General features: G+C 34.5%; 1 long non-coding RNA gene across 1 annotated transcript; it reads right to left on the bottom strand.

Annotated features, from left to right (window-relative positions):
• Positions 1–30,269: 30,269 nt before the first annotated feature.
• LOC147584246 (uncharacterized) lies at positions 30,270–97,260 on the bottom strand. Its single transcript, XR_015255263.1, has 4 exons — positions 97,145–97,260; positions 77,856–77,919; positions 41,458–41,524; positions 30,270–34,367 (listed from the first exon to the last, which is right to left on the bottom strand). It is a non-coding gene; the product is annotated as an uncharacterized LOC147584246 (long non-coding RNA).
• Positions 97,261–144,179: the final 46,919 nt, after the last annotated feature.

Genomic DNA, 144,179 nt, shown 5'->3' on the forward strand with positions numbered 1-144,179 from the left:
TCATTTAACAAATGTTTAAAAATCTGAAAATAAATGAAACCTACAGTAGAAGCAGTAACTGTAATGCTTGCAGAACACAGCCTCCTTAAAAGCTAGGACATTTTTGCTTATTAAATCCTTTTTTGGCTAGCTTTCCTGCTGTGTAGGACTCACTATGAAAAGCAGGCACTTGCAAGGCACAGCTGGAGATCAAGTATAACAGGATTTCAGAACCCAAAACATTATAAAATTTCCTATTATTGCCCCACATGCTTACTTAAGAATGCTAAGGCTTCCATTGGTAATCTTTTTACGTGTGTGTGGTCTCTGATTAATTACACTACTTAAAATGCTGCTTGAAAAACATAAGTCATAATAATGATAATATCTGAAAGGTATAAAATTTTTATTCTACAGAGTTTAAAATATCGTGGTTGGTTCTTGTTGTAAAGGTAAAACTGGGGAAAATATGTCTGTAACTGTTTGGAGGTATATTAATTAATTATCACCAGAATTAATTTAACAAATTATTTTACATGATATTAAAGATTATACTAAATGTATCTTCTTACAGATGGTTGGATTAGATAATCTGAGTCACTTTTTTATAACATTTTTAAATTGTTAATATTTAACATTATTTTCAACCATAAATTGCAAACATTGAAGTCTCATATCAGATTCTTCAGATCTTTCTGTCTTTCTTCCTCTGTCTCTCTTTCTCTCTTTTTTCTTTTTCTGTTTCTCTGGTTACAGCAAGTTGCTGGAGGCAAGTACAGAATTCTTGTAGGTCACTGATACATGTAAACCCTACAATAAGTCTTTGAAGTGATACAAGTCCTTTGTACTATACTAAAAATAACTGAAAGTTCATTCATAAAGGTATGTGGAGAGAACTCCTGGTTTCAGATCTAACATGTAAAGAAATTGGGAGTCATCACTCCCATCCTTACAACAAGATAAATCTGGAAAAACCGAGTCAATGACTTTTCTTGGAACCTATAGAGAACTGAAGTCTTAAAGCAAATAGCCACTGAAAATCTGGAGAAAAAGGCACAAGCAGAGAGACACAAAAACTGATATCTGCTTATCTAGAGCAGAAGCTGCTGGAGATATAAATTGGTAAGGGCATTTTAACAGTACCTTTGATGAACTGCTGGAAGCTGAGCGTAGATTAACATAAGAGTGAGAAAAATCCTGGAGGTTACAGTCTTAAGGGAGCCCTCACATTTTCCTGGGCTTTTCTTATAGGTATTCCACCAAGTTTTTATAGTGAGAGTCCAAGAACCCAAGGAAACCTGGGGCCCACAAGGAGGATGAGGAAAAATAGAAAAAGTCCACTATTTTATTTGAGTACTTGACCACCCCATTATCAATAATGGATACAGCAAGTAGACAGAAATCAGTAAAGATATATAAGACCTGAATAACACCATTACTCGACCTAAGTTAAATGATATTTATAGACTAAATCCAACAACAGAAAAATACACATTCTTGTCAAGCTCAGAGGGAACATTTATCTAGATAGGCCATGTTCTGCACCATGAAACATAGCTTAACAAAGTTAAAAGACTAAAAATCACACAAAGAACATTCTCAGACCAAAATGTAATGAAATTGGAAATTAATAATGGAAAGCTGGAAGAACCAAAATAGACATTAAATAACACATTTCTGAATGAGCCTGGTTAAAAAAAGTCTCAAAAGTAACTTTAAATATCATGACTGAGATGAATATGAAAATAGAACTTAGCCAGATTTTTGTGATACAGCTAAAATAATTCTTAAAGAGATATTTAAAGCATGAAATTAATATATTATAATATAAGGAAGGTCTAAAATTTTTAACCTAAGCACCCACTTTTGGAAAATATAGGAAAAACAGAAATATAAATTTAATGCAAGAATAAGGAAATACTAAAATTAGGGCACATATCAAAAAAGTTGAAAACAAGAAAACAGCAGAGAAAGAAAATTAACCCAAAAATTGGCACTCTGAAAAGTTCAATAAAATTGATAAATTTTTACCCAGGCTAATCAAATAAAAAGAAGATACAGATTACCAGTGTCAGAAAGGAAGAAGATATCACTACTGATTCCATAGACAGTATGAGGGTAATAAGGGAATAATACAAATAACTCTATCTCTATACATTTGATAATTTATGAAGTGGACCAATTGTTTGAAAGACATAAACTAACACAATTGATGCAAAGAGAAATAGGTAATCTGAATAGTCTTAGATCTATTAAAGAAATTTAAGTAATAATGAGTAATCTTTTGAAAAAGAAACCATCAAGTTCAGATGGTTCATTAATGAATTCTATCAAAATTTTAAAGGTGAAATGGTAACAAAATATTTTCCAGATAATAGAAATATATGGAATATCTATTGACCAATTTCATGAGGCCAAAATTATTAAAATATGAAAACCACATAGATACTTCACAATAAAAGAAAGCTATGGGCCAATATTTCTCATGACTGTAATTATAAAAATAATTAACAAATAGGGGGCCTGGGTGGCTAAGTCAGTTAGGCATCCGACTCTTGATTTCAGCTCAGGTCATGATCTCATGGTTCATGCGTTGGAGCCTGCATTGCCTGGGTGCTGACATGGCAGGGCCTGCTTGGCTTTCTCTCTTTCCCTCCCTTTCTGCCCCTCCCCCACTTATGCCTGTGTTCTCTCTCAGAAAATAAATAAACTAAACAAAAATATTTAACAAATAAATGTCACAATATATAAAAAGGAAAACACATGATGACCAGTTGGGGTTCATACAAGGAACGCAAGCTGTTTTAACATTCAAAAATCAGTCAATGCACTGCATCACATTAATAGATGGAATAAGAAAAACTAGGGGCACCTGGGTGGCAAAGTTGGTTAAGCGTCTGACTTCAGCTGAGGTCACGATCTTGTGGTTTATGAGTTCGAGCCCCTTGTTGGGCTCTGTGCTGACAGCTCAGAGCCTGGAACCTGCTTTAGATTCTGTGTCTCCTTCTCTCTCTGCATCTCCCCTGCTCAAGCTCTGTCTCTCTCTGTCTCAAAAATAAATAAAACATTTAAAAAATAAAAAAAAAAGAAACACTATATCTTCGTATCAATAGATGCAGGAAAAATATTTGGCAAAATTAAAAACCCATTCATGTTAAAAATTTAAAAAAATACAAGGAAGAGAAAGGAACTTCCTTAATCTAATAAAAGTTATAAATGAAAACCCTCCAGCTAACATCATATTTAATAGGTAGAGAACTAACCATTTGCTCCCTAAGATTTTGAACGAAGTATGTTCTTCCTAACAAGAAGAATAAATAAAATGTGTTAAGATTAGTAATAAATAAAACTGTTTTTATTCATAGATGACATGATTTTCTATATAGTAATTCCCAAAGAATTGATTAAAATAGACAACTTGAAACTAGTAAACAAACAGGACAGCATGACAAGATACTAGGTCATTGGTCAAAAGTCAATTGTTTTTACATATCTGAAGAATAAATACTTTGAATTTGACATTATTTTTTTTTATTTTAAAGTTTTATTTATTTAAACAATCTCTACATCCAACTGGGCCTCAAAATCACAGTCCCAAGATCAAGAGTTGCACTCTCCTCCCTTTGAGCTGGCCAGGCACCCCTGAATTTGATATTATTTTAAAAATGCTGTTCAAAATAGCACCCAAAATTTGGATACTTGACTACGATCTTGTCATATATGTATAGATGTATATGTGGAAAACTATAAAAAAGATGAAAAATCAGATATGATCTAAATTAATGGGAAATATTCAGTGTTCATTCACTGGAATTCTCAATATTGTTGAGTGCAATTATTCCCAACCTGACTTATAGAGTTAATACAATCCCAATTAAAAGCCCAGCAAGCTTTTTTTGTGGATATCAAGCTACCTACTCTAAGGTTCACATCAAAAGATAAAGGACATAATATCCGGTAGAATGTTTGAGGGAAAGTAGAATAAGGAGGAGGAGGAAAGAGAAGTGGAACAGGGGAAGGAGGAAGCTGAATAGGAGAACAATAACAACATAAACAATGTTGAGATAATCACATTACCTTATTTTAAGACAGTATAAAGTCAAAATAATCAAGACATGTAATGATGAAAGAATAGACACATAGATCAATGAAGCATCATAGCCAGGGATAACATAAATACACTACATTGATTTTTAACAAAGGTGTAAAGACATTTCAATGGAGAATAGATAGTTCATTTCAACAAAAGGTGATGAAACAACTGATCATCCATGTGCAAAAAAATAAACAGAGATGATGACTTTATGATTTCCACAAAAATTAACTGAAAATGCATCACACATCAAAATGTAAAAGGCAAAACTAAAATTTCTACAAGAAAATGTAGGGGAAAACCTATATGATCTTGGTTTTTGTGGTGACATTTTAGACAAAATGGAAAACACTGTTGAAAGACAAAAATGATAAGTTGGGTTTTAATAAAGTTAAAAGCCTCTGCTCTATGCAAGACATTTTTAAGTGAGTAGAAAAATAAATTGCTGATCAGGAGAAAATATTTGCTAGTCATAGATTTGACAAAAGACTTGAATCCAAGATGTACAAATCCAAGATTTGATAAAAGACTTGAATCCAAGTTTTAAGGAGACTTAAAACTGACCATTAAGAAAATGGTAAATGGACTTAAAACTGACCATTGAGAAAATGGTATCCAATTCAAAATGGTAAAGGATATACACAGGTACTTTATCAAAGAAGATATACAGAAGGAAAATAAACATATGCAAAGGTGGTTAATATAATTTGTCACTAGGGAAACACACTACAGAACAATTATGAGATATTGCTACACATGTAATGTGATGGTTAGAATTAAAGAAAGACTGCTATACTAATAGCTAGTGAGGATATGGAGCAACAGAAACTCATCATTGCTGGCAGGAATACAAATTGTACAACCACTTAGTAAGAGAGTTTCCTGCAAAGCTAACCGAGGTCTTACCATGCAATCCAGCAGTCATATTCCCAGGCATCTATCTAGCATGTTTGATAAACTATATACACACAAAATGCTCAATGCGGACATGTTTTAGGATATTTATTAATAACTGACAAAATCTGCAAGCAATTAAGATGTCCTTCAATAGATTCATGGATGAATAAACTGTGTTAAATCCATAGAATGTATACTGTCATGTTGAATACATGACATTATGCATTTGCCAAAACAAATAGTAAGTTTCCAGCTCAAAGAATGAATGTCAATGTATGAAAATTAAAATATAATATAGGAGATTGAGGAATCCCAGAATGGTACGCAGACTGTGACAAAAGAATGTAACTACAAAAAAATGTATAAACTAGACTCACTTAAGGAGCAGGCGAAAAATGTGCTGACCTAAGAAACACTGGAAATGTCTGAAAACTTTTAAGGTTAAAAAAAAAAAAAAAAAAAAAAACCCGCACACAAGCACTGAATTCTAACAGCTAAAGTTGTTTCTATGGGGTCACAAGTTAACAATTCTGAAACCATTATCAAGGGTATGCCATCTATATACTGAATCTGAAAAACAGTATACCACATATATACTGGAAATAAACAATTATGTACATGAATGCAGATAATGGGAGCCAATTTTCTCACTACTGGAGTGGCAGGTTAACGACAAGCAAGGTGGGGATGGGGGACTAGAATGATCTATATGGTGCTGGGCTAGAGTTGGATACATCGGTATCAGTATGCAACCATCAGATGACTTTAATACAGACACAGTTGTTTGCATGCAGAAATATTTATACATATGCAGACATGAAAGGGTTAGTATACACACATAGTTCTTTGTTCTATCAGTTGAGAAGGCATAAAAGCAATGACACCACCTAGCAATATCCATACCCAGAGCTTACATCTTCATTTCTAACACCATTCTCCCATAAAATAAACCAGGGATCCTTGGAGAAATGACCAGTTCTAGGACTGCAATGGAGAATACACAAAATGAGCCTGGACCACCTTGTAATGTCAGTATTTCAAGAAGTGCTAAAAACAAACAAGAAACCAAACCAAGCAAGAAATCTGATGTGATTCAACTAAGAAACAAGAAAAAAGTGTACTAAGAAACAACTGAAAGAGCTCCCAATGGCCGATATTGAAACAATTTAAACCACAAAATAGTCATATTGGATTATATCCTAAAGCATAAAATGCATATCCATGAGTTAATACTGGTATAAATAAATTATTGAATGAAATATTAAACTGAGGTACAGACGCCAAACTTCAGTGTAGAATTAAAATAATTTATGTATATACTTCCCCCTCACAAAGATACTAGCCCTTCACACCTTAACAGCAAACTGTGTTTGAATGGCAATTTTACAATGGAGAAACCTCTTTATCAGGTGATCAATGTTAATATCAATAGTGATGTCATATTGATATCATGTACCCTAGTTATGATGTGACGAAACTAGCACTTTACCTCTGTGTTCTTCCTCTTAAAAACCCATAGCCTCAGTATAATCATGGGAAAGACAACAGATACATTTCATCTGATGGACATTTTACAAGTGTGTTAATATATGTTAAAACAAAATGCATAAATGTATAATATATATGACCAGTGCTCCTAAAAAATGTCAAGGACATCAAAACAAGCAAAGTCAGAGAAATTGTCATAGTCCAGAGGAAACTCAGTACACATTACAAATAAATGTAACATGGTATCTTAAATGGAATCCTGAAACAGTACAAGAACATGATATAAAACTTAAGAAATTTGAACAAACTATGGTCTCTAGTTAATAATAATATATCAATTTGGTTCCTCAATTTTGACAAATATACCATACTAATTAAGGTAAGACATTAATAAAGAGGAAACTAGGTATGTTGTATATGGTGATTCTCTAGATTACAATCTTAATTTTTCTGTAAATCTAAACTATTTTTTAAAATTTATTAAAAAACTTATTCATATTTGCCTCTTTAAAAAGCATATTAAAAGTCTACACTTATTCTTTATTTATATCATTTTGGATATTATCATGCTAAAATTAAAAAAAATAATAGTTGAAAAATTGTGTTACATCTATACCATGAAATTCTATTCAGCAATAAAAAGTAACAAACTATTTTACACACACAAATTGGATGAATCACCAGGTAGTTATGCTGAATCAAATGAAGAATAGAAGGTGTTTACCATGCATCAAGGAAAGGTGTGCATGGTTATGAAAGAGTCACCCATGGAATCTTAGCAGTCATGGAACTATTCTGAATCTTGACTGTATTAATATCCATATTCTGGTTGTGAAATTGTACTAGAGTTTCAAGATGGTAAACTAGGTAATACGTACATAGAATCTCACTGAATTATTTCTTACAGCTGCATGTGAATCCACAATTATCTCAAAAATAATATTTTTTATATATAAATATATTTTTTATATATAAATAATATTTTTTATATATAAATATATATATTTTATATATAAAAAATAAAAGAGAGTCTCCACATAATGAAAACCAAGAAAACTAATGAAATTAGATGAATTATCAGTGAGTGGTGAAATCATTAAAACAATTATTCCAAGAAACAAGCAAGGATCACTTGTGGATCTATGTAATGGGTAGAGAAATGGCTCTAAAAGAATTGGATGTGACAGGCTAGTATCACAAATCAAGAAAGAGGTAAGGCAGTTAAATTTTTTTCAGGAGAATAATGATAATAATGGATTGTGAAACTTAAGCTTGGTGATGAAGGTAATGTGAATATGAGGCTGTTGATTAGTAGTGAAAAAGTCATTGGATCAATGGATTATAGTGTCAAACCGAGTCCTGAGGTTGAACCCCCATCTACTGATTGTAGAACTCGGGCAACTGAATGCTTTGCTGTGATCCTTTTCTACATACAGCACACAGGCTTCCTAAAATCTTGTGAGATTAATACTTGGCCTTTGGCATGCCTTACATTCTGAAATTTCTACAAGTAGCAGTTTACATTTATAAGCTGCTGTGATTACATTTTTTATTCATTCACAGGACAGAGCTTCTTAGTAATTTATTTTTAATGTGTCTGTATATAAAAATAGCCCACCTGGGCCTTATACGGCTTCCTCTGAGAAAAGACAATATTATATGTAACATATTTCCTAAAGATTCTATCTGAAAAATGTGAGTAGCATATATTTATTTTAGATTCAGTAGTAATAAGTACCCTAGAAATAAATGGATAGAAATGACTTCTGCATGGGTTAGCTAAGAAGCAATCTCATATTTGTATACAGCAAAGCTAAGTAATAGTATAAAAAGTTATTATCTTTTTTGCATCTATACCAGCTGTACACTTGCTTTAAAAGACAATTAGGAAGATGGAAAAACCTAACTGTCCCTTACTAAAGTATGGAAAGGAAATAGAGCAATTTAAATAAAATAGATCTATAAACCATTCATCAAAGATGAACTACTTCTTTGTGTATATTTTTAAAAATATTTGATGTTTTAAAGTGCCAATATAACTCTGATTTTCAAATAAGGCATTTTCCTTCCCATTATTTTCATTATTCAATAACTACTCTGTGTAAAAATTTGATCTAGGTAATATGAAACAGTAACGAAAATTACATAGTATTTAGTCAAGACCACTCAGAATTTAATGTAGTATGAGAAAAAGAAAAACGACTTAATGCATGCATATGTGCTCATTTTAACAAGCGTTCATGGTATGTCTAATAAGCATAGGGTTGAATACCGGGAATTAAAAAAATAAAGTATGAATTTATTTATCTATGCAACAAAAAACTATTTTAAATTCTTATGATGTATCTCATGTTGTTCTAGGTGCTGTTGAATCTACAGTCAACAAGATTGACATGTTTCCTGATTGTAAAGAGATTATGTTATGAAGCATAGACAAGCACACAGACAAATTATAATGAGATTATGTTAAACCACTTAGGGGAAAATAGGAAAGAAAGTGAGGAAAAGTTGATGAAGGAGTTCAGGGAAATATTCCTCTTGTTTGAAGAAGATGGGAGTGGATATGAGGTAGGGATCATACCTTTCTCCATAGATTGTAGTGTATGTCCTAGGGGTTTGTTTGTTTGTTTGTTTGTTTGTTTTTTTAGGGGTTGTAGTTTTGAAGGTGTTCATTACACTCTTGAGATGGGTAAGTGAATTGTTTAAAGTGAGGTATTCACAGACCTGTAATGAGAATGATGTGCCATCATAAAATGAGCATAATGATTGGTCCAATATGGACTGTCTCTGCGGTCCACAGAGAGAGGGAGAATAAGGGGGTGAGAGTAATAGATATATCTTATCTATATTCTTTTTCTCCTCCTCCTCCTCCTCTTCCTCCTCCTCCTTCTTCTTTTCTCCTCCTTCCTTCTCCTCCTCCTCCTCCTCCTCCTCCTCCTCCTCCTCCTCCTCCTCCTCCTCCGCTTCTTCTTTTTTTTAAGTTTATTTATTTTGAGGGAGAGAGAGGGAGAGAAAGAGAACATGTGTGCATGAGCTGGGGAGAGGCAGATAGAAAGGCAGAGAGAGAGAGAATCCCAAGCAAGCTCCAGGCTGTCAGCATAGAGCTTCATGCAGGGCTCAAACTCAGGGACTGTGAGATCATGACCTGAGCCCAAACCAAGAGTCAGATGCTTAACTGACTGAGCCACACAGACACCCCATTCTTTTTCTTCTTCTTTTATGTTTCTTTTAAGTTAGCTTATTCCTTCCTACCCATTTTGGTTGAGATGCTTGAGAATTTATTTAACCATTGGCATTTAAAAAAAAAAAATAAAGGTTGATTGATACTTTTACTCTCCTTCTTCCACACAAAAAACAGAGGTTAGAACACTTAAATTCTTATTAACCAAACTCATAAACTATTATTCTCATACATTTTGGTTCTCGTTTTTCTTTAACCCCCAAATATTTACTGTTATTATTCTCTATAGTCACTTGTTTAAATCTACCTATAGATGTGTCTCTTTTCTTTCTCTTCTTCTTATGTCTCAAACCTTCCATCTTAGATCCTTTTTCTTCTAGAACAAAAACATTTAAGAATTTATTTTTATTTTATATTTTAATTTTTTATGTTTATTTATTTATTTTGAGAGAGAAAGAGGGCGCAAGCAAGTAGGGGAGGGGAGAGAGAGAATCCCAAGCAGGCTCCAGGGTGCCAGCACAGAGCCTGAAGCAGGGCTTAAACTCACCACCCATGAGATCATGACCTGACCCGAAACCAAGTGTCAGTGCTTAACCAAGTGAGCCACCCAGGCACCTATAGGAATTTCTTTATTGAAGGTCGGCTCTGTCGATTTTAGTCTCCTACCTATCTTTGTCAATTATAAGGTTCCAGTTTAAAACATAAGAAATTATGATTATATTATATACAGATTATACAGTAAAGGATTAACCTAGCAAGACTACGCTGCCCAAATTTTACCATTCTAAAGAAATGTTTGGTTCTTTCTCATCTCCCGGGAGATAACCCCTAAGTCCTTATCCTGTCTGTACAGAGTGTGTTTGTTTCGAATATCGTGCTTTGCACAGAGTGTGTTTGTTTATCTGAATCTGTGGGCCAAACCATACAATTTATGTTAAACATGTGATTTATGGTGGAAACCTTGGGACATGTGTCATCAGCTTAATCTCTAGAGGGAATGAAAACTAAAGTCAGCCATGACCACGTGGTAAGTACCACATGTTGGCCATTCCTACATGACCAACCCCCAATAAAATATGAACGTCAGACATTCCTACACTACCATCCCTCAATAAAATTACTGGACACCAAGGGTTGCGTAAGCTTCTTCCCCGTTTGGTAACACTCCTTGCATGTTCTCATGCATCATTGCTAGGAAAATTAAGTACTTTCCACATGACTTCACTGAGAGAGGACAAATGGAAGCTTGTATCTGGTCTCTACTGGATTCTACATGCCTTTTTCTATTTCTGATTTTAGTCTTTTACTGTAATAAACCATAACTATGAGAATAACAGTTTTTGAGTACTAAAAGCCTTTCTAGCAAGTCATTGAGCCCAAGAGGGTTCCTAACCATTGGGGGTTCTCAGGAACCCTGAAACACACAACACATATAAAAATTCATTCTCTAGGCTGAACAAACATGAAAGATTGTACTCTCAGATAAGACTCATAAAAAAACTTAGGTCTTACCCAATATCAAACTTTACTGATAATTTCAAAGATACAGGTAATTAAGATGCTGGACAAAGCAGACCTAAGACATCACACATAAGTATCTAGGTCTTTTTTCCCTTATTGGATACAAATAATTTGTCTCAGAAAAATAGGGGAGATTAGCAAGTAACTTCATCAAGACAGGAAGAATTTAGGTTTTGAAATATCTCCACTTGATACCATAGATAATGTGACATTTTCCAGTTATTTATGTCTCAGAAACCATAGATTTTGAGTTCATTTACTCTACCTCATACTTAGTCAAGTACATCCTCCTAAGACCATTCCAGAAATAAAGACTACTGTTCCTCGAAAATATCACTGATTTATTTATGAGGAGGATAGGTTGGATCATCTCCTTTATTTTGTTACCTCTGATTAAAGAGACTGAATAAACACAGGACAACTAATTTATATCCTACTTCCCCAAAATAAGTGATGTGTGAACTTAGGACAGTAAATTTATATCTATGAATGATGCTAGGGTAGAATTTTTCTCTTTTTCTAAGTTCCATGGAAACTAACAGTTTTTAAAAGATCTATTCTTGGGGCACCTGGGAGGCTCAGTCACTTAAGCCTCTGACTCTTGATCTTGGCTCAGGTCTTGATTTCACTGTTCGCAAGATCCAACCCTGCATATCGAGCCCTGCACATCTAGCTGTGCTCTGACAGCACAGAGCCTGCTTGGGATCTCTCTCTCTCCCTATCTCTCTGCCCCTCCCTCACTTATATTCATTCATTCTCTCTCTCTCTCTCAAATAAATAAATAAACTTAAAAAAATGATTATCCTAATATCCTTCTCATAATGTTACTAATAATCAGTTATTATTATTTTTCCACTTTTGTTACAGCCCCCTTTCCCAATCCTCCACACTGTGGTGTTGGATGAACTAGCTCAATTCTTTTAACTAGCTTCTTTCATAAAGAGCCATTCACTTTATTATATTAATTAGTTATTGCTATGTAACAAGTTACCACAAAGCTTAGTGGAGCAAAACCATAATAAACATTTTATCTCTCCCACTATGTAGAGTAATTTGTCAGTGGCTTTGCTGGGAGATTGTGTCTCAGTATTCATAATGAGATTGCAATTAAATGGTCCAAAAAAAATCTCAGGTGTTGAAGGTTAATTAGGGATACAAGATCCATTTCCAATGTGGCTCATTCACTTGCCCAGCAAGTTAGTACTACCAAGTTGGCAAGAAGCCTCAATTTCACTCTTTGTAGGACCCTCCATAGGGCTGTTTGAATGTCTTCACAACATGGCCTCCTGCCTTCCCCAAAGCAAGCAATCTGAGAAAGAGCCAAGCAAAAGGTACATACTATTTATGACCTAGTCTAAGAGGTCTGAGCATAGCATCACCTTGGCCATATTTTGTCTGTTAGTCTCTAAACCTGATAAACATTCCAGAGGTAGGAGATTTGGCTTTACATTTAGAAGGTAACAGTGGAAAAGAATTTGTGGATATATATATATATTTTGTTTGTTTGTTTGTTTCTTTTTTTTAACGTTTGTTTATTTTTGAAAGAAAGAGAAACAGAGCACAAGCAGGGTCGGGGCAGAGAGGGAAGGAGACACAGAATCTGAATCAGGCTCCAGGCTGTGAGCTGTCAGCACAGAGCCCTACTCAGGGCTTGAACCCACGAACTGTGAAATCATCACCTGCATCAAATTTGGACACTTAGCAGACTGAGCCACCAAGGGGCCAGAGTTTGTGGCTATATTTTAAAACTACAACAGTCCATGTTTGAACTGATCATTGTTCAGTGTATCATCAATTCATTACAACTGGAAACTTCTCAGAGATGACTCATTAAACAGTCATTACATTATGATACTCAAGTGGTATGGCTTAAATAGGTGATAGAGATTAAGGAGTACACTTGTGGTAAGTACCACAGTAAGTATTGCATCACTAAATTCTACTCCTGAAACTGGTATTACAATGCATGTTAACTAACTGGAATTTAAACTAAAATCTTAAAAAAAAAAACAAAAAAACATTTAGCAATAAAATCACACAGGCACGAAATAATCAGAACAGAAAGCAACCTAGCAGGGTGGTGCTCTGTACTTTGACTTTGTCCCGGCTAGAAGTAGCTTTGCTGTTTGCGGGCTTTATACAATGTAGATAATACTCTGAATCAGTTTTGGAAAAATCTCAATTATTATCTTTTGTAACTTGGCCTCATCTCTTCTTTTGAAGCTCCAATTAGAATTTCTTATTTTATCATCCATATCCTTTACCTTTCATTGAATGTACATGGCTGTGTCTCTTTGGAATAGCTTCTGAATAATTTCTTTTCAGTCTGTCTTCTTGTTTTCTTACTATTCTCTACAGGAGTAAATGATATTTTACTAAAAATAATCCACTAAGTTTAAATTGCCACTATCATATTTTTATTTCTAGCAGTTTTGCTTGGTCCTTCTTCCAAATAGTTTTTCTTTTTCATATTTAAGCCTTTTATTTTTTGAAGTATATTATTTTTTATATTGTATATCTGATCATTCTAATATTTAAAAGGTTAGATTTGCTTTTTTAATTCTCTGCTGCCCATTGCTCATGGTGCTGCATCTTGTGTGTTTACTAGTTTATGCAAATAGTTTTTGCTGGCCGAAAACTACTAGTATTAAAATATTTTGTTTTACTTTCTAATAAGAAGTATATAGATTAAGGTGTGAGAACTGATAGTAGACTTAACATTATTCAAAAGTGAAAAATATATGGATTATTTTCTCCTTCTAGTATTTCAAATGACAAATTAGAATTACCAGAAGCGGTATTAACAGAAGGCTTAACACAAGTGATTAGAGACAATAAGTTATAAAGAAAAGCTCATGAGCTTTGCAATCAGGCAGAATTGGGTAAATTCTCAGCTCTTACACTTACTACACACAATAACTTGAACTCATCTCAGTGTACTCAGATGAAATGAGATAAAATGAGGATGATGATAGTTACCTCATGAAGTTATTACAAAGATTAAAGAAATCATGTAAGTGATGTGCCTAGCACCTGTTTTGCACATGATAGATATGCAATGAAGAGCTGTTGTTATTCTGTTATTATCAAATTATTAAGAAAGGTAATTATTATCAAATTATTAAGAAAGGTAAGCCAAAATGTCAGTTGTTATATATACCTATAAAGGTATTGTAGAATCTCATCAATTGTTTTTTAGTAGGTTTAAAGCAATAACACATGTTAAAGCAAAGATATATTAATATTAGTCTCCATATTACCAAGATTGAATTTTTAACACATTTAATAAGGTGGTTTAGGGCACAGATAGAGGGGCCTAACAATCTAGATAGAGTCCCATTTCTAATTCTCATGACTTGAGCAAGTTACTTATATTCTCTCTGCACTGGTTTTTCATTTTTATTAATTTATTTTTATTATTTGTAATTAAAAAAATTTTTTTTTCAATGTTTATTTATTTTTGGGACAGAGAGAGACAGAGCATGAACGGGGGAGGGGCAGAGAGAGAGGGAGACACAGAATCGGAAACAGGCTCCAGGCTCTGAGCCATCAGCCCAGAGCCCGACGCGGGGCTCGAACTCACGGACCGCGAGATCGTGACCTGGCTGAAGTCGGCCGCTTAACCGACTGCGCCACCCAGGCGCCCCTATTATTTGTAATTTTTAAATTGTTTATTTTGAGAGAGAGACAGAGCACAAACAGGGGAGGGGCAGAGATATGGGGACAGATGATCTGAAGTGGGTTCCACACTGATAGCAGCAAGCAGATGCAGGGATTGAAGTCAGGAAAGGCAAGATCTTGACCTGAGTGCAAGTCCCACACTCAACTGACTGATCCACCCAGGCACCTTGGGTTTTCATTTTTTAACATTTATTTATTTTTGAGACAGAGCATGAACAGGGGAGGGGCAGAGAGAGAGGGAGACACAGAATCTGAAACAGGCTCCAGGCTCTGAGCAGTCAGGACAGAGCCCCACGCGGGGCTCGAACCCACAGACCGCGAGATCATGACCTGAGTTGAAGTCGGACGCTTAACCGACCGAGCCACCCAGGCGCCCCGGGTTTTCATTTTTAAAGTGATAATAATAATAGTGCTGATGCCATAGAGTTGGTAGAGGATCAAATATTATTAAGATGTTTGGAGGATTGACGGGCTCATACAAAGTCCTACGTAAGTGTTTTTTTAAATAAAGTTTTTAAAACAAATGGTTTATTACACACACTTATTTAAAATGGGTTTTAAGAAAAATAATTCTAAATACAAGACAAATCTGTACCTTGAAGAAACATGGACTTGGTTTTTGAACCATTTCTGTAATTGGTTTCTCAGGGAAGCACTTTTTTGGTAATAGTATCTTTTCTCGTCTCAGTTAAATCAACAAGTGGAGCACGTCCCACTAAGCATAGCAGATCTGGAAGGTGTGTGTGTGTGCACGTGCATGTGTGTTGGGATGCTGTGGAGAGTAGGAGCCATTTGAAAAGCAGGAGTTCAAATTCCTGTTCTACATGGCTGCCAATGACTTAGCTGATCACTCTTTTACTTACCTCTAATTTTTTTTTTCCTAAACAGCATCAGGCATCCAAAGGGGAGGATGAATACCTAACCTTTTTCTTCTTCAGGGCACTAAAATCATGGACAGTCTGATGTAACTGACAGAAGAATCTAGCTCTGCTAATCTTTACTTATAAGAATTAATGGAAATAATGTTATATGAATGAAATCATACAGTGTATAATCATTTGGAACTGCCTTACTTCACTCAACAGATTCAACCAGACTGCTGCAAATATCTGTAGTTCATTACTGTGTTCTGTGGTATCCATGTACCACAATGCAATCATTTACCCACTGAAGAGCATCCAATTGTGTTTTTCCCCCTTTATTGCTATTATAAATAAATATACCATAAATATCATTAAGTTTGTGTGTGTATAAACATAAATTTCTCTTCTCTGAGAAAAATGCACAAGATTGCAACTGCTGAGTCATATGAAAGTTGCATGTTTAATATTTTAGGAAAGTGCCAAAGTATTTTATAGATTCGCCATGTCATCTTATTTTCCCACTACAAATATATGAATGGGTAGGTCCGTTTATCCTCATCCTTCCCAGCATTTGGTGTTACCACTTTTTTTTTTAATTTTGGCCATTCTTTTAAGTATGTAGTGATATGTGGTTTTCATTTCCATTCAATCAATGGCTAATATTATTGACTATTTTTATGTAATAATTTTCCAGTTGCATATCTTCTTCAGGGAAATGTTTGCATATGTCTTTTGGCCATTTTTTTCAGTTTTTTCTTTCTTTTTTTTTAATGTTGAGTTTGGAGATGTCATTCATTATGTGCTCTAGATACTATTCTCTTGTCAGATGTATGGTTTCCAAATATTTTCTCCTGGTCTCTAGCTTGCCTATTCATCATCTTAACAAGATCTTTCAGAAAGCAAAATTTTTCATTTACGATGAAGTCCAGTTTATCATTTTTCCCTTTATGGATCATGCTTTTTTTTCCCCTTTTCTTTCTTTCTTTCTTTCTTTCTTTCTTTCTTTCTTTCTTTCTTTCTTTCTTTCTTTCTTTCTTTCTTTCTTTTCTTTCTTTTTTCTTTTTTTTTTTTTTAGTAGGCTCTGCACCCAGCATGGAGCCCAATGCAGATCTTGAACTCATGACCCTGAGATCAAGACCAGAGCTGCTTTCAAGAGTTGGACACTTGACCACCTGAACTACTCAGGTGCCCTAGATCATGCTTTTGATATCAAGTGTAAGCTTTTGTTAATTTTCTTTTTTCAAGTTTTTACTCAAATTTCAGTTAGTTCACATACAGTGTAATATTAGTTTCAGCTGTAGGATTTAGTGATTCATCACTTACATACAACACCCAGTGTTCATTACAACAAATGCCCTCCTTAATAGCTATTCCCCATTTAACCCATCCCCCCACCCCTCAATTTGTTCTCTATACTAACAGTTGGCTTTATGGTTTGTCTCTCTCTTCTCCTCCACACCATGTTCACCTGTTTTGTTTCTTAAATTCCACATATAAGTGAAATCATATAGTATTCTCCCTCTCTGATTTAATTCTCTTAGCATTATACACTCTAGCTCCATCCACATCATTGCAAATGGCAAGATTTCATTCTTTTTTGTGGATGAATAATATTATTCATATATATTATATGTCTATATATATATATGTATACACACACACACACACACACATATATATATATATCTCACAAATTCTTTACCAGTTGATGGACATTGGGCTCTTTCATCAGTTGATGGACATTGGGCTCTTTCCATAATTTGGCTATTGTTGATAATTCTGCTATAAACATCTGGATGCATGTATCTCTATAAATCAGTATTTTTGTATCCCTTGGGTAAATACCTGGGAATGCAATTGCTGGATCACAGGGTAGCTGTATTTTTAACTTTTTGAGGAACCTCCATGTTTCCAGAGTGGTTGCACCAGTCTGCATTCCCACCAACAGGGAAAAAGGGTTCCCCTTTCTCCACACCCTCACCAATATCTGTTGTTTCCTGCATTGTTAATTCTAGCCATTCTAACAGGTGTGAGGTAATATTGTAGTTTGTATTTGTATTTCTCTTATGATGAGTGATGTTAGGATCTTTTCTTGTGTCTGTTAGCCATCTGAGTCTTCTTTAGAAAAATGTCTATTCATGTGTTATGCCTATTTTTTAACCGGATCATTTGTTTTTTGGGTGTTGAGTTTGCTGTTCTTTATAGTTTTTATTTTTTATTATTTTTAAAATATTTTTTAAAGTTTATTTATTTTGAGAGAGAGAGACAGAGACAGAGAGAGAGAGAGAATGCACCCAAGTGGAGGAGGGGCAGAGAGAGAGGGAGACACAGAATCTGAAGCAGGCTCCAGGTTCTGAGATGTCACAACCCATGTACTATGAGATCATGACCTGAGACAAGTTGGAGGCTCAACCAACTGAGTCACCCAGGCGCCCCAAATGTTCTTTATAGATTTTATATACTAACCCTTTATCAGATGTATCACTTTTAAATCCCTTCTCCTATTCTGAATGTTGCATTTTAGTTTTGTTGACTGTTTCCTTCACTATGCAAAAGTTTTTAAATCTTTTTTAAAACAATTTTTTTAACACTTATTTATTTTTGAGAGAAAGAGAGCATGAGCCGGGGAGGGGCAGAAAGAGAGGGAGACACAGAATCCGAAGCAGTTATAGGCTCTGAGTTTTCAGCACAGAGCCCTATGCAGGGTTCAAACTCACAAACTGTGAGATCATGACCTGAGCCGAAGTCGGATGCCTAACTGACTGAGCCAACCAGGTGCCCCCCCCAAATTTTTTATCTTGATCAAGTCCCAGTAGTTCATTTTTCCTTTTGTTTCCCTTGCTTCAGGAAACATGTCTAGTAAAAAGTTGCTCTGACTGATGTCAAAGAGATTGCTGCCTCTGTTGTACTCTAGAATTTTGATGGTTTCCTATCTCACATTTAGGTCTTTCATCCATTTTGAATTTATTTTTGTGTAGGGCATAAAAAATGTGGCCAAGTTTTATTCTTCTGCATGTTATTGTCCCGTTTTCCCAACACCATTTGTTGAAGAGACTGTCTTTTTTTCCATTGGATACTGTGTCCTTCTTTGTCGAAGATGACTTGATCACATAGTTGTGCGTCCATTTCTGGGTTTTCTATTCTGTTCCATAGATAGATCTATGTGTCTGTTTTTGGGTCAATACCAAACTATCTTGATGACTACAGGTTTGTAATATAACTTGAGGTCCCAAATTGTGATGCCACCTGCTCTGCTTTTCTTTTTCAAGATTGCTTTGGCTAATTCAGGGTCTTTTGTGGTTCCATACAAATTTTAGGACTGTTTGTTTTAGCTCTGTGAAAAATGTTGGTGGTATTTTGATAAGGACTGCACTAAATGTGTAGATTGCCTTGGATAGTTTAAAATTTTTTTTTTTTTTTTTTTTTTTTTTTTTTTTTTGGGACAGAGAGAGACAGAGCATGAACGGGGGAGGGGCAGAGAGAGAGGGAGACACAGAATCGGAAACAGGCTCCAGGCTCTGAGCCATCAGCCCAGAGCCCGATGCGGGGCTCACGGACTGCGAGATCGTGACCTGGCTGAAGTCGGACGCTTAACTGACTGCGCCACCCAGGCGCCCCAGATAGTTTAAAATTTTTAACAATATTTGTTATTCCAATCCATAAGCATGGAATGTTTTTCCATTTCTTTGTGTCATCTTTAATTTCTTTCATCAGTATTTTACAGTTTTCAGAGTACAAGTCTTGCACCTCTTTGGTTAGGTTTATCCCTAGGTATCTTATGGGTATTGTTGCAGTTGTAAATGGGATAGATTCCTGGATTTCTCTTTCTGCTGCTTCCTTATTGGTGTAGAGAAACACAACCGATTTCTGTACATTGATTTTATATCCTGAGATTTTTCTGAATTCATGTTATCAGTTCTAACAATTTTTTGGTTCAGTCTTCTTGAGGTAGGCCTGTATATTCTCACTTTTGCTGCATCACAAGATTTGGGACTACTGTGTTTTGATTTTCATTTGTTTCCATGTATTTTTAAAAATTCTTTTTTAATTTCTTGATTGACTTATTCATTCTTAGTAGGATGTTCTTTAACCTTGGAGTATTTGTGGGCCTTCCAAATTTTTTCTTATGATTGACTTCAAGTTTCATAGTGTTGTGGTCAGAAAAGATCATGGTATTGTACTTGCTGAGGCCTGATATGTGACTTACTATGTGACCTATTTTGGAGAATGTCCATGTGCACTCGAAAAGAGTGTTCCACATGCACTCAAAAAGGATGAAATGTTTTGAATATATCTTTTAAGTCTATCTGGTCCAGTGATTCAAAGGCATTGTTTCCTTGTTGATTTTCTGCTTAGAGGATATGTCCATTGACATAAGTGGGGGTGTTATTGTATCCTTGTATTATTATTGTACTATTATTATATTATTACCAGTAAGTTCCTTTATGTTTGCTATTAATTGTTTTATATATTTGGGTTTTTCAAAGTTGGGGGTATAAATATTTATAATTGTTAGGTCTTCTTGTTGGATATTCCTCTTTATTATGATATAATGACATTCTTCATCTCTTGTTACAGTCTTTGGTTTAAAATCTATGTTGTCTGATGGAAGTATTGCTACTCTGGCTTTGTTTTTATGTCCATTTGCATGATAAATGGTTCTCCATCCCTTACTTTTAATCAGAAGATGTCTTTCAGACTAAAATGAGTCTCTTGTAAGCACCATATAGACAGGTCTTTTTTAAAAATAAATTATTTCTAATTAATCTCGATATCCAAAGTTGGGCTTGAACTCAGAACCCCAAGATCTAGAGTCACATGTTCCACTGACTGCACCAGCCAGGTGCCCTGATGGGTTTTTTGTTTTTGTTTTTGTTTTAAATTCATTCTGACACCTATGTCTTTTGACTGGAGCATTTAGTCCATTTAAATTCAGAGTGATTTACTGATAGATTCAAATTCAGTGTGATTTTACTTGTTTTGTTGTTGTTTCTGGAAATTCTCTGTTCCTTCCTGATCTGTCACTTTTGGTCTTTCTTTCCCGTTCATAGAATCCCCTTTCTTGCAGGGCTGGTTTAGTGATCATGAACTCCTTTAGGTTTTGTCTGTCTGGAAAACTCTTTACCCTCTCCTGCTCTGAATGATAGCCTTGGTAGATAGAGTATTCTCGGCTACAGATATTTTCCTTTCAGCATATGAATACATCATGCCACTCTCTTCTTGCTTGCCAAGCTTCTGTGGAGAGTTCTGTTGCTAACCTTATTTGTCTTCCCTTGTAAGTTAGGGAATTCTTTTGTCTTGATGTCCTTAGGATTTTTTTCTTTATATCTATATTTTGCAAATTTAACTATGATACGTCTTGGTGTTGGCCTGCTTTTGTTTACTTTAATGGGAGTTCTCTGTGCCTCCTGCATTTGATGTTTATTTTTTCCCAAGTTTAGGGAAGTTTTCAGCTATAATTTCCCCAAATAAACCTTTGTCCCTTTTTCCTTCCCTTCTGGGACTCCGAGGATATGAATGATATTATGTTTGATGGGTCACTGAGTTGCCTAAGTCTACTTTCATGATCCAGTATTTTTCATTCGCTCTTTTCTTCAGCTTCTTTATTTTCCATAATTCTGTCTTCCATATCACTTATTCATTCCTTTGCTTATTCCATCCTTGTGGTAATTACACCAGTTTCAAATCTTGGTTATTGCATTTTTCACTTGGCCTGATTCATTTTTGCTCTTTTATCTCTGTGATAAGGGTCTCCCTGATGTCTGCCATGTTTTTCTTAAGCCCAGCTAGTATCCTTATGGTTGTTGCTTTAAATTCTGGATCAGACATATTATTTATATTGGTTTCAATTAGATCCATGGCTGTGACCTTTTCTTATTCTTTCTTTTGTGATAAATTTCTCCATCTTGTCATTTTGTCTAGGTCTCTGTCTTCTTCTGTGTGTTAGGAAAGCCTGTTATGTTCCCTGCTCCCCAAAGTAGTGGCTTTATGAAGAAGAGGTCATACAATGTCCAGGGTCTGGCACTTCAGGAAGTGTCTCTGGTGTGTGCTGCATACATTCTCCTCCTGCATTATGGCTGCTCTATCCTTCATGTCAGTCCTCTGGAGAGTTTCTCATTGCCTGCAGTGAAGAGTGTTTGGACCTTGGCAAGAGTGTGGAGAATTTTAGTGAGGTTTTCTTCTGCTCACCTTGCTTAAAGAGACCTGATGTTATTTCTACTAGAATTGAAGCTATGCAGAACCCTATGGTCAGCAGACATGGTGCGTGTATGGGTTTATGCTGGTCTTCTCGGGGAGGGGCCCACTGTGCTGGTTGTTAGGTACACTTGCCCTACAAAAACAGTACCAGTGGAGTGGAAGGGAGCAGGGCTTGGTGTAAGCAGGTTAGGCAGCAGTGTTGGCACTGTGCTATTTCCTAAAGTTGGTTTATGCTGAGGAGCATGGAAGGGAAATAATGCCATCCTGTTCTTTTGTCCCTGGAGACAGGAGGCCGTGCTTACTACTCTTGGGGAAGCACTTTCAGAGGAGTTAATAGTTTCCCTTGGTGCATCACAGGCATTTTTCAGATTTCTGATTTCACATTGTCTGTCTCTCAGCCACTTACCTGCCTGGAGCAGCACATCTCACATTGGGCTGTACCCTAGCCAGTCTAACTGGTTTAAAATTCCAAACTCAGGGACCTGCTGTGGCAGAGAATTGCACTGATCCTCTAAGAAAGGTCTCCCTGCACTGGGACTAATGCAAGTTTGACCCAGAAAGGCAGCTGTGCCAGAGTGCAGGGGCATGGGATTTAGAACAAGCAGCTAGGTTAGTTGTCTTCAGTAGGTGTCTCTGCACCTATGGTGAAGGGTGAGGTGGGGGGAATGGCACCTGACATTTTTTTTCCCCTGGAGAAGCAATGCCACCTCTTATAGATGCACTCCAAAAGTATGAACAGTCTCTTGTTGTGCCCGTTAGGTGATCCTTATATCATTCAGTCTGCTCTGGATTGTCTGTCTGCCTCCACTCTAGGAATAGAACAATGTCCTCAGGTCTCTATCACAGCCAAGCCTAGGGACCTCTGAAACTCCAGTGTTTGAGCCATGTTTGTTGTAAAAATAAAATTCAGCCCCTCTCTTTTTTCCCAGGAAATGGCTTTGGGGAAGTGTTCTCCTTTTGCTTATCTCTGTATATTCCACTTTCTCTCATCTTTCTCTGTGATCAGGGCTCCCTTTCTTCTGCAGCACCATGATCTATTTCTACCTAAAACCATATCTCTGCATCTCTTCCTACCTTCCTCAAAGTGGCCGCTTCTCTTTCTCTAGTTGTGAAATTTGTTCTATCAGTCCTCAGATCAATTTATTGAGTATTGAGAATGATTTGATAGTTATCTAGCTGTGTTCACGAGACAAGACAAGCCTTAGGGTCCTCCTACAACTCCACCATCTAACCTCCTGCAAGTTTAAGATTTTTTGCTTAATGCTAGATCCTAAAGTTTTTCTCCTATGTGTTATTTCTAAAATATTTCTCATTTACCTTTTACATTTAAGTTTATGATCCATTCTGATTAATGTCTGTAATGTGTGAGACTTAAGTCAGGGTTCACTCTTCTATTTTTATTTATGATGGGTGTCCAATTGCTCCAGCCCACTGTTGAAAGACTCTCTTCCATTGCATTACCTTGGCAACTTTGCCAGATGTCAGCTCAGCATTATTTGTGTGGTTTTGTTTCTGGGTTTTCTATTTCCTCTATTGATCTATTTGTTTACCTTTCTGCCAATACCACATAGACTTGATTAATGGTACTCCAGAGTAAGTATTGGAATTGGGTAGAATGATTCCTCTCACATTCTTATTTTTTAAACATTGTTTTAGTTATTATATTTCTGACGCCTTTCCATAAAAATTTTGAAATAAATTTTTCTATATGTGCAAATATTTTTCTGGGATGGGAATTTTGTTAAATCTGTATGCCAGTCTGAGGAGAATGGAGTTCTTTACTAGGTTGAGATTTCCAGCTGATTGTCATGGTATGACTCCCCATTTTTAATAATCCTTGATTTCTTTAAATAGTGTTGTATAGTTTTTAGCATGCAAACAAACCACCCTCACTGTTCTTTTTAATTTAGAATTAAACCTAAGTATGTCATTTCTATTCAATTTATAAATGGTATCTTGTTTTAAATTTCATTCCCCACTTATTCCTTACTAATATATAGTAACATAATACAGAAATATAATTGATTTTTGTGTGTTACCTTGTATCCTGCAATGTTGCTGAATCACTTATTCTAGGATGCTTGTTGATGCCTTGAATTTTCTATGTAGACTGCTGGAATAAAGTAAGTGGCAAAACACAGAATTTGAATCTGTGCTTTCAGATATCAAAGACCATTTTCTTGATACTTCACATGAGTAATTTACATGGAGTGTTATGGATAAATAATGGGAAATGAATGTTGGATGTTACACCCAAATGAAAACAAAATATACGTGTAAATTATACACAGTAAGGAAAACAAAAAAGAAGTAATGAAATAATGTTTTATATACAAAATGGCTTAATTAAGATATATAATGATAAAAAGAAACTGATTTGTATGACGTTATAATACTTGATCCAATGTGGGAGATTACTTTCAAAGTACTTAACCAGGGAAAGCAATACTGGATCTTTTCCCGTGACAATGTATAAATAATATGTCACCAGTGTCTCAAAAGTCTTGAGAAATACTTTAACTTTTTTTAAGTTAATTTATTTATTTTGAGAGAGAGAGAGAAAGAGAGAGAGAGAGCGAGCACAAGCCAGGGAGGGGCACAGAGAAGGAGAGACAGAATCCCAAGAAGGCTCTGCACCATCAGCACAAAGCATGATGTGGGGCTCAAACTCACAAAATGTGAGATCGTGACCAATGCTGAGATCAAGAGTCAGATGTTTAACTCACTGAGCCACCCAGGTGCCACAAGAAATACTTTATACATTAACATATTTGCTTCTTTATAATTGAGACAAGTTTTCTGAAAGTATAAATTGCTCTTCTGATAGGTTGGATATTTTTCATAATGATAGCAATTCTTTCATAGTATAAAGTGTACCTTTAAATTCGTTGCATTTATTTTTGTAAGAGTACCTTATAGATCATTAAATTATTTTGGCATTTTCCAAACACGAGTGTCACCTTTGGATTATAAGGAGGCTATAATACAAAGCTCAATGTCCTGCAATTATTTCCTTCTCATACAAAATCACACCATAAGGCCTCAATTTCCTTGAGAAAAATATATTTCCCTTTCATTTTAAAATGTAATAAAGCATAATCCACAAAAGTATCAGGTTTCAGTTTTGCAAATTCTGAAACATAAGAATTTGTTAAAGTTTCTATGTAACAGGGTAAATATCCTCTTCCTTCCTCTTCCTTTCTTTCCTTCTTTCTTCCTCCCTCCCTCTCTCCTTTTTCTTCCTTCCTTTCTTTCTTTTTTTCTTTCTTTTCTTTTCTTTTCTTTTCTTTTCTTTCTTTTTTTTCCTTCCTTTCCTTCCTTCCTTCCTTCCTTCCTTCCTTCCTTCCTTCATTTTTCCTTGTCAAAAAAGAAATGAAAGTCCATTGTGGTAAAACTCAAACCCTACCAAGATGGGTTGTGGTCTCTAGTTGCAATGACTCTGATTGTGGAACAAAGGGCAGAACTTTATAAGGTAGTAGGTAGAGAAAGGCCTGATATGATGTGTTACCTTCACCCTGAAACACACAAACCTTATAATGAGTATATTTATGTCATACTCCATTTATTTCATTAAATTAAACTGACAGACACTGAAAAACTTAAAATGGTTAATGTAAAAAGTAATGTTAGAAAGAATAAATATGTATTTCCATAAATATTTAACTTAAAATACATCATATTTATTTATTTGTTAAAATACCAAGATAGGTCTTTAACTAATTTAATTTCAGCTTTTTCTTATCTAACCTGTGTTCTCAGGGCACTTATGTTATCAGTTTTGATTTCTTTAAATTACAAGATTAACTTAAATATATTTTAAAAGGACTTCATAAATATAAATACCATCACTTTCCCTAATCTTTTGTGGTTAATTTTTCTTTTTGTGCAATATTTGGAAGCACTTAACTTAAATTAAGTGATTACAATAATAATGACAATGTTATAAACAAGTTTTGGGAAAAAAGCACTACTATTGTTGGAAGCATTCAACTCCACTGTTAAGCAGAGAATTGCATGGGCATCCTGGAGAATCAGTGTGCCATGACATGAGTCTACAGAGCACTGATTAAGCCTACAAGACAGTCAAGTGGAGGGAAAAGACTAAAACTGTTTAATGACTGTTTTACATTCATTTCTTCTGGCCTGTGAATGACAGCCCAGAAATTGTCTGCAAGTCCTCACAAAAGGCCTGGGACATCTCTCTTTCCTACTGCCACATGTACCACCCCAAGCAAATACAAATACCATGAACAACAGTGTGGCTTCATGTGAAGTTAGTTCTGACCAATGCCTATGGATTGATGTGTTGTCTGCACCTACTGTTCTTCTAGATAATCATATCTAAAATGGTGACAGGTGCTGTGGGCTTTACTACTCCTCTTCAGGAAGAAATCTGAGTGCACTTAAATTTTTTAAACCATTGTATGTCATCCTATCCAGCTAGCTTACCTTCATTATCCTGTCTTACTTATATCATAATTATACTCCCCAATACTAAGCATATCAATGTACAGTAACCTAGTCCCCACCTTGCATCAGGCGTGTAATACTTTCAGGAAAGCAGGAAACAACTTTTTGGAACTTGATCTCTTCATGTGTTTACATCAGTAAGAATGACCATGATGTTACCTAACTACTGACAAGCAACTTAAAGGACCTCCAGCAACTGGCCCTCACTTCTATTATGGTTGGTTCCAGATACATTTCTCACACATCATGTTTTTATTTTAAATACCCAGATTCTTATTTCCATGTGAAGAGGATCAGAATACCTAGAATATGGCACTTTGATCTGAAGGCAATTGAGAAAGAACAGACACAGGATATTCTTTCCCTATCTGCTTAAAAGCTGGGCACAAATTTCCCTTGTGAAGGTGTCCTCTTTTCTCATACCAGGAAGGGAAGAACAATCTTTATTCACCAGAGACAGAACATTGCCAAGATGAGCCTACATAAACAGAATCTTACAAAATAACCCTTATCTTCCACTCACCAATCTTTCATATATCTACCTTCCATAATTTACCGCCCCTAGAATCTCAAACCCCTTTTCCTTTGTCCTGTCATTTCTCCACAATGCATTGCCCTTTGTTAAAATGGTATATAACTCCTCCTCTCCCTGCCATCCCCCCCCACTCCCACCCTGAATTTAACTGCTTCTTTGGAACTTGGCTTCTTTTCTATGAAGGCCTCTATGTACATAAAAAATTAAAATAGTAACATGAAATAACGTTTATATGCTTTTCTCCCCCTGTTAATCTGTCTTTTGCCCATTTAATTCACAGGTCCCAGTGACATAACATAAGAGAGTAGAGGAAAAGTATTTCCTCCCTTACACATATTAGAAACATAATTCTTCTTAGTACTCAGTGGTGGAAAGAAATATTGTTGTGATATACACGATGTTAGAAGCAGTATCATGTAGTATTTAAGAGAGTTCTTTTAAATCTGCTCTATCACTTGTCATGTAACCTTGAGAATTTAATTAAAAACTCTTGCTTCAGAAGTTTTTGTTTTTTTTTTTTTTTGGTATGAAAACAAATTTGTTTTCTTATTGAATTGTGGTGAAAATTAAAGAACTCTATAAATATAAATCACATAGAACATTCTCTGACCGGTAATGCTAAACCAGTGTTGGCTTTAACAAGCAGTATATATGGACCAAACCCACCCTGTGTCATAGACTGTAGAAACACAGAATCACAGTACTCACATTACTTAATGTAATTGAATTCATTTTGATGAATTTAAAAAATTTGTAATTAATTTTTTTAAAAAATTAATTAATTTGTAATTCAGCTTTGCTTTTATTTCTTTAAAAGGGCCCTCAATCAACTCACATATAAAATACACTCAAGTGGCATATTGGACAATAAAAGATTAGCAAAGTGTGGCGTCTGGCTAAAAGAAATATAATTGTTTTCTTTTTGGTTGCATTCTAGGAATTTGCTATGTCCTCTGGTAAATCAAGGAATTCAGAATATACATGGATTGCCAATTTACTCTTGCAGTTTAATAGCTGAAATAAAGCTTTTGATTTATAAGACGAAAGAAGATAAAATTATCTGTTTACATACAATGTATATTATATCTCCATTTATTGTAGAAGTTAAATTTTCCATCACTCTAATATATTCATACAATCAGATAAAATTCTTACCTTATTCCTTATATCTAATTACTCACATCACTAATAATTAAACATATACCTCTGTCTAATATAAAACACTCAAGACTCACTTTTCATGGGAATGTCTTAGATAGTTTAAAGCAACTTCTCCTAACTATCTGCTTCTTAACCTTTTTCTTTATTTTGACATAGACAGGAAAAAGAGAATGATCAGACAAGTGTAAAGTAATATGCTCATACAGTGTTTTCATGAATTGTACTATGCTCCCCTTCCCCTGTATGATGAGTAATTGATTTATTTAGTATTGCAGTAGCATTTTGTACTCTGCTTGAAATGGTTAACCTAAATGAGCAAAAGGTTTTCACAACACAGGAGCATATCATGTGTTTCTAACACTAAATATTTTATCACTTGTACTTAAATAAAAACTTTCAATAGACTTTTTTAATTTATTTATTGGGGGGGGGGCAGAGAATGAGCAGGGGAGGGCCAGAGAGAGAAGGAGAGAGAGAGAGAGAGAAACCCAAGCAGGATTGGGGCTATCAGCACGAGCCCAATGAGGGGCTTGAACTCATGAACCGTGAGATCATGACATGAGCTGAAACCAAGAGTTGGACGCTTAACCGACTGAGTCACCCAGTCACCCTTAAATAAAAACCTTCTAAAATTAACTCTATATTATCTAAATGATATATCTTTTAAAAAATTTAGAATACATATCTAATTCAGAAGAAAAAAATTGTAGAAAGACCAGGTTTTCGTTTGTAAATGAAATTACATTAAAATAAGTAGGACCTAGATCTATCTTTGGTGTAGAGAGCTTCCCATGATGAATCTCTTAAGAAGCTGAGGGAAGGTGACCTTTTCAGAAAATATCTATTCACTGAATAGTCTTCATTTAATCATGCTGCCTCAACACTGACCAATTTGGGTTAGCAAGCTCCTTTAAAAAAATCTAGCTGTCTCAGGATGTATATTAATCTGGTTTATTAGTCATTCATACCTACTATAGAATGCTATAAAAAGTTTAAATTTTAGAACTTCATAGAAATTTAAGAATTCATCTAGTACACCATCATATTTAATAGCTCAAGATTCAAGGTCATTTCAGCGTAACGGTCAAAACCATTGCTGCAGAGACTGGACTGCCTGAAGACTGTAGGAAAGTTGTGAGACCTTAGGGAAATTACTTAAATTCTCTTTGCCTCATCTTTCTCAATTGTGAAATGGGGATAATGTCTGGCACCTTAGTAACAACTTCACAGGTTATTGTGAAGATTAAATGTCATAATATACATAAAATGCTTAAAAGAATGCCTGCTATATAATCAGTGTTCTTTTGCGATTATGATGAACTTATTGTGGGGATCACAATTAACTTGCCATAGGTGAATACCAGGGTTATTATTTATAGATAGCAGAACATTTCTTTTAGAAATTCACTAAATGTCAATGGGCATAGGAAGGAGAAAGGGAACAGATGGCATTCATGCTCCCTGGTCACAATGCTGCACCAAGAGGTAAGCTTTAGTGTGTCTTCTTTAAAGCGGTGTGTGTTCTGTAGGAGAGAGAGATAAAGGAGGAGACCTAGATTCCTACTTGATTTTTGGTAGGGGATAAACAGGACAACAGAACAAAATTATTGAAGTCTAGGTTTCCTCTGCCTTCTTCCTGGTTTCCTCGTACTTCAAACAATCAATTAAATGGTGCTCTGGTAAATGGAAGAAATTACTATCTTTAAAGCTAAATTCACTGGTATAGCTATTTGTGTCATTTAAATATATTTTCATAAGATTAGGGTGATTGGGTAGAAATAGCAACAGGAATCCAGTTCTAACATGGAGACCTAATACTCTTTGAGTAGAATATGTAAGAAACTAAAGAAACTTGTGAGATCGCTGAATGACGCCATAAAAAAAGATATTAGATGGGTGAAAACAGCAAAGACCTTTAAGATGCTTTTGCACTCCAGACAGAAAGGGTCAGTTTACTTAATAGTGCATGCACTCAAATCACATTCTCAAAATTAGAGTCCAATTGCTTTCTTTTCAAGAACTCTATTTCCCTAGTCATCTCTTGCCATGATATATAAGGGACTATAACGTTTCTAGTCTACCCAGAACACGAGTTGGCCTTAGTCTCTCTTCTACATATTTAAGTCAGTAGTTATTCTGACTGCTGAAATTCCCCTTGTTATTTGATATAAAAACTAACATTACTCTGTGATATATGTATCCTTTGCCTCTACTTGTTTTTGTTTTGTTTTGTTTTGTTTTTGTTATTTTGTTTTGTTTTGTTTTGTGGAGAGAAAGTGAGAAAACACGAGCAGGGGAGGGGAAGAGGGAGACAGAATCTTAAGCAGGCTCCACACCCAGTGCAGAGCCCAATGTGGGGCTTGATCTCACAACTGTGAGATCATGACCTGAGCCTAAATCAAGACTTGGATGCGTAAGCAACTGAGCCACCCTAGTGCCCCTCCTTTGCCTTTACTTGTAAAACTACGCCTCAACAAATGGCACTCATTTCTTCTCAATAAAACCTGAAAAATTCAGCACAGGAAAGTAAAGTCCTTTTTCTTGAAGCATGTCTTCTCGGGAGAGAGAAGCAGGGATACTGGTACTAGAAAAGGTCCTTGTCCTAGATGGGATGGGATTTCTCCCTATTCATATCTTCACTAATACCTGGGTAATGGAAAGGGATGAGCTGGCATAAGGATGATGTTGAGAGTGTTTCTAAAAGGTAGAAGGAAGGAATTCTGCTAGCAGCCTCCTGCCATTGTCCCACTAATGCTGAAATGTTGACGAGGAGTGTTTAGGCTATGGCTACCAACAATCCCAATATATCCAGAGGAAGCACTCCTGTTCTGTATCTGCATATAGCTCTAGATACAAGCCAGTGTAGTGTACAAATTGAATCAGAAGATGGAAGAAGACCGACTGAACAGATAAGGTTCATAAGGCAGATAAAGGTGACCAAGGATCTATTGGGGATAGCACTCAGGACAGGGAGGACAGGGCAGAAAGTGAAAGCTTGCTGCAATACTATCCCTATCAAAGAGGCTACTGGATCCAGGATGAAAAGATGTTGGAAGATAAAATGTTGAGAAAATACAAAAAGCCATTGTAAAATCAACATTAAAACGGACCCTTTGGTGTTTTAAAAGTATTTTACTTGTTTGTTTTATTTTTATGACTTTAGCCTTGTTCTGACTCAGCATGTGTTTACATTTCTGTTTAGATTTCACAGCCAAACAGCAGTATTTCTGTAGAAGCAATATGCAATATGGAATCAGGGTCAGAGTTTCAGTCACTGTCCTGGTACTCACTAACTTTGTGGTCATGTGCAAGATGCTGTAACTTTTCTGCTTATTTGCAAAATAACCTTTTTGACAATACATTGCTTATAGGGTTGTTATAAAGATTATATAAAGTAGGTGGCAAATGCTATGTAAGATATAAAGTAGTATAACAATCAGTGTTATAATAATAATGTAACAGCTAGTGCTAGGCAGATTTATGCAGCTTTAAAATTAGGGTGAGAGACACCTGAGTGGCTCAGTCAGTTGAGCCTGACTCTTGGTTTTAGCTCAAATCATGTCTCATGGTTCATGACATGGAGATCTGTGTCGAGTTCTGTGAGGAGCCTGCTTGGGATTCTCTGTCTCCCTTTCTCTCTGCTCCTTTCCCAATCATGCTGTCTCTGTCCATCTCAAAATAGATGAAATAACTTAAAAAAAATAAAAATACCTGTGCTATTTAGGATCTCTGGATTTGGTTCTGCTGAGCCCTTTCATGCTTCTGCTGGCTAAGGGTTGCTGGTCAGTGTCACAGACCTGGAAATTTATACACAACTCAGTATCTGGGCCTGGGCAAAGAGCCAGCATAATAGAGATGAGTCCTAAGATCTGAGATGGTGTCTGGGAGTGGACAGCAGACACTGGATCCAAAGGCTAATGCAGTGGGAAGTTTTCTGGAGCCTTGGCAACAGCTTTCTGGAGGTGTCTATACCAGAAATTATCCTGGCATCTGCCAGGAGATTCTGATGCCTTTATGGGGCAAACAGCCAGTCTTTCTTTTTAAATCTTACTCTACCTAGCCATTCCATTTTAATTAAAAACACTCGTGATAGTTTAGCATCCTCATGGTCATGGCCAATACCACCTCCTTCCCCATTTCTGCTCCCTCTATCCAAGCTTTTAGCAAGAGCTTTGTTTATAGGAATTTAAAACACTACTTCCTCTCTACAAGTGACAGATTTTTTGCTGTGCTCTCAATTAGCCATGATTAACAGCTATAATTGAAATTGTAGCCAAGGCGGAAGCCAGGAGTAATTGCAAAACCTGGCTCTGGTGCTTGGGCAGCTCTCGGGTGCCAAGAAAGGGCACATGAATGTGGTATGCGACCTCCATGGAGATGCCACTGTAGATTCCACTAATATGTGTCATATTAGAATCTACCTTTTTGTTATCCGAGCGTGTCAAAGCATATTTGCTATGTAGCCAAAGGTGGAGACATGCTTCCATATCCAGTTAGTCTAGATGAAAAACAACAATAAAACAAAACACAAAAACAAAAGGCCCTGATCACGTTTTTCCCCCTCAATTGATAGACTCATCTTTGTGCTTCATCTTCTTATTGCTATCAAAGTCCTGCAGTCTTTTTCTAAACTTGGATGATTTATTTTTTTCATTATTGGCATGGGATTATTATTTTTGCTCTGACTTTATGGCAAATTATCAATCTTTTCTCAGAGTGAGAGTTTTCCTATAACCAGTGTTCACAAGCCTCTATTTTATTGTTTTTAGTCACTGATAAAAGCCAAGCTTACTTGGTCTTTCAACAGGCAACTCTGTTTTATGTACACCTACGTTAACTCTGGGTTATATATTTATCTACCTTGCTGTGTTTATGCAAAAGAGTGAATTAAGCACATGCTTTTCTGAGTCACTGAGCATTATTTTTCTTCTTTTCTTTTGCTGGGTATTAATTGACAAAATTTATTGTTCTTAAATCCCAGAAAATAAGTTGTCAACTTTGTTGTCATGTCCACCTTCTCATTTTATTCTCAAATGTTCTTTTCACCTGGTCTCAGCAGACATGCTCAGAGGAGGCTGAGGGAAGACTGAGGACTAGACAGAAGCTATTGCTCTATGTCTTTTGAAATTTTTGTGGGTTTTCTAGTCCTTATGAAGTAGTTTAGAAAATAAAACTTAAAAGAAAATAAAACACTTTTTCTCACCAGCATGAAAAGTTATATATAAGAAGCAGGGGATATTAGTAGTCAAATATTACTGATTGTGTTTTTATTTACTTTAAATGCATCTTTGCTCCCAGTACGGATTTATTTTTACATCTTAGGTTGGGTCTTGTTTTCATCTGATGGGTAATACTTTCCAAAGGTACTCATTATTTAACTGGAAGGTACAATGGCAAATATTATTTGAAAAGTTTTTCAATTCCACCTTAGAATCTGTGGTAATTATTTTATCCAGAGACAGAGAGAGACACACAGAGAGAGAAAACACGAGCAGGGGAGGGGCAGAGACAGAGGGATTGAGAGAATTCCAAGCAGGCTCTGCACTGCCAGCACAAAACCAGACTTCGGATTTGAACTCACCAACAGTGAGATCACGACCTGAGCTGAAATAGTGAGATGCTTAACAGATTGAGCCACCCAGGTGCCCCCACTGAATTTACAACATGGTTTAATCCTAACAGGATTTACTTAAACATTTCCCAAAGAATAAAATGTGTTCTTTAGAATTTACAAAGAAGAAAGGAGGTAGAAATAGCACAGCTTACTTGTAAATCCTTATTGGCTCTTTCAGCATACTTGTTCATAAGCAGTTCTCAAATTACATTAGCAACAGTACTGATACAAGGCAAAGTACTCATTGGCAGTTACCTAGTTCTTTGGATCGTGTAGGTTTGGCCAGGCTTAATGATACATGTCTCTGTGAATGTGTTTGGTTTGTGGTTTTTCTAGACAGGTAGTCCAAGACAATTAAATCAGCAAATAAAGGGCCCAGAGCTAATGGTCTCTTTCAGTAAAATGGTTAATGAACAGTGATAGAAGCTCATCTGATGTAGAAGATTTTTACTTCCATATTAACCAATAATATTACTTTTTTCCAAGTGCATATTTGGTAAATTATGGAAAGCATCACACAAGCATTATCTCCTGTAATCCTCTTAAAAGCAAGACAAGCACAGATGAGGGAAGCAAACTACTCACCAGCTGTGGGATTCTTGGGGCGATTCACTTTACCTTTCTGTGACTTCATATCCTTGTCCATAACATTGAAATGATGATAATATAGTACGTAACTCATAGGACTGCCATAAGAATAAAAGGTCATAATTAATATGAAATACTTAAGAAGTCTAACACCTAGTAAGCCCTTTATAAATGCCCCTATTGAAATGATATGATTGCCCTTATTATCACATTTTGTGGATGAATACAAGACCCTAGTTCGAAGAAGGCTTTCATGAGCACACAGGTGACAGATTGTGGAGCTGAGATTTGAATACAGGTGTGTCTGATTTTTTTTTTTTATTTTTAATTTTTTTCTTCCTTCCTTTCTTTTTTAATTTTGGAAAAAGCACAAAAAGGGGAGAGGAGCAGAGAGAGAGAGTGTGAGAGAGACAGACAGACAGAGAGAGAGAGAGAGAGAGAGAGAGAGAGAGAGAGAATCTTAAGCAGGCTCCATGCTCAGCTCAGAGCCCTATGTGGGGTTTGATCCCACGACCCTGGGATCATAACTTGAGGCTAAATCAGATGCTAAACCAACTGAGCCACCCAATCACCCCAGGTGTGTCTGATTTTAAAGCCAGAGTTGTTTATTGCTCTGGTCTCCCTCACTGCCACTGAACTGTTTGCCATTGAAAGTCCAAATACAGATTTTTGAAAGCATCTCCTTCTATAGAAATACCATTTGTATGTTTATTGAAAAGATATGGCCTTTTGTTTTCTAGTCAATGAATAGTTCTTAATTTTTCACTTAAAATCAAAGGTTTGTGCTAAGTTGGGGGACATATTGTTTTAATACTTCACTTGTTTAAGTAATAAATAATTGAAGAATATACATTTTTAAATCATAGAAGAAAACTTATGTTAAAATTCATAAATATTTGAAAATCAGGAGTTTTTAACTACTCTTTATTCATATTTTAGGTGAGTACAATTTTCAGTATTATTCACCTCATTTTTTTCTTCTAAAGGACAGAAATCAGAAAAAAAAATGACTTTTTTTTTTTCTAATAAAGGTTTGGCTCCCTGGAACCACCGAATTTCACCTTATCTCATTCTATTACTTAAATCCTTCAAGTGCTTTGCTTCTCTGCATGTTAATGATGACCTTGAAAGCTGAGAAATTCTTTGAAATACTCTGAATATCCAGTCTCTCTCCCACATGGCTCCCACCCATCCCTAACTGCCTAATACAGATACTGTGGGACTATTGCTCTTATCAAACTTTCACCTCTACTGCCTCTAATCTTTGTTTCAAAAACACAGTTTTTTTGTCACTATTTTTATTTTATTTAAATATAGACACCATAAATTTTTATAAAGTCCCATAAAAATAGGCATTAACTTCCTTATATATCTTTCAACATCCCATAGGAATGAAATAGTGTTTCTAACAAAGAGAAAAAAAACATTAGGGCAAACTGATGTGTTCAGAACCACTGTCAGAAATTCAAATGCCATTTTGAGGTTAGAAGCTAAAAGAGCCTGAAGTTTAAAAACCACGTGGAAGAATGTTAGAAAATAGGCATTTTAATGAATTTTCTAGTTTAAAAAAGAATATTTTGAGTAGGATTATATATGATAAAAAACGTTTTGAACTGTAATACCAGACTAGAAAAGTAAAATGAGCTATTAGCTATCTCTCCCTCTCTAGTTTTTCTCATATTCTCTGTCTCTGACAGTATCTCTGCCTCTCTCTGTCCATCAAGTCAAACAATTCCTACAGCAATCAGCCCTAAAGGGCAAGACTTGATTAATAATTAACACCTTCCCTAATTTTTGTCTTGCTTCCAACTTAGGACCAACCAGAGAGAACCAAATATGCAGCCCTCAGCCATCACGTGGCAAGACCCCAGCTTCTAGTTTTCCTACCCACAGCTTCCCCATGACAACAGCCTCCAGAGAGGGCACCTCCAGGCTTCTCTTCTCTACTCAAGCTTTCCTTCCCGCTTTCCTGCTTGCCTCTGAGTCTCTGCCAAAAGCAAGTGGCGGTGGCTGGCCATATAGCAAGCTCTTTCTTATTTGGACTCCTTTCACCTATTTCATTCGCTTTGCCACCTCCCTCTCCCTGAGGAGGCAGGGTGAGATATGTATTCATGTCTCTATATATCTCATCGCAATCAACATAATGCATATATTCATTACCCCTGAAAATTTCATCATTCCCTTTTATAAACTCTCCCTCCTGCAGAGTCCTGCCTGCTCTATCCCTAAACAACCACATGCCTTTCTTCTGTCTTTATATATCTGTGGGCATTTTCTAGAGATTTATATAAATACAATCAGAAACTATATACTATTTTATGTCTGCCTTTTCCCATTCAGCATTACTATTCTGAGATGCATCCATGTTGTTGCATGTATTAATATGTAATTCCTCCTGACTGCTGAGTACCCTGTTGTATAGCTGGTGCAATTTGCTCATTCATTCATCTGTTAGTGACATATGGAATATTTGCAGTTTTTATGATTAAAAACACTACCAATATTTATATATATACAAGTGCTGGTACAAACATAGGGTTTTATTTCTCTTGGGCAAATATACAGTAGTAAAATGACTGGGGTAAAAGATAGGTGTATATTTAACTTTTAAAGAAATTGCCACACAGTTTTCCAGTGATCTTATTATTTAACATTTCCACCAGTGGAATATGAGAAATCTAATTGCTCCAAATCCTTACCAACACTTAGTATGATCAGACTTTTAAATTTCAGATATTCTAGTATTTCTAGAATACTATTTCTATTTCTAGAATTTCTATTTCTAGAATTCCTAAATACTAGTAATTCTAGTAATTATGTAGTAGTATCTATTGTGTAATGCTATTAACTCAGTTTTCATGTGCTTATTTGCAATCAGTATATCTTCTTTGTTGAAGTGATTCTATTTAACTTTATTTGAAGGCTAATTAGCTATATAGCTCATTAAAAGATAACTCTTTAAGCAAGAATGATACAACATATTTTGGTACTTCTAGGATATGGAAATAAAAGGTATGACACTAGCACAAAGACTGAGAGGGAAAAAGTGTGGTGAGTGGATAAAAACAAGTACAGGTAGAACTAAAAGTTCCTATTCTTCATCCTCATACCCAAAGGGCAAGGTGATGTTGTTTAAATATTGGTTTTATGTGGGCTGAGTTACCTAGTGGTAGATGTGGTCACAGGGAAAGTCAGAACAAATTTAGAATAAATTTGGGACATCATCCTTGTAGTGGTTCCTATATCATCCATTCCCTAAATGAAAGAGGTTCCAGGTATTTCACCCCATACCTTGGAACAACATTACCTAAGCTAGTTGATTTATCTGAAGAAAATTTGCTCCCAGGAAAAACTATGAGGTTTTGAGTAGAATGCTGGTCTAAATAAAATATAACAAACTGAAAAACTGTGCTAGATAAAGCAATATTAATAGGCAAGCCAAATTAAGATTGACAACACTCTCAAATATATAATATAAATTTCAATAGGATGGAGCAAGGATAAACAAAGACAATCATTTTACAATTGTTAACAGAACTAATTTGAAATATTAATCATAAAAATAGTTTAAAGAACTCTATGAATGAGATTTATAACAGAACTGTTACAGGTAAACTACACCTTAATGAGTTCAAATACTAGGTCACAGAATTCTCCCAGAAGACATCAAGAAAAAATAAAGAAAAAGAAAAAATTAATAATTCAAGTGATTTGTAGAATATAAATTGAAATACAAATACCTGTATATTATGCATGCCAGAAAGGGAAAACAAAGAAAGAGAGTAATGTTAAAAGAAAAAAAAAATCCTTCTGGTAAAAGGAAACCCACAATGGAAGGTAACAAGAACCCACCTGATGGAAGTAAGAGAAAGGGAAATAGAAACAATGTGGGTAAATACAATACTTTATTTCCTGCTATGATTATTTTTTAAATTTTGACTGGAAAACAACTTATTGCAAATCAAAAGAATATTAGATTGAGCTGAGTTGCAGTGGGCCAATGAAAATTTGCCAAAAGAAAAATGTATACTGCTTTCCCCCTCTGGCTGGTGATAATGGTTAAGCCAAATGTCATTCTGCAGTGAGTGACTTAACTGCTTCCAACTTTATTTCTCCATAATGCACCTGAAAGCTTCCTTTATGTCATTCCGCCTGCCATGAATGCAGATATTATGGCTGAAGCTCCAGTCATCTCCGTACAGTGAGTGCCAGCCATGGCACCACCCAGCCTCAGCAACAATAGCAACAGTTGATCTCAAGATTTTGTGTGGAATTATTACAACACTGGTGCATAGCATCCAGTATTCAAATATTTTTTGTTATTATGAATTCATTATTTTTTCATCAAAACACTTGTACTTGTTGGTGCACTACTACTTGAACCACTGGGCAAGAGCTTTGTGCGTTTTTCTGCTTCCCCCCCCCCCAAGTCTTTTCTTCCCCTCCTCTTCTTCAATCTCCCACCTTCCCACTTATCTCTGATATCTCACCATAGGCCTCCATAAATTGTTTTACCCCTGACCTCCATCACCTCCTCTGCCTCCTTCCATTTCTGTTCCCCTATGGAGAGTCATCATGGGCTCAGGGGATACCCACGAACAGTAATAAGCTCTCCACTAGGGAAAGGGATGGTACACTGGGGAAAGCTGCTGTGACTTAATACAATTGCAAAGATTGGAAGAGCTGCTGGAGATGGTGACTTTGCAAGTACTACCTCAAAAGAGTTAAAGATAAAAAGAAAATACTGAAATCTCAGCAAACTACATTAAAGGTGACAGGCATGAGAGTTTCCTTGACAGCGGGGCAGGCATCTACGGAAGCAGTAGAACTAATATAGCAGCTAATAATTTACATTAGAATGTTAATAAATGTTTAACAATTTCATGCTTTAAAATTTATATTTTTCTTGATGGATTATATATTTTATCTGAAATGCATAACATTTAGTTCTACTCCTCTAAAATTAATTTTGAAGAATTTATTTTTAACAAAATATTAGAATGAATGTCTTAACTGCATAAGACCTAGATTTAAAAAAAAATAGCAGCATTCTGATTAGTTATTTTCTCCTGTTTTTCCAAAATTTTGTGTGAGAAAAAACAAAGCCTTATATGTTTGTTGCTGTTAGTCTTTCTATTGTTTGCAATTGAATGGATGCATTTCTAATAGAGACAAATTATATTTCTCTTTAAGTATATACATTTGTACATAAATTGTACATAAAGTATATACATTATGTACATTTGTACATAAATTAAGTATGTGCATTTGTACAGAAAAGGGTCAGTTATGATATATCTAAAGTAAAAATACATGTCTACTTTTTACTTTTTTTTATATGAAATTTATTGTCAAATTGGTTTCCATACAATACCCAGTGCTCATCTCAAAAGGTGCCCTCCTCAATACCCATCACCCAACCCCCATCAACCCTGTTTGTTCTCAGTCTTTAAGAGTCTCTTATGTTTTGGCTCTCTCCCTCTCTAACCTCTTTTTTTTTTCTTCCCCTCCCCCATAGACTTCTGTTAAGTTTCTCAGGATCCACATAAGAGTGAAAACATATGGTATCTGTCTTTCTCTGTATGACTTATTTTCTTAACATATATATGTCTTTTAAGGAGTATTTCAATTTTTATCTCTTGCTTGAAAAATCATACTAGTTGTGTAAATTAAATAAAGTTAAATAAAGTTAAAACACACATGAATAAAAAGCAAAAGTAACTAAGACCAGTTTATAACTAGGATCTATCCAAGAACTATTATTATATTAATTTCAAAAATATGGCATAGACAGTGACAGGCTTTTTTGGGTTCTTTCTCTTTGTTTCAATAAGACTATTTCCATTTTCCTCATATTTCCATCTATTTAACCACCATCTTATACCTCCTGATCCTTATTCCTTTTTTGTTTTTATTTCCAAAGAATATAGAAACCAGTAGCTGGATGCCGCTTCAGGTGAAGTTGCCAGATATTCAATGATTCCCACCTCTGAACCCATCCTCTTTTATCTCCATTTTTTTAACCTATAACATTTACACCTGGGCTTTTGATTTTTACTTCCAGGCTTCTCAAAATAGTTGGTTATGCTTGCTGTTTTTTTTTTTCTCCATTGTCCATTTAACTGTGAAACACACTCTAATATGACTAATCCTGTCAGTCTACCGAATGGCTTCTGAGATGGTCATTGGTTGACTCTATGCCCTGAAATTCTTTCGTAGGTTTTAGTCCATCTAAATATAGATGACATCTACACAGACTTTGAGCTCTCCTTAATTTCCAGCACTTCACTGTACTGGTTTCTTCTTAACTTTTATTTCTTTGTCCTTTTCTCATTTGTTTTCCTGGCGCATTCTCTTATCTTCAAGTCTTAAAAGGATGAAGAGTCTCATGGTTTCACCCTATCACCTTTCTCTTCTTATTACCTATATGTTCACTGAGAAATCTCATGTTCATTGTTAAAATTACCATCTATAAGCATCTATGTGACTCATGTCTTGTCACATATCTTTATCTCTAAACATTTATTCAATTGAAGTTACCCACTTGGGTATTTAAAAGCCATCTCAAATACAACATTGGATGAAACAGACTTTTTCCTTATTCAGTTTCTCCTCATGCCAATTTTTATTTTGTTTTTATCATTTTTATTATATGTTTCAAATCAGATAGATACTAGGCTTGCTTAATATGATCTTTCTTCCATCACGCATCATCATCCAACTAATGAGTAATCTCTATACATATTTTTTACCTCCTGAATAGCCAGGAGTCCAACCAATTTCTTGAAAAAAATCTGCTATATTTACTATTATCTAAAGCATCATCCCTTAAACTATGACCTAGACACATAAATGATAATTTTCTATGCACTTCTTTCATTTTAATTTCCAGCCTTCATGAATAAAGCTAGAATCACGACTATGACTATTTAAATCTCAACTTGAGTATACTTCTATAAATTAAAACACTCAGTGAATTTCATTTTGAGATTGTAAACTGAAACCCTTAACAGGACATGTGATTCCTCACTAATCTGACCCTTCTCGCCCTTCCTTTGATATCGTATTTCTACTTGTTCACCACATTTCTTTTTTTCTTCCTGGAATGGACGACCTTCCTCCTGAAATTGCATCTTTACATATGATCTTCTCCCCGACTATAACAATCACTTCTTTCTTTGAACTTACCTAAAATCGTATTTTTCAGAGAGCTTCAACTCTTCCATATTCTTTGTGATGCCTTCTCTGGTGTTATCTGTAGGGTAAACCAGTATATACCGTAAGATTTCATAAGTCTCACACTTTTTCCTTTTTAGCGGTTTTCACATTTTAAAGTATGTGTTTGGTTAATTTCTTTCATACCAATCTATGATGGTAAAGATTAAGTATGTTTTTGAACTCCCAGTGTCCGGCAGTGTATAAAATACATAGTTAGATGACCAATAGATATTTCGTAAATTAAATAAAATGAGATGAGTGAATGAGTGAATGAATGAATGCATGACTTATTCAATCAACCAACACTACATTGGACAGATAATAGTTGTGACTCAGCATGGAAATTCTTGTTTCCAGTATAATACAATTAAGGCATACATATCAAATAATTTTTTAGACAGTAGATTTCCACTGGAAATAGAGGAAAGAATGTAGGTAGGCTGTTTCTGGAAAAGGAACATTCAGTCATAAACCAGATATTTATTAGGCATCTTCTGGATATCAGTGATTTTGATAGATGCTGAAGATACAAATTCCAAAGTACACAATCCTTTCTCTTAATAGAGTAAGGAAAAAATGTGAGACATAAATATGAATTCAGTAATAGGGGGATGAAAAGTAGCAGATTCAAAGAGGTTACAATAGGGAAAATGTGTTTATTTTTATTCTCAGACAATATCTGTGATGTCAATATCATCACTTTGAAATGCTTCTTGGGGCGCCTGGGTGGCGCAGTCGGTTAAGCGTCCGACTTCAGCCAGGTCACGATCTCGCGGTCCGTGAGTTCGAGCCCCGCGTCAGGCTCTGGGCTGATGGCTCGGAGCCTGGAGCCTGTTTCCGATTCTGTGTCTCCCTCTCTCTCTGCCCCTCCCCCGTTCATGCTCTCTCTCTGTCCCAAAAATAAATAAACGTTGAAAAAAAAAATTTATAAAAAAAAAAAAAAATGAAATGCTTCTTGATTTCTAATAGTCTTATAATTGCTAAGATCTCTGAAAACAATATGCATTTAAAACATATTTTGGCTGCTATCTAACCATAAGGTTATCCAGTGATAAAATACAAATGATGATATCTACTCTCCATCTTATCTCACAATAAGGTTCAAATGAGGTAATAACTGTGAACACATTCTAGATACTAATATAAACTACTATATTAATGTAAAATATTGTCATAATCTTCTTGATTCAACTAAAATGGATATAAAAAATTTTGGAAACAAACATAAATTATTGCACCAATATTAGACTTCATTCCTATCTTGTTTAATCTCTAGGGCTGTTCTAGGATGGACATTAAAGACATTTTGATATATTTGGAGAACACTCTCATTTGAATTAAAAGTTAATTTTCAAGTCAAAATTTCTAACTATAATGTGAAATATATGTTGGTATTACCTATACAAAAACCAGAGAGCTGAACTATTTCTATAGTAAGATACTCTCCATAATATTTTTCTCATGAACTCACAGGCAAAGTGGAATATCAAACACCTGTGTCCTGAATCATGATACTGAATTAAAATCTATGTGTTATACAGTGCAGGTGAATTACATGGAATATGAATCACATCTTCAATGTAATACCAATTACATCTGTCATAAAAATATTAGCATTTATGCCAAATAGTGAAATGCTGGAATTAATTCTAAAGTGCTACACTTGGATAAAAATAATTTTTCAGGGTGCCTGGGTGGCTCAGTTGGTTAAACGTCCAACTTTGGCTCAGGTCATGATCTCATGGGTTCGTGAGTTCGAGCCCCATGTCAGGCTCTGTTCTGACAGCTCAGAGCCTGGAGCTGCTTCAGATTTTGTGTCTCCCTCTCTATCTCTGCTCCTCTCCTGCTCACGCTTTGTATCTCTCACTCTCAAAAATAAACATTTAAAAAAGAATTTTTCACTGTATGAATAAGATAAAAGGAAAGTTTCTTCAAACTTAGATAAAAATATATGATAAAGGTAAAACAACACTTCATGGAATCAAAATTGAATGTATGATATGGGAGTCTGTAGCTGTTAAAATATATTTGTTTTTCTTTAAGCTTTCTAGGCAAAATCACTGACTAAAAAAGTCATATGCCCAGAAAAGCTCAGCAAATGGGATGCCCAGCAAAGGAAGTTTAGATCATCTACTTTGACTGAATATGGCAACAGAAGAAAACAAAATGGATGAATACATGTAGTAGTTTTTGATATCAGAATGATGCTATACTATGGAACACAAAGTTTGAAGGAGATTAACTTCTTTAGTCAGCCATATTTCTGAGGCTGATAGTTATCTTCATCCTACTGCTATCTAAATTATAAGTAAGCCAATAGAATCGCTACATTAAAACATTATAGGAAAAATATATGATAAAAATGTTTCCCTCTAAGATAAACATTTGAGGGAGAATGCAATGGACATAAAAACGATGTTTAAAGGAACACCAATCTTGGCCAATGCTTCTGATTATTATTCCAGATAACATATATAATTAGTTTGGCCTACATTTGGTAGCTATTAATTTCCAGGTTAACATCCAGTTCTTGAGTACATAGACACGTTTGTATGAAGATTAAGCAAAATGTAGTCCACAATAAAATTTCTATAACAAAGTCCAGTAAATGCACTTGAAAAAAATACATTGTTAATTTATTGTTATAACTTCAATCAGAATACATTTCCTTTTCCTGGCTATAAAGAGGATATAATCAGACTTTTTTAAAAAAAAATTTAACATGTTCATTTATGAGAGACCGTGCGAGCGGGGTAGGGGCAGAGAGAGGAGATACAGAATTGAAGCAAACTCCAGGCTCTGTGCTGTCAGCACAGAGACTCAAACTCACAAGCTATGAGATCATGACCTGAGCCAAAGTCAGACGCTTAACTGACTGAGCCACCCAGGCATCCTAATAAGACTTTCTATTTTTTAAGTTTTTAAAAATTTTATTTATTTATTTTGTGATAGGTATAGAGACAGGGAGAGCAGGGGGGAGGTAGAGAGAGGGGGCGAAAGAGAATCCCAAGCAGGCTCTGTGCTGTCAGTGGAGAGTCTGACATGGACCTTGAACTCACAAACCATGAGATCATGACCTGGCTGACTGAGCCACCCAGACACCCCTAAGAGAAAGGTTTTATGGCAGATGAATATACATCAGTCTGAATAAAAATGTTACCTCAAGCATAAACTTTGTATCTGTGAGTGTTGGGAAGCTGAGCTGGAATGGACTGGATTATACTTTGGCAGTGGATGGAAGTTTGACCCTTGATACAAGAGGTTGAATGGTACTGAATATCTGTACTGGGCCAGAAAGAGTCCAATTCCTAGGCTGAGCCCTGAGGTCTTCCGTGTATTTGTTTGATCTTGATCAGGTTATAACCTCTGAATCTCCATTTCCTCATTTAAAAAATGAGGAAAATTATACTACATCCCTCATAGGATAGTTGTGAGAATTATATGAATTTTGAAATGTAAAGTATTCAATACAAGATCTCTGGCTGCTATTGTTGTTATTTTTCTCAAATGCTTCTGACAAAGCTAGTGCTCACAGAATCTATTCATTTTATCCTCTCCTTCCCAGAAATGGACAGCAGCATTTGTTCCTTTGTTGTGAGATTGAAATGCACCCAGGAATGTGTAGGTGTGGGTGGTCAAATCAAGTATGGTTGAAGTTCTGCAAGTCTCTCTATACCTACTTGCTGTTACTTGAAAGTAACTTAACAAGTGATAAATGTTTAGTTTCACAATCACTGATTAAAATCTGTAGCTGTAAATGCAAAATTTGCTTTACATGTTGAAACTGATTCCACAAAAGCAACATAGAAGTTAATTGTCTTGATGCAGAATATGGGGCTAAGAAAGCACTTGGATTTTTAGATGCCTGAAGTGGTGGTAGAAAAAGCTACTGTGTGTGTGTGTGTGTGTGTGTGTGTGTGTGTGTGTGTGTGTGTGTAGAAAGAAACAGGGCAGAGGAGAGTAACTGGAAGCTTGGAATAAATTTATCGTGGAGTCATACATAATATTTTCTAGGAAGAGCTATTTTATCCCTGATTATAAGTACATAGAAGACTCCTTTTCTTATAATACCTAAAATATTTAATTTATATGACTTGAGGATACAGGCTATTTCAATGTGACATTTTCAAGCTTAATTTTCTTAAAAAAATCATTATATACCAAATAATTGAAATTGTTTTTTCCCTAAAATTATAAGTCATGAAGAAAAAAAAATCTTATCAATTTCATTTCTTAACAGAGAAAATAAAGGACTGTCATATGCTAACATGATTACTTCCTTCACTTATTCACCCACTCATTCATCACTCCATAAATATTCATTTAAGACCTATGTGCCAGGCATGGTGCTAATTGGTAGAGATTCAAATAAGACATAGAGTTTCCCTTAGACAAGTTTAGAAATACAACAAAGCAAACAAAAACCTGTATATAAGTAAGCATTTTAAGAGTCAATTTAAGATACAAATTCAAGTTTTAGAAATTTTTTGGAGTTACTTTTCTCATAAAATATCCCAAAATCCACCATTCTAAGGAGTTGAAAATTAAACTCTGGCCACAAAAACACTGAATAAAATATTGTGATTTGGTTCTGAGGAGAATAGGGAGGGACAGAAAACACTGCTTATGAGTGGTAGGTTCATGATCTGTTTTCTCCAGGAACAACAATCTTCAATTAATTATAAGTAGATAAAATTGACAAAAATGATTTGATATCCCCAATTGGATGTAAGTAAATAAACTATCTCATGATGTTTACAATTCTTATTATGCATTTAAAGTCAGCTTATTTATTTTAAAGTTCATTACTTTTACACAAGTTACTGAGTTTCCTATGAAAAAGTTGAAATTAAAATACCTCACAACAGTACAACAAAAAACCTGAAATTTCACAAACTATTTTTAAAGACCTTATTTTTGAGCAATTTTAGGTTCATAGAAAAATTAAGAGGAAGGTACAGAGATTTCTTATTTATCTCCCACCTCCACACATGTGTAGCTTTCCCATTACCAACATCCTCTACCAGAGTGGTACATTTGTTACAACTGATGAACCTGTAGAAGCACATCATAATTACCCAAAGTCCGTAGTTCACATTTGGGTTCGTTCCTGGTGTTGTATATTCTATGGGCTTGGACAACTATGACGACATGTATCCATTATTATAGTATCATACAAAATATTTTCACCACCCAAATATCCTCCATGCTCCATCTATGCATCTCTTCTCCCATAGGTCCAGATGCCTGATCTTTTTATTGTTGTGATAGTTTCACCTTTTTCAGAAAGTCATATAGTTGGAATCATACAATATGTACCTTTTTCAGATCAACTACATTCACTTAGTAATATGTATTTAAGATTCCTGTATGTCTTTTCATGGCTTGATAGTTCATTTCTTATTAGCACAGAAGATATTCTGTTATCTGGATGCACCACAGTTCATTTATCCATTTATGTCCTAAAGGATATCTTGGTTGCTTCCAAGTTTTGGCAATTATGAATAAAGCTGTTATGAACATCCACTTGCAGTTTTTTTGTTTGGACTTAAGTTTTCAACCCTTTTGGATAAATACAAAGGAGTGTGATTGATGGATCAATTATTTTCAGCGAGGCTTAAATACTCTCATATTATACCTTTATTTCTTCAGCATATTTGCTTCTTATATTGGAATTTTTCTTATTTTCATGGATTTGCTAGCAGTGTTTATGGTATAATAATGACTGCAATTTTTCTGAAAACATTTTTTCTCAGATAATCTGCCTAATTTGTACTGATGTTTTTAAATAAGGAAATGTTCAACCCAACATTTTCACACCATTTAGTTTATCATTCATACTTTTGCAATTATGCTTTAAAAGTCTTTCCTTTCCCAAGTATCACACAAAAGATAAATCATCTCTATTTTCTGTTTTTTTACATTTAACTTTTTTCCACTTATCTTTTTATCAGAAATTTATTTTTGTGGAATTTTGAATGTAATGCTTCAGATTTTATGTTTTATATTTTGAAGAGTTAGCCAACTGCCAAATATCACTAAATTACTTCTTGGCATCCCTGCTTCCCCACTCACTGATTGCTTACACATCCATTTTCATTGATAAACTACAAATAACAGATATTACTATATAAAATATATAATACAAAATTATATATAAAAATAAAATAACCTTGTCATTACAATCCTAGAAATAATCTATTTTGAGACTGCTGGCAAATTCTGTACTGTTCACTACGTAATTTAGTGTGCAGATATATACATTTTTTTTATAAAATGGATTCCCACTCAAGATACTGTCATGTCTCTTGTTTTTTCCCCAATCTATTATATCTGATTGATATGTTTATGTCAGTGCATACAAATCTTATTTTTAAATTAATTAATTAATTTTATTTTTTAATGTTAATTCCAGTATAGTTAACATATAGCATTATATTAGTTGTTCTAGCTTTGAGAAGGATGTAAAATGTTACAATCTGGTACATCCTTTAGAAATTTCCTACAAACCTAAACATGGAATCACCAAATTCGCAGCAATTTTGTAATAGGGCATTTCACTCAGAGAAATGAAAAACTATGCTCATACAACACATACACTGACATTCATTATTGCTTTATTTGGAATAATAACAAAATGGAAAAAGCACAGATGCCTTTTAATGGATGAATGGTTAAACGTACCATAAATTTTTATATTAATTTATGAATCAAGAATAATTCTACGTTTGAATGTTTCCTAACCTCATCATGAAACCATCAATGTAAACAAGATTTTGAACAAATTCATCCCTCCAAGAACCTGCCTCACACCCTTTTTAAAAAATGTTTATTTAGGCACATGAAGAGATGCTCAATGTCGCTCCTCATCAGGGAAATACAAATCAAAAGCACACTCAGATATCACCTCACGCCAGTCAGAGTGGCCAAAATGAACAAATCAGGAGACTATAGATGCTGGCGAGGATGTGGAGAAACGGGAACCCTCTTGCACTGTTGGTGGGAATGCAAACTGGTGCAGCTGCTCTGGAAAACAGTGTGGAGGTTCCTCAAAAAATAGACCTACCCTATGACCCAGCAATAGCACTGCTAGGAATTTGCCCAAGGGATAAAGGAGTGCTGATGCATAGGGGCATTTGTACCCCAATGTTTATAGCAGCACTCTCAAAATTATGGAAAGAGCCTAATTATGGAAAGAGCCTAAATGTCCATCAACTGATAAATGGATAAAGAAAGTGTGGTTTATATACACAATGGAGTACTACGTGGCAATGAGAAAGAATGAAATATGGCCCTTTGTAGCAACGTGGATGGAACTGGAGAGTGTTATGCTAAGTGAAATAAGCCATACAGAGAAAGACAGATACCATATGGTTTCACTCTTACGTGGATCCTGAGAAACTCAACAGAAACCCCTGGGGGAGGGGAAGGAAAAAAAAAAAAAGAAAGAAAAAAGAGCTTAGAGTGGGAGAGAACCAAAGCATGAGTCTCTTAAAAACTGAGAACAAACTGAGGATTGATGGGGGGTGGGAGGGCTGGGAGGGTGGGTGATGGGTACTGAGGAGGGCACCTGTTGGGATGAACACTGGGTGTTGTATGGAAACCAATTTGACAATAAACTTCATAAAAAAATAATTTAAAAAATAAATAAATAAAAAATGTTTATTTATTTATTTTTGAGAGAGAGCAAGTGAGAGGCAGAGAGAGAGAGAGAGAGAGAGAAGAGAAGAGAAGAGAAGAGAAGAGAAGAGAAAAGAAGAGAAGAAAAGAGAAGAGAGAAGAGAGAAGAGAGAAGAGAGAAGAGAAGAGAAGAGAAGAGAAGAGAAGAGAAGAGAAGAGAAGAGAAGAGAAGAGAAGAGAAGAGAAGAGAAGAGAAAAGAATCCCAAGCAGGCTCCCCACTGTCAGTTCAGAGCCTGACCAGCGCTTGAACTCACGAACTGTGAGATCATAACCTGAGCCGAAATCAAGAGTCAGACATTTAACTGATTGAGTCACCAATCAGTTAACTGATTGAGTCACCAATCATTACCCTTTGTAATCTCTCCTTATTATCCCCCATATCTCTCTTACTTTCCTGGAAACCAATGATTTGCTTTCTGACACTATAAATTATACTATATAGAGTTTAATGTAAATGGTATAATATGTATGCCTGTTTCCATGATTTATTTCACTCATTTGCATTCACATATTTTCTTTGAAGAAGTTTCACCTAAAAAATGTGGCCCGTTATTTATTAATTTATTAGGGTGTTTACCTTCTTGCTATTAAGTTTTAAATGTTTTAAACATATTTTGGATATGAGTCCTTTACCAAATATATGATTTTCATAGGTTTCATCCCAGTTTGTAATAAACCTTTTATTATCTTAATAGTGCCTTTCAAATAATGAAACTTTTCAGTTTTCATGAAGTGTGCATTATCTTTTTTAATAACTTGTGCTTTCAGTGTCATAGCTAAGACATCTTTGCCTAAGTGAGATCACAAACATTTTTTCTGATGTTTTCTTTTAGAAGTTTTATAACACCAGCTGTTTTATTTATATCTATGATACATCTTAGTTAATTTTGTACATGGTGCAAAATACGAGTCAAAATGATTATTTTGTACATGTGATATCTCATTGGTTCAATCCATTTTTTAAACATTTCATTTCTCTACTGAACTTCCTTTATTCTTTAAAAAAAAAACTTTCCATATATTTAACAGTTCTATTTTGTGACTCTCTCTCTCTCTTTAGTTCCATTGATCTTTTGGTCTATCTGGAAATTAAATAATAATATACTTTCTTGATTGGTTGATGATCATAGTCCTGTAGAGTAAGTCAATTAATTTTGGTATTTAAGTAGCTAAGTACATCTATCATTTCAATTAGTGTTACTTAATTTGTCTATTTGGCTTAACAAAGACTTGTGCATATTTAGAAAACTTCTCCATGAGGACTAGAGCTACAAATATTTAGCATGGATGATTCACCTCACTATTCCTTACCAAGTGTTTTTCTTGAGAATGTTTGGCCCAATTAAACATTTACACATGCCAGAGGAAATGCAACTATCATGTCAGAAGGACTGCTTCGGAAAAACTCAAATCTAGGAGAGAGCAGGTGAAAATTTTTTTTTTTTTTTTTATATATGAAATTTATTGTCAAATTGGTTTCCATACAACACCCAGTGCTCATCCCAAAAGGTGCCCTCCTCAGTACCCATCACCCACCCTCTCCTCCCTCCCACCCCGCCATCAACCCTTAGTTTGTTCTCAGTTCTCAACAGTCTCTTATGCTTTGGCTCTCTCCCACTCTAACCTCTTTTTTTTTTTTTTTGTTCCCCTCCCCCATGGGTTTCTCTTAAGTTTCTCAGGATCCACAGTGGATGGAACTGGAGAGTGTGATGCTAAGTGAAATAAGCCATACAGAGAAAGACAGATACCATATGGTTTCACTCTTATGTGGATCCTGAGAAACTTAAGAGAAAATTTTAAATACATTTTTTTCTGGCAAGTTTTATTTTTCACCAAAACTGTGAACAGTAAACTTTGAGTGCAAACAGATTTGATAACACATTCTTCCTATTATTAACAGCCAAGTCTGGTTGAAAAGTTTGATTTCCTCATAAGTCAAACTATTCAAATGAACTTCACTGCACGTCATTTTCCTGAAATTTTTTGCCTTTTCCGTTTATTGATTGGGATGCATTTTCTAAATTTATTATTGGAAAAAGTTAAATGTTCACTTTCTCCTCTTTTTAATAGAAGATAATGCTAGAAAATCATGAAAGCCTTTCATAGTTGCCAAGCTGACAAATGACACTAAGAAGAAAATAGACCCTATGCAGAGGAATTAATTTTGACTTTCTAATAATATATTTGATGTAATTATAATGTCATCTTTGATAGATAGAGTCTTTTATTCTCCATTTATAACTTATACAGTGTCTTCCACAAGAAAAAGATAAAGCTACTGATTTTTTGAGGCAAATTTCTTCAGGTATTCACTAATTATTATCACAAACTTATTTAGGTGTTTAATTAATATGACCAAATAATTATAATAAGAGCATTTTATGGCCTTCAATAAATTTATCTCTCCAAAAACTTAACATGCAAGCAGTTTTGTAATATGTGCATATGAATACTGGTCAACAAATACCTACTTTTAGAGTGATTATAATAAATCAAAAATAATGTTATTTAAAACTTAGTAATTAATACAGACTACCACAATGTAAACTGTGGTGTTAAGAGTAAATTTATATAAAGTTAGCCACACCCAATTAAATCATGTACATGTTGTGTGAGGTTTCAGACTTTGTAACAGGAATAGCAACACTGGCAGTGAGATGATAGCAAATTTATGCTAATAAATTTCTTCGTAATATGAAATAACAAGCAAAAACATTCAAGACAAATTAATTAACTAAAACAGAAAGGAATACTATAATAAATAATAAAATTCACAAAGAATATATAACTCACATAAATATTCTTGTCCTCAAGCAAATTTTATCTATATCTATACTAATACACTTATCTATATCTTTATATGGATGGATGGATAGCTAGATACAATTATTAGGAATATAAGGGGAATTGAGAGAAATTCAGTAATACTAGGATAAGCTAATATACTCATTTATCTTTACTTATAACAGGGTGTTATTAAAAAGCATACAAATTAACAAATTGCCAAAATCTTCAAGGAATGGGAGATAGTAACTGAGACTTCTGGAACTGATTGAAACAAGGATGGAGAGTAAGTGGTATAACCCAATGGCATAGGTTGCAGGGTTTAGGATGGAGGTAGAGACAGTGGCCTATAAGTGGTAATGAGAAGCAAAAAGAGTCCCTGCCCTCCTTTGAGGCTGGTGTTAGAATGAGGGACTAACTAGTCGCCCCTTAGGAAGGCTGTGAGAAAGAAGCTTCCTTGAGGACAACCAGGTTTCAACTTACATGAAAAGGTAGGAGGATGTACAGCAAGGCCAGAGGTATATAGGCGATGGACTATTGCAAATTGTAAGGGTTTGGAAGAGGAGTAGATGATAGGTTCACAACAGAATATTGTTGATTGTTCTATATCATTTTTTCCTGGGTAACAGTATGTCACTTTCACCTGCAGAATCAAGTCTTTCTTTTGGGAATATTTTCTTCTATCTGGAGTACTTTCTAATTTGTTTGTTCTCTTCTCCTCTTCAAAAAGCCAATTACTAAATCTACCATCATGTTCATATTTTCCCTTTAAAATTTTTAATTTCCTCTAGTCTGTCCACAATATCTTTTCCTGAGTTTACAGTCTTTAATATTTGCCACTTCTAATGTAATAATCATTTTCATAATGTCTTTATATACTCTTATTTCTTGTGATCTTCTTGCTAATTATCCTTTGCAAAAATTATCTTTGAACCTTTATGCTGACCTATATTTCCTCATTTTGAGTGTACAGATAGATTAATTTATTCCAATGGATACAGTCATATAACTATCACAACAAAATATAAATATTTCCATCACCATAAAAATCTCTCTATTGAATTTTTGCTTAATCATTTGTACTTTTTGACAGCTTTATTGAGATATAATTTATACACTATAAATTTACTCATGTATATAATTTAATCTTTGGTTACAACTATTGTAGATTTCCTGAGATTCTCTACATAAGCAATAACATCTAAAACGGGAAATTTTTACTTCTTCCCTTTTAAATCTTTTTAAATTTTTTTTAAAATTTTTATTTATTTTTGAGACAGAGGGAGACAGAGAATGAATGGGGGAGGGGCAGAGAGAGAGAAGGAGACAGAATCTGAAACTAGCTCCAGATTCTGAGCTGTCAGCACAGAGCGGGACGCAGGGCTCGAACCCACAAACCATGAGATCGTGACCTGAGCTAAAGTCAGATGCTTAACAGACTGAGCCACGCAGGCGCCCCTTCCCTTTTAAATCTTACACTTTTATTTTTCTTACTTTATTAGAATGGCTAGGCCCTTTAGTACAAAGTCAAATACAACTAATGAAAACTAGGTATTCTAGTTTTATTCTGACTTAAGGAAAAGCTATTCAGTGTTTCCCCATTAGTATGATTTTGGCTATAGGTTTTTTTGGAAGCTATCCTTTATCAGCTTAAGTTCCTCAATATTTCAAGTTGGCTGATCATTTTCATTCTGAATGGAAGTTGGGTACTGTCAAATGGAACAGTGATTTATTCTACTTCATTTTAGGGAAAATTGAGTAAATCTGGCAAATTTTCCTTTTGAAAAGTCTAATAGAATTTACTAGTGACACCATCTGTGTCTAATATTTTTTTTCAGAGAGCCTTAATATAAACATACATATTTGGAAATATATGGTGCTAATCAGATAGTCTACTTCTTCTAATACGTTGGCTTGTAATCCTATCCAGTATATGCTTCATTTCAGATATTACAGTGTTCTCTATCAAAGTTTTATTGTGACGTTTTCTATTTTGTGTTTCTGTCATCATGTTCTTGCTTTTCCTCATATCCACAAGAATATGGAGAATAGTGACTGGAACTTTTTTTTTTTTTTTTAACGTTTATTTATTTTTGAGACAGAGAGAGACAGAGTATGAACGGGGGAGGGGCAGAGAGAGGGGGAGACACAGAATCGGAAGCAGGCTCCAGGCTCTGAGCCATCAGCCCAGAGCCTGACGCGGGGCTCGAACTCACGGAGTGCGAGATCGTGACCTGGCTGAAGTCGGACGCTTAACCGACTGCGCCACCCAGGCGCCCCTGGAACAGTTTTAATATCCTTCTCTGTGCCGTGCAGGTCTCTTTTTATTGAATTTTTGGTAAATGACAATACTAACAAAACAAACATTTAATAAAATAATGCCAAAAAAATCAGCCCTCTAATATCTCACCTATGTCCCAAGCTTAGCCTGCTGAATTATACTCTTTTGAGTCAGAAACTGAGCCATCTTGATCTTTTTTAAAGTAACACTCTAGTTGTTTCTTACTAAAATTAGTGTACCACTGGCATAGAAGTTAACAGTTAGTTGAGGTTTTTCTTTTAATTTTTTTAATGTTTGTTTATTTTTTTTTTGAGAGAGAGAGAAAGACAAAGAACAAGTGGGGGAGAGGCAGAGAGAGGGAGACACAGAATCTGTGAGCTCCAGGCTCCCAACTCTCAGCACACAGCCCAATATAGGGCTGGAACTCATAAACCATGAGATCATGACCTGAGTCAAAGTCAGATGCTTAACTGACTGAGCCACTCAGGCACCCAGACAGTTGAGTTTTCTACCAAACAGAGAGTAGTTTCCCTGAATTCTCCACATATTTTACTTTCGTAGCTGTGGAAAGTGTATTGTATTTCTGTTCGACAATATACAATTTTTTTTTTTTTTTGCCAGAGTCAACATAATACTTCCCTACCACTTTGATATCAGAATCAGCCATATAACTTGATTATGACAGTGAAATATTACTGTTAATTTTGAGGAGTTAAGGGCTATTGCTGTAGTCAGCAGTGTCCTAGACTGCCTGAACCATCATCTTCAAAGATAGATAATAACAAAAAATAAAATCAAAGCCACCAGCCAACCATATGGATACACAGTGTTCCTCAACCATTAAGATTACTTTTTTTAGTCATTCCCAGCTATGATCATTTATTAGCAAGATATTAATTTTTGCATACATCACAACTGACATTTAACCAATATTTAATGGTGTTTCATAATAGGTTCTAAACACTGTTGTAAAATCAATATTAGAGTGTGCTCCAAAATCTATATAGTATTTTGAGAGAAATACAAAGTTGTCTATGGAGATATTATTACACATAAAATCCCTAAGCCAGGGTTGACAACTGGGATAGGGAAATTATCATAGCACAAATATCTGGAAGTAAAAAGTAACAGTTTTAAGTAAAGTTATCAGAAAAAATTGATTTCATTTAAATTTTTAGAAGAAATGATATTATCGTGATTGAACATAGCTAGTGCACTGAAGGAAAATAGTTTATTTAACTATCTTTTTGAAGAATATAGTATCATTGTTTCCTTTGCCATTAAATGAACTATTTAAAGTTTGGCCCAAAATAATTTCAATTGAGGGGGTTTACATTTGTCAAAGGATATTATTTTTCATTAAAAAAATTTTCTCAACTTAATTTCACCAAGACATGCATTAAAGCTGGTGCTCATATTCTAACACACTTAATTTTAGAACTATCCTTGCCAGCTAATGAAGTTGACCTGTTGATCCAAGATAGTTTTGTAAATTTTTTTATTTTTAATTTTTTTTAACATTTATTCATTTTTTTTGAAAATTTCAAAATAGTTTTAATCCATTTTGATGCATCTAATTAAATGTCACATCTCCAATCCTCCCTGTTAGTCTTGAGCATGTTAAACTTTTATCAGCTAAGAAGCTACTGTAGTTTTTGTCCAATTTCTTTATGCTTGAGAAGTATCAGAAAGACCCTATATCTGCCAGTTTTCTGTACTTCCATTTAACATATTTGTAAATGTGTATTCAATGTGTTAAAAGGTAAAGGGTTCCTTTTAAACATTCAATGATGCTTACATGTTTATCGTCATTTTCTAAAACATATTAATTATTTTTATGTTAGTGATGACTAACAAATTGATTAATAATTCACTTACATTTTAATAAACTATTATGCCTAGTGAGAGTGACCCAAATATGTACACTGTGGTCTTTGTGATTCTTTTTCCCTTTCCTTCCCTTCCCTTTTCTTTTTTATTTTCTTTTCTCTTTTCTCTTTTTTCTTTCTTTTTCTTTCTTTCTCTTTCTTTCTTTCTTTCTTTCTTTCTTTCTTTCTTTCTTTCTTTCTTTCTTTCTTTCTTTCTTTCTTTCTTTTCTTTCTCTGTCTTTCTGTCTGTCTTTCTTCTTTCCTATTACCACAAAAATGTATCTTTCAGCTTTAATATATAGTTTTGTTTCTCAAAGCTTCTTTACATGAATAAGATTGCCTTTTTCAAAGTGAAATGTGAAAAATGTTTTGGTTTAAGTATAATAATAAATTCTAAACTTAAAACTTTACATAATAATTTGGACATTTTTCTTGAATCACATGAATACCTGCAAGTTACAAATGCTCTTTAAGAGAATTTTTAAACCCATTAGTTTTAGGAATGTAATATTTAGAACTGTTTTGAAATTTTAACCTATTGCCATTCTAATACACCATAGATAAGAAGAATTGCCAAAGTTGCTTGTGTTGCTGGCCTCTGAAGCTAGAGGTTCTTTCTAAAATCCAATTTAATAATTTTTTTCTTTGCATTGATCTGAAATTCTTATCACTCACAATTTCATTAAAGGCCCTCAGAAATTTAGTTTTAGTCTACCCTCACCTTTCACTAGTTCTCCATATCTACCCATTGAGGCAATTAGGCATTTTCCTGAGACATTTTATATATTACCTGAAACTTGGTAATATGCATGTAAAATATTTTTTAAAAGAAATTATAAACAGCATTTATTACCTTGGCATATCATACTGGTCTTGTTGCTGTTCCTTCACAGTTAAATGGTTTTCTGCCCTTCCGTTCCTCCTCCCACAGTCTGGCTACACAGTGCACCCATGTACAATTAGCTCACAGCAGTACTATGCTTATTCCCTGCATGTAAAATATTTTTAATACATTAGGGAATTCATTGTTTAAAGGAGAAAATCCTCTCTCTGAAAGTGTTCTCTTGTTTAATCTTATGTTAAAAGATTGTTTTTGGATAACTTGCTTTATAAAGATAATTGCAGAAAAGCTTAGTATTTTTCCTTGGAAAATAGATTAAATAATATGGAAAAAATAATATACATTGGCATATTCAACCAGATAGTAACATACTTTTGGACAACTTCTGGGTCAAAATCACCTGCCTGTTATAATAGGTATTTTAGAATAATCACATTTGTAAAGTATTTTGTGCATATATATATATATATATATATATATGTATGCACACATATACACACATATATACACAATAATAAAGTATTTACATTCGTAAAGTATCTTAAACAAGCATATATATATATATATATATATATATACAATAATCACATTTGTATTTTGTATATATATATATACACACATATATACACACACACACACACACATATATATATATATATATATATATAGAGAGAGAGAGAGAGAGAGAGAGAGAGAGAGAGAGAAGAGGAGAGAGAGAAGAGGAGAGGGGGAGAGAATCCCAAGCAGGCCCCACACTCAGCATGGAGCCAGATGTGGGGCTTAATCCCGCAACACTGGGATCATGACATGAGCCAAAATCAGGAGTTGGATGCTCAAAAAAGTGAGCAACCCAGGCACCCCAAGTATTTTATATTTTGATTAGTTCTGTTTGTCTCATATTTGTTTAGCTTTATTTGCTTGGTGTCTTTTCTATAGTGTATATTGTCAGTAGCCTCTGTTGTTCAAGATGGTTAAACCTATCAATATTTAAAGTTATCTTTACTGATGACTAATTACTACCTCTTCATTACTCCTTTGGCAGCTTATGGTATTTTTATTAAGGATCATTTGCAGAACTAACACATATAAATCAAATCATTGTTTTCATCATTAAAAAACAGTAGGCCTAGTCTCTCTCCACTCCTTTCAGTCTTTCAGTAATAATTAAAATAACAGTTATCAGTTGAGATTTTTAATGATAAATTTTTGTTTCCAGAAGGAAATTATTTATACAATTATTTTCTTCCACAAGGTGAAGACAAAAGTGACAAAAATAGATCTGCCAGTATGAAACATACTATATATCACTCTAGATTAATATAAAATAGAGCACCACACTGTCACAAAACTACTTAGGTTGGAGAGAAAAGATTAATTAATTGCTTTTTTGTGATTTCTGTGGGGCATTGTTCACATAGCATTGTAACATTTATATATTTTGGTCAATTGAACTGCTTAAAGAAACCATCACAAAACTGTTACAGTCAAACCGAGTATATAGAAAACAAAGGGAGTAAGGTATGGGAAAGAAGTTATGATGAGTTGGGAATATATGTATCTCTATCTCTATCTGTATCTCTATCTCTCTCTATCTCTATCATCTTTTTCTCTATCTATCTCTATCTCATCATCTATATCTATCTATATCATCTGTATCTGTGTCTATCTATATGTTGGGAATATCTGTCTCTCTCTCGTGGTTTCATTGAGAAAGATTGAGAAATGTTATTTCATTGAGAAATGTTAATTTATGAGGTTCTCTAAGCTATTTAGGTCTACTATCCACTTTTCTTCTACCTAAAATTAGTTCTTAAAGAGATTTTAGATCAACATTTAAAATTGAATGGAACAGTTTTCATTATGCTTCTGGAAGAGAAGATAGATATTGCATTTCTATAGTTTCATCAATTTCCCTCTTTTATATCCTTTCTTAAAACCAACTGTGGAGAGGGGTGCCTGGGTGGCTCAGTCGGTTGAGCGTTCAACTTCGGCTCAGGTCATGATCTCACAGTCTGAGAGTTCGAGCCCCACATTGGGCTCTGTGTTGATGGCTCAGAGCCTAGAGCCTGCTTCAGATTCTGTGTCTCCCTCTCTCTCTGCCCCTTCCCTGCTCATGTTCTTCTCTCTCTGTCTCAAAAATAAATGAAAACTTAAGAAAAAAAATTAAAAAAAAAAAAACAACTCTGGAGAAAAAAAAAAGAGAAGAAGAAAAGAGAGATTACTATCAACCCAAGAGATTATGGTAGCTATGGGGAAGATGTGGTATAGTCTTTCAGTCGGACTTCTCTATAGGAATTTAGATGGTAGCTTACCAATATCAAAATTATTAGACTTCACATGTTTCACTCTGAAAGATACAGGCTTGTCTTGGTGGAATACATGGAATAGGACTAGTTTTTCTGCTGTGAACAGCTATCAAACTGGACAAAGCATATGAGGCACCTGGTTTCACAAAGTCAGTGAAAAACTGTAATCCCTGACAGAACTTCAGAAAGGACTTGAGCTCTGGGGCTACTGGATAGCTCAGTGGGTTCAGCATCTGACTCTTGATTTTGGCTCAGGTCATGATCTCACAGTTCAGTGAGATTGAGCCCCGCATTGAGATTGCACTAACAGCACAGAGCCTGCTTGGTATTCTCTGTCTCCTGTCTCTGAACCTCCCCATGCTTGTGTACACTCTTGCTCTCTCGCTCTCTGTGTCAAAATAAGTAAATAAATTTAAAAAAAAAATGACTTGAGCTCAGTGATGTGAGCTCAACAGTCAAACTTGTTTGAGGGCCTACATAGAGACTTGGAATTCTGCAGAGCAAAAGCAGTCTCCCTGTGCTGAGGAGGGTGAGATCAGAGTTCTGGTCAGCTAAGTGGCAGGACTTTGCAGGCCAGAGTATTGATGAGGAAGATGCTGAGTAGAGACTGGAATTCAGACGTCAGCATAGGGATTCCTTGTGAGTCCATGGCTGAGGGCTGGATTATACATCTGTACAATGAGACCACTCATGTCTTATTGGAAAGCAGCTTTCTTATTGGACAGAGGAATAGATACTAAAAGATGAGGGACACTAGTAAAAGAGTTCCTTAGGACATGGGAATTCTGCTAGAATTGTTCAACCCACTTGAGACCTCCTTAATACCCCTAGAATTCCTCAGAGAAATAGAAAAAGCCAAACCTGAAAAATAAGGACCATGCCCTATATTAAGACCTCTTTTTGTTTCCTGGAACTGCCATAATAAAGTATGATGTGAGTGACTTAACCAACAGAAATTGATTATTTCACTGTTCTAGAGACTAGAAGCCTGAGATCAAGGTTTTGGCAGTTAGTTCCTTCTGAAACCATGAGGGAGAATCTGCTCCATGCCTCTCTCCTAGTCTGGTGCTTTGCCAACAATCTCTGCCATCCTTTGTCTTGTTGACACAATACCTATATCTGCCTCCATATTCACATGATGACTTCCCTGTATGTGTGTCTGTGATCATATTTCTCCATTTTATAAGGTCACCAGTTTTATGGGATTGGAGCCTACTCTACTTCAGTATGACTTCATCTAACCTAATTACATCTGGAATAGCCCTATTTCCAAATAAGTTCACATTCTGAGGTACTTGGGGGTTAAGACTACAATATTTGAATTTGAAGGGAGACACTGTACAACTCATAATACTTGCTCCAGAGCCATTGTAAAAACAAGACTTAAAGCAAGTTCTGAAAAGATTCCCTAGGGGACAGATCTGGAGGGCAAGTTCCTCAAGTTAAAATAACTATGGAATATCTTGGGCTTTCCACAGTTCACACTAACAAAGTTTTTTGTTTTTGTTTTAAGTTTATTTATTTATTTTGAGGGAGAGAGAAAAGAGAAAAACCCAAGCAGGCTCCACACTGTCAGCACAGAGTCCAACGCGAGGCTCAATCTCATGAGCCATGAGATTATGACCTGAGCAGAAATCAAGAGCTGGACACTTAACTGATTGAATCACCCAAACACCCCGACACTAACAAAGTTTAAATACAAGCCTACAGAAATTCAAATATAAATGAAAGTTTCATGCAAAAATTTGATCAATATTTAAATGCAATTCTCAAAAACAAAAGTAATGTGAGAAATATGTGATAAATACAATAGCAAGGTATTAAATATAGTTTCAGCATTTGTATATACTATATAAATACATATTATGTATGTAGCCTTAAGCTCCAATATCCAATATAACTACTGCAACTATACATTCTGAAATATACTAAATATGCTAATGAAATATAATTTAATATACTGTATCATACTATGACTACATATAGTGTATTTTAACTGTTTATTCTCACTTTCTTGGGAACCAATTTTTTAATTTTTTAAAAATTTAATCATGCATTCATAGCTTTGTAGAAACTAGCAGCAGCTCTATTTTTATTTTATTACACATTTCTAAAAAGTATCTTTATTTCAATGTTCACTAGGACTTTTAAAAGGAGTTAGTGTAGAATATATGGGCTTTTTCTGCAGAAAGAATCAAACATAATGATATATTAAAGTAATTGGAACCTATATAATTCATAAGCCACAATTTGGATGATGTTTCCACACATATTGCTTGTATCCGATGGAAATTTGACAAGTCATGTAAGTAACTAATAAATTGAACTATAGTGTAAGCCCACATCTATAAACAGCAGACAGAAACAAATAGACAACAACTAAACAGAAAAACTGGATTAAATTATTTTGGGGGTAAAAATTAGACTATTACTGATGACATTACAAAGGAGATGAGACTATATTGACAATAGAGTTGATAGTACAAAACAAGCCAATTGATACAGACATTAATGTTGCAAAACTTTGGTAAGTAAATTTATGCAGTAACTGAGATATTTATTTAATGAATCATATTTTTTTATTTCCTTTGGGGATATATTACAGATTTTAACTCTATTCTTGTTTTTATATGGTAACAAAAATAGTGTTACATTGTTGTTTTAATAGCTAAAGAGAAAATAAAAATATTTAATCCTTTTGGAAAGTAGTTAAGTGTAGAGTTGTAATGACAGATATAAGAAAGTTAAGTCAAATTAGGGAAAATTTTTAAGTAAATGTTAACATGCACACAGTAAACAATAAAAGTGCCCAGCAGATTGCTGAGTCTTATTATGGATGTTCCTTTTTAATTTTTGAGGAACCTCCATACTGTTTTCCACAGTGGCTGCACCAATTTACATTCCCACCACCAACAGTACCAAGGTTTCCCTTTTCCAGACCCTGGCCAGGATTTGCTAGCTTTTGTCTTTCTGATAATAGTTATTCTAACAGGTGGGAAGTGATATAGCATTGTGGTTTTGATTAACATTTCCCTGATAATTAGTGATGTTGAGTATCTTTAATTTATCTGTCAGCCATTTGTCTGTCTTCTTTGGAAAATATGGCTATGTCTACTCAAGACTTCTGTCCATTTGTTATTCAGATTATTATTGTTGTTTGCTTGATATATATAAGTTCTTTATATATTTTGGATATTAACACCTTCTCAGATAGATGATTTGCAAATATTTTCTCCCAATCCATAAATAGTCTTTCTCATTTTGCTGGTTGTTTCTTTTGCTTTGCAAAAACTTTTGTTTAATGCAATTACATTTTTTCATGCAATCACATTTGTTTAGTTTTTCTTTAGTTGTGTGTACTCTTGGCGTCACATTAAAAAAATTGTTGCCAAGATCAATCTCAAAGAGCTTACCCCTTGTTTTCTTCTAGAAATTGTATGGCTTCAAGTCTCACATTTAAGGTTTTAAACCACTTTGAGGTAATTTTTTTGAGTGGTGTAAGATAGAGGCCCAATTTCATTTTTCTTCATTTGAATATCCAATTTTCACAATACCATTTATTGAAGAAACTACCTTTTCTTCAAGTATTCTTGGCTTGTCAAATGTTAGTTGACTATATATGCGTGGATTCCTTTCGGGGCTTTCAATATTTTCCATTGCTCTATGTGTCTGTTTTTAGGCCAGTATCAAAGGATTTGTTCACTATAGTTCTATAGCTTTGCAATAAGGTTGGAATGAAGAAGTGTGAAGTCTCCAGGTTTTTTCTATTTTTTCAGGATGATACTAGCTATTTGAGATCTTTTGTTCTTCCATATACTTTGTAGGTTTTTGGGTTTTTTTTGTAAAAAATGCAATTGGAATTTTGATAGAGATTACATTGAATTTCTAGATGGCTTTGGGTAGTATAGATACACTAACGATATTAATTATTCTGAGTCACAAACATGTGACATCTGTTTATTTGTGTGTGTCTTCAATTCCTTTCATCAATGTGTTATAATTTTCAGTATATAAACTTTCATCATCTTGGTTAAATTTATTTATAAGTATTTTCTTTTTTTTGATGCTATTGTCAATGGGACTATTTTATTTCATTTTCAGATAGTTCACTGTTAGTGTATAGAAATGCAACTGATTTTTTTATATTAATTTAGGATAATGCAACATTACTCAAATTGTTGGTATGTTCTAACAATTTTGTTGGTGTAGTCTTCAGCATTTAAATACTGTATGCAGAGATTCTGTGACATAATCACGGCTTAATGAAAGCTATTTTTATTAAAGTTTATTTTCCATCCCAATATTCTGACCATAAACGCAGTCTATTCACCAGAAAAATTCAGACAAAAGTGACCTCACAAACACTGTACTAGTTCTTGAAATTGTCCATCAGTTCTTCCATTAATGATTTTAATTCAACCTCTTTTTCAGTATCCATACCATTGGTTAGCATTATCTCCAAATTAAATGATTTTTTGATGTAGCACCTTTATTTCTCCCAGAGAGAACTTCCTAAACTTTGACATGGTAGGTATTAAAAGTATAACTTTAAAAATAGGTGTTATAGCTTTAAAAAACACCACCTTAAAAAAGCAGATACAAATCAAGGACCTGAAAAACACTCTGAGGCCTTATTTAAACCAAAAGGCTGTGTAGAAATAACCAGCTTCTAGGAGTAAGAATTGTCATTGAACTAGTTTAACTAGAGTCTTCACAAATTAACCCTGAAGCAAATTAAGTCAACATATTAACAATTTCTAATATCTAATAAATTATAACTAGATCTTAAAAAGTGACGGTGGAAAGCATTCCATGAATCTTCTTCAGTTTCTTAAATTTAAATCAAAACATGACTATTCAGGTAAGGCCTTTTAGCCTAGCTGAATTGTGCTCTTTACTTCTCAAATGAAAGTTCAGGGTTTTACTTTATTAGTAATGTATTACTTTTTCATTTAAATATTTTTAGTATTTTATTCAAAAGGATGACATTATCTTGAAGCTGGCTTTTCTTCTCAGGAAAACGTCTGTTATTTTGTAGTCATAGCCAAAAAAAGTAAAAAAAAATACTATTTTTGGCAACACTTTTCTTGCCATATTTGGCTTCTTCCTCATAGTATGTTTATTCTATTTATTAAAGCTTTCATGGAAGTACACATTCTTTTCCAAATAAAATTAAAGTGCTAACATCTTGTCTGTATCTAGATACCATCTGCATGTTTTCATTTTACTCAACGTACATGTTTTTATCAATATTGGTAATAAGGTTGGAAATGAAAATATCTTGCATTGATGCAAAATGACTATTGATATATTTCCACTACTCGTAGGGATTTTATAGGATCAAAATCTAGTTTTAAACATCTCCTCTTTTGAAAAGGATATTAATGCTGACACAGTTAGAAGCTAATAAATCAAAATCAAGCCTCAGAATTGATGTAAAAAATTGTAAACCATTTCCTGGGGAAAAGACCCAATATCTAAGAAAGTTATCTATTATTTTCAAAGTAAGTGGTCAACATGAAAAGCAATTGAAAACAAACAAGTCAGTCAGCTCATTTAATAACAGGAAAAGTTCCATTTACATACAAGACATTGGGTAGTTTGCTTTTGAGAAAGTTTGATTATTGTCTATTTGCAAAATATGCAATTTCAAACTGTTTTATAGGTCCAACATGTTATCACTCTGTAAATTTGTGAGTTTTATCAATACTCAGACTAATCTGGTCATATAGAAATAATGAACATTATCTAAGTATATTATAATCATTTATTTGCAAAGCTAAAATATCAGTCCTCTTTAATAACAGAATGTTCATTTATGATTTTAGTTTGATTGGGCCTTTTAAAAAATGTTTTCTTTTTGAGAGAGACAGAGACAGAGACAGAGAGACAGAACACGAGTAGTGGAGCAGCAGAGAGGGAGGGAGACACAGAATCCGAAGCAGGCCCCAGGCTCTGAGCGGTCAGCACAGAGCCCAACCAGGGGCTCAAACCCACAAACCATGAAATCATGAGCCAAAGTCGGACACTTAACTACTTAACCGTCTGAGCAACCCAGGCACCCCAATTTGGTTGGACTTCCACATATCACACAGCCATAGGTTTGTGTCTAACTCTAGATTGGTACTAATCTTCCTGAAGTAATCTTACACACACACATGTGTGCTCTTTACTACCTGGTTGTTACCCTTACTAGCAAATATCAAAACTATTTCATCTGTTTATTTACTTGCATACTGCCAGTGGTCCTCATCAGCACACACAAAGGAAAGTTTAGATTATTCACATGATCATGCCTGTTAAATAAATACCACAATGTGCTTCCTCTCTGGTTCCTTAATATCTAGTCTATGATGATATTTTTCATGTGTCAAGAATGCACTTACCAGTAGTTAACAGCAAACAAGTTTAGGAAAACCTCCAGCCTCACTTCATTTCATTTGCTTCTGAATTCCTTGCCCTTCTGCAAGGTCTCTTTTTCTCACGTGTTTTTCAAAGTATGTATCCCTTAATTCTGGCTACCTTACAATTAAAGAATACACTTTGAACCATCCACCATGGTCACTCCTAACACTTCCTTAAGGTGGAAGTACTTCGGGGTACCTCCACCCCAGTGCTTGTTTCAGGTACAGGCAGGGGCTGCCTCAACTCTACCATTTCTGGTCCTCCAGGAATTTTGTCTGACTGCACTCATGATACCACTTTCCTACTTTTCTTTAACATTAGGTCTAAGTCTCATCACTATATTTAGATCTAAATTATGTTTTGCCACTCATCCACACCAATTATGAAATCAGTAGCAGGAAATAACTGAGTTGTGAATTATTTTCAACATTTCAAATAGTCCATAGAAAATTTAAAAATGTTTTATCTTGGATACATAGTTCTTTTAATATTTGAGCAATATAAATGGGAATGCTACTTAATGAGTGTTCTTTGATAGAAAATAAATAACATAATACATTACAATTGCTAAAAAAGTCTTTAATGACAGAAAGGAGATAAGCTGCTAGCTCGACAAAATGAAAAATGCATTAAATACAGTTTAGATCAGAGCAGGATAAGAACTCTGTACATTTAAGATTAGAGAAATAAATATGACCTCAAAATATATTTTAAAAAAATCCCTTCTAGGACAAAAGTGAGCTTCTGAAACTTCTGCTGTCACCCTGCTTGCCACCCGTGCTTACAAAGAGCTATTTTCAGTGGAACTTTAGGACCCAAATTTGGACCTCTAATATTGTCCTAAGAGTCAGCTTAGTCAACGCTTTGGGGAAGAAAAGTAAAGATAATTCAGGGATATTTTGTTACTTCCCAAAAGCAAAGATAATTTCAAAGATGTCTAAAATAGTACCAATGATAATGAAGAAGCCAGAGAATCAGAGTTCCCACCTACCAGAGATTGTAACAATTATAGTACAATTGTAATGTAGTTGTAATGTAATAGTACATGTAATATACATTACAAATGTATAGTACAATTGTAATGTAATTGTAATGTAATGAAGAAGCCAGAGAATCAGAGTTCCCACCTACCAAACAGAGATTGTAACAATATAGTACAAACAGAGATCTCAAACAATTGAGATTCATAACAAGAAAATAGTAATTGTTGTCAATTTATCAAGTTGATTCTATAAAAGATCTAAGTCCAAAGTGAAACTAAAAGATGACAAATACTTAAAATGTGCTAGAGGTATATCACACAGAATTTTCCCAAGTATATTTACAAAAAAATTTCCATCTGTTGAACCACATCTTGGTACACTGTATCTTAAGTAATTATCTTTATTATCTATTGAAGAAATCATATAAGTAGTGTATATAAATTTTGATAATTGCCTAGTTGAAAATCATACAGGATATACAGCATTTAAGAAGACTAAAGTAACTTAGAAACATTTATGTTGCTTGTTAATGCTAACTAAAAATTTTAGAATACAGTGAGCCATATAAAAGGTAATACAAAATAAATACTATGATATCAGTATTATAAATGTCATCAAGTCAAATAAAATTAATAAAATATGATATAAGAGATGGCAGGAGAGTTTATACCCCCATTATATTAGATATAAAAACAGCTAGAGAACTCAACAATAAGTTGATAACTACTTTCTAAGACAGGATTAAGGAAGGTCAATAAAATAGCTTATTGGAGTTTTCTTTTATTTAATGTTTATTTTTGCGAGAGAGAAAAAGAGAGAGAGAGAAAGCCCAGGAGGGGCAAAGAGAGAGACAGAATCTGAAGCAGGCTGCATGCTCAGAACTGTCAACACAGAGCCCCATGTAGGGCTTCAACTCACGAGCCTTGAGATCATGACCTGAGCTGAAGTTGGACACTTAACCCCTGGGGTTTTCATAATATCTTACAACTAGTCAGGGTTACATGTCCTTGATTTTTCTGCTTGTTAAAATAGAGACATTTATACAGCATGCATTATGGGGGCCTTTGGGAATTTTATCAGATACTCTGCCAGGCAAATAATGTTGATTTGACCTTGATGTTCATTAATATTTGCCTTACTTCAGTTTTTATGAAAAAAAAAATTCTGTGACACTCTGTTTATGCTGGATAGTATAGAAGATCAGGCAGAAAGAAACGTTTCTAAGATAAAAAAAGAGGAAAACTGTAACTTAAACTAAGTTGAATTGAAAGAAAGATTTGAAAGAAAGTTAAACTTTCTTTCAAAACTCATCAAAGTGATAATTTAACATACGTTGGATTTCCAAAGAAGGTTATAGTATATGATCTTCAAACATAATGGACAACAGAAATGCTTTCTTTCTTAGGTATCATGAGGAACTAAATTTTTGCAGAATGCACTTTAGGAAATTATTTTTTCATTTATTGTACAAAAATAAATAGTAACGTTATAATCAGACTAATAATACACTTTGAAATTCATATTTTGGTATTTCTAAGACAGAAATAATGTTTTGTGGTCTACAGAGTGCTCATGATGCTTCTAGGATTACATTGGCATCACATTAACTATAACAGTCTATCTAATGGGTCTATTTTTTAAAGAAACATGTTAATAAATAGCATATAATTCTGTTTAACTGCTTTTTTTTCTAATATAGTACTTAATATTCAAATTCACTCCATGCTCCAATTTTCCTTTTCTAGAACTTAACATACATAGGCTAATAAAGAATAAGCAATTTCTCTTTTGATTCCAGATTTGAGAACCATACCAGTAAAACAGCTTGCTCTAAAAGCATATTTTATAGTTCGTCACTCTAAGATTTCTAGAAAGGCATTGTAATAGTACTGGGAAAGATCTAAGAGGAATATAACAGGAAGTCACATTAAAGTAACATTCTCTCTTTAAAGTAAAAATAGTACTCATTATGTGTGTTTGCAATTCCATATTGCTTTTCATCTGAATACTTCAAATGCTCAGAGTATGATTTTAATGGTGGCAGTTCACCTACCAGACTTGGGAGAAGAATGCTGTACAAGTGAACAAGCTGGATGTTGTTAGAGAACATTTGTTTTCACAGCACTTGTATAAGTGCTGGGAGTCTGGGTTTTGTTACTGTGGTTATTGGAAAGGTTGTTTTTTATATTCTGCCTAATCACTTCCAGGAAATTAATGGGTTAGCAAGAAGTCAGGCTCTGGTTGTGTATTCACCATGATAGCAAGTGCTTATTTATTTAAAGTAAAATATCAAATCCAAAGATAATAGGCTCAAGGACATATCACAGAGTAAAGTCATGGAAACTCTGCTGTGACTTCTTTAACCACTTGAGAACATCTGGTTTTATAGGCCTTTTTCATTGTGAGAATAATACTGTGTCTGAGCAACTCTGAGTTAACTTGTTCTTAGTACTTCTATCCTATAGCTGGACCACATGGCTGCCTTTGGTGACAATGAAATTATCCCGAACTGTAAGTTCCAGACACCTCACTTCTGTATTCCTACTACTAGATTTATAACCATGCCAAAGGTTTTCAACTAGATAGGCCTTACACATTACGTTAGAATCATCACACATATACATTTCTAGGCCTGGGGCTCAGCCAGCAACAGTGGCCATGTCTTGTCACACCAACTTAATGCTCACATTGTATCTGATATTTTAGAAAGCACTTTTGTGAAGTTCTTTTGTGTTTTGAATATAATAGTTGTCCTTAGAAAATCACCTTCAATTAGCCCTTGTGCAGTGCTGGCATATAAGTTAACAAAAGATTTCTCTGAATAGACAAGCCTTATTTTTCTTGGATAAAAAGAATACAAAAGTAAAAATGGCAAGAATATGAGGGGGACAAACTATGGCTCCAGGCTCTGCCCTATTTTTTCTAACATTAGTAGAATACATATTTTTTTCTCTTTTTCTAAAATATTTATTTATTTTTGAGAGACAGAGAGAGAGTGTGCGCACAAGTGGGGGAGGGGCAGGGAGAGAGGGAAACAGAGGGATCTGAAGCAGTCTCCAGCTTATGGGAAGGAGCCAGATGTGGGGCTTGAACTCATAAACTGTGAGATCATGACCTGAGCTGAGGTGGGATGTTCAACTGACTGAGCCACCTAGGCACCCAATCTTTTTTTCTTTTTTTGAAATCAAAATAGTCTGGGTGGATTTACTGAACCCAAATGAATTCAAGGAAGAAGGAAAGGCTATAAAAATGGAGGGAGTTCCAGAGGGTGACTACTGTGTGCACCTGCTGGCCCTGGCTGCTTTCCTCTAAGTGTGGGCTCGGCTTTGCTCTGTTAACACACACAACAAAGGTAACAAAAGCCTAAATAGGGAGCATAAAGTCTTTCCAGAGGTATTGGCTTCTTTACTGTTTCCATATTCAACTGGTCTACAATTTTGAGGCACAATTTTTTCCCTTTTATTTCTCATGTAAAACATCAACTATATGCCAGGTATGTAAAAAAACCCACACATCACTGTCATCTTTTAAACCTCACTATACTCCAAAAACTACTATCACTATTTTACAAATGAAGAAAAATTAGGCTCAGATTAAACAATTTTACCCAAAGCATTGAAATTAATAGGGAAAATAGGAAGAAATGCATATAGAAAAATACCAAAGGCAGACCCAAGAAATGTCTCATGATTTTTTTAAATGTTTATTTATATTTGAGAGAGAGAGAGAGAGTGAGCACAAGCAGGGGAAGGACAGAGAGAATCCAAAGTAGGTTCCAGGCTCTGAGCTATTAGCACAGAGCCAGACACAGGGCTTGAACTCACAAACCGTGAGACTGTAACCCAAGCCAAAGTCAGCATTTAACCGAATGAGCCACCCAGACGCAATGAAATGTTTCATGATTGACCCTGGCCAATCATAATCCTGCTCCCCTTTGCTGGATACATACTTTCCTTACATTTCCTGTAGCTATGGGTGGCCATATGATCCCAGTCAGGGGCAAGAAGATTTTTGTGTGGCATTATTTCTTTGAAATTCAAAATCACAACCTCTCAAAGAGAAGAACTTACTCATAATCTATCTTCTTTCTGAATTGCTTGTGTAAGAAAATAATGTTTGTAACTGTGACAGCCATCATATGAAAGACAAAGATGATAAGCCCATGTGATAAGGAGAGTGGGAAAGATGGAATGGCCTGATGATAACATTGAGGCACCTAGTAAACTCTGGTCTATCTCTAAAATTTTATAACTTAACTGAGTTAGGAAAGACTTCTCCAAGGGAACAACAGAGACCTGAAGGATCAGTAAGAATTAATTAAGCAAAAAGATCAGAGTCCTCTCAAGCTGCTATGTAGCATCATGTATTCTAAGAATTGAAATATATGATATCATGAAAAAAAGGATTAACCTCACTAAAAGAAACATTTGACTAGCAGTCAGCTCCTGGAAGATAATCTCTAAGCCCCTGAAGAGTTCTGCCTGAAAAGAGTGTGTTTTCTTCATCTGAGGGCATCAGCCTACACCACATAGTCTATGCTAACAATATGATTTATTGTGGGGCCTTGGAAGGGTTTGAGAGTTTGGAAAGGTTGAACCTCTGGAAAGGCTGGAAACCCATCTCAGTAATGCAAGCAGTCAAACATTTCTATGTGACATAGAAAACTCTAGAAACCAAGGCTGATAGAAACTCTAGAGACCAAGACTCTGGTTATCTTGTTAGCAATACTCCATGCATATTGTGACACATATTTGCTGAGAAAAGTAAGCTCTGCCTGCCCCCAGTGGAGAAGGACAACTGGAAGCTCCATCCTTGGAACTCTCCTGAATCCTGTTCCATATACCCCTTCCTTGGCTGATATTAATCCATGTCATTTTATTGTAATAAACTGTAACTGTAAGTAAAATACCTTTTTGTAAATATTGTGAATCCATCCTACAAATTATTAAACTTATAGTGTTTTGGCAAACCCTTGAGCTTGTAGTAGATGTCAGAAGTAATGATAATTTGCTCCTTCCTAAACGTTGTAGATGGTTTACAAATTAAACACAATACGTATAAGCCAAAAAAGGTAGTATTCCTTACTTACATTGTTTACTATACCTGGTTGTTATCTTTCTATAGCTATTCTTGATGGCTGGAGATGGTGTGTAGAATTACATACACTTGATCATTAAAAGAAACTTAGGCTGTTTTAATATGAAATAGTATTTTTTTGGATGAATCTATTTGTCCAGAAGATTTTGGATAAACATTTCTGTATTAATTTTCTAGGGTTATGTAACAAAATACCACAAACTGGGTGGTCAAAAACAATAGAGATTATTGCATCAGCTCAGGAAATAGAAGTCTAAAATCAAGGTGTCAGCAGGGCCATGTGTCCAAAAAAATGGTAAAGAAACATCCTTCTACATCTTCCTAACTTTGGGGGTGGAGGATCTGCTAGAGATATTTGGCTGCTCATCTTTCAGCTGCAGTACTCAGTCTCTGCCTATGTCTTCAAATGACATTCTTCCCTTTGATTGTGTTTAAAAATTTCCATCTTATCATGAGGACTGTAGGCATACTAGATTAAGGATCCATCCTCCTGCAGTATGAAATTGTCTTAGCTAATTATATACACAATGACCCTATTTCCAAATAAGGAATATTCTGAGATTGCATTTATGACTTCACATATTTTGGGGAAACAATTCTACCTATAATTGTTCTTCTATTTCTTTTACTTTTTTTTATGTTCATAAAACAGTGGGGTATATAAGAATTGCATGCATTCTGATAATGAAACCTAGCTCAGTTCTGTGCAGATTAAGGCTTTGGTAACTCAGTGGAGTGCTCATGCTTGCCTGAATGTGAAGTCCAGCTAATGGGTTGGCAAATTCTCTCAGGATCTGCTCTATGAAGCTACTGGGATTTCATTACAAATCCAGGTATCTATTGAAAACTTCTACCCTTTTTTGAGTATAATTAAGAAGAAAAATCAGAGTGCTTGGTCTGACCCCTCTATTTCCTCTCCAGGTTGTATTCCACTTTCAATGTGGTAGACATTTGAGAATGGCTATGGGTGTAAAGGGAGGGAATGGTGAGAGGGGAGGGGATATATACTTCATTTCTGGAATTGGGGAAGTAAAAAATTCAGCTTTGCAGTAGGTCATTAAAATGCAGTTGCTGTGGAGACACTCATTGGCATGATTCTTCCCTTATTTTCAAATCTTCTGAAATATTAATAAATTATACCAGATCAGACGATAGGATCAAAATAAATGCAGTAAGTACACTTTTACCCTTGAACTTCTATTTACTAAAGATTAAAATATAACTCTCTTCTAATACCTACATGATGGTCTCTTATCTAAAATTAGAAAACATGTTTCTCTTGTGCTATGGATTTAATCAAGAATGATCTTATAGCCTAGCAATGATTTTGCTGGCCAAGTGGCATTAATTCTTTTGAAAAGTACTTAAACTATTTACACAATTCATGAGGATCCTCATGGTTTTATGCTTTAAGGTTAATAAAATTTTAGTTCATAAAATTTAAAAAATATTCTATGTATAAAAACGACATTTGGACTAGAATTTACTGAGTTATGACATCCTGGTTTTCATTGTAAAATGCCCATATAATTTTTTTGGACCATTGGTATTGATATTGTCAGAATACCAGACTATGCTTTTATGTGAACTATTGATATAATGGCCCATTTTTATAACAATCCATTCCACATACGATACCCAGGCAAGATTTTGAAATCATACTAAAGTTCCAACTCATTGGGATGTTTTTAGCTCTCCCCACAAGTCATTATAACACAGCCACAGGAATTTTGTATTTGTTGCTTCATATGCTTAGCATGCTCTTTCATGCTTGCTGCATGGCTGACTCATTTCCATCTTTCTTGTTTAAAATGTCATCTTTTGACATCTCTGTTAAAATGTCATCTTTTCATAGAGACTTTATATAATAATCCAAACAAAATCAGCCCCACTAATAGCTCTCTATGCCATCCATATTCTTATAGTATTTCATTAGTTGTAATTTTTTCTACCTGAAATGATCTCATTTTAAGACTGACTCATCTGTCTACATTTTCTAAAATATAAATCCTGTGAAGATAAGGATGATATATGGTATCTGGAATTAACTAAGTATCCAATAAATCAAGATGAAGCATTAAAAACAATAAAACATGATTTCAGCTAAATTAATAACTACAATCTGTAAAGTTCTGTGATCTCCTCTTGATTTGGAATAGGAACATTGAAAGCTGGACTAGAAGGAGAGGCACTAGGAGGAAATTGAAAATCAGGAATTTGGCAATTTTGAAAAGAATAAAGTATAGGTACTGAGAGAAGGAGAGATTGAGATAAATGTAAGATATGCTCTTAATAAAATTTATGTTCAAAATGGTTTCACTGACCCCATACAAAGCATATCCCCAAATGTGTTTTCAAATGGGATCCTCCATAGACTGACTTTCATAAGATTAGTAGAATTTGGCTTGTCCAGAAGACAGGACAAGGATTCTGAGTAAAAAGTAGATATAGAGGGCCAATTTTATATAGAAGTTAGACCCGAAATAGGTCAAGAGGAAAACTGTTTCGTGGAAGGCAAGGATTTTTTAGTGTCTATATCTCCCTGAGTTATTTTCATCACATTTCTTTCCACTTATCCATGAAATTTTATTGGATTCACACTCTCAGAGTTCCTCAGGCATGTGGATAAACCAGTGAATTAGACAAGCCAGCTTCCTGATAGTATGATATTTATAGCCTAATAGGGAAGATAAACATTAAAGAAATAGTTATGCTGGTTAAATACAAAAGGTTGAATGCCCTCAATTATAGTCAATTCTTCCTGAAACATCATATAAGCAACAACAACAACAACAACAACAACAACAACAACAACAAAAGAATGGTTAAAGATTGTTATTTGTAGCACTCTATAGAGGGATCAGAGAGGGAAAATGCATTTCTGAAGCTTAAAAGGAAATGATAGAGTGGATAGATGTAGAGTATGAGAGTCTAAACCCATGTCTGCAGTATGGAAAACAATAATTTTTTTAACCTATCACCATTCTTCTAAAGGTTCAAAAATTAACACTGCCATAGGCATTGGCAACTGTGGGATATGGCCAAGATTATAATTAGTAAGACTGGTGAAAAGTTTAAGGAGCTACAAGTGCCTCATCCTTTCCCCCATTCCATTTAGACTGTAGTACTATATCCCCACCATAGTATAAGATGGGGGTTGTGGGATCTGAGGAGAATTAAACAGAAGACTGTTGGAAGCCAGGCATAATTGAGGGTGAGGAAATCATATGGAAAAACGTAGAGATTAAAGAATCAGGTGTGTTCAAAATACCTGGAACCCCAGCTTTCCTCGAAGTCATTGTAATCCCAGTAAGATAATAGAAAATTGTGTTCTAGGAAATCTTTTAAGTAAAAAGTAGACAATTTAGTTCAAATTACATGATTGGCTCCTACTCAACAATCTTATTACACACTCATAGATTTAAGTAATCTTAGTGCATATAGGATGGGACAAACAATTCTCAAATCAGATAAAAATCTCAGATATGTAAGATGGAGATTGAAGTAAATAAATAAACAGTAACTTCTAGGAAACACAATTTGAAAGGAAAATTAATGTCAAAAATATATTTTGAATATCAACAGTAAAAGAAGATATTTTAACATTTAGCAAGATCAGGATAGTATTAAAAACTATAAAGAGGGGTGCCTGAGGGGCTCAGTCAGTTAAGCGTCCTACTCTTGATTTCGATTCAGGTCACGATCTCATGGTTTATGGGTTCAAGCCCTGCATCGGGTTTCCACTGACAGTGTGCAGCCTGCTTTGGATTCTCCCTCTTTCCCTCTCTCTCTTCCCCTCTCCCACTTGTACTTTCTCTCTCTCTCAAAAATAAATAAATAAAATTAAAAAAAAAAATAGAGGTTAATGTAGTGGGAATCCCAGAAGAGAACAAAATGCAATCGTGGAAAATAAAAAGGAAAGCCAAACTGACTGGATGATCAATTCAGGCATGTCAACTCTAAATAGTGAGATCCTATAAAGAGTGAATTCATTAAGGAAAGAAAATATTCAAGAACATCTTCAGAGCAAGAATTTAAATTTTTTTCCTATGTATCTATTTAACCTACTACTGCAACAAAAAATGAAAATAAACCCACACCACGTAGAAATTACTATGTGTTCACTAAACTATATCTCTTTTGAGTTACATTGGCTATGAAGTTTTTATGCTTTCTCTACTCTCTTCCCACATCTGCTGGCTCCATAGAAATGATCCAGCAGAGGACTCCTCCAAGGCCTTAGTAACTTTCAGAATGACAAGTTGGGAGGAGCCTGAAACGTCACGCAGAAAGCCATATTCCAAGTACCTCCCAAACTGACTATTAGTGGTAAGCTACAGAGATTTGGGGTTGTTTGTTATAGCAGTAGCCTATAGTATTAATAAAAAATGTGAATACTCACTATTTCTCTAATCTGTATAGATATAATCATATTGGTGATATGAGAAGAGGACATAGAGAAAATATGTTTGTGTATGGAGGGGAGAGAAGAGAGAGAAATATTCTTCATTCTTTTCCATAGTGGAAAGTAAATAAATAATGACAAGGTAAAAAAAAAAGTTTATTATTTAGAGATATGTAGGTAAATGTCAAAATAATTGGCTAAAAGATTTAAAAGATGTGTTTATAGAAGAGTAACTGAGGGGTAGGATCTTCTCTTTTACTTAAGGACATTTATAAAACCATTTGATTTTTAAAACTGTATGAATATTTAACTTAGTTAAAATTCAATACAGATGAAAAATATTTCATTTATGAAAACTTTACAAATGTGTGATGAGATTGCAAAATTGAGGAAGTTAACCTGTTAGGAATGGTTAATCAGGGAAGACCTTAGAGAGGCAATGATAACATTGAGATCTGAAAGGTGACTTGGTATTATGTAGGAACTTTCGTACTCCTATCTGTTGCTATGCAAAATTATGTGATCCATTCATTTACTAGAAATCAAAAAAAGTTCTGTTTGAATATGGAAATAATATGAGAAAAGTATATCACTGAAACATTTTTAGAATGTTAAACAAAAAAGGCTTAAAGAATTATACTGAATTGAAACCTCAAATCATAAAAAGTTAGTACAATGTGAGTTATTCAAGAATGATGCATTAAAATTTACATTTTTTAATTTGAAAAAAATATGTATAGAATGCAAGACTTTTTATCCCTAATTTAACAATAATTAACTATGGTGGAAGAACACTTCTGCCATTAACTAACGACAAAGTGCGTGGAAAAGTATGTACCTCATCCTTTTCAAAACTCAGAAATAATCAATAAAAATTTAGTGCTAGTATCATATGGTTTTTCACTAGACTCACAACTGCAATATATCACATTTTAAAGCTTCATCCAACTTGTGTTTTATGTTCAGTTCTCTAAGAACAGAACATCTAACCCTGAGCACAATGGACCGTTTGTCCAATAACCTGTAGAGTAACTCATGCTTTTCATGGTGGAAATTTCAGGGCATTTCTTTTCTTCTAGAATAGTCTTCCAGTGTCCTGACATCACAGGCTGGTGCTTACTCTCATAGACAGGAGGCCTTTCCAACTCTATTGTGCTTATTCCTCTTTCTTTACAATGTTTTCTGAAATTAATGCTGACAAAAATAACTTGGGGGTGTGAGAAAAATTAGTTGAAAGAACGAACAACATATCAAAGTCCACACCCTTGAGCTAAAATGCAAAACAATGCTATTGTTCTTACAAGAAATCTTTTCTTGGCTTTCAATGTGTGAAAGCATGGAGGAGATTAATGACCCTTTAGTTAAAAGACTCCAGGAGAAAGTATCTGTAAATCATTTGTTGGTTTCTAGGAACATATAGCAAGAAGCTTTCATTACATGTTCTATTTCGATAATTGTACTCCTCTTTTTCTTCAAGCCTTTTCTTCTTTTCAGAGTTGCTAGCCTTATAATCAATGAAGACATGCTAATTACGTTTCTCTCCAACGTGGCCTCTATAGCACAAGCTTTTGTCTACCAAATCACTTCTAATGGGATTGCTGACCAACAGAGTCATTCCTACAAACAATTTTATACTCCTAAAGAATTATATCTCTACTTCTTTCATTTGAGTTGCAGAAATAAAAATGTACAAAAATGACTTCAAATGTTTTGTTACCTGTATAGCACATTTCCCTGGTCATCCTTCTTTGTTCTAATTAGGAAATAACTGTCTTCTAAATCTGAAAAACAAATTCATTAGGCAATTTATCCTTCACTTTAAAATAACTGCTTTTTACCCCCTTCCTGTATCTGTTTTCACCTCTTTGTGTTAGCTGATTTTCTTGGCAGTGCATAGATTATTAAATTTGGCTGGTAACATTTTTGGCTATTCAAAACAGATCTCAAATTATTGGCACTCAATGATTAGTTATTAAATAAAGACTATAGTACAGGGCAAGTCAGAAAATAATAAGCATATAGAGAAATGATATATAATGAATGTCAACACCATGGATGAAAACCTCACCATATTATATAGGGCGTGGATACAGTTATGGTTATTTTTAAATTAAAATTTAAAAAGGAGCAAAAACGTCCATGAAGAAATAAGAATGTACAAAGAAACAGATAAGAGAACTGCAAAGAAGGAGATGCAAATTAATAACTTTGTTTTTTTAATTAATAACTTCTATTGGGGCGCCTGGGTGGCTCAGTTGGTTGAACATCTGACTTCCACTCATGTCGTGATCTCCCAGTTTGTGAGTTCGAGCACTGTGTTGGGCTCTGTGCTGATGCTTCAGAGCCTGAAGCCTGCTTCGAATAATGTGTCTCCCTCTCTCTGGTCCCTCCCCTGCTCACGCTCTGTCTCTGTCCCTCTCAAAAATAAATAAACATTTAAAAAAATTAAAAGTTTAAAAAATATTTAAAAAATTAAATAAAACAAATCAATGAATAACTTCTATTTAGAGAAAATATAGTCTGTGTTCCAGTAACACTAATTTTATGTATTTTTTTACTAAAGTAAACTGCCTAATCTGAAATTCAAAAGTTATGTGTTCCCAAATTATTTATCATATTACTGTATCATGTACTTCACTTACTCAAAAATAAAGAAAAAAAAGGAAGACACAGGTCTGATGATAGAGTAATATGTTACATGTCAAAATTATTTCCTTTTCTCTCAACTTTTCTCTTTTTTTCTATGAAGTTCTCTAAAATTTCTGGTGCTACAGAGAATAAATATATTTTAAATGTATTTGAAATAAAATTACAACATATTCTGTTTTTACAAGTTTTTAAGCAATCAAAGACACTTTGAATTTAGCATTGTATCATTCAGATTAGCATTTTGATAAAAGAGATACAAAGTATTTAATATAAAATCTCTATTTTTATATTTTCTTTGAGGAATACTTTTTTCTATACATAAATGATAACTTTGAAATATGTTATTTTATTTTTACTAATCATTCTGCTCAGTAATCATGAATTGCTTAGCATAATGCTTGGCACAACTAAGTGAAAGATATATTGGTAATAAATTCGCAGCAAAGACAGAGAAATTATTTAGTGCTTGATTCTGATTCAGCATGTTATAAACACCCAATGCAAAAATATCCTCATTATATAATTAGAATAATGCATTTTATTTTGGCAAAAGGTTGGATCAGGGATAAATAGACTTGTATAATATCTCTATAGTTAATTCACTCTAGGGCACTTGGGTGGCTCAGTTTGTTTAGTGTCCAACTCTTGATCTTGGCTCAGGTCATGATCCTAGGGTCATGGGATTGAGCTCCACATTGGGCTCACACTGAGCATGGAACCTCCTTAAGATTCACACTCTTTCTCCCTCTGTCCCTCTCAACTGCTCATGCTCTCTTTCGCTCTCTCTCTCAAAAATAAATACATAAAAATTCTGGGGGCGCCTAGGTGGCTCAGTTGGTTGAACATCTGACTTCAGCTCAGGTCATGATTTCACAGCTTGTTAGTTCGAGCCCTGCGTTGGGCTCTGTGCTGATGGAGCACAGGCCTGGAGCCTGCTTCAGATCCTGTGTCTTCCTCCCTCTCTGCCCCTCCCCTGCTCATGCTCTGTCTCTGTCTCTCTCTCAAAAGTAAATAAACATTAAAAAATTTTTTTTAAAATTCTGTGACCTCATATTCTTTACTAATATATACATTTTTCAAGTAATGGAGAGGACTTAAAGAATACTTTTACTTTAACAGTGGTTATATTATCTAAATAGTTTACTACATTTAGTAAAGCTTTTTTAACAGTGGCTGTTTTTAATGTTTATTTATTCATTTTTCAGAGTGGGGAGGGGCAGAAAGACAGAGAGAGAGAGAGAGAGAGAGAGAGAATCCCAAGGCAGCTCCACAGTGTCAGTGCAGAGCCCGAGACAGGGCTTGAACTCACAAACCCTGACTGAGATCAAGACCTAAGTCAAAATCAAAAGCCAGATAGATGCTCAATGGACTGAGCCACCCAGATGCCCCGAGGAAAGCACTTGTTAAAACAGAGAATAAAAAGACGACTTTGATGATAATAAATACAATTTTCAAATCTTTTAATTTAATTTAATTTAGTTTTTTTCTATATGGGATGCCTGTTGGCAGAAGCTTGGACATGGTCAGGGTGGTTGGCAGTGTGGGATTTTCCGTGAATGTAAACAGGACAAAAAGAAGGTCAACAAGATGCAGCTGGAGCCTGCAAAGTGTGTTATGTGGCTCCAGGCACGTGGGGGGAGAGTAAGTATGAGTCCTCATGGAGGGCAGGGAAAGGATAGGCTGGGATGCTTTGAGCGCCATAGTGGGTCAGAGAATGGAGGAATCAGACCTGAGGCTTTGCCTCCATGACCACTCTTTCCAGAGGAAGGCCCATCTCCCAGGATCTTGGGAAGTCTACAGGATGGTGGTACATCCTACAACGAGAAACACCTGGGTGACCAAACGCCAGACTCCTTGTGTCAGACACATTTGTAACAAGTCTGGCTCATGTCACCTCTCCAGCAAACTCCAATCTTCGTCACACTTAGCCCCCTAACCCACCTCTAGAGTCCCAATGCAGGGAAGCCTCCCTGTAGGGTGTATGTGTGGGAAGAAATAGTTACTATGATTTTATATATGGCATGTGAGCTCTTCATGAAAAACTACCATTTCTGTTTCCGCTTTAAAATGTCCAACATAATCTAAACGAATGGCTGGAATACCATCTATTCTTGTCAAGTATATACATAATGAACCAACAAGTTCTTGATTCTCCTTTTTTTTTTAATGTTTATTCACTTTTGAGAGAGACAGAGACAGAGCTTGAGCAGGGGAGGAGCAGAGAGAGAGAGAGACAGAATTCGAAGCAGGCTCCAGGCTCTGGAGCTGTCAGCACAGAGCCCAAGGTGGGGCTCAGACTCATAGACCATGAGATCGTGATCTGAGCCAGTCAGACACCCAACCGACTGAGCCACCCAGGCGCCCCAGTTCTTGATTATTCTTAATGGACATTTTCGTTATCTGTCACTAACGTCGCCATGTTTCCTGAGAAAAAATGCAGGCTAGAAAGTACTTGAAATTGCTCAAGAATTTAAGAGACGATAAGACTTTTCTAGCCACATTACGTTGTTTATCATCATAAAACCTCCTGAGTATTTAAGGCAAATGTCTATGTGTTGGTCATGCTTGCTTCATGATATACACTCATGGGTTTTATTGCCCTATTTTGACAGTTGGCTTGCTCTAAGGTATAATGTAGCTGAATCAGAACTTTGTTTCTTGTCTCTTCTGGGGTCTGGTTTAACACAAAATGGAACATGAAGTCAAAATAAATTTCAATATAAGTCTACAATTATGACAGCTAGGCTTTCTTATGGGGTGGATTTCAGAGAAAAAAAGCGCAGGAGATTCTAGCATACTGAAATGTCCAAAGCTATCTTTTGGCCAGAAGAGAAGTAGATTAAAAAAAAAATTCTTTGCGAGGATGGGCTTTTATTTTCAATACATATTTCTTAATAGGTTTTTTTTTTTTTTTTCAGAGAATTTCAGAGCTTGATGCAGAAAGACACCTGCTATACCATCTGCAGTAAAACTCTTGCTGCTTCCCTTCCTGAGAATGGATTCACTTATTGACCAGGGCCAGGGAATTAAGTTTAAAAGGCTAAATTAAAAAGGTATCTAATTTATTGCTACCACTTCCAAAAAAGAAAGTGTGAAATTAATGGTAACGTGCCAAATTTTGAAAACCAATTATGAGCAAAGAATTTCGAATTCAGAGATGGATGATGCACAGCTCTTTCCTTCCAGAAAATACATTCTGGTGGAGAAGACAAATACTTCCATAATCAATTAAGACCAAATGTGAAAAACTATAAGAACATGGTTATACACAATAGACTAGGAAAGCACAAGGAAGACAGTGATTAATTTTGACTGGAAGAATGGGAAACTCTAAGAGATGGAGACTGAAATAGACTTTAACGAATGAATTCAAGGGGACCTTCCATTGTTTGAGGATAGAGAAGAAATTCAAGGTATACGAAATCAGTAACCTGAAAAAGACAGGAAGGGTCTTCCTTATTTTAAATTTTAAATAGTCAGAATTTTATACCTTGAAAAAGACACTGGACTTCATTTATTTTATGAGTCTTGAAATCACATTTCTTGTTACTCTAAATATAGATGTGTTTCTAGGAGGTGCAGATAGAGGAAAGAATATTTTGCTGCAAAAATTAAATTTTGGTGCTGGAAGTCCTTTCTAACTGCTCAATTTTACTGAAAAGGAAATAGCTGCTTGGAAGAGGCATTGATATCCACTTTGTCAGAAATAATTTTGCCTAGAAAATAAGATTCAGGAGTCCTGATTTGTATTCCAATAAACTCTACCTTACCTTACCATTACCACACATCTTTTCATCTAGAAGGATTGAGCCAATCTTTGAAAATTAAAAATAGAGCAACTAAGTTGTGATAGTAACAGACTTTCATTTTTTTGTCCAATCAATTAGTTTAACATGTGATTAATGAGCCTCTACAGTATGGTAGGCATGAGAATTACAAGAGGAATTACAAGAGGAAACAGAGTCTTTGCATGAAGTGCATATTCTGTAAGAGGAATTTCTAACAACTTACTAATGTTACATTATCATCGTAATCATCAACACAAATGGCACAAATGTGTAATATATGCAATTAAGAGAAAATACAGGAAAGTAATTAAAAATGTATGTTCCAGTACTAAACTGTCAGTGTTTAAATATAGTATCTACTCTTTAATAGCTGAATGACCACATGCAAATTATTTAACCTCTCTGTGCCTCAATTTCCTCTTTTGTAAAATTAAGTAACTATAATACTGAGTTCATAATGTTGTTGTGAAGCATTAAATGAGATAATACATGAAACACTGAAATTTACCTAAGATTCATTATTATTTTCTTTGTCACAGTCTTTTTTAAAATTTATTTTTGTTGTTATATGCCTTTTCTAGTCCTTTATTTTTAGTTCCTTTAATTAAAGAGGTAAAATAGAGAAAAAATACAGATATTTAAAGTGTACAACTTGATAAATTTTGCTCTAAGTATATATCAATGGAAAATTTTACTTCAATAAAACATTGAATACCCCCTGAATCTATCACCCCTAAAAGTCTCCTCATGTAATTTATAATCCCTCCTTACTTTTCCTCCCATCCCCTACCTGTTCCTAGGCAACCACTAGAGATTACATTTGCATTTTCTCGATTTTTATGTAAATGGTACCATGCAGATGTTCTCCTTTTGTATGACTTCTTTCATTCAGCCTAATTATGTTGAGGTTCATTTATGTTGTTGCATGTAGCTGTCTGTTCCTCTATATTGCTAGAAGTATTTTATTATACCAATTATGCCAAAATTTGTTTATCCATTCACCTGTTGATAGGCAATTCTGCTGTCTACAGTTTTTGGCTAATGCAAATAAAGTTGCAATGAACATTCATATAACAGTCTTTGTAAGTACATAATGATATTGTACAACTTTTCATGAGCTTATTTGCCATCCTCAGTCTTTTTTTATGAAGTGTCTCATCTAAACTTTTGCTTATTTTTTATTGAGTTTTTTTTTTTCTTTTTCAGATTTAGGAGTTCTTTACATATTCTGGATACAATTTTTTTATGGTTTGCAAATAGTTTTCCCAGCATGTGGCTTCTCTTCATTCTCTTGGGAATGCCGTTCGAAGAGTAGGCATTTAAAATTTTGATGCAGTCCAATTTATTAACATTTTTCCTTTATGAAATAAGATTTTTGTGTCAGCCTTAAGAAATCCAGAGTAATAAATAATTTTTCTATACTTTTATTGATCTTACTTTTAGGTTATACATTTAGATCCTTATTGAGTTAATCATTTTTTATATTTAAGGTATAGATCAAATTTCACTTTTCTCTGCAGGTAGATATCCTCTTTTTAAATTACCATTTGTTGAAAAGACTGTTCTTACTGCACTGAATTCTTTTGCATGTTCATTAAAAATCAATTATCCTTTTCTGTTTGGGTGTATTTCTAAACTATATATTCTGTTCCCATGAGACCAATATAACACTGTGTCAAAAGTAGTTTTAGAAAGTCTTGAAATAAGGTATTATTAGTCTTCCATATTTGTACTTTTCCAAAGTTGTTTTGACTATACTAGGCTCTCTGCATTTCCATATGGAATTTAGAATCATTTTTACAATGATTCTAAATTCATTGTCAAAAATTGTAAAAATTTTGACAATTTTTACAAAACAAACAGACAAAAAGCACTTCTGGGATTTTTATTTGATTAGATAAAATCTATAGATCAATATTGAGATAATTTATACCTTGATATCAAGTGACCTTGCACATGACCACAGTTTATCACTCCATTAATTTAGATGTTCTTTATTTTTTTTCAAAAATGATTTTAGTACTCACACTATCTGTCTTGTGCATATTTAATCAAATTTATTCTGAAGGATTACATATTTTGTGATACTATCTGTATGGTTTATTTTTATTTCAATTTCTGAATAAGTCACCAGTACATAGAAATAAAATTGATATTTTTGTCTACTGATCTAGGCAGACTTGCCTACTGATACTCAGCAGACTTACTACACTGACTTTCTTGGTGGTTTTTTTTTTTTTTTTTTGTATGTGAGTTTTACAAAATTTTCTACGTAAATGGCCGTGTCTTCTAGGAACAGAGTTTTATTACTTCTTCTCTGTTCTGGATAACTTTTATTGCCCTTTTTGGCTTATTTCACTGCCTAAAATCTCATAATTTGAGATTTTGATAATGTTGACTAGAAATGAGGATCTTAGGAGGAAGGCATTCAGTGTTTCACCACTCAGTTTGCTATTAATACTACCAGGCTTTTTATAGATGTACATTATAAAATTGAGGAAATTCCCTTCTATTTCATTGTTTATTTTGTCAAATGATTTTGTACATCTACTGCGATGTTTATATGTTTTCTATTTTCCTTTTTAGTGTTAATATGGTAGGTTTATTAGTTGATTTTTGGATTTTAAGCCATCCTTGAATTTTAAGCCAGGGTTGAGATAAACCCCTATGATACACTGTTGGGTTCAACTTAATAAAACTTTAAAGATTTTTGTATCTATGTTCTGCAGCTTTCTTTTCTTGTAACATCTTTGTCTGCCTGGGAGGTATTCTCTCCTCATCAATTATCTGGGAATATGTGAAGTATTTTGATGTAGTTCTTTATTAAGTATTTCATAGAATTCATTAGTAAAGCCATTGAGGGCTGGGCTTTTGTTCTCATCTGTTTACCTTTTTAATCTTCACTGTAAACTCCATTAAGGAATATGTTCCTTTCATCTACCTTGTCAAGTTCATTTCATCTACATTGTCATTCATATGCCATGAATTTGTTAATAATATTCTCTGTTTATCCTCTAATGTCGGCAGAATCTCCGGTGATGTCAACTCTCATTTTTCACATTGGTAATTTCTGTCTCTTCTTGTTTTTTTTCCCCTTGATCCGACAATCTATAGGTTTATCAATTCTGTTATCCTAAAAATTACTTTTAGATTATATCAATCTTTTTATTGATTTTACATTATCTATTACATTATTTTTCACTTTAATATTTAATAGGTCTTTTTCTCTGTTTACTTTGGATTCAGTTTACTCTTTGCTAGTTTCATAGGATGGAAACTGAGATGATTGATTTGAAAATATTTTTCTTTTGTAATGTAGGCACTACTGTTATACATTTCTTTAGTACTGCTTCAGTGGACATTTGAAAATTAGGATTTTCTTTTCATTTTAATTCTCTTGAAATATTGTGCAATTTTCATTTTGTTTCTCTTTTGATTTTTGGGCTACTTACAAATGTGTTTTATTTCCAAGTATTTGTGAATTTTATACATATCTTTCTTTTATTGACTTCAAACTAAATTCAGCTGTGGTCAGAGAATATGTTTGCATGCTTTAAATCATTTTAAATTAGTTGACACTGTTTTATGGTCTATCTTGGTAAATATTCCATGTGTACTTGAAAAGAATGTTTTCTGTTTTCATTTTTGTTTGAGTGGGCAATTAACTTCTGTTGAAATGTGTGATCCAGAGTTTTCTGATCCCAAATCTTTGCTTTAAAATCTCCCAAACTATTTTTATATATAAAATACTATAAATAAATATATAACATATTATTTCTATTAATATCATGTATGAATATATAACTATAATTTATCTCTATATAAGTAATCTATAGATCTATAATTATTATATATACACATACATATATATATAGGAGTATATAATATATATAAGCAATCTATATCTATATATCTATAAGCATAGATATATCTTATGGGTATAGATCTATAGTTATAAAAATATGAATACATATGAACTTAATTATTTTCACAGCATGAGATTCTTCCAGTGTGCAATCTTAAGACATGAAGTTTTCTTCAGTTGGTTAACTATCACAGGAAAAGTTTTCTTTCATTATTGTCTTTTTTTTTTTTTTTTTCAACGTTTATTTATTTTTGGGACAGAGAGAGACAGAGCATGAACGGGGGAGGGGCAGAGAGAGAGGGAGACACAGAATCGGAAACAGGCTCCAGGCTCCCGAGCCATCAGCCCAGAGCCTGACGCGGGGCTCGAACTCACGGACCGCGAGATCATGACCTGGCTGAAGTCGGACACTTAACCGACTGCGCCACCCAGGCGCCCCTCATTATTGTCTTTAAAGACATATAATATAGCAATTTCAAGAGAAACATTCTGCCATATCATTGAGAGTTGTATTTCCTTAGAATAATGAACAATCTTAACTTGGCTTGTGGATCATTACTTCTCTCTTGATATTGCTAGAATTCTAGTATTTTGAACTATGGCTGTCATATAGCAGATCTATGCATTTTGTAAAGTGACCCTGGATAATTAGTTTTACCTTGTCTTACACAGAGAGGCATTTGGTATTGTATAACCTAAATGAGTCTTCTATGTTCTTCCTTGAGACATCTGGAGAAATATTTTTCCCTTCCCTGGATTTCTAGAATACTTAGAATTTTATTTAACTTTGGAATAATGGGTAATACTCTGCCACCCTTTATCATCGGTGTACATGAAAGATTTGGTTTTCTCAGCACACACTGAAATTTCTTGTTCTGTTCACAGAACATTTGATATAGAGAGATTGCTGACTCCTTTCCAAAATATATCCTTTTCTTATTTCCTAATGAGAACTCTCACTTTGTTCTAACTCTAACTTCCCTAGCAAAAAAAAAAAAAAAAAAAAAAAAAAAAGCCTACATTTTCTACCCTTCCTTCATCTTTTCAACATTTTCTCCTCTTCCTGCACAAAATGGAACCAATATGTCTGTTGATAAAGCTGTCACCCCACACATCCATAAGGAAATGACCAAGTACATGCTAAGACTTTAGATCTGATGTCTTCGGGCCTCTGAAACAATATTTTCTGCCTCATCTTTATTTCTACTTGTAAATAGTAACACACCATGTTATTTTTCTATAATTATTTAGTTTTTCTTTAAATGCAACTGAACTTATTACTTCATGACCATGGCAGATATTATAAAGTTTCCTATTACGCTGGTTCCATATGACATATGATACATTTTATGTTGAATATTTTGATTGCTGTCATTCTTGGTTATCTAGCTTAAACACGAGAGACAATTGAGGAAGTTGAGGGGAAAATAAACAATCTGGCTGTTATTATCAAAGGCTTGATATCAAATATCAAGGCTCTGCCTGTGTTGCTCTGAAACACTTTGTGGGAATTTGAACTTCAGGCTGACATCTAAAACACTACAGTTATTCTAGCCTGTATGTATTCACACTCAATTTACAAAAGAAAGGCAAAAAATCATTTCTAAAGCTTTTCTTCAAATAGAGAAGGAAAGGTCCTTTGTAAATCTTCTATAGTACTAATTTATGTATCCACAGGATTTCCAAGAAGTGATTGGTTTAAGTCTGCCCCGTTCTAAATGAATCTCTAGCAACAGAATTGGATTATTGACACTGGCTAGCTCAGGTAAGTGGATTTAAATTTATTTGGTGACCAACCTCTTCAAGCAAAAACAGGCATTTACATTGTGAATCATTAGGCATATATGTGCATAACACAGCACAAACATGCTGCTGAAACAATTTTTCAGATAATAAGATTCTCACATTTTATTTTATGTAAATGACAACTACCGCACTATAAGTAGATTTGACAACCTACAAGTGGATTTGATTGTAAAATGAAGGCTTAGGCCAATTAGTTTCTAATCATATGGACAATATTACCAACTGCATTGTGATAATATAGTATAATAGAGTGGGAAAAGAATTAAAATACTGCCATATCCATATTTGTCCTCAATACCCTCAAAATACCACAATGTCACAAACTCAAATATTTTTGTTTATTGACTCTAGGAGTTCATAAAAGTCCCTCAGAGTTCACAGAGCATGGGACCCTCATTATATTGTTCTAGAAAAAGGGAAAAAAAAATCTTTGATAGGAAAGGTGCCTGGTGGATTATTTTAATTAAAGGTTTACTATTTGTAGAAATTTCCATGATAATATATCTGTCAGAAGGTTTATGTCCAATGAAGGCTGTGATCAGCTTGTCTTAAATTTTAGAAATCTAACTAAAAAATAAGAAGAATTTGTTATCTACTTTTATTTTTATTTTTTTTTATTTTATTTATATATGAAATTTATTGTCAAATTGGTTTCCATACAACACCCAGTGCTCATCCCAAAAGGTGCCCTCCTCAGTACCCATCACCCACCCTCTCCTCCCTCCCACCCCCCATCGACCCTTAGTTTGTTCTCAGTTCTCAACAGTCTCTTATGCTTTGGCTCCCTCCCACTCTAACCTCTTTTTTTTTTTTTTTTTTTTGTTCCCCTCCCCCATGGGTTTTCCTTAAGTTTCTCAGGATCCACATAAGAGTGAAACCATATGGTATCTGTCTTTCTCTGTATGGCTTATTTCACTTAGCATCACACTCTCCAGTTCCATCCACGTTGCTACAAAAGGCCATATTTCATTTTTTCTCATTGCCACGTAGTACTCCATTGTGTATATAAACCACAATTTCTTTATCCATTCATCAGTTGATGGACATTTAGGCTCTTTCCATAATTTGGCTATTGTTGAGAGTGCTGCTATGAACATCGGGGTACAAGTGCCCCTATGCATCAGTACTCCTGTGTCCCTTGGATAAATTCCTAGCAGTGCTATTGCTGGGTCATAGGGTAGGTCTATTTTTAATTTTCTGAGGAACCTCCACACTGCTTTCCAGAGCGGCTGCACCAATTTGCATTCCCACCAACAGTGCAAGAGGGTTCCCGTTTCTCCACATCCTCTCCAGCATCTATAGTCTCCTGATTTGTTCATTTTGGCCACTCTGACTGGCGTGAGGTGATATCTGAGTGTGGTTTTGATTTGTATTTCCCTGATAAGGAGCGACGCTGAACATCTTTTCATGTGCCTGTTGGCCATCCGGATGTCTTCTTTAGAGAAGTGTCTATTCATGTTTTCTGCCCATTTCTTCACTGGGTTATTTGCTTTTCGGGTGTGGAGTTTGGTGAGCTCTTTATAGATTTTGGATACTAGCCCTTTGTCCGATATGTCATTTGCAAATATCTTTTCCCATTCCGTTGGTTGCCTTTTAGTTTTGTTGGTTGTTTCCTTTGCTGTGCAGAAGCTTTTGATCTTCATAAGGTCCCAGTAATTCACTTTTGCTTTTAATTCCCTTGCCTTTGGGGATGTGTCGAGTAAGAGATTGCTACGGCTGAGGTCAGAGAGGTCTTTTCCTGCTTTCTCCTCTAAGGTTTGGATGGTTTCCTGTCTCACATTCAGGTCCTTTATCCATTTTGAGTTTATTTTTGTGAATGGTGTGAGAAAGTGGTCTAGTTTCAACCTTCTGCATGTTGCTGTCCAGTTCTCCCAGCACCATTTGTTGAAGAGACTGTCTTTTTTCCATTGGATGTTCTTTCCTGCTTTGTCAAAGATGAGTTGGCCGTACGTTTGTGGGTCTAGTTCCGGGGTTTCTATTCTATTCCATTGGTCTATGTGTCTGTTTTGGTGCCAATACCATGCTGTCTTGATGATGACAGCTTTGTAGTAGAGGCTAAAGTCTGGGATTGTGATGCCTCCTGCTTTGGTCTTCTTCTTCAAAATTACTTTGGCTATTCGGGGCCTTTTGTGGTTCCATATGAATTTTAGGATTGCTTGTTCTAGTTTCGAGAAGAATGCTGGTGCAATTTTGATTGGGATTGCATTGAATGTGTAGATAGCTTTGGGTAGTATTGACATTTTGACAATATTTATTCTTCCAATCCATGAGCAGGGAATGTCTTTCCATTTCTTTAAATCTTCTTCAATTACCTTCATAAGCTTTCTATAGTTTTCAGCATACAGATCCTTTACATCTTTGGTTAGATTGATTCCTAGGTATTTTATGCTTCTTGGTGCAATTGTGATTGGGATCAGTTTCTTTATTTGTCTTTCTGTTGCTTCATTGTTAGTGTATAAGAATGCAACTGATTTCTGTACATTGATTTTGTATCCTGCAACTTTGCTGAATTCATGGATCAGTTCTAGCAGACTTTTGGTGGAGTCTATCGGATTTTCCATGTATAATATCATGTCATCTGCAAAGAGTGAAAGCTTGACTTCATCTTTGCCAATTTTGACGCCTTTGATTTCCTTTTGTTGTCTGATTGCTGATGCTAGAACTTCCAGCACTATGTTAAACAACAGCGGTGAGAGTGGGCATCCCTGTCGTGTTCCTGATCTCAGGGAAAAAGCTCTCAGTTTTTCCCCGTTGAGGATGATGTTAGCTGTGGGCTTTTCATAAATGGCTTTTATGATCTTTAAGTATGTTCCTTCTATCCCGACTTTCTCAAGAGTTTTTATTAAGAAAGGGTGCTGGATTTTGTCAAAGGCCTTTTCTGCATCGATTGACAGGATCATATGGTTTTTCTCTTTTTTTTTGTTAATGTGATGTATCACGTTGATTGATTTGCGAATGTTGAACCAGCCCTGCATCCCAGGAATGAATCCCACTTGATCATGGTGAATAATTCTTTTTATATGCCGTTGAATTCGATTTGCTAGTATCTTATTGAGAATTTTTGCATCCATATTCATCAGGGATATTGGCCGGTAGTTCTCTTTTTTTACTGGGTCTCTGTCTGGTTTAGGAATCAAAGTAATACTGGCTTCATAGAATGAGTCTGGAAGTTTTCCTTCCCTTTCTATTTCTTGGAATAGCTTGAGAAGGATAGGTATTATCTCTGCTTTAAACGTCTGGTAGAACTCCCCTGGGAAGCCATCTGGTCCTGGACTCTTATTTGTTGGGAGATTTTTGATAACCGATTCAATTTCTTCGCTGGTGATGGGTCTGTTCAAGCTTTCTATTTCCTCCTGATTGAGTTTTGGAAGAGTGTGGGTGTTCAGGAATTTGTCCATTTCTTCTAGGTTGTCCAATTTGTTGGCATATAATTTTTCATAGTATTCCCTGATAATTGTTTGTATCTCTGAGGGATTGGTTGTAATAATTCCATTTTCATTCATGATTTTATCTATTTGGGTCATCTCCCTTTTCTTTTTGAGAAGCCTGGCTAGAGGTTTATCAATTTTGTTTATTTTTTCAAAAAACCAACTCTTGGTTTCATTGATCTGCTCTACAGTTTTTTTAGATTCTATATTGTTTATTTCTGCTCTGATCTTTATTATTTCTCTTCTTCTGCTGGGTTTAGGCTGCCTTTGCTGTTCTGCTTCTATTTCCTTTAGGTGTGCTGTTAGATTTTGTATTTGGGATTTTTCTTGTTTCTTGAGATAGGCCTGGATTGCAATGTATTTTCCTCTCAGGACTGCCTTCGCTGCGTCCCAAAGCGTTTGGATTGTTGTATTTTCATTTTCGTTTGTTTCCATATATTTTTTAATTTCTTCTCTAATTGCCTGGTTGACCCACTCATTCGTTAGTAGGGTGTTCTTTAACCTCCATGCTTTTGGAGGTTTTCCAGACTTTTTTCTGTGGTTGATTTCAAGCTTCATAGCGTTGTGGTCTGAAAGTATGCATGGTATGATTTCAATTCTTGTAAACTTATGAAGGGCTGTTTTGTGACCCAGTATATGATCTATCTTGGAGAATGTTCCATGTGCACTCGAGAAGAAAGTATATTCTGGTGCTTTGGGATGCAGAGTTCTAAATATATCTGTCAAGTCCATCTGATCCAATGTCTCATTCAGGGCCCTTGTTTCTTTATTGACCGTGTGTCTAGATGATCTATCCATTTCTGTAAGTGGGGTGTTAAAGTCCCCTGCAATTACCACATTCTTATCAATAAGGTTGCTTGTGTTTATGAGTAATTGTTTTATATATTTGGGCGCTCTGGTATTCGGCGCATAGACATTTATAATTGTTAGCTCTTCCTGATGGATAGACCCTGTCACTATTATATAATGTCCTTCTTCATCTCTTGTTACAGCCTTTAATTTAAAGTCTAGTTTGTCTGATATAAGGATGGCTACTCCAGCTTTCTTTTGGCTTCCAGTAGCATGATAAATAGTTCTCCATCCCCTCACTCTCAATCTAAAGGTGTCCTCAGGTCTAAAATGAGTCTCTTGTAGACAGCAAATAGATGGGTCTTGTTTTTTTATCCATTCTGATACCCTATGTCTTTTGGTTGGCGCATTTAGTCCATTTACATTCAGTGTTATTATAGAAAGATATGGGTTTAGAGTCATTGTGATGTCTGTATGTTTTATGCTTGTAGTGATGTCTCTGGTACTTTGTCTCACAGGGTCCCCCTTAGGATCTCTTGTAGGGCTGGTTTAGTGGTGACAAATTCCTTCAGTTTTTGTTTGTTTGGGAAGACCTTTATCTCTCCTTCTATTCTAAATGACAGACTTGCTGGATAAAGGATTCTCGGCTGCATATTTTTTCTGTCTAGCACACTGAAAATCTCGTGCCAATTCTTTCTGGCCTGCCAAGTTTCAAAAGAGAGATCAGTCACGAGTCTTATAGGTCTCCCTTTATATGTGAGGGCACGTTTACCCCTTGCTGCTTTCAGAATTTTCTCTTTATCCTTGTATTTTGCCAGTTTCACTATGATATGTCGTGCAGAAGATCGATTCAAGTTACGTCTGAAGGGAGTTCTCTGTGCCTCTTGGATTTCAATGCCTTTTTCCTTCCCCAGTTCAGGGAAGTTCTCAGCTATTATTTCTTCAAGTACCCCTTCAGCACCTTTCCCTCTCTCTTCCTCCTCTGGGATACCAATGATGCGTATATTATTTCTTTTTAGTGTATCACTTAGTTCTCTAATTTTCCCCTCATATTCCTGGATTTTTTTATCCCTCTTTTTCTCAGCTTCCTCTTTTTCCATAACTTTATCTTCTAGTTCACCTATTCTCTCCTCTGCCTCTTCAATCCGAGCCGTGGTGGTTTCCATTTTGTTATGCATTTCGTTTAAAGCGTTTTTCAGCTCCTCGTGACTGTTCCTTAGTCCCTTGATCTCTGTAGCAAGAGATTCTCTGCTGTCAGCTATACTGTTTTCAAGCCCAGCGATTAATTTTATGACTATTATTCTAAATTCACTTTCTGTTATATTATTTAAATCCTTTTTGATCAGCTCATTAGCTGTTGTTATTTCCTGGAGATTCTTCTGAGGGGAATTCTTCCGCTTGGTCATTTTGGATAGTCCCTGGCGTGGTGAGGACCTGCAGGGCACTTCCCCTGTGCTGTGGTGTATAACTGGAGTTGGTGGGCGGAGCCGCAGTCAGACCTGATGTCTGCCCCCAGCCCACCGCTGGGGCCACAGTCAGACTGGTGCGTGCCTTCTCTTCCCCTCTCCTAGGGGCGGGATTCACTGTGGGGTGGGGTGGTCTGTCTGGGCTACTTGCACACTGCCAGGCTTGTGATGCTGGGGATCTGGCGTCTTAGCTGGGGTGGGTAGGCAAGGTGCACAGGGGCAGGAGGGGCAGGCTTAGCTTGCTTCTCCTTAGGTGATCCACTTCAGGAGGGGCCCTGTGGCAGCAAGAGGGAGTCAGATCCGCTGCCGGAGGTTTGGCTCCGCAGAAGCGCAGAGTTGGGTGTTTGCGCGGAGCGAGCAAGTTCCCTGGCAGGAACTGGTTCTCTTTGGGATTTTGGCTGGGGGATGGGCGGGGAAGATGGCGCTGGCGAGCGCCTTTGTTCCCCACCAAACTGAGCTCTGTAGTCCGGGGGCTCAGCAGCTCTCCTTCCCTTTGTCCTCCAGCCTTCCCGCTTTCTGACCAGAGCTGTTAACTTATGACCTCCCAGAGGCTAAGTCGTGCTTGCTGTCGGAACACAGTCCGTCAGGCCCCTCCGCTTTTTGCAAGCCAGACTCGGGGGCTCTGCTTGGCCGGCGAGCCGCCCCTCCGCCCCGGCTCCCTCCCACCAGTCCGTGGAGCGCGCACCGCCTCGTCGCCCTTCCTTCCCTCTTCCGTGGGCCTCTCGTCTGTGCTTGGCTCCGGCGACTCCGTTCTGCTAATCCTCTGGTGGTTTTCTGGGTTATTTAGGCAGGTGTAGGTGGAATCTAAGTGATCAGCAGGACGCGCGGTGAGCCCAGCGTCCTCCTACGCCGCCATCTTCCTCAAGGTCTGTTATCTACTTTTAAATGTAGTCTTACTTCTTTTGAAGCTTATTGATTTTCTCATGTATATAATAGAAGAAATGTTATTGAATAGTATGGAAATAATGATGGAAACTTATATGTTTGCCCTTTTAATTTTGGGATGGTTGTATCATGCACAGTCACTGAATATTGCAGGCATTGACTGAAGGAATTTGGAATAGAAATTAATGGTAACAGAACTTTTTTTCTCAGTTTTTTTTTCTTTTAGCTGAAATAATTTATTTGTTATATTTATTCTGGCAGCATTTTCCTAAAATCCAGTAAGCAACAAAGAGTTAGATGAGTTGAGCTCATTATTTAAATAAGCATTGATAATTTTAGGGTCCCTTCTCCATTTTACGTTTTTTTTTTTTTTTTTTGCATCTTTTACATGTGAGTATGTAATGAGTATGCAGGTGTTGAAGTATAGAAGAGAATCATTTTATTTTCAAATCCATTCTATGCTATGTGATAAAAGGTAAATCTATATTAATGTGAATAGAATCTATTCTTGCAGTCATGTATATGATTATGCACACATATGCACTGAATATATTGGCTCAAAATGGGATTATATTTGATACACAAATTCATAATTAACTTATTTATGACAAGAGCACATTTATCACACATTTATCAGAAAGATAATAAATTAACAAATACAACTACACCTATATTAATTCTTCTCGTTACTCAAAACTTTCTTTTTGCAGATTTCCTTGGCCCTTCATCAATTACTACTTTGTATTTATTAGCTGATGTTCATGTTGATTCAACCTCTGCCCAATTAGATTTCTAGTTCCTTGTGGTCATGCACTGAGTCTCTGTTTCTGTTTCAATATTCCATTAGATATACTTTCCCAGTACTAATGATCCTCATAGTTGCAATATGGTCAATGTAAGACTTTGTAGACTGAAACCTCCTTCTGCTCATTGCCCTCCCTTCTACTGCCAGTACTAGCATATACATTTTGTTTAATTCTTTTCTTTCATTTCATAATTTTAAGTACCCAGCGAATATTTTGTAATACTCTAAAGAATACTGTGACTGAGTGTAAAAACATCAAATATAATTGCTGAGGGGAAAAACATCAAATATAATTGCTATGTAAATTAAATGATAAAGAGTGTTTCTACGTATCTGAAAAGTTGTTTGGGGTACCAGATGATAGTGATGTTTCTTTTTCATATCTTTTATCATTTAGTACTCCTCTGAAGCCAAGTATTACTTTGTTTGCTTCACTCTGACCCAATAAAATAGAGTTCAAGTGAAAGAACTGAAGAATTATTTAGGAAACAATATGGGTGTATACATTTGCACTCAAACACACACACATATACATACACACTCACACACACACACCACATAAAACTATAATTTAAAGCATGCTCTCTTGAAAGTAAAATGGTGAGATCTAAAATATAATACTTTGTACCACAAAGATACCAGTTTTGAGCATCTAATTAGCCTTCTAATTTTGAACTTACTGTAATTGGGTCTCCTCTGTTATGAGAATTGAAATTGAAAACAAGTGTGTATTTCTTACATTTATATTTCTAAGTTGTCAAGCATAATTGTTTTTTTTATTTCTTCAGGTAATTGACTTGTAATTTTTATGTTATTGCTATATATTTCTGCCTTGGAATCTCTTTATAATCCATATCTCCTGCAAATTCTTCATTTCAAGGACTATAGAATGCTTTACAACATGTACTCACTTATATAGCTTCACAGAAATGGTATTGTCTAAAAAGGAGTAACTTTGTAAATCAACTAATAAAACATTTTAGCACATTTTCTTACGGTCTACAACCCTTTATTATAAACTCACTACAAAATTATAGAGTATCTGGAAATAAAAACAGAGAATATGTAATCATTTTAGTTTCTTGAGATGTTTATATATGTTTACATTGGTATGTGTATAATTTAAATTGTTTTACATTTTCAAAAATAACACTTTGAAGGAACTAGCAAGTCTGAGAAAGGATGTTTATTCCCTGAAGACCAAAACTGAAAAATAAAACTTTCCTGAAGTCTGTGGATTTATTTAAGTTTGCCTAAGATTTCTTTAAGTATCAGATTGAATATGATTTATAATTATATTTTTAGTAATATAGAACAGTAGAGATTTGGTTGGTTCATGCTACCAAATTGCAGATAAAGAAGGTAATTTGATACCGCAATATTTGACTAATAATGAGTGAATGGGAGCCTGAAAAATAAAGTATCTAGAAAGGAAACCCTGGTCATGGTAGGAAAGGGTATGTTACAGGAAAAACAAAATCTTATTAGGTTCGTTCTACAACAACATTCACTGTTTCTCACTCACCCAACTATCCCATGCATGTTTGGCTGGTTTAGCTCCACAAAATCATGAAGCATCCAGGACAATGAAGGCGACATTTCCTTTTATGTTAATACATTATCTGTAAAGATGAGGTCTCTGTATCAGGGAAAGAGAGAGAGAGAGAGTCTCATAAATGATTGAGTCTAGAAGTAAAAGTATATCACTCTGCTTATACCGCTATGACAAGAGTAAGTATGTCGTAATGCTCTGCCTTAATGAAAAGTGTTAGAAAATTTACTTTTCCCTGGGAGTCCAAAAGGAGAGCCAGATGGAGATGGGCACTAATTGTATCTACCATAGACAAATATTCAGTTCACTCCTGAACAACACAGGTTTGAAATGTGTGGGTTCATTTATATGAGGATTTTTTTACAGTACTATAAATTATTTTCTCTTCCTTATGATTTTCTGAATATATTTCTTTTCTCTAGCTTACCTTAATGTAAGGATATAGTATATAATACATATGTTATACACTATATAATATATACTATATGTATAATAACATACAAAATATGTGTTATTCAACTGTTTATTTTATAGGTAAGACTTCCAGTCAATAAGTAGTCTATTAGTAGTTAGATTTTTGGGAAGTCAAAAGTTATATGTGGGTTTTTGACTGTGTAGAGGGTCAGAGTCTCTAATCACCATGTTGTTCAAAAGCATACTCTATTCTCATCACTCCATCTGACTAAATTATTGAAAAGATAACCCCACTAATTCAAATTATCTTTCTTCAGTGTATTTAGTGTGCTGACTAGTGTCACTCCAAAATTCATGCCCACCAGTAACCTCAAAATGTGACTTATTTGGAAATGGGGTTTTTACAGATGTTATTAATTAAGGTGATGTCATACTGAATCAAAAATCCAATTACTGGTATCCCTATAAGAGGAGGAAATACACAGATACACAGAGAAAAAGGACATGTGAACATGGAGGCAGAGGGTGAGGTGACAGAGCTTCAAGCTGGGGATTACCCACAACCACATGGAACCTAAGAGTCAAAGGAGGATTCTTCATAGAGCCTTCAGAGGAAATGTGACCCTCCTGACATTTTTTCACATCTAGCTTCTAAAAGTGTGATAAAACAAGTTTCTGTTGTTTAAAGCACCAACTTTGTGGTAATTTATTAAAGCAACTCTCAGATTAATACAGTAGATTTAATCAAATTTCCAAAAACTCAATTTTATCTTGTTTTTCCTAAAAGCTGTATTAATTTATGGTGAAGCTTTTTTTGTTAGAAAGATTTACTTAAAATTGTACTAAAGACTTTCATTTGTATTTGACATTCCTTCAACTTTGCATTTTACTCAAAAAATTGTTGTACCTGCTTTTGGAAGGGAAAATTCCTATTGCAAGTTTAATTTTAATTTTAATTTCAATTTGAGAGAGAGAGAGAGAATAAAAGCAGGGATGAGGGGCAGAGAAAGAGAGAGAATCTTAAGCAGGCTCCATGCTGAGCATGGAGTTTCTATCCCAAGCCCCTAGGATCATGACCTGAGCTGGAATCAAGCCTCGGATGCTCAACTGACTGAGCCACTCAGGTGTCCTTCCTCTTGAAGTTTAATTAAAATGACTATCTTAATAGGATGCAAAGAATTAAAAGGATAAAAACTTAGAATTACATTCTGCAGGTTTTTAATCCACACAATAGACCATATTTGGCATGGATTATATTTTAAAATATATTTAAGGAAAGGTAATTGTGTAATATTAGGAAAGTACTAAATATTGCTAAAATGACAATTATATTACAATATATAAATGTATCAAATTAACATGTTGTAATCCTTAAATTTACACAATGTGTCAAATAGATTAAATTAAAAAAATTCTTTGCAGTGTTTCACACTGTTTAGGGGTTAAGTAAAGAGTAAACCATGTTTAAATGTGATGTAACTAGTACAATTATATATGTTAATGATAATCATACAAAGTACTTCTAGATTTAAAAAACCAGAGTTTTATTAGTATTTACCCCAAATTCCGTATGTAATATATAGAGCTAAGTATACACACCCACACATACACACAGAGAGATTATACATAAAACTGGCACCATCTCAAATAAGAATGGTAGGTTGTATCAATATCAGTATTCTTGTTGTGATATTGAACTATAATTTTACAAGATGTTACTACTAGAAGAAACTGTATAAACAGTACTTAAGGATCCTGTATTTTTTCTTTGACAGTATATGAACTGACAAATTCAAAATAATAATTAAAAAATATAGTGATAGAGCTACATTAAAACATATAATATTAACAACAAACAAACACAATGTTACACAGATGACTACCTTTGGGACGCAGGGAGTGTGTGTGTGTGTATGTGTGTGTGTGTGTGTGTGAGTTTTGGCCAACATAGTAGTACTAACACAAGAAAAGCATTAAGGAATTTTTATGACATCTATTAAACTACTAATAAAAACAGTTTTAACTGATAATAGTAAATTTACAATAATTTTATTCATTCCATCAAAATTCCCAGTTCTAGTTATGACTATGTACTATAGGACATGATCAAGACGATTCTACTTAATTTTTTCCATGTTATTGATAAAATGTGATTTTTCCTAGCTATATTTCTTAGACTTTTAGTATTACCTTTTATGTTAATTAATAAAAATACATTGCTGAAATTAATAATGAAGAAGAATATGGAGTGAAAAACCATTTCCACTAAGGAAAGAGAATGACTACATTTTATCAGTAGTTAACATAATTTGGTTGTTATTTTAGCATTCATATACAAAACTTCAATTATTTTTCTTAATGGTAATTTTAAAATTAAATATTAATTCCAACATTGAAAATTAAAATTACTGTAAAATTAAATACATGACTCTAAAAACTAACTGTGCATGAATTTCGGTTGAGTCAATTCCTATAGAAGGATGTATAACAAATAATAGCATCTTTCTTGCCCTGAGTCTGCTGCTCTCATCTAACCTCCAGAAACAACAACTTTTATTTTTCCAAATTTTCATTTTTAGCTTCTATAACTAAATAATATATAAATGCAAAATGTTACTGATTTATTAACTTTAGTGAACAAAAGACGAGGAAGCTATGTCCATAGAAATTCTTTCATCCCGACTTTTCATGCCTCCTGGGGCACCTAGGTGGCTCAGTCAGTTAAGTGTCTGGCTTCGGCTCTGGTCATGATCTCATGGTTCACGAGACAGAGCCCCACATTGGACTCTGCTGACAGCTCAGAGCCTGGAGCCTGCTTCAGATACTGTGTCTCCTTCTCTGCCCCTCCACTGCTGGTGCTCTATCTTTCTCTCTCAAAAATAAACATTTAAAAAATTTTTTAATTTAAAAAATTAAAGAAAAAAACTTTTCATGTCCCAACTTGTAATTTGGTATATTTGTACTATATACTTTATATATATATATACACACACACACACACACATACATATGTGTATATATACACATATATACATATACATATATATACACATACATACATTTTTATACATATATATTTTTTATATTTATATATTACATATGTAAATCTTTAATTCTCATTTTACTAGCCTAAAAGAATCTCATGGCTTATTATCTAACATGACCATCTTAGCATTACCATCTGCCATTACCTCCAACTGCCCAACCTATCAAACTTTTCCCTTCCAATATTTATCCTATTTAGTACTGTATTTTGAGGTACAATACCTCTAAAAGTTCTAATAGTTACAAATCAATAAATGAGGTACACTTTTTCAAACCTTGCACATAATTTTTTATTACAGAGCCACAAATGGGCTAGCATTATTTTTGTGTCTCTGATTCTAGTAGCACAATTTCTCTGTTATACAATGGAAATGAGTTCTAGAATGAATACTATTATTGTTCTTCATGTTCCAAAAGTAATACCATGTTTTATTTTGGGCTACTATTTGGGCTGTTTGGACTATTATTTTCTTATATTTGGGTTCCTCTCCCCTCCCCCTCCCCACATAATTATTAATCATTTTTTTTCATTTTTTGAAAAGAAGATGGATTTCTAAAGACAATTCCTTTCAAGACAAATACCATATAATTTCACTCATACGTGGAATTTAAGAAAACAGATGAACATATGGGAGGGGGTGGGAAGAGAAGAAAGGGAAACAAACCGCAAGAGACTCTTAACAATAGACAACAAAGTAAATGTTGATGGAAAATGGGTGGGAGATGGGCTAAATTGGTGATGGCTTTTAAGAAGGGCACTTGTGATGGGCACTGGGTGTTGTATGTAAATGATGTATCACTGAATTCTATTTCTGAATCCAATATTGCATTGTATATTAACTAAAATATATGTGCCAGCCTAATCCTAGAGTCATAAAGATGAGCTGACTACTAAAAGAGATGCAGTAATGATGCAACATGAGAAAAAATCAAGTATTTGCTGAGATCATGGACTTGTTTATTACCACAGTGTAACTAAGTTTTTCCTTTACCCACACAAAACAAAGAACAGACTGTCTTGTATGTAAAAGATGAAAAAAAAAAGTGTTAAATGGAGAAGGGACCCTAAAATTATCAATGTTTATTTAAATGATGAGATCAACTCATCTAACTTTTTGTTGCTTACTGGATTTTAGGAAAATGCTGCCAGAATAAATATAACAAATAAATTATTTTAACTAAAAGAAAAAAAACCTGAAATAAAATAAAATAAAATAAATATATTTTTGCGCATTCATATCCATTTTGCATAACCAACCCTATTATTTGAGTGGAAGTGGGGATAATATCAGTGGAGTGGTGGAGAGATTGGGATTGATTAATACCGTTTCTCTATATAATAATGTATGGTCAGCCATATATTATTATCTGTAATATCAAATAATTTTTTATGTCTCTTTATATCCTACTTATTGCAAGGCTGGATCCTCTGATATTTTCCTTGGAAGATGGGCCTACACACACAAAATATATGTCAAAAACTTTTAACCAATGATACTAATTATAAAGGTGATTTTCAAGAAATTGTGATGTCTGTGAAAAAAGAAAACACAGACTATTGTGTGAAAAACGACAGCTAAATATATCCCAAAATACAGTAACTTTCCAGATTTTATAAAGAAGTCAAGATCTCTCTTTAAACTTTCATACTTTTTTATAATTTTCTGTTTATTTATTAAAATAATACAGTTATGATTAAATTGAGTAATCAGTACTTATAGTCTATTTCCTCCCTAAAAGAATAGGTTGTCTCAATATTGCTTATCATAATATCTTCACATAACAATAGCACATTTTCAGCCATTATAATTACTTGGAGAATAAAAGGATGAATAACGAGGCAAGGAAGGGGCTGCCTGATGTTCAAGAAAATAATTATATATTGCAATTGCCAGAAAGTTCTGGTCACTAGGTAACCTTATTTCTTTTCTCCTTTAATACTAGAAAATCATCTAATAATGTATATTTCAATTAAATTATCACTTTTTAAAATAGCCAACTTCATATGTATTCCTCTATTTTATGTTAATTCTCAATATAATTATTATCTCTCACATTTCCATAACTATGCAATATCTCAATGATTTTTTTCTCTACATAGTGGGTATGATACCCACTTATATAGATGGATTTAATAACACACTTATCACAAAATAAATAACAGTAGTCTGAGAGAATAGCAACTAACCTATATATATGATCACTAAACTCTAAGACACTTACATGAGGAAACGTTATAATCGAATTCAAATTATTTGGTAATTCATTCAATAAAAAAATAAGTTCTGGTTATAAGGTTTGAACTGAATTTACAGTGTGAATTTATTTTTTTTTAATTTATTTTTTTTATTTATATATGAAATTTATTGTCAAATTGGTTTCCATACAACACCCAGTGCTCATCCCAAAAGGTGCCCTCCTCAATACCCATCACCCACCCTCTCCTCCCTCCCACCCCCCATCAACCCTCAGTTTGCTCTCAGTTCTCAACAGTCTCTTATGCTTTGGCTCTCTCCCACTCTAACTTTTTTTTTTTTTTTTCCTTCCCCTCCCCCATGGGTTCCTGTTAAGTTTCTCAGGATCCACATAAGAGTGAAACCATATGGTATCTGTCTTTCTCTGTATGGCTTATTTCACTTAGCATCACACTCTCCAGTTCCATCCACGTTGCTACAAAAGACCATATTTCATTTTTTCTCAATGCCACATAGTATTCCATAGTGTATATAAACCACAATTTCTTTATCCATTCATCAGTTGATGGACATTTAGGCTCTTTCCATAATTTGGCTATTGTTGAGAGTGCTGCTATGAACATTGGGGTACAAGTGCCCCTATGCATCAGTACTCCCGTGTCCCTTGGATAAATTCCTAGCAGTGCTATTGCTGGGTCATAGGGTAGGTCTATTTTTAATTTTCTGAGGAACCTCCACACTGCTTTCCAGAGCGGCTGCACCATACAGTGTGAATTTAAAAGAGAAAACATTCTAGGGACGCCTGGGTGGCGCAGTCGGTTAAGTGTCCGACTTCTGCCAGGTCACGATCTCGCGGTCCGTGAGTTCGAGCCCCGCGTCAGGCTCTGGGCTGATGGCTCGGAGCCTGGAGCCTGTTTCCGATTCTGTGTCTCCCTCTCTCTCTGCCCCTCCCCCGTTCATGCTCTGTCTCTCTCTGTCCCAAAAATAAATAAAAAAAGTTGAAAAAGAAAAAGAGAAAATATTCTATATTTTAAAAAAAGGTTTACCTTTTCTAGAAGAGGAGACAGATAAACTAGCATATGTATTATTAAGAAAAGAGATTGTGAGAATTCATACAAATCAAATAAATAAGGAAATATGTTATAAAACTGAGAAACTTTTTGACAAGATGATAAAAAAAAAGCCTTTTTTGGGGATGCCTGGGTTGCTCAGTCAGTTAAGCATCCAACTCTTGATTTAGGCTCAGGTCATGATTTCATGGTTTGTAGGGCTGAGTCCCATATCAGCCTCTGTGCTCACAGCATGGAGCATGCTTGAAAAAAAGCCTTTTGAAGAATGGACAAATATAGTCACAGTGATTCCTACAAAACTATTTTTTGAAACTGTTGCATATCAACTATAAAAACTTTGTCATATTCATCAGGAAAGTTATTATATAGTGTTTATATACATATATTTTTATGTTTTTAAGGAAAAAAATAAGAAATTATCTATGCTATATATCAAATTCTATACCAAAAAGCCAACACTCTTATGGCTCTGTTTTATGGAATTCAAACCACTGTACAGCAGCAAAGGCAATTAAATATTTTCAAAATGATTAAAAGGTTGTGATTTGAGAGTGTTTAGTAGGGCATACATAAGGGAGAAATAATGTAGAGCTAATATTACAATAATCATGGGAGGAATTAATTTGGAACCACTACAGACTCTACCAACTGCTATCATAGGAGATGTGTTAAACGGGATAGTTACACATGAATTACCTCATACATATGGCGAAGTTACTACTTGTGGGATTTGTCATTTCTGTTAAGCAAATATTATTGCTCTAACAAACAACTCTTCTTAATCCCTGTTATAAGATTGTGTAGTAAATCAATGAAGTGACCCAACTTAATGGGAAATTTAGATTTTATTCCATATGCCATTCCAAGAGCTTAGGCAACAGGTTAAAAAAGAAAACTAGAGGTGCCTGAGTGGCTCAGTCGGTTGAGTGTCTGACTTCAGCTCAAGTCATGATCTCATGGTTTGTAGGTTCCAGCCCAGCATTAGGCTCTATGCTGACAGCTCAGAGCCTAGAGCCTGCTTTGGGTTCTGTGTCTCCTTCCATCTCTGCTCCTCCCCCACTCGTGCTCTGTCTCTCTTAACCAACATTAAACAAACGCTAAAATATTAAAAAAATAAACAAAAACTAAAAGTTACCTCCAAGTCAGTACTTGAATGTAATGATAATCTAGGAAAAAGCTGACAATTAGGAGAGCGATTCATTCAGTTTGAGGTGTACAATAATTTCAGACCAGTTCATAGAATTTCTATTGTAAAGCCTGCAGTCCAATTCAGCTTTTCATTTGTTGATACCTCTATTAAACCTCTATTAAAGAGGAATTAATTTGGATGGTGATTAACTGGACAGGACTGGTATTGACCTAGGGACAGCTCCAACTAATGCAAAAGTCAAAGATGGTATAGGATTGTGGATCTATCACAACAATCTCCACATATGGAAGGACCTTTATTATTTGATGCTGTGTCACATTTGCAAACAAGACTCTTCCAACACCAAAGCATCAGCTTTAGCTGTGATGATTTTCAACATAGTATTTTCAATTCTGTAAAATGTTTAACTTTCAATTAGAAGAAGTTGGATAGGGTACACAGTTACTCATTTATTTTGGCAAAAATTCAACTCAGAGAAATACACACATGAAGTGTCCATCAATTGCTTCAGCACTTTGTGTCAATGCACACTGCATGGCAAGTGGATTTCTGGTAAAGTGGATACAGGTACCTCTTCCCATTTGTTACAACCCCATCCCTGATGCTATGATACCAACATAACATCTGGTTCCAGTTAGACAATGAAAAAAGATATAGCCACCTGTGTACATATCTTTCTATATTTCTTAATAACTCATCTTGAGTTCTCATTTAAATATTTAGAGGCAAGGGTCTTCTGCCAGTTGCTGTTATTCTGAAACAAAACATTAACTGAAATGAAATGAATTTATTTTGATATGTCAAGTTTGATGAGCTTTTCTTCTTATAACTTTGATCTTCCCCTGGCCATCACAGACCAAACATATCGTTGTGAGGTATTAGTAGAAATCTGGGAATCTTAAAAACTTCTTAGCACACACAGTCTTCATAACATTTTTTTTATCTGCATGCTTATGCTTTTTGCAGTAAATTCAAATTAATTTTTTTTTTAAAAATTAAGTTTATTTATTTTGAGAGAGAAAAAGAGCGCAAGTGGGAGAAGGGGAGAGAGAGAGGGAGGGAGAGAGAATACCAAGCAGGCTCTTCATTTCCAGTGTGGAGCCTGATGCATGGCTTGAACTCATGATCCCTGATACCATTACCTGAGCTGAAGTGAGACCCTTGCCTTACCAAGCCACACAGGCACCCCCAAACTACATTTTCATGTGTAGCTGAGTCAAGGAGGAAATTATGACTTAAAGATGGCAAACTTGGGTTACTCTAATAAGATTTAAAGAGAACACAAGTGAAATACACCATTCCGCCCCCTCCCATAAAAAAAGTAAAAATAAAATAAGACAGGTCCTTGGGGAAAGCTATCAGATAAAAACAAGTTAACCAGTAAAGTCCATTTTCATGCATCACAACAACAGATTATATTTTTATAGGTTGGAACAATAAAAATGTATGGAGTTATGGAACTTAGCAAAGATATACAGTTTAGATAATGATTATAAAGGTTAACATTTTAAAAGTGCAAACTTTAATAACTTGATATCACTATTTTGGCCTGGATTTTAAAAGAATTATCAGCTACTAAGTCACCACCTGCTAATAAATCATTGGTTGCTTTTGAAACCAATTTATTTCCTTTCCAAAGCAATTTCAGATAAATTCATAGCTATTAAAATAATTAAATACAAGTGACATGCTGGGGAAAATGTGGAGGAAGAAAACATTCTGAAATACTCATTATTTCTTAAAAGTGAAATCCCACAGAATGGACTACTGAATTATTGGTTTCCAAATCAGCCAAATAATCAGAAAACCTGGGAGTTTTTTTTTCTCCTGCATTTAATTTACCTCTTTAATTGAGGTATGTTGAGCATAAAGTAAACTGCACATATTTAAAGTGTACAGTTTGGTGTTTTGACATGTGTGTGTACCCATGAAACCATCACCATAATCAAGATACTAAGCATATCTATCACCTTCAAAGTCTTCTTGTGCTGCTTTATAATGCCTCCTTTTTACCATTGCTGAAACCCATTTCCCCAGACACCACTTATCTGTATTCTGTCACTACTGTTTACTTTTCATTCTCTAGAACTTTATATAAATAAAACAATATGGTATGACATTTTCTGGGGGGGTCTGGTCTTTTACACTCAGCATAACTAAAGACTCACCCATACCGTACTCTATATTAATATTGCCCTCATGTATTGCTGAGTAGTGTAACACTGTATTGCCATAGGACAATTTGTGTATCCATTTACTTATAGGTAATTTTGGTTATTACAAATAAAGCTGCTAGGTATGTTGTATATACATCTCTGTATAGACTCATGCTTTCTTTTCCCTTGGGTAAATGCTCAGGTGTGCAATGATGGGATCATGTGGGAGGTGCCTGTTTACATTTTAAGAAACTGGGATTCTGGGCACCTGGGTGGTTCAGTTGCTTAAGTGTCCGACTTTGGCTCAGGTCATGAGCTCACAGGTTCCTGGGATCGAGCCCCGTGTCAGGCTCTGTGCTGACAGCTCAGACCCTGGAACTGACTTCAGATTCTGTGCCTCCCTCTCTACCTGCTCCTCCCCCACTCACACTCTGTCTGTCTCTGTCTCTCTCTCAAAAATAAACATTAAAAAAAAAACCTCTTGGGGATTCTGAAGTGTTGATAACATTTTATATTCTTATGACCAGGTTTGAGAGTTCCAGTTCCTCCGTATGACTCTGTATGAAACTTCATATTTTGGTTGAAGTTATTCCAATTGGTGTATAGAGCATATACTATTATTTTAATTTGATTTAACTTGTACTTTGCTAATAATCAGTGATATTAAGTATCTTTTCCTATGCTTATTTGCCATTTATGTATCTTCTTTGATAAAATGCCTATTCAAATTTTTGTGCTTTTAAAAATATTTGGGTCTTTTGTTTTCTTATAATTCAGTTTTGAATATTTTTAAAATAATATGTATAAACTGAATACAAATTATTAATCAGACAAATGATTCATAAATATTTCTCCTAGTCTCTAACTCTCAAACTTATCTTTTTATTATCCATATGGTGTCTTTCAGAAAGCAGAAGTATATATGTAAGATACTATATACATATGTTTGAAATAGCAATGGGAGTCCATGGGAAGTTTTTAAATATACTTATTCTTGAGCTTTACTTCTAGTTATTATGGGTCTGAGGAAAAGGTTGGGGATATCCATTAGGTTGGGTGAAATGTTTATTATTGATTTAAAAAACCCACACAATTGGTTCATTTCTTGGTTAATCAACTTAAGAAATAATTTACATTAAATAAAGTTCAGTGATTTTAAGTTCAGAGTTCACTGTGTTTTGATAAATCTATATTCTTGGATAGCTAACATCAAAATCAAGGTATAGGATTCCACCTCCCAAGAGTTCCTTCTTGCTTCTAGGTAATCAATACCTTCCTACCCACAGCCCAATGTCCTACAACCAATGTTTTACTTACTTCAACTACAGATTTGACTTTTGAGAAAATGATACAAATATAATCATACTGTAGTATTTTGCGTCTAGCTTGTTTCACTTAGCATAATGCTTTTGAGATGCATTCATGTAGGTGGTGGTACCAGAAATCTTTCCTATTTTTGTTGCTGAGTAGTACAGTATCAGTATAAGATTTTGTATTCATCCATGATTAATAGGCATTTGGTTTATTTCCAGGTTTTGGTTATTATGAATAATGTAAAATATTTTCTTAGCCCATTTTTGTGTTGGCACATGTTTTCATTTCACCTCTATAATAACATAAACTAACTTCAAAAACCTTCAAATGCCTATACTCATGGTAAATCCCCTTTTAAAAACCAATTCTAATTAAATAAAAATATGAGGCAGATTATATACATAAAGATATTCATAGCTTTCTGAAATCAATAATAATAAGCATTGGGAAACGACCTAAATAAACAATATGAAAATGTAAAATAAACTGTCATATAGTTACACAGTGAAACATTACACATATATTAAAATATCTTAAATATACAAAGGCCTAATAAACTATTCATATCATAAAATTTAGGTCAAAAACAAGAAATACAATATTAATATAAGCAATTATTTAAAAATATACATATATATAGAATAATACATTGAACACACAAAAATTTAGAATGGTTATATTTAGGTGGTGGCATTGTAGATGATTTATATATTTTTTGTTGTTGCAAGTACCTTATGTTGAGGACCAGCTGCAACAGGTCATGCCTGTTTCATTGATGGGCTGACCAATATATGTGTATGGATGGGAATATGTAACTCATTTCATCTCATCTCAACTGATGATGAGAGTAGAGCACTGGTCCTCTCACTTGGTTTTATCAGCTGACCCACCCTCTATCTGTATGAATTTGGGAGATCTGAGAGATGAGCTACAAACTGAGAAACTGTTTAACAAACTAAAAACAAGAATTATGATGAAAATTCTTGATGAGATTATGGGTCATGAGCTATGCTTTTGGGATTCTCCTAAGTGTACACAATAAATCCAATGAGAAAGAAAATCTTAACAACTTTGCCATAGAGATAAGATTTACCATCTTCGTGTGACTTCATTTGTATCCATGGGCTTAAAGGAAGGACTTGGGTAAATTTAGCCTTCACCTTTTTTTTTCTCCTGTATTTTGAAAGTTTCTGTACTGTCCATGTAGTGGTTTTATATTATTCAGAAAAGAAATTATTTCATTTAAAAAAAGCATATGTTAAATCATTTTTGGACTGATGAAAAAATGACACAGTGGAAATTAAAGAATGGAACAGAAATTGCTTTACAATCTACATGTTTCATTCTTGATTAAATTCAACATATTTGGAGCTGCAGGGCTTTCTGTTAAGAAACGTAATCATTAAATTGTGTTAAAACTCAGGTTTTATGTATCTGCACAGTTCGTGCTCTACTAAGCTGATGTTTCAAATCAAACAGTGATTTTCTCAAAATTAACAGATAAACATAATGCAGACAAATATCTTGTAAATAGGATAGCCTCACACTTTTTTTAATTCAGAAGATTCTTTGAGAGTATGTCCTTATATGTGGGTGTATATGGATTTTCATCCTTCAGGTCTAAAGTAAAACTAATCCATTTCATTTCTTGTCAAGATGAATAACTTTTTTTCCCCTAGAATGTAATATCTGTCCACAAAGTGGAATTTTTGCGGTGCAAATAAAACAGGCTTGAATCTGTCAAAATTTTCAATTTAGGTTCTCATATGTGATAGTTCTTATCTGCTGTGGACTCCTCTGTCTAGGCACTGAACTGCTTTCATCTGACACTCTCAGTAGATGCTCACTATTAAAGTTTTACCACACTGACAACACATTGATTTTCTTAAAAATACCCATTGTTGCCACAGAGCCCTAAAATGAATAATACTTAGTTGTCCCACAATAAGACATAATCAAAATATAAATTTAAATATGTTAGACAATAAATGTCCTATCTATTAAAATGAACATACTTTGGCTTGGATAGTGAAAAATGAAATAGAGGAAACACAGTATTCTGACAAGAGAAATTTAGGGGAACAGCCCTTTATAATGTACTATCAAGGTGTTGGGTGACTTTTAGGATTCTTAAAACTAATTTTTCCTTTATTTCTTTGAAGCACTTCATATATTGATTTTATTCTATTTTACTATGAGAAGATCATTTAATAGCTTGGATTGACTCTTATTTTATTTAGAAAATAGGAAAACCAAAATCATAACGGGTAAAATATCATGAAACTCCATCATTTCCTGGTGTGTGTGTGTGTGTGTGTGTGTGTGTGTGTGTGTGTGTGTGTGTTTCAAAACTAGAAACAAAATACACAAATTTGGGGACTAGTAGCTTATTAAAATGATCATTAAAAAGCTCCAAACCAAAGCACGGGATCCTAAAAGACACTACTTAGGAATATAAATTAAGGCAAACTTCTCTCACTCTTTCATCTGGATCCCCTTCCTTTTATTATTTTCTAAACCCAAAAGCTTAATTCACAATTCATATGTGATAAACAGACATTAACAATAATTATAAACTTATGAAATATTTCCTATTTTCTCCAGCACCAAACACTGCCCCACCTGGAATATAGAAAATAAGTGTTTTTTTTTTAATATTGAAATTGACATCTAATATTTATTTTTTATTAATTCTGAGAGAAGAATTATTATGTCTAGAATTTATACATATTCCAGCTTAGGAACCCAAGTTCATTGCAGATTTCTACAAGCCATTCAAGACTAATTCTAAACACAAATATTTGATTAAAAGAATCACCACCATACACTAAAACACAAGATCTGATGTCTGGAAACAGAATGTGGTCACAGAAGGATAGGAAAACTAAGTTGAATTTGTCTTAAAGATGATTGTTTTAAAAATTACAGTATTAAAAAACACTACTCACTGTATCAGTTATTATAATAGATATTCATATAAATAGTTTTTTATATATATGATATAATCTGCAGGTATAGAAAGAAAATTTAGAGAGGAAATATTATCATTACTTCTGGACTAGAAACTAAACCTTGAGAGTTTAGCTGATTAACCCCTGTGACATTGCTTAAAAGGCTGTGTGTAATCAAGATTCAATCACCTATGCCCTATTTTGTTAAATATCTCCACCCAACAACTGGAAATGTAGGGAAAAAAAGAGAATATGGGTAAAAAAGAAAGTTCCTTATTATATGAACACTGCTTTTCAGATTATGGCAGATCTTAAAATCCACTAGCAATGAAAAGATACTTTACTGATTATGCTACAGTTCTATTATTTTCTTGTTTACTTTTTAAATTTTGTTTATTAAGTAATATAAACTGTTACATTACCCACTCACATCACTCTGACTCCTTTGTTGTAGGATAAGTAGGATATGTCTGTCCAAAATACCTCTGATTCACAAAGTAAAAATTGTTTCAAATCTAAATTTGCTCCTAAACTAGGTTAAAATAAAGAAAAAATTAGGTGCTTTGATCAACACCAATTCAGGAGAATCAAATTTGAAGCTTTAAACTTGATCCTTTAAATTTGAGGGCAAGAATCCCTCAAATTTGTAACAGCAAACGGCTGTTGCTTTAAAACTAAGGGCAATAAATCCACCCTCTATGATTTAGCCCTTCTGTGAACAACCACAATGCCATGCACAAGTCAAATCTCATTATAGAACATGATCACTTGTATTGAAAGTCAAAATGAAGCAAGTCAATAAAATGGGAGAATATTAGTACCTGACTGTATTTTAAATTTAATTCATCATTGGATATATAAAATATGCATGAAAGAAAAGGTCTGAAAAGGTATGCTTGTAAAAACTTTAGAAAATTGTGATGCTGTTAATGGAATTGCCTTCATCCTACAGTTTCTTTTATCAATAGGCAGATGACTGGAGTACAAGATCAAGATAGCATAGTGCTTTGAGGGCTTGCTTAACTTTGAAGTTTCTTGCCTTGATTTAAGCAACTATATGAGATCAGATATCTTGAAGAAAAAAAAAGTCTTCTCATTTGAGGCTAGTACTTTTTCTTTCATTCTTTTCTGCTCTGAAAAGAATGTGACATTTATTACTCCTATGTAAAATGCTATATTCCTAAGATCTATATACTCCCAGCTTCAAATTAAATAGCTACTACCATCAACTTCCTTCATTTTTAATAGCAAATTTCATTGGCCTAATGGAAAGTAAAAGATAGGTATATATTACACTCAGACTGAGAGATGAAAAGCTAAAAATACTCATAAAATTCACAAAATCTCTTCCTTCAGAGCTTAACTCCAAACACCTTCGGAGAATGTATCTGCTACTATCCCAATTTACATGTTACATAAATCTCTAACCAATAGCTTTTTAACCAGAAAGTCTTTGGAACAATTCTGCATAACAGCAGGGGAGGTGACCAGTAGTGATTAACAACTTTCTTGTTCAATTTTCTTTCTAGAGAGAAAAAAATCATTCAAATTCATCTTAGCCTCTTACCTTGATGTTTATTACAGCAGATGAGATTTCCCCCGCAAGACACTACGTTACTGCTCTTTTCATACTAAACCCATTTGCTGTTACAGCTGTGTTAATTTTTTCCTGCCTTGCCTTGCCTTGCCTTGCCTTGCCTTGCCTTGCCTTGCCTTTCCTTCCTCTCTCGCTCCTTCCCATTCTCTCTCTTTTTCTGCTAGCGTTTTAAAATTTCATATTTTATATATCCCAAATCTCGATCAGGTATACAATTATGATGCATGAATTGATAATTAGTTCCTTTTTTAACAACTTAATGTCAATGTATCTGTACATCTTTCTGGATTTAAATTATGCTCTGAAACTGGTGAAAGGTGTTACAATTAATTGTGTACAGGACCAAACTTCTTGGAGTTCATGCCAGATGATTATGATATCGATACTGATTCCATAAATATTTTTATTGCATGAGTTTCATCATCAATGTTGGGCCTATAATTTTAGCAACGTCATAAAGTATAATTTTCTCACTTCAATGATCTTAACAGATAATGTGAATAGACATACACTTGATTTGAACTAGGATGTGATAGTTTTTTCTACCCCAGCTTGATTTGTACTTTTTATATTCATTGAATTAATCTTTCAATTTTTTTAAAACATCAGTTGTTACTTCCATAATTACAATACTTAAGTCCCCGAAATGATGTTTCTGATTCTTCCTCACATTTCTCATGAAATGAAAGAGTGGTGTGTGGAAAAAAGCCACATAAACTCAACAACTCCACAACAATAATGCTTTTAGAAGTGATATTTGTGCTTCTAATTGGAACAAAGGCTTATATCCAATGTGAATTCTGAAGTTTATTAAGTCTCTTTTGTTTGTTACTCAAGCAGCATTGAAAAAGAATGCCAAGGACATATAATCAAAAACATTAGTATACTATTTTCAACAATTGACCTAGTGGAGGCATTTCTACATATCTGAGTAATCCTCCATAGTCTTTTATAAGTTTACTTTTTATTTTTCAATAAATATATGACTTTTATAAAAAAAACAAGCAACTTGAAAAAAGTGAAAAGGGAATTACAACATAACTTGAAATCTCTTCACTCACATATAATCATACTAAACCTTTTGTGAGTACCACTATAGACATTTTGCCCTACCTATAAAGAGTTACATATTAGTATAGTGTAATAAACCACATTTGGGTTATATTTGCTTATCAAAATGAAGAAGAAATTCAAACGCTTAACATTTCTTTGTGAGACAAAAAAGAATTTGGAGAAACTATTGAAATTCAGATAAGTACTTTTTTTGTTTTAATTTTAGAGAGGAAGAGCCAAGAGGGGAGAGAGGTAGAGGGAGGGAGGGTGGGAGGGAGGGAGAGAGAGAGAGAGAGAGAGTCTTAAGCAGGCTGTATACTTAGCAAGGAGTGCGACGTAGGACTTGATCTCATGACCTGCAGATCATGACCTGAACTGAAATCAAGAGTTGGATGCTCAACTGACTGAGCTACCCAAGTGCCCTTCAGATACATACTTTCTTAACAAGAAATATGTACATATTTTAAAAAATCCAAAATTTAAAGAGATTATAAAAATCAGACATTTTATTTCTCTAAGTGCTATCTGTTCCAAATTTAGCTGTATCTATAAATTTTATACTATAAAATAGAAATTATTGCAGAGTTGACATCTCACACTATCGACTTACACTGCCCATTTCCCAAAATACATCATAACATCACTTTTATATTGTCAAAATGTGTAACGTATTTTTATTTATATCTACAGTCATCAATTAATATTAAATGAATTCGAAATTCAACATCTGTCTGTTGTGGTTGTTGCCTGCATGAAGATACACATGATTTTTGCTGCTGTTTACACAGTTTACTAGAGTTTGTTGTCTAGTGACTCTACCAGACTATGTCATGGTGTTTATTTTTGTTATGCGCATGAGAAATGCAGTGTCATTTCAGGATTTTAGAAGCATTTTTATTATACCTTCAAATACTTTTCTGTTTGTTATTTTTGTCAAGAAAAAAATGATGAATATGTTGAAAAAGTTTTTTGGCCTTCCAAAAAAGTACCTCAAGGAAAAAAAATTAATCTGTTCTATTACTCTGTTGTATCTGGTATTACATTGTCTCCCTAGGTTGGTCATTTTAAATTTTTTTTTTTTATGTTACTTCTTTTATAACTGAACTTCATTTCTGTAATGTTTCTATTTTTCTGTTTTTAGTTATTTTTCATTAAAAATTTGCAACTTCACTTTATCTCTTTTGGTTTTCTTACAATTTTCTCAATACTATATTCAATATACATTTTTCTCTCTATAGGGTTTTTTTTTTTGAGAGAGAAAGAGAGAGAGAGAGAACATGAGGAGGGGAGGAGCAGCAAGAGAGAGAGAATCCCAAGCAGGTTCTGTGCTGAGAACATGGAGCCCAACTCCACACCCCTGGGATCATGATCTGAGCTGAAATCAAGAGTCAAATGTTTATGGCATAGGCACCCCTATGGTTTTGTTATTATTTTTTTTTTAGTTTTTTTTTTTTTTTTTTTTTTTTTAATTTGCTTATTTTTGAGAGACAGAGACAGAGCACAAGTTGGGGAGGGGCAGAGAGAGAATGAGACACAGAATCCAAAGCAGGCCTCAGGCTTTGAGCTGTGAACACAGCTCACAAAACATGAACACACAAACTGCGAGATCATGACCTGAGCTGAAGTTGGAGGCTTAACCGACTGAGCCACCCAGGCACCTCTAGTTTTGTTATTTTTATAGTATTGTTTCCTTAGAAATATTTTTTCCTAAAATCTACATTTAGTTGGTTGATTTTTTTTTCTCTGAAAGATTATAATTATCTTTCATTAACGCATGTTCCTTTTCCCCCAAATATATGCAGAGAGTTTGTGTTGTTTTCTAATTATTGTCAATAATTTAATGATGAGAAGTATTTATTAAAAAATAGGTTATGGGGTGGTTGGATACTAAAAGTAAAAGAAACAATTTGAATTGAGTTCTTTTCTCAGACCTATTCTCAACCACTTGGTTATTTCTTCTATCTTTCTGAACAGACCTGTACTCAGTTTTGGTGCTTAAAGAGTCAGTGACTCCACCTGATCTTTACATCACAGGCTCTAGAAATGAAAGCTTTCTCTGCATCGCCTGATTCCACTTTGCCTCAACTCTGTCAGTGTCCTCATATAGGGATTCTAAGCTTTTGAAATTCAAAAGGAGAAAGATTTAGTATTTGACTCAATCCCCTCCTGTTGTGATATTGATCTATGTCTCTACAGGCTCAGCCTTTTCTTTTCCACTGTATTTTCTCTTCCCATAAAACAAATGTCATGTTGATGGCATCCATTTCCTTGTCCTATTATTTCTCACTCTCCTTTCTTTCGCTCCCTCCTTCCTTCCTCCCTCCTTTCCTTTTCCTTTCCTTTCCTTTTTAAAATTTGTCTTCCCCATTTTCTTTGCCTCTTTGAAACAATACACCAGTATTTCAAAAGTATTATACTTACGAGAAAATAAGGTGAGCATTCTACTTTGCCTTCATAGAATTGTTCAAAATATCAACATATTTATCATATATTTAAAGAATACCATGTTATGGATGGTCTGAGATATGCTACAGTTTGTAGGCAAAATTGTAACCATCTCCTTTCATTTCTAAAGACACACTTTTCCCCTTCTTAAACTTTTTTCTCCACTAGGTTTTGGAGAAATTGAGTAAAAATACTTCTACTATGTCATCTTTAAATGGGATTCTCTGCATAATTCATATGTAATGGCTTTTTTTTAAGACATTGTAGCACGTTATTTTTTTTTTTTTTTATCTTATGTGCAGTCATGCACTCAAGCATGTCCACTAAAATAACTGTAATCAGTGAGATTGCTGAATGTTTACCTTTGGAAAGAAATGAGGTCTGTAGACATTTTTCTTACTTTAAATTCTTTCCTCCTCTCTTCTTCTGTTCCCTTAGTTTTGCACATTCTTTCTCCTCTTTTAAAGTAAAATAAGGGTGGAGAATAAATAGAATTCCTTAAGGAAATGTATGCATATTTTTCATCTAAATGATTTCTGCTATATGTAGATTTGTACATGAATGGAAGCACTTTGAAACATTGTTCTCACAACATTGAATGTGAAAATTTATATTTTACACACATTTAAGATATAATTAGATTTAGTACAAATAATACTTTGAATTAAAATAGATTATTTCTACAATTAATTATTAGAGGTACAGAACAGCAATATTATCTGTATGGTAGGTCTACTTATGAGGCTATTTTGGTCATTGTTTTAGTATTCTAATGATTTGTTGTTATTAATGTAGGTGGTGATGGCAGAAATGTCGATTAGACTATCTGCCCTGATGAGTATTTGGATAAGATTATTATTTCATTATTATTAAAAGCATATTTCAAGCTATAAATTTAAAAAGGGAATTTTTGACAATTTAGGACAAGTATCTATAAAGTATTGCCTAAAAGCCAAACCTGGAGGGCAGTCTGCTTTGCAAATAAAGTTTTATTGGAACATAGTGACACTCATTCCGGTATGTGTTAGCAAAGACCGCGTTTGTGCTACAACACAAAGTTGAGTAGGCCTAATGCTGCTACGTGACTGCCAAAGCTGAAAATACACAGCCTGTTACAGAAGAAGTTTGTCTTCTCCTGAATTAGGATGTTACATGCAGTACAAAGGATAATTCTTTGCTTTATATGTTCATTACTCTTTAAACTCATATACATAATGTTGACAATTTTAACTATGTTTGCATATCATAATATTGCACCATGACAGTAACATGAGAAATAATGAAGACTCATTTCAGTAAGTGGGTATTTTTATATGAGTTAATAACTCATTTTTTAAATAGGAACCAAAGTCAGCAAAAATGCTGATACATTCTGATTTAGTGGTTCTCACCTTTGACCAAATTAATGTGTTTATCTATTAAATTAAATCATGAAAACCATCTTCTCTCACATTTATTTCATAATCCAGATAATGATCATTAAAATGTATCATTAATTAGTACATAGGCAAAATATTTTATATAAAAATATTGATTTATAAATTAGGGTTCTTTGGGTTATAAGCAATAGACAAGAACTAGGGTTTATTTAAGGAAAAAATGAGAAAATTATTCATAGATTCATAGAGCTAATCAGTAGATTAGCTCACATTATGGATTATTATACCAGGATATTTTGTCTAGGAAAAACATGAAAACCAAGACAGAAATCAGGCAAAGGCAAACATTTAGAGACAAAGAAATACTTAACCATATTTTCCAGGTATCATCACCAAAATAAATATATGAATCCCAGTTTTTCTTTTAACCTTAAACCATTTCTCTCATGATTCAAAAATACATTGGAAAGGGAATAAGTTGGCACTTACCATATTTGCCCTCTGATGTACATGACAATATGAGAAAATATTTAATAGGAAGACTATCTGGCAGGACTTTGGGTTTCATGGTGAAAAAACACAACGCTTTGATTAATTATCCTACAAGGATGACAGAGAATGAATTAAATGTTGTACCTCACATTAAACACAGAAAGCAATTTTATAAGGAGAAATGGATGCTGGGTGATCAAAATAACAATATTTATTCACTCTCGTCACATTTGCTTAAGAAAAATCAACATAGGCAATGCTGTATGGTTTATTTCTTTCCTGGACATATAGGGAGACCCTATTTTCTTGCATCTATTTGCTACCTTACATCAAAGTAGTACCAAAAATGGAGGTAGAAATGTTGCACATTACAAGTCTAGATGCTGAGATATCCACCATGAATGTCCACCTCCTCTCTCTCTCTCCTCTAAGGAGCTGAAAGTAAAAAACCAGGAGATGACAGAGACAGAGTAAGGAAGAAACCTACATTGTGACTTCCCTCATGGAGCAAAACACTTAAGAGAGCATATCTGACCCATATCAGGCTGTGATGCACTTTGAAACTCAACTATATGGCCTTTTGTAGCAACGTGGATGGAACTGGAGAGTGTGATGCTAAGTGAAATAAGCCATACAGAGAAAGACAGATACCATATGGTTTCACTCTTATGTGGATCCTGAGAAACTTAAGAGAAACCCATGGGGGAGGGGAACAAAAAAAAAAAAAAAAGAGGTTAGAGTGGGAGAGAGCCAAAGCATAAGAGACTGTTGAGAACTGAGAACAAACTAAGGGTTGATGGGGGGTGGGAGGGAGGAGAGGGTGGGTGAGGGGTATCGAGGAGGGCACCTTTTGGGATGAGCACTGGGTGTTGTATGGAAACCAATTTGACAATAAATTTCATATATAAATAAAAAAAAAAATAAATAAATCACCCTGAAAAAAAAAAAAAAAAAAAATAAAGTGACCTTTATCAAAAAAAAAAAAAAAAAAAAAAAAAAGAAACTCAACTTTGAGTTAAGCTCTTGGCTTCCTTCCATTACTTATTTTAACCCATACATGAAATTAATGGTAATTGGAATTTGATTTTAAGTAATGAATGTGGACTATCACACACGAACTCTCTTATTCTCTTTTTTTTTCTTTCTCTCTCCAAAATATCAGTGAGACTTGACAATGTATGAAAAGGAAGATTTTACCACTCACTAACTCCTATTCTATCTGAATTTTCATTGTTTAATATAAAGTGTGCTTCTTAATATATATTATAAAGGTATTTGGGGGTTACAAATTATAACTTATTGTGCTTTATTGCTCTTGAGTGATATACTTTTTATCACTTTAAATGTATTTCTTTAAAATTATTTTACGGTTTGTATCATTGTATCATTGTATCATTTTATGGATTATATCAGGCCTTTAGAAGCCCTGATGCTATACTATTGATTTGGTATTTTCTAAGGAAGCAATATTACATTCAACTCAAACCAGAATGTTCCGTCATTGCTTGTTTTCTTTGAGACTGCTTCAGTGTTTCATATGCAGGCCTACCAGCCCTTTTTCCCTTTCAGTTTCTTTTTTTTTTTTTTTTTTTTTTTTTTTTTTGAACGTTTTTATTTATTTTTGGGACAGAGAGAGACAGAGCATGAACGGGGGAGGGGCAGAGAGAGAGGGAGACACAGAATCGGAAACAGGCTCCAGGCTCTGAGCCATCAGCCCAGAGCCTGACGCGGGGCTCGAACTCACAGACCGCGAGATCGTGACCTGGCTGAAGTCGGACGCTTAACCGACTGCGCCACCCAGGCGCCCCTCCCTTTCAGTTTCAATAGAAAATTTTTCTATCCTGCTCTTGACACTTATCTTATACTTCCCTGATTTGTAGTTTTGTTTGTTAAGGTCTTATAGTGTCTTGCTCTATCCTTAAGTATAAATAACAATAATTAAATATTTAATTTTATTAAGGATAACTATAAATGCATATTGTTAGAAGTATTGGCACAATTTACCATTATGTTCTTGTGCTTTCATGGCAAAAAAAATACACAGAAAAGTTGTTTGAAGTAATATTTTAGATACGTCTGTAAGCAAATATATAAACAGTGGATCGAACTATCTTTGTTTTAATCAACATCTGCTAAAATCAATCTGATATCTAAGTCTGGATTTATGTCTACATATATACAACAGATATCTAATATTTCTATTTGTATTTCTGATAATTTTGCTAAATTCAGAATGGATGATTAATTTTGAGCCTACATTTTACAAATGCAATGCAGGATATTGTCATATAATAGATTTTTGCACTTTCCGAGTGACTCTAAAATTACACACTCGCACACACACACACATATAATTCTTGGATATATCAGCATATAACATGGACAGCTAGGAGATGGATTCATTTCAAAATATAATTATACAAAGTTACATTATTAATTTTAGATAAAGAACAAGAATCATGTGCTTGAGGTTGACAGCCTCATCAGAAACCTGAAATAGATTCTTTTCTTCCAAGAATACAGTCCAGTATGACATACAGAGAATATGTGAGCATGTTTAAGACCTAGTTCTAGTCAAAACCATTAGTGTCATTTTGTAATCACATAGAAGCATGTTTATATTTTCCTCCTATTAACACCATCCGAAGTTGGATCAGTAAGGGGAAAAGAATATATAATAATTACTGTAGAAAGAGATTAGTGAGGTTAGCTTTAAAATTATGCTATCATTATTATTGTTGTTATTATTATATATAATTATCATCATCATCACATGAGAGAGATGAAAAAAATTTCATCATTACTGGAATTGTCATAAACTAGTCAATTCAGCAAAGTTGCCAAATTTAGGAATGAATAGTAATAGGGGTGATTAGTACCCACTGTACCACCATGCCATGCTGGCCAATTTAGATTTTCTAAACATACGTTAATTTTGTTTCCTTTCTCTTTCTAGATTATTCAGTTTAAAGAATTCACATTGCAGAAAATATTTTCCCCATCTTTTCAGTTCATCTATGGAACATAACAAATGCAAGAACAATATTAAGCAAGTGTATGTGAACAGATGCTACTATGCTAGGGCCACCGTCTTAAAAGTTGGGGAATTTCAGAGGTGATTCCAACTAGAAAATCTCAGGCAGCATGGATAACATTTAACCTCACCATAGTTCTTGCCATTTTTCTGCAGTATGCTTTGAGCTTTATTAAAAATGTTTATAGTGACATGTGCAATACATTAGGAAAGACATCTACACACACACACACACACACACACACACACACACACACACACACATTCCAAGAAACAGGTTTTAGAACAATTCAAATATAGAAAAATAATTCAATGTTTCCAATCCATAATATCTGGAACTTATATCTTCGAATGATTCAGATATTTGTTTAAAAGTGACAATTTGAAATAACATGCTACAAACTTTATATGTTACCTTATTCTGATCAACCAACTTGTAAAATTATTATCTAAAATTATGGGAAAGTTTCAGTGTTAGTAAATGTTGTCTACTCTGGCACAAAAGTAAGTCAAATCATGATGCTTTATTTGGAAGATTCTGAATCAGTCACACGCACACACGTGTACACACAAAAACACACACACAGAAGAAAGGCTTTTGGGTTTGCTCAACGTGGGATTGGTGCAAACTATTGGCTTGTTCCTTGTATTGGAGAAGCATTGGTAGAAATAACACTGTGAGAAAGTTTAGTCTTTTTTTCTTTGACTATCACAGGATAAATGCCAGTGCCGTTAAAGTATCCAGAGAGTATTTGACATTTCTCAGTACCTGAAGTGGAATATCATGGCTAGCTTCCTTCAGAACTCTTGATTCAGACTATCCTTTCTTTGATTTATACTATATCAGCAATCTGATGCAGAAAAACATTTTAAATATACAACCAATTTAGCTTAACATAGAAATTTAAAAATATATGCCAAAAATTTGCCTTAATGTATACATTTTTTTCCTCTTTATATAAACTGGTAGACATCAATGATCAAAGACAAGATAGAGATTTTGGCATAACCTTTAAATAATATAAATGTAATTATAAATTATACTTTCCATAGGTTTTTTTTCTCTGCTTCAAATCCTATTATTAGTTTATGGAGCTTTTTTTTTTCTTTTTCTTAGGAGCAAGCATAGAGCCTTTCATTCTCATAATAATTTGGTCTGTCTTACTACTATATGGGAATAGAAAGCTCCAAATATAAAGTTAAAGAAGGACTCTGAGGTTTCTATAGCAGTAACATTGGACTCTTGGAAACAAACTGTAAATAACCTTCCTAACTACTCTAACTTCTATTAATCTCTCCTAGGACAAACCACAAATTTGTACCCATTACTATGAAATTGTATCTGTATCCCTTGACTGTTAAATAGTCTATACAGTCTGGAATAACGTTTTGTCTTCAAACGCACAAATATCAACATACAACATTGAAAAGTTACAGAAAGTGTGCTTGAAATTTTAACAAATTAGTTGCTAAGACCCAGGGACTTGAGGCTCAGAGCTGAATGTCCTAGCTGTGTCATCTACTAGCAAACTACAGTAATGCTTTTCAGTTGTCCTACATCTTGGTCAAATTTTTTAAAAAAGTGTTTACATCAGGTACTGAAGAAAAAGGGATATCTATGCATCACATGGGGTCCATGTTGGGGAGAAGGCAGTGAAACACAACAGAGAGTTGCCATGTTTTCAGAAGTTACAGTGATGTAGCTCTGGAGGTAAAATCTTCTGTATAGTATTTGTGATATTCAGCTGTGTCTTAATGTTGATGTAGATTTAGAGGCTAAATGACTGATAATATAATAATAGAAAAACTAGAACTTAAGAATGACTCTGTAATAAAGGGGAAAAATACTTATTTTCATTTGGGAAAAGTAGTGAGTATGCTAATTTGTCATGGCATTATAATAAGAATGATTAATTATGATGTTTGACAGATTAATTTTAATAGATAAAATTTTTCAATTTAAAAAGTTATATGTAAATAATATGTAAATAATTAAATTTCCTATATTGCTAATTGATCTCAGTTGTCTGCTCATAAATATTAAATAATCAGAAAATCATTGGTAGGAACCAAAGGAAAATATGATATGAAATTATACATTGATGAGATTCCTGCATATCATTACCCTGTGAATAACATCTTACATATAAAATTTATCATTTGTTAAGACTCACTGCAGTAAGAGAGCGCCATATTGACAGTCAGTATTATCTCAGAAGACAGAAATGGGAGGAGAATTTCATAGGGTTGGGGCCTGGGATTTAGTGATTTGAGGTCCATCTTCCCAAGCATTAAATTGACTGGGATTGTGTAAAGTTTGTGAAATAATAGTTAAGTATTGGTAGTCATAGCAAGTGCAGTTCTTGTAGTGAACCTTGCAAGGTAAACAGTTGTTTGATAAGGAAGCGGTTTGCTCGTGTTGGCCATTGCCCTAAATAAATTAATCTGAATGCATTTACAGAAGTAAAAAATGAAGTTATGTAATTATTTACAGTTTTATCTGTAAAGGTTTTTTTTTTTTTTTTTTTTTTAAGTAAATGATCTTAGGTGGTCTAGTTCCCAACACAAATGGATTTTTTTAAAAGATAATTATGACTATATAACTATATAAAGGTAACTAACCATAGATTTATTTAAAATATTATGTTTCAATAGTAGATAACATTTACATTATTTTTCTAAAGCATTATTTTATTAAAAATGAGAAAATAAAGTAAGCAGTAATCCAAATAACATTTTCTTTTTATTTATCTATTTTTTTTAACGTTTATTTACTTTTGAGACAGAGAGAGACAGATCATTAACAGGGGAGGGTCAGAGAGAGAGAGGGAAACACAGAATCTGAAACAGGCTCCAGGCTCTGAGCTGTCAGCACAGAGCCCGACATGGGGCTCAAACCCACGAGCCGTGAGATCATGACCTGAGCTGAAGTCGGACGCTCAACCAACTGAACCACCCAGGCACCCCTAACATTTTCTTTTTAAAATGTCATCATATATGTTCCTAATAACAATTGATGAAAAACATGTTAGTTTCAGGAAACTTGTTTTATGCCTCTCTTAACTGTTAATTCTAGGCAAATTTGACTTTTGCCCTCTTAATTGTTGGCAAATTTTCTCCATGCTTTCTTACACATATACCTATGATAGTTACCTCTGTTTCATGGACAAAAGAAGACTGTATTTAAATATTAAAAGCTGCTTCAGGCACAAAAACAGACACAGAGATCAATGAAGCACAATAAAGACCAGAGAAATAAACCCACAATAATTATATGGTGAATTAATATATGACAAAGGAAGCAAGAATATACACTGGGCAAAATACATCTCTTCAATAAATGATGCTTGGAAAAATGTAGTTACCACTATATGTAAAAGAACAAAACTGGACCACTTTCTAACACTATACACAAAAATAAACTCAAAATGAATTAAAGACCTAAATGTGAGACCTGAAACCATGAAAGTCCTGGAAGATAACACAGGCAGTAGTTTCTCTGGCATTGGCCATATAAACATTTTTCTAGATGTCTCCAAAGGTGAGCAAAACAAAAGGAAAATAAACAATTGAGATGATATCAAAATAAAAAGCTATTGCATGACAAAATAAACAACAAGACAAAAAGACAACCTACTGAATGGGAGAAGGTATTTGCAAATGACTTATCTGGTAAGGGGTTAATATCCAAAATATATAAAGAACTCATGCAATTCAACACCAAAAAAACAAACAATCCAATTAAAAATTGGGCAGAGGACCTGAATAGATATTTTTCCAAACAAGATATCCAGATAGCCAATAGACACATGAAAAGAAGCTAAACATCACTCATTTGCAGGGAAATGCAAGTCAAACTACAATAAGATATCACCTCACACCTGCAAGCATGGCTAAAATCAAAATGACAAGAAATAGTAAGTATTTGTTAGGATGTAGAGAAAAAGGAACCCTCATACACTGTAAGCAATAATATAAATTGGTACAGCCATTGTAGAAAACAGTCTGGAGGTTCCTTATAAAATTAAAAATAGAAATACATATGATCCAATAATTCCACTACTGGGTATTTACCCCCCCCCCCCAAAAAAAAAATGAAAATACTTATTTGAAAGGATGTATGCACCCATATGTTTATTTCAGCATTATTTACAACAGCCAAGGTATGGAAGCAACCTAAGTGTCCATCAATAGACAAATGGATAATATAATATTACAGAGCTATAAAAAAGAAAGAGATCATGCCATCTGAGACAAATGGATGGACATACATAGAGGGTATTTTTCTAAGTGAAATAATTAAGATTAAAAAAGACAAATACCATATGATTCCACTCATAAGTCTAATCTATAAAAACAACAAATGAATAAACAACTATAAAGCAGAATCAGAGCTATAAACCCAGAAAACAAACTGATGGTTGCCAGAGGGGAAGAGGGTAGGGGTGGCCAAAATGGGCAAAGGGGAGTGAGAGTTAGAGGCTTCCAGTATGGAATGAATAAATCATGGGTAAAAAAGGCACAGCATAAGGTATACAGTCAATGATACTGTAATAGCAGTGTAACAGAACATATGGCATCTATATTGATGGTGAACATAGTATAATGTATAAACTTGTCATATCACTAAGTTAAACACATGAAACAAATGCAACACTGTGTATCAACTGTACACAAATAAAAAAGAATTTAAATTTTTTTTAAATTTTTTTTCAACGTTTTTTATTTATTTTTGGGACAGAGAGAGACAGAGCATGAACGGGGGAGGGGCAGAGAGAGAGGGAGACACAGAATCGGAAACAGGCTCCAAGCCATCCGCCCAGAGCCTGACGCGGGGCTCGAACTCACGGACCGCGAGATCGTGACCTGGCTGAAGTCGGACGCTTAACCGACTGCGCCACCCAGGCGCCCCAAGAATTTAAATTTTTTAAAAAAGTTTAATAAGCTGCTTTAGATGTGATATCTAGTAAGCACCTACTAAAATAATTGCCAACAGTGATTTCTTTTAACAAAAAGCTGAGTATTTTGCTAAAATAATGTTTACAAATGGGTTAAATTTGGGAGTTGGAAAATTAAGCGACTAGTAATAGATCAAGGAGGTTTTACTCCAGTTTTCTAACTTTTAGTTTTGCTGATTTGTATACATGTGTAGCACATGCAATTTATTTCTATTTGACAATGTTGTATTTTATGCAGGTATTTGATTATTTTTTATCACTGTTTACAAGTAAAGTCCTATAGGACAAGGGAATTTTTTTTTTACCACTGATATTATAGTTAATATTAGTTTAAGATAAGGGAATTAGGGCTTAACAGCCACAGGAAAACAGGAAAATACATATTTTGATGTGTGAATTCTTCAAAAATCTGCTTGTGTATCCCCTAAAAAATTTTTGAAAAATCTACTCTGTCTCATCACCTCCCTTTAAACAATATAGGCATAAGCTCTTAAGAATTAGATATTATTTTTTATTCCTCTTTATATTTGAATTATTTTCATTCTAATTCCTATGCAGAAATTTTATTCTAATATTAGAATGATATAATTAAAAGTCTAAGATTTGGAACCCTATCATAATTCCCCATAAAAATATACATATAAATTGCAATTAAATTTCTTCGTTATTATTTAATAATATCATACACTGTTAAACTTATTCTAGATTAAGTTAATAAAACTAAAATTAATACACAATTGATCCAAATGACATAGACATACAAATTCTTAAAAATAATTTTTCTTTTAAAAAAATTATTTACTTATTTTTGAAAGAGAGAGAGAGAAAGAGAGAGGCAGAGAAAGAAGAGAAAGAGCATCCCAAGCAGGCTCCGTGCTATCAGCATAGGCCTGACACGGGGCTTGAACTCATGAACTGTGAGATCATGACCTGAGCTGATCAAGAGTCAGACACTTAACCGACTAAGCCACTCAGGTGCCCCCAAATAATTTAAAACATAAAATTAAAGTGAAAAATTTTACTGAGGATGTACCACTTTAAGAGACAGGAGAAACTTTATTTTTTCAATTACCCTGATATCTATAGGTTAATTTTAGCTATTGCTAGACCTATACAACACTTTTCATCAGCCTTGAATGTAATTGCTGCAGAAATTAGCTCACATTAAAAACTGGATTCAGATAAAAGCAGATTGGATTTTAACATTACTTCATATTTTACGTCTGAGTTACAAAACCAAAAGGAATGTCTTAGTCATCATCAAATTATTGTTATCAGCTCACAACTCATTTAGATCCTCCCTTAGTTTTGTTGAAAGTAAGAAAACAGAAATCCCTATTTGCAAAAGGATTTGTACTCACTGATTAGATTCATTTACTTTCTTTACAGCAACATCAATTGCCCTTAGAACTCCAGACATTTTACCTCCGAGAAAATGATAATATTAGGAACAGCTGAGAGGTACATTATGATTTTGTAAAGAAGTATAAAAATAACTGTGAATGGCTTGTTAAGAGCTTCAGTTTTGTCCCAAATTTCATATTAAAATTGGGAACCTGGAATTGGATTCCCTCAAATCCATTTATGTACCTTATCACATACTTCTTGATGATTTATTGTATACTCTGAGTAATTCTACTCTAATTTGATGACCACTTGTTCTAGAGCAAAGTTGGTGTGATTTGTGGTGAGAGCCCAGTTGAAACTGCAGATGAGGAGATAATTCATGGAAGAGATTCTTAAGAGAGATGATCATGACATTTTATATGGTGGGGAATTAACAGATACACATAATGTCAGAGAATAGTCCTATTCTATCCCATCCCATTCCATCCCATCCCATTCTATCCATGCCATCCTATATCCAAGAACCCAATCAAAGGCTGAAATATTTTACTGATTCTTAATAAATTTTTGTTGAAAGAATGATATGCAGTAAGCTGTTCTGCTGATATTGCCTCTCAATTTTAGGTTTATGTTAAGATCTTAGGATTGGCAGAGATGTAATGAAATCCCCTGAAATTGATATTGACACGCTTGCAGAGATTGACTTCCTACCTGTTGGCAGTTTGGTGGGCCAGTGTCTCCTGATGCTCCTGGGTTTCACACAATATCATCATCCATTCAAATGTGTACTGAATACATTGAGGTGGTTCTCTGCAACTGAGCCCGTTCCTGAAAGAGTTGACAATTGATGTTTGTCGAATAGCACTCCTATCAGCTGGGCAAGTAGCTGATAACTAAATGTATTGACCTCTTAGTATGCCTCAGATACTATTCATAATATTTTACATTTTTAACTCACTTACCAAAACAATTTTTTGGCTCAAATTTATAAATGAAGGAACCAAGGCACAGAGAAGTTATATATTTTTTATATATTTTTTCCAAAGAGAGAACCTGGTTATAAATTTACCACTTCGGCTCCAAAAGCATGGCTCTTAACTACTATAATATTGGGCCTCTCCTAATCATATGAATGCCTAGTTAATGATATGTAAAATTCATGTTATCTCTAGAAATTCTATAATATTACTGATTATTGACTGCTGAGAAATTTGAGGTATGTTTCTTATAAAATTCTTGGATTCCATACACCCAGACGAGGGGGCATAATATTTCATGACTCTGAGCATAACTTCATGAAAAAGGCATTATTGTTTATTATTATTATTATTATTATTATTATTATCTCTAAGACATATATGAAAAAATTGAGATCTGGGAAAAATAATTAATTTGTTAAAAGCAAGGAGAGAAATAAAACCTTTATCAAGTTCTCCTACTTCAAATCTCTTTGCTTTGTTAATGTGCTGCTTTTTTTTCTTTATTTTAACAAATGTATTGGCAGTCAGACAACCTAATCACCTAGTCCAGTATTAGATTAGGCACTAGAACCATTACTCAGTACTTCATGCGAGTCTGTAGCTTCTGTCTAAAGGCTGTAGCCATTCTGAACAGGGATATAGATAATGTTACCTTGAAGGGTAAAGACTAGGCCATGCCTTAGGGGAGCAGGCTGGTGGAGACAAACCTTCAAGTCAAGTGAAGAAAGAATGTCAATGCCATTTTTGGAAAACAAAGGAGTGACATGTCTGTGCCCAAATTGATGGGTGGAGCATATGACTATAGTGTAACAGAAAAGATGAACAGAAGGTGAAGGAGTTATAATATGTAATTGATTTCCTACATGTGAATTTGGGTGCACCTGGCTTGGATAGCTTTAGGCTATACTGTTTCCTTACCAGGGGTAAATAGATGCAGGAAACATAAAACTAAAATATATTTCTTGCTGTGGATGCATTATCATAGGTAGACACCTGACAATCTGAATTATAATTTAACTTTTAAAACAAATTCTGCATAGTGATATTTCTCCTTTTTATTAAAGCTCTCTTTCAGTCCTCAAAATGGAAGTACAAGAGGAGAAATGAAAAAAAAAAAAACCCTAAAAAATGATTATTATGAAATCAAGTTCCTATACTCATAATAAGGAGGTATTTTCCAGTACCAGTCTCCTGCCCAGAAGCCACAGAATATGAGAATATAGTGAGAGCAAAGTAATTATCGTTTGTACATGCATAACTTTAAAGCAAGTACTTTATACAACAGGTACTTCATTCCTATTTATTATTATTACCCGATAAATTACTTATGAGAAACCTCAAAATAGTAAACTGACATCGCGAAGCTCTGAACTGGTAAAGCCAGCATTGGCATCTGAGGTTTTGTGATGCGAATATTTGTTCCGTGCATGTCACAGCTCCCCAAAGGATCTTTGTTATATGTAGAATCTGCATTTTTACTGTTCAGAAGAGAACTAATTTAGGGAATGTTCAAATTGAGCATTATATTATACATAAAATAAACCAACAACATACTGCCATAAATCATTAGATTGTATAAAGAAAAGGAGCATGAGAAGAATTTCAGTGTCTCCTATAGTTTAAGATGGGCGAGTATAGGCATAGCCTCTGTGTTGTCCACGCAATATCTTATTTCTCACCTCCCAAGTGACAAAGAGAAGCTAATTTTATCTTGTGAAATATATCTGTGGATTCCTTATTTTTCTGACCCATATTTTAAGCTTCAGGGTAGAAATCAATCTCAAAGATGAAACTGAGAAAATCACCTGGAATAAAAGTTAGCCAGAATCCCAGAGGTTTAGTGTTTTCGGTTTAGACATTAAAAGCTTATCTACACACCAGGGGAGGCTTTGCAACTTTATAGTCCCTACTCTGACAAAATGTCTAGCCATCCTGCCTGGAGCCTAGCTTCTTCTGAGACACAGCTGCTATCACTAGTGATGAACAAAAGACAAACTTAGAGCTTCATCTAAATAAATCAAAGCCTCTTTTAATTTCTGATTGTTTTTTTTTAAAAAGACCTGGAATATATTACATTAGAAAGCAAAGAATCTGTTAACTAAATCAGAGAAAAGCAGAAAGTATGTCAATGTCTAGGTTGCTCTATACTTCTTTCAGCCTTAGAATTTCTGCATTGGCTAGTTGCTGTATCTGCTGAGGGTAGCAGGGGCAGAAACTTAGCTTTCCATGGAAATTTCAAATCACTTTAAAAGCAGTGACTGACAGACAAATCACATTTACTGATGGCAACAAAATAAACTGAGGCAGGACATTGATCAGTCACAGTGGTGAGATCTACAGTGAGAGAGGAAGGCCATTTGAATCATATTTCTTTACTTACAGCCTGTTCATACTGGTTTGATTCAAAATCAGAGTTAGCCACCATCTGTACATAAATTTTTATGTAAAACTATGACTTTACTAAAGTGTTTTTACTAATGGTAATGCAGTATAGAGTTGCTTTTTTAAAAGTGATTTTTTTTTTTTTTTTAAGTAATAAATCAAGGGCTCCTGGGTGGCTTAGTCGTACTCCTTAACTCAGCTCAGGTCTTGATCTCAGGGTCATGAATTCAAGCCCCGTGTTGGGCCCAGTGCAGGGTGTGAAGCCTACTTAAGTACTACACCCACACACACACACACACAACACACACACACACACACACACACACACACACACACAAAGTAATAAATCAAAGCACATTCATTTAACCAAAAAAAAAAAAAAAAAATCCCCATGACCTTACTGCCTCTACCAAGTATAGTTATACCAATGATTTAGCTTAGGTTAAGAAAGAATTTGGTATAGATGTTTAAAAAATGTTTAAATAAAAGTATTTGTCAAATGATGTTAAAGCTCTGTTTAAGTGGAGTTTTAAGTACTTATTTTCTTTATATTTTTAATCATGTTGCATTTTTTTCTCTCTTAATTTTTCTTTGGTGGGAATATATTTTATGTTTAGTGAAATTCTCAGCTCTTATGGGTAACTTTCAATCAAGTTTTGGCAAATTCATATTAAGACAAAGAATGTTTCCATCATACCAGAACATTCTCTCCTGCCCTTTCCCCCAACCAGATCATCAACTGATCTGATCTTTATTAACAGAGATTAGTTTTGCATAATCTTGGATTCTATATTAATGAAATCATACAGTTTAGTATATCCATTTGGCTGACTGGCTCCTTTCATTCAAAATATTTTTGACTATTCCTCCTGTCATTGTACATATCAGTAATTTGTCCCTTTTTTTAATCACTGGGAGTAATTATAACACAGTGTGTTAATCCATTCTCCTGTTGGTGAATATTGGGATTATTTTCAGTTTTTTGTTTTGTTACTATGAATAAAGCTACTATGAATATTATTCTCAAGGTTCTTGGGTCCATACATTTTTATTTATTTTAAATAAAAATCCTCAGAGCAGAACTGCTGGATTACAGAGTGTTATGTTTAATTAAAGAAAATACCAGTTTTCCAAAGGCATTAAACCACATTTCTATTTCTCCCAATAACACATGAGAGATTTGGTAGTTCCATATTCTCTCCAACTTTAATAGTTTCACTTTCTTTTTATATTTATTTGTATTTCATGGTGGATATAATTTTCATTTTACAGGTGATTGACATGAAGCACTTTTTCATATACTTATTAGACCCTAATATATTTTCTGTCTCAAGTGTTGGTTCATATAGTTTGTCCATCCTTCTATTGAGCTGTTTTTCTCTTTTATATGGATTTGTAATACATTTTTATATGGATACAAGTATTTTGTCGCATATATATGTGTTACAGATTTTTTTTCTCCCAGTCTATTTATGTTTCCAATCACATCTTCTGATGAGTTGAAAATGTCATTATATTGATGTACATTGCATCAAATTTTCTTTTGTTTTATGGCTCTTCCTTTCTGATTTCTAAGAAATATTCATCTTCCCTACACTTACAAAGATATTCTAAGTTTTCTTCTAGAATCATAATAGTTTTAAAGACAATTACCAAATTGATTTTTGTGCATATGTCTTTGTGATTATGTGCATGCTTTTGAATATACCCCATGCTTTCCAATTTCAATTTCTTTGTTTATTCTGTATTCTCCTCTTATAGTACCTATTCTATCATTCTTTAAAGTTCATTTCATAGTCCCAGCCCCCTCCATATATATTCCTTATTTTCCCAACTTAGATTTAAAAAAATCCTTCCTTAAAGTTTCTAAATATTCAGTATTTTGGAGTCTATCATAAATGGTATTTTTATTTCATTTTTAAATTTTTCATTGCCAATGTATAGATAGACAATTGATCTTTGAATACTCTCTTGATATTCTGGCATTCTGTAACATGGCTAAGTTCACTTATCAGCTCTAATAGATTTTTTGGTAAGTTCTTCATGATCATCTATTATCAAAAACATATTCTCTGTAAATAAAGTCAGTTTTTCTTCTTCCTTCCCAATCTTAATGCCTGTTATTCCTTTCTAATGTCTTATTGCAATGGCTACCATTCCCAATACAATGATAAGTAGAAGTGATAAGAGGAGACATTGTCTTAATTCCTCATAGTACAGTTGACCCTTGAACAACACAGGCTTGAACTGGGCAGGTCCACTTACATGCAGATGTTTTTTGATAAATACAGTACAGTATTGTAAATGTATTTTCTCTTCCTTATATTTTTCTTAATAACATTTTCTTTTCTCTAGCTTACATTATTATATGACTACAATATACATATACATATACAAAGTATGTGTTAATTATTTATCCTATTGGAAAGGCCTCCAGTCAACAGAAGGCTATTAGTAATTAAGTTTTGGGGAAGTGAAAGTTATACATGGATTTTTGACTGTGCAGGTCTGTCAGCACACATCACCACCACATTATTCAAGGTGTAAGTACTCGATCTTTCACTATTAGATACTCAGAATTTGTCTTATTTTTTTATTATAGTTTTTATTTTGTCAAAAAATTTTTTCTGTATTTAATGAAATGATAATTGTTTTCTCCTTGAACTCCTTCATGTGGTAAATTGCAGTTAATTTTCCTAGGTAAAACCTATTTTTTATTCCTAAAATAAACTACTTGCTCATGGCATTATGTTTATTATATATTGCTTGACTTTATTTACTAATATTATATGAGGTTATTTATTAAACTATGACATTTTTAATTCAGGAAATTCAGAAAAAAACTGTTTATGAGGCAAGTTGGATATGGGCAATTTTGGTCAGGACATCATGTGTGAATATTGTATTATATTCATAAGATATATCCCTGAATATAAAATATGACTTAATATTCTTTGTATTAGAGATAGAACTTGTAGGCTTGTAACTCTACTAGGACATTGTTTTAGTTCTGTATTTTTGTTGTTAAATATCAGTTATATGAGCCTGCATTCTACATTTTGATAATAGATATATTTATATAAAGATCATTTCTAATTAATGTCCAATTGAGCAAAGAGTTACTGGTTTACATTGTGACACATCCATAAAATAGATACTACATAGTTATTCTAAAAAAGCAGTTAAAATACATTGGCTAATAGAAACAAAAATATATATCAGAAATATTACTAAGGTATAAAAATAAATTTCAGTAGAATAGCTAAAATATTATATTTCTTATATAAATAAGAAAATAAGATGATGGATAGATACATAGATAGATGTACCAGTTTTTGCATAAATAAACAAACACCAGATATCTTTGGGACTAGAAACTAGACACATATAATAAGAAAAGGAAACTTTTGCTTTTCATATGTACATTTCTGGCTTAAAAATAACATACTTATAATGAATTACTTAAGGATATTGCTAAATAGTCTTATGATGGGATTTGAAATTAATAGTCATTGCCATTTCTATGTGTTTATGTGTATAATGTTTGTGTGGGGTTGGAGGAGGAAAAATAGAAATAAAAGACAATACAAAGGCAATCCCAGCTATGTCAAGAAGATAGTAGTTATTATTTGTTTAAATGGATAATAATTACTATCTTCTTCTACTTCGAACCAATCAGAACAGATGGCATACATTGGTTCTTTGCCATTCAACCAGTCAACATAGAATATTGAATTATTGACATTGCAAACATTTGTGTAAGATAATCTTCATACTATTATAAACCGTGGGGAGAACAAAAGGACACAAAAGGTGGGCCGATAGCTATAGAATACATGCTTCTTCCTAGGAGCTATTACTGAATTATTGCATAACTTTCAATGCATATAACAGCATTGAAAAATATTTCCAATAAAATAGTTTTATGTGGCCCATAAAATAGCATTGATGCTGGCCATACTAATATTAATACCTCTGATTCCTAACGATATTTGCTAGTTTACACTGCTCCCCATATTAATAGAGCAATATAAATTCTAATTGTCTTTTTTAATTTCTTCATAAATTCCTAGTAAAAACAAACTGAAGTAGAAAAGAGGCTAATTTTTGGTATTTGATCACCCTAAATTGTTTCAGTGCTTTTTCTAGTAAGGGGCTTCTTATTCCCATGAACTCAGAGAATACATTTAGTTTATCCTTTATTCCCTGATCTCAGAATACCAGCATAAATATCAATGCAGTAGAGAAGTTTTCCATTCACAATAAATAGTATTTGTCTCTCTTGTTATGCCTGCTTAGACTGTTTTGCTTCAAGGAAAGTCATTTGGAAAGTTGTGTGTGATACATGAAATCATTCATTTGTGCTTTCATGATATACACTGCACACTTTTCTATTCCATCGTCAGCCCAGGAAACTGAGATATATAAATCACATCAATAGGGCCTTTGTCTTCAGGCTGAGCTCAAAAAATATTGAGCCCCATAAGAAACTGGAAGAAGAGATAGTGAAGAATGAGGTCAGGCTGTTTGTTCCTTTGACTCCCAGCATGTTTCCCTGGAGCTGCCTATTACCTTCCAACAAAATTTACTGATTTTTTTCAATATGGAAGACCCTATCTGATTCTCTCTCCTTTCTCTGGTTCTAGTATCTGTCTTTCCCTTTGTCTCTTGGTCTTATTTAGTTGCATTTTGGATTACCTCCAAACTCAGTGGGGTAAAATAACCATATATTATATTCACAGATTCTATGGGTCAGCAATCTAGACAAAGCAGAGCAGGGTCAGGTTGTCTCTGTTTCACAATGTTTGAGACCTCTGATGAAAATTAAAAGATGAAATGACCATGGACTGGAATTTTCTGCAGACTAGAACAAGTCTTATGACTGGTATTTAAAGCTGGCTATCAGTTGGAACTTCAGCTATACACTGGAATACCTTATTGGAATCTTCCAAATAGTTAAACTTCCTCATATTATGGTGACTGGATTCAACATGTATCTTGCTTGTGAGAGAGAAACACACATGCAGAGACAGTGACAGAGAGAGACAGAAACTAGACAGAAGTCCTATTGCCTTTTAGATTTAGCCTAAAAAGCTAGACTGGGGTTGTGCCTCAGAAGTCTTGTAGCATCACTTCCACCCCATTCTTCTACTGAGGTATCACAAAGTCTGTCCAGCTTTGAAAAGAGGGAAAATAGGCCCTAACTCTTAATTGGGGGGGGGGGCGGCAAGATTCTGAAAGTATAAATAAGACGACAGATACTGCTATGGACATACGAAGAAAACCTAATCTACCACAAGCCTGGGGTAGTAAATGTTTGTCTACTACGAATTCAAGGTTTCTACATGACTCCTGTTGGTCTCTAAATTTTTGTAATAAACTCTCTTGGCTTATTCAGTGTGTTTTATGTTTCTTGTTGGAAACCTAAATGATAAAGTACACTATTGAAGTATAATTTGAAAGAAAAAAAGAACTATTTTCAGCATGTTGAGGTAGTCATAATGTACATAGTGATCTATAATCTTTTAGTTATTAAGGTGAATCCTTTTTGTTACCTAGAAATTAGGTAGAAGGGAAGTACAACCAAAAAAATACATATTTCTCATTTAATCCATGGAATTCCTAAGGAACAAGTTAAGGAAACCTATCATTGCCTTTTTTTTTCACTATGTTTTGCAACTTCTGGGATATATGTAATATGTAAAATAATGGACCAAATTATATGCATTTCTAGATGATATACCCAAATATCTCAAAAGCCTAATATACAATTCTAAAATATCTACAAAAATTAAGTATATGAGTTGTGTCTGTTTCTATAATAACCACTTGAAAACACAAGTACCAAATATCACTTTTGTGCTAGATTGATTGTTGCAACGGCCCCAATCAATGGTCTCCTTATATGTATGTGTTTTGCAATGTGAATTTGTAGGTTCTCCCAAGAAGAGAATCAGCCATAGTCTCCACTCTTTCCTCATTCCTTGCAAATGCCATGCCTGTGCAACTTACTTTTACCAAGTGAATAAAGTGAGAAACTGACATTAGCCAGTTTAATTCTAGGCATTGAGAAGACTTGTGTTTTCATTTCTTATCTTTGAATCCAACTTCCTTCATGAGAGCAGGCTAACCTTTAAAAGAGTGAGTAATTGCACCCCTGCTCACTGTTAGTAAACACCCAGAAACAGAGAGGACAAACCAAACAGCTGCTGACGGCAGATATATGAGGTAGAGCCACTGATACTAAAAGGACAAGCTGAACCTAACCTTAACTGTTGGCTTTCTGAATCATGAGTTGGTAAAAGTTTGTTCTTTTTGTAATCAGCTGAATTTTGAGGTATTCTGTTGATCAGCATCAATAGTTAACTGATGCACCATTCATAAATATTTCAAAAATATGTAATATCTAACAATATTTAACAGGAAATATCTGTATCTATCTATACATATGTATATGTATAAAACATCAGATATCTGTTATAATTTATATATTAAAATTTTTATTGTATATAGTAAGTTTATCAGGAAATATTATATATGTATAGTATATATAATTTTTATATGTATAGTATATAAAACAGGAAACACATATAATGTGTGTGTGTGTATGTGTGTGTGTACATATAAAGTAAGACTTGAAATAATGAAAATTAGTGCTCTGATTCTTCGATAGGAAGATCATAAATATTTCAGTTGTTCAAAATATATTATTTGCAGTTGCACCCAGAATCCTAAAAGGTAATTTTGCTGTTTTATTTTTTTGTTGCTGTTATTCTTTTCCCCTTTTGAAATAGTCATATTCTTTTGAACTCATGTCCAAGAATATCCATGAAATTTTTATTTTTATTTATTTTATATTTTTATACTTTTATTCTTTTATTTTTTTAATTTATTTATTTTGAGAGAGAGAGAGAGCGAGCAAGCAGGGAAGGGCAGAGAGAAAGGGAGGAAGAGAATGCCAAGCAAACTCCACATTGTCAGTGCAGAGCCCAGTGTGGGGCTTGATCCCACCAACCTTGAGATGATGACCTGAGCCAAAATCAAGAGTCAGAAGCTCAACTGACTGAGCCACCCAGAACCCCCATACTTCTTATTTTTGTAAGTTTTAGACAGAAAGAGAGAGAGAGAGGAGGGGGGAGAGGGACAAAGAAAAGGAAAGAATCTTAAGTAGGCTCCACACTGAGTGTGGAGCCCAACACAAGACTAGATCCCATGACCTCAGGATCATGACTTGAACTAAAATTAAGAGCTGAACGGTCAACCCCCTGAGCCACCAAGACACTCCTATCCATGAAATCTTTAAAAATGAATGGCTTCTACAAGATTTCTAACCCTAGTCATTCCTTTAACTACCCTACCCAATCAACTTTAGCAAACCACTGGATTTAGATGTCCTATTCCAGAGAAACTACAGAAAGAGCTGCTTGCTTAAAATTCATATCATATAAGCATTGTCCCATGCATGATGTTCCAGACATAAAACTATTTTTAGCCATTGACTATTGAAGTTCTTTTAGTTAATAAACACATTAAAAGACATTTGGTAAATGTCCACCATGCTGATATTATTATTGATTTATCCAATCTCTTTCTTTCTAAGCAATTAATATAATAAAAAGTGATCCTTGGAATTATAAAATCAAACATCATGAAAAGTAAAAATAAATCTGTAAAACACATTTAAGTTTCAATAAATAGATAATGCAAGCATATATGATTTAACAGAAATAGATTGTTCTGCAATGTAATGAGAAAAAGATAGTTTAATAACTGGGATACCATATCTATTTCTCTGAGAAACGGCAAAGAAAAAAAAACTTTTATCTTACTAACTCATGTTATATCCCAATGTAAATCCAGGGAGATTAAATAATTGAAAGTTAAAATAAGAGGTGCCTGGGTGGCTCAGTCAGTTAAGCTACTGACTCTTGATATCATCTCAGGTCATAATCTTTTGGTGGTGAGATCAAGCCCCAGGTTGGGATGGAGCCTGCTTGGGATTCTATCTCTCTCCCTCTCTTTCTGCCCCTCCCCCACTTGTGTTTTTTCTCTCTCAAAATAAATACATTAACATTTTTAAGTTAATAATAATAAAATAAAATGAACTTTTACAGAAAAGGATAAAGACACTACAACCAAACATAAAAAGATATACACATGAAAGTACATTTCACCTTTAATTTTGAATAATATTGTGGCTGGATATAGGCTAATTTACTTCTACACCTTAGGTCTCTACTGAATGCCCATATTTTCAACCAGAAATCTTCCACTTTGCCTGGAAATATTCAATGCCTGCATTAGTTATGAGAATTGGTTAGCTCATAACTTCCTAAGTAGTACTTTACTCATCGGTCATTGTTTGCCTGGCCTCACAGAATCTAACCCTACTCATGCACATTTTAGGATTGGGCCAAGTATTTAAAAGTCCTCTATGTGAATTTCTGCATATCTTTCTAAGATTAACTTCCTCCTCTGACTGCCAGCCCTACAAATTCCAGCCACCTCAATCTCAAAGTTTCCTCAATTGATGAGAATACCAAGATCTCTTTAAGCCATCCCCCCTACCCCCAAACCCTGGTAGAAAGCCTGTGTATTCTCAGGGCTCTCCTCATTTTTATTCCCTCTGAGTGATCATGGCATCATGGTGTCCAATTTCTAAAATCATTTATTTGACATACTTTTTTTCAGTTTTCTAATTTATTTTAGAAAGAGTGTTTTGGAAAACAGATATACCATAAGCTACTTAACACATAATATTGGAGGGTTAATAATATTTTGCTGCCTTGCTTAACAGGAAAGAGACAAAAAATTGAAATTTGATAAATGTAATTCCTTTGCTCCTTCTACTGAGACTGTGCTGAGTGTTGATGACATCCAAGGACAGTTATGATTGCTTCAGTGGAACAGAGCTCTCTACCTTAACCCCCATCTGAGAAATCTTTTATTAAAGAATGGCCCACTTATCATAAATAATTATTCCTGTTCACGCACTGTTAGGAAGGAAGAATGACAGTCCATTCAAAGTGATGCAAAGCTCAGTGATTTCCTAAATCACAATGAGAACAACATAGGATTCTTGCAGTGAATTGCAGCCAATTTTCTTGCAATCATCACTATCACATAATAAACTGGGACTGGACTGGTCATTATTATACAGAAACATTTTTAAGTTGAGGTAAAACTGCATTAGTTAAAATATCCTTATATTTTCCAAGTTTTCATGAAGATTTCACATAAGCATAAGAGAATGCAAGTTATTCTTTTCCAACGTATTTATTTATGAAGTTGATTTATTTATTTTGAGAGACAGCATGCATGTGCATGTGTGCAAGCAGACAGAGAGAATCCCAAGCAGGCTCTCACTCTCAGCACAGAGTCAGACACAGGGCTCAAAGCCATGAACCATGCACTTTCTTATTACCTTGTGTAGCTGTGTTCTAGTGTAATTGTACATAGTAAACACACAAATAAGGATTGATGAGCTACCATATCCCCAAAGTAAGAAATAGGCAGAGATTTCTGCCCTCCTTAGATTTACTTTGTAGTGTAAATCTGTAGTTCATGAGAGAGAAGTGGGCTATAAACATGAACGTGGATATCATCAGCACATAGATGATATTTAAAGCCATGAGACTACATGAGATCATAAGGGAAATCGAATTTTTTTCTTTAGAGAATGTGTGCATGTATGGGGCAGGGTCAGAAGGAGAGAGAATCTCAAGCAGGATGAAGGGCTTGATCCCACAACCATGAGTTTATCACCTGAGCTGAAATCAAGAGCCAGACGCTCAACCAACTGAACCACCAAGGCACCCTGGGTAAATATTTTAGATAGAAGGTTTCAAGGACTATGAGAAGGGAGAAAGGAAGGAACTTTCAAGAAGCTTGATAAGAACAATGAATAGGAGGTACACTGAGAATTTGTGGTTCTGTAATGAAAGAGGTTAAACATCAGAAGTAATGAGTAAATCAAGTTTATAACACTGATATGATGGAGGAATTGCAGATACTGGTAATGACAGGGTCTAGTTTATGACCATGCCAGTTAAGAGATCAAATAATTGGAAGTAAGTATCAGTGAAAGAGAAGAGTTCAAAAGATTGAGAGGCCAGGCTGTTAGAAAGATTCTCTAAATTTGTTTTTCTGATTACCAAGGAGTAAAGTGGGGAAAATCCTGAAATATAAGCAATGAGTTAGGAGGTATATTTATTGTGAAATGAGGGAAATGGCTGGGCTTGTACATATCACAACACAATGAAGGAAGGTAGTGATGCTGTGCATTGATAAGTTTTAAAACTTGAATTTTTGGATGGAAGGAAGTGGAAGATTTGAGAAGTGACAAGGAGGAGACAGAACGTCAAATTATCTGCTTCTAAGCCCAGGGCCCTCAGAGTTGGGAGAAGGCTGAAGGAAAAGCATTATCCACAGTGGAGAGCCAATGTCACTTTAGAGTGAAAAGGTGAAGGAATACTCAAAATAAAGGTGAATAACATAGCAGATTTTACCTGTTTATGGGGCATGACCTCCAGAGGGCACAAGGGAAGCATTTGTGGTGTTGGGTAGAGATGAAAAAGAGGTCTTAGAGAATGTGCTGAGGGTTATGGGCATTAGAGCATATATACAACTGGAAGTGATCTGGTAGTCTGAAGTTCTTGTGATGACTGACACATTGAAACATAATGGCATGGTCTTAGAGAATTTAAGGTACACAGGGATAGCAAGGCTCTGATTGTTTGGGATAGGCAGTGCAGTTGAAAATGAGATGCAGTGATCCACTGGTTCTTAACCCCTAATCATGCAGGACAAAAGCATGGAGAGTGTCTTATATCAATCCTTTCACAAAGATTAATCTTGATCCTTGTCCATGATGGGGGCATTTACTCCAAATGTGCATTTTTCCCCCACCATGACCCTTTTGATCAAATTCAGGACTTTTGGGGAAGAAAGTCTTACTACATTCTCAGCCCTCACATGCCCCTGTTGATGGAGGATAGACATCTTGGGGAGTAATGAAAATACACTTTCCTCCTGTCAAATGACAAGATGTTTTCCACCTATTAAGGTCCATTCCAGTTTTCTCAACACCAGAAGGGAGCATACATAATTTCTCTTTACTTTTTACTTTGCATTTTGTTACCAAATATCACCCTATATGCCTGCTATCTTTCCCATTAGGTCATGAGCTCTGCATTCAAGGACGAGGGATAATCATATTTCCATTTGTGTTGTAAATGGAGGAGTAATTTCTGCTTCTGGAGTTTTGAAGGATCATTCCAACACGGTCATGGAAATTATACTCAGAAAAGAACATTAAATTAAAGTATCTATTATATTCACAGGTCTTAGAAGAGGAAGGCACAAAATACCACACAAGAACAATATGGGAGAAGCACCAAAGAAGTGGGCTCAAGAAAGTAGGTGAGAGCCAAAAGAGAGAGTGAGAACTCCAGGGTAAGGGCATTTATTAAGGGTCAAGGTGGAATACTCAAATAAAAGGCATGAGGGAATTTCGTTGGTGCATTTAGATGTCACTAGGTCACAATCAGAGAAGGACAAAGTGGGGAACTCTCAGAAGGGACCAGTCAGAACACACTTGATATGCGAGTCACCCGGAGAATTGCCCTAGCCTGTTTTGGGGGGATGTTAAGGCATCAGGAACATATAAAGATTTAAAAATTTACAACACACTATTATTTACCACAGGATGTGGAATATAATTAGAGCTCAGGAAACATGAACAGCTTGTGGGTGGCAGTAAAATACTCCAGAATCTTGTTTCTTAAATATATTTAGTGGATATGGGTGGAGCCTGAAATTCCACCACTTATAAAAAGCTACCAGGTTATGATAATACCACTTGCTTATGGCCATAGAGTGGCCAGTTCTAACACAGTAGACATAAATAAATTAAGACTATGATCAATTACTATCAGGTTATAAAAAATCTATAGTTTTACTTCTTTGTTAACAGATTTTGTTTTTCCATATAAGAGAGCCATTCGTTTTTACTTTAGACATTTTTGTGATATTATTTTTTCAAGTTTATTTATTTATTTTGAGAGAGAGAGCGTGCACAGTGGGGACGAACAGAGAGAGGGAGAGAGAGAGAATCCCAGGCAAACTCCACTCTGCCAGCATAGAGCCCAATGTGAAGCTCGAACTTACGAACCATGAGATCATAACTTGAGGCTAAACCAAGAGTTGGAAGCCCAAATGACTGAGTCACCCAGGCACCCCTTTGTGATACTATTTTTGATAAAACTTTGGATTTCATTTTGTGCTTCAGGTGAAATTATATACTAGTCCACAGAAACTGAATTAACAAAGCAAGTCACAACAATATATAAAGAAAAATAGAGTGTAAGTAATTAGAAACCATCTAGACTAATGCTTATAATATAGGTACCAAATGTCCATTGTGATCAAGGGGAAGAGAATGTCAGAAGGTCTTATCTGAGATAAATACATTTTTATCCCTAGCTCACAGAACCCAGGGCATCAGAAAGGGTAGACATGACAGAAGAGGTTACAGGACGACTTGTGCTTACAACAATTATTTCAACAATCTATTTCTTGCACATTAAGTTCATTAGATTCACAATAGTAATACTCAAAATGTCATTGATAGAAATCCTTTTGTTAATTGCTACAATTGGCATTCTATCATTAGAAGGAAACTCTCTGGTAACACCCCATGAACAATGTTTTAGGAGCATTCTGAGGGTGTGTCTTGCTGAGAGTAAGGAACTAATTAATTAAGTGAGGATTTAAGAGTCCCATGATATTTATGACACAAATGAGAGAGAAGAGATGTTACAATTTCCTTAAAATGCAATGTTTGTGACTTTTTTTTTAAATTAATGTCCAGGATCCTTTCTGTAGATACATATATACTTGAAAGTTTTGCTGTGAGTTGATTTTAATCCAATCCAATAGACTGTAAAAGAAGAAAAGGCATCAACATTTAATTTATCTTTATAAAGACTAGAAGTGGGCACCTGGGTGGCTCAGTCGGTTAAGCGGCCGACTTTGGCTCAGGTCAT

This window comes from Puma concolor, chromosome A1 (assembly GCF_028749965.1).
Source record: "Puma concolor isolate L17-30 chromosome A1, mPumCon1.1.hap2, whole genome shotgun sequence".
NCBI lineage: Eukaryota > Metazoa > Chordata > Mammalia > Carnivora > Felidae > Puma > Puma concolor.